This window comes from Schistocerca piceifrons, chromosome 3 (assembly GCF_021461385.2).
Source record: "Schistocerca piceifrons isolate TAMUIC-IGC-003096 chromosome 3, iqSchPice1.1, whole genome shotgun sequence".
Classification (NCBI taxonomy): domain Eukaryota; kingdom Metazoa; phylum Arthropoda; class Insecta; order Orthoptera; family Acrididae; genus Schistocerca; species Schistocerca piceifrons.
In genome coordinates this window covers 161370356-161514534 of record NC_060140.1, presented here as the reverse complement: position 1 = coordinate 161514534, position 144179 = coordinate 161370356, and positions in this window count along the sequence as shown.

Sequence of the window (144179 nt, the reverse complement as noted above, 5' to 3'; positions counted from 1 at the left end):
TATGACTGACATTCCAAATTTGAATCCCTCTCCTCAACCGTTCCCTTAGGTGTATCATTGCTTCCCGGATATTTAGTTTGTAGAATAGAAGATAAACTTACACTCTGGCTTTATCGTCTTAATAACACCCAAATGTCTCTGTTCATCTTCATTCTTACTTTTCAGTCTTGGGTCTTTTACATTATCCGTTCTGACTTACTTCTTATTCGAATTTTTTGTTTATTTCATATATATTCCACCGCTTTACAAGTGAAGTCCCAAGAAAGGGCCTTAATTTTCTCTCAATTATTAAGTAGACGTATGACGTCGAATGGCAGACAGGGTTCAAATTCCCTTCGAGGACTGGTTTATGATGTATTACGTTACGCCATATCCGCCTGTTTAGTACCTTTATCTTTCGTAACACTAAACTGATCGACGTGTAATAGGTCTCCCTCATTAGTTCCTATTCGTCTGTGTGTTATTTGGATTAGTAACTTGGATACGTGATGAATGAACTTCGTTTACTATAGTTTCCGCTTTGATACACCCGTGATGTCTTCAGGAATGAGTGCGAAAATACTCTTCGGAATATCCTATGACATTTCATAAGGCTTGCAGATAACAGTGAATAACTCGAACAACACACGGCGAGGGAAACCAGACACCATTGTGCATACAATTTTAGAAAAAGTTTCTGCTCTATTTGGGAAGCTGAATTTAAATCTGAAATCAATTTTATTCTACCTGCCGATATTTTTTACATCAGTGCCCTTTTAAATGTGCAATTACACACTAAATACGCATATGTAACTCGAGTTTGTGTAGTTCTAAATTACGTGCCACAAATACAAGCTGAAAAAGTGGGAATACGCTTACCTGTAAAAGACACTGACAGGAATGTGTGGAATGTGGGTAGCCATCGGCCTAAATCATCCTTCCGCTTTCATCACCAAAAGTTTTGGCATGCGAACATATTCGCACTCTTCTGACACACAACATTCTGAATCCGTTGACGAATCTCTCTCTGTAGTTAAGCCTTCATAAATCAACATCTCCCTCCCATTGCCACTGTTTATGTTTCTGTCTCTCTCCGTCTCCTTCTTCAGTCATTGGCGTTCTCTCCCCTCTATCTCTCCCACTCATCGCTTTCTCTCGCTCATCGTTACCAATAACGTCTTCTACGTCATTTTCACTCTCTCTCCCTGCACCACTGACACTCTGTATCGTACTTTTTCTCTCCCGTTGCCGCTTTCACTATTTTCCTCTCTTGCAATCTGTTGTCTCTCTCTTCAATCACCACTGTCTCCACTCCTTACCTATCATCCGGGAGGGTTTGCTCGGGGATTTGACAACTCTAATGGGAAACCGTAACTCCTTGGTATAGCGGATATGGGAAATTGGACAAATTTATTAACACATTGTTATCGCAGAGTGGGTAAAAATTTACAGGATTGCCCCCACCCTCGCCAGATAGGTAACTGAGGGACATGTAGGCTCTTCTGTTTCGGTGCTACTATCTGAATTATTTGTCTTCCATTCCCATTTCCTTCATCATAGCTTTGCAGCTAAAAATGGCAAAGGGGCGTATACATTTTTGCTCATACCGATGGTTTTAAATTTGGTTCAAAAATGCGACCTCCCTTACACCTATCTGTGAAAATTCGCTGCTCTCCAGGTAGTCTCAAGACCCCCTAAGCCGACATATGGTCTCCACTAATCATTAGTTTTCGCTCCAGTTGTTTGTTCTCTCTTTTGATGCCATTGTTAACACCTCCATCGATCTCACTTTCTCTTTCACTGCCTCTTACTCTCTTCCACCATCCCGGCCTCCTCTCTCTGTATCTCCCACTGGTACTGTCACCTCTCTCTCCCATCGTCATTGTCTCTCTCCCACTCTCTTTTGGCACAGAAAACGTGAATATTTTCGCATGTCAACATTTTTGGCGAGGAAGATGAAATAAGAGCTGAGACAGCTGGTTCCCAATTCCGTGTCAATGTTTTTTAAAAAGGAACATATTCGCCTTTTTTGGGTTCCTCTGGTTTCCTTCTTTTCCCTCTATAGCATTGTGAGCAGCTTATGTAAAAGGATTTCTACAGGTCAGCAAAGTGTTGACACTTTACCTATCTACTTCGATACATACATATGCATTGTCACAGATAAGCAAATAACTATGTGTAATATAAGACTGAAGTAAAATCGTTCCCTTTATATGTTTTCGGCATGCTTTGCTCATGGATCGCAGTTCACCCAAAAAACCAGCTGACGATTTGAATTTTCAGAGAATAAAAATTATAATTTAAATATCTTACTGATACGGCGTCTTTCTAGTTTTACGTAAGTTTTGCCAGTAATTTTGAATTGTTTTCAAACATGTTAAGTCCATTTTAGCCCATTTTCTGTCACCGCAGTGCCACTTTGGGCACATCTGAATATCTGCCAGAATTATAATGACAAAACTGTAATGACGATAAAAAATGTTTACAAATTTAATTTAATGTAAAATCAGAAAATCTTAATAATTCTAATTAGATGTAATAACTAGAGACTGACACAGGCTTTCAGGTACATGGACTAGGCGGGTGATAATGAGGAAGAGGTAACGAGTCGCAAAGCAATTGAGAGCGGTTTGTTTCTCAGCAGCTGACCAAGCAGGCCAATGAGTATTATTCACAATTCGCTAAAGCGACTATTCGATTTGACCGACATCAGTGGTGATCTTCTGATGCACATAATCGTGGAATTTCTAGCGGAAGTTAGCATTATAGTCAAACATTAAGACAATCGCACGTCTAGGAAAGCTGATAAGGGAATATACCTGACAGATATTTCAGAGGGCCGCGTGCACTCAGAATCAACGTAGAAGGGAACAAAAGCGAAGAAAGGGGCAAATTGAACTAGAGTGCAGATTCAGCGACTGCCGGTCTTTGTCTCAGGGAACTAAGTTAGAGGCTTTTCAATGATTAGCAGGTACAATATAATCAATGGTTCTAGTTCGTTGTACTGTGAGGCACGCACACTTTGACTGATAATGAATTATTTCAAACGGGTAATAATTTATGATTCATGCCAAATGTCCCCTATTTAGCAGACTGAGTGGTAGTGAAAGCCCTCGTCGCTGGTAAAGGTCTGTCCTATTCATCATTGAAAACATCTAATACTGTGTTAAGGGGTCTTGTTCTGACACGTCGAATAGCAAATGTGTTGGTTATAACAGTAAACGAATTGACTAGAAGTAATAGCTTGCTACTTCATCGAATCAGTCTTGCCAACTCGAAGTGAATTACGAACCTGTTATGTCAACACCCATGCACGCGAATGAGTGCAGTTCCCTCTAATCTTTGCTGTGAAGGCTAACCAACAAACCAACGAAACATACTGTGTAGTTAACGACCTACGCCACACAAGGATCTCCGACGGTGTAGGGAAACTATGCCGCAAGTGTCAAGTTAATCCCAGAAAATAATCACCATACGTAATAAGGATCGGGTATCTGATTTTAATGGCTGGAGTTGAGGTTACTATGGGAGTTCTCGCCAAACAGCGTACAAAGAAGTAGCTCTCGCTTGATATTTGTATTTAAAAATGAGAAGTGGTGAAAATAACGCAAATTCCAATGTGTCTTCCTGTACGCTGAAGTGAAATCAAAGAGTAAATGTTGTGTATGTAATTCTGATGCGTTACGCTACACGTGTAGGGAATTCCCGTCCAAAGATAACATAAAATGCGCTAGTACCATTGACTTGGTCATCATGACAAAACTTAGGCAGTATATCAGGTCTTTGAAACTTGTTTGGAACATGTACAACAGTGGATAACAGAGAAAAGAAGAAAAGACTCAAATACAGCGTAACTGTGAGTGTTCTTTCTGTCTGGAATGTATCTAAGCATCCTCAGCTGGTAGAATTATCATGGTTTAGTCTCTATAACATTCTCTGTCCCTCAGTCAGAGGAAATGTTGATCCCAACGTATGGCCAGGTACCAGACCTCTGTGCGGATGAGTGTTGCCTCTCTGACAGTAATGAAGGTGACATTGATTATGACGAGATGTCATCAGTGCCTCCACAGCACCACTTCCTGTTGCTATAAGTAAAACCGTACACTAAGCTATACACATATTTTATTAGATGTACATGGGATGCATATTCCTGTATATCTTAGAGAATTTTTCGGCAGATTTAGTACACACATTGAGATAACATCCTTGATGGACCATCTGGATATCCCAGTTGGGTTAAAGAGGTAACCAGGAAACTCCAAGCAACCAACTGCTTTGTAAGTGAAAATTAGAATGTTGCCGGCCTATGTTAAATCAGCTGCAACGTTATTATTAGTGTTATTGTTAGCTATAGGGCAGTGCTTCACAACGGAAGATTAAGAAGAGCCTTTGCATTACGTCGCTTTTTAGGGTTGTGTACCTCAATCGGTAAAAACAGAGCCCTTGTAGGATCCCTTTATTAATAAATTCCTTTTTCCTAGCTATGAAGTCAAACGCTAATCAACCAATGGAAATAAGCCAAGTAATTTTGTGACTAATTAACTTTTCATAACTGGGACTCACTGTCTTGTAAAAACTTCATCTATTTTAACTACGATATTTTTAAAAAAACCTATAACGAAATAAATTATATCCTGTTCTTGCACCCTTATAACATATGTTCCATAATTGTAAAACAAGTAACTCCATGCTTGCTGGTACAGTCGCTGTACTCAGAACAAGAATAGTATATGCAATCCGTTTACGCTCCAAAACGACTACCAGTAGCCTGTAAAAAGTCGTTCGCTGCTGTGGTTTTGTGCAAAAGTTACTAGTGATGCTAGAACAAACATTTGCATGTACAGACTGTACTGTTTTACTATATATGTACATGTGTACTCGCACTAATTAGCAGCGTTACGAAAGTATATAACAGCAAATAACAACGACGTATAGATGTGTCAGCATGTGTAAAATCAACATGGCCTAAGGCCAAAACATGTAAGTTAACATGGTTACATTACTGGGTTTTTTAAATGGTGTATTCGGCCGAATGTTAAAATACACAACGATTGTTGTAAAATCTTTTAAAAACATTTTGTGTTTCAGCTGCACTTGATAATTGCCTAAGGCCGAAATTGCAATAGTGGAAATAACAGTTTATCAGTCAGTGGAGTAAACATGAAGTCTTTCAAATAATTTCGTTACGTTTCTGATACACAAAGTGAAGTCAGTAAATCTGTAAATACTAGCCATGTTACGTTTTACTCACAAAGATAAAATTGCGGCGCGTAATTCTGTCACCAGCGTAAACTTCCGAAAATACTTACATCACGGATGTAAAAAAATTAGCAGCGTCATGTACTGAACAAACTTCCAGTTACGATAGTTTATTTGTTCTTGTTCCGATTTTGATGAAATGAAGCCTATACGCTGCCCCAAGCTACCTATGAAAAGCCCATGAAAGTATGTTCAGTAGCTTTGGAGATCAGCGTGTTCAAACAGACAGACACACCGGCGCTATAGTTTTATTACAATACCGATATTACATTCCTTCCTTCGCTGTCTTACAATGAGACCGGGTAGTTATGACCTCTGTTTACGTATGGGATGGAGTCACGTAGTGGTGTGTGGGGGAGTAGGAGTATGTTATATTTAAAGTAACACACTAAAATACCGCTGATACTGAGAGTTACCGTTTCATTAAATAAGACTCTGACGTTCCTGGTACTTATATCTTTATCGCGTACTGGCTGGCAGCCTCGCTGGTGGTTGCTGTGCAACGAACGGTTTGGCCAGCGAAGGTCGCCCTGCGAAATAACTTATTCCCACCGGAAGGCTGGACATCTTCTTGAGCTCAGCGTCTAAATATCCCGATGAAGCATGCAGCTGCTGCCATGGCGGCTTTATTACCTTTCAGCCTTTTCCGATTAATTATTGGGCGTTTAGGTTGCCTATGGATTACTCCGGGAGTTTGCTGAATGACATTTATATTGTGGGAACGCCCGCTTGCTCGCAGACTCAATTATTTGGGCTACAGTTGATTTGTACACAGATTCTCTGAAATTGCAAAAATGGTTCAAATGGCTCTGAGCACTATGGGACTCAACTGCTGTGGTCATTAGTCCCCTAGAACTTAGAACTACTTAAACCTAACTAACCTAAGGACATCACACACATCCATGCCCGAGGCAGGATTCGAACCTGCGACCGTAGCAGTCGCACGGTTCCGGACTGCGCGCCTAGAACCGCGAGACCACCGCGGCCGGCTTCTGAAATTGCAATGAGGATTCATATTATATCGAGTGTTAACAGTGATTGGGGAAGAAAACAAAATAGTAGAAGTTTCGAGTATAGCATTCATCATCCCTCTGTTCAATGTGGGCAATTGCCGAAAATGTGGAACCTTCATAGACATCACGTTGCCGTCACACATCCTGAAGCTGTAACAGAACATAGAAATGAGATTAGAACGATGGTAGAACCTTTGCTTGAGGAAGAACTGCATGGATTCAGGAAATACTGAGGTGCTACGGATCTTATTTCTGCAATAAGAATGCTGACAGAACAGTACTACGAATATGGAAGAAATCTTGTGATTCTATTTGCGGACGTTGAAAAAGCTTATGACAGTGTTCCTCGAAATAAGGTATGGGAATTCTTGGAAGGCCTAAAGGTGCCAAAGTACCTAACCGATTAAGTCAATATCATATACAAGATGTGTTACAGCTTTGCCCAGGTAGGCAACGGACGATCGGAATGGTTTGAAACAAAGAGAGGTGTCCAACAAGGAAGTGAACTATCACGCTTCTGGTTGTAGAAGTAGTGGGCAGGATCATAAAATCTATCAAGGAAATAAGCAGTGAAACAAGTTCCACTTGTTTTGCTGATGATTTCTGAGTGTGGCGAAAGACAGAACCTGAAGTATAGAAACAACATATTCAAAAATTTCGGACTAAAAATAATGGAAAGAAATACAGTTAAAATGACCATCAACAGGTAAGGAACAACCTCAAATATATTTCTAGAAGGAGCCACAGTAGAATCTGTTTCCCATTTCAAGTACCGAGGAAACTATAAAATTGTTTGTTTAGGGCTCATTTAAATTTTTATCATTCTATGCTTTAGAATTTTCGCATATTGGTACTATATTTTCTGTAGATGTAAAGTAAAGAGTGCTATACTGGAGTTCTTTACATTGTATGTGAGTTTTGATGACTTTTGTATTTTAAAATATTTGTGTGAATCAATAGTTCATGTTGATGTAAATTTGAAAATTTAAGAAATGATCACGCTTAGCAACAATGTAAGATATAGGAGTAATGTAAAAGCAAGCGTGCTTTTGTTTGAAACGGAAAAGGTGGCGATGTTGAATTGCCGCACTATCCAGAACAAGCGCAGGAAGTAAGTCATACAGTCTGTAGGCACCAGTATTTGTGGAGCAGGAGAAGCTTTGCCTGCAAATTTACACAAAAATGAATCGGATAAAAACTGCGAACTGCTAACGGCATAGCTGCGAGATGTTGGACTGCTGTATGTAAAATTGAACGACGCCAAGAAGAGAAACTGAGCACATTCAGCAAGGTACTTGCAGGCCGTACTGTGAGTAGTGTAGCCGCCATAGTTGTTCGTCACACCCAAGCCTCCAGCCACCAGAGAAGATTTTATTTTGTAATTTTACTATTGTACAGCATGGGCCATTAATTTAAACTGTGTTTTAATGATCATTCTTGAACTTTAAAGAAACTGGTTCACCTTGTCAGTTCATCCTAATCATACACCTAAATAAAGTTCCTTTCTGGTGTTTGATTAATTCGAGTATCCTGTTTTACAGACTTAAGAACAGCCAAGATAATATAAAGAGGAACCATTTAAATTATATTTTTGTGTTTTCTTAACTACAGTTAAGTGTTATAGTAAATATCTGCTTACTTAAAATTCAGTCAGAGTGAAGCCAAGTTGCTAGAATCTGTTAAATAACTATACAGAATTTGTTCACAGAGTAACAGCTTTTGAAAGTAAATTCCACTAAGAGAGAGGTTTTCTTGAAGTGAAACGTTCAGTATAAAATGTGTGTGCTTTAGTATCTAAGTATTTTAGCATTTAAGTTTATTGTCTAAGGAATGCGCGTTTCTAATGGTCCTCCTTGGCCAATATTTTTAGCTTCCTTGAAGTTATCTACTTGGACTTTTCTCTTTTAAAAACGTAATGCTTAAGGGTGTAGTCTAACATTGTTTACGTGGAGTAATATCTGTTTGAAGAAGCAACTTAAACAGTAGGAAGAAAGTAGGCTACATTCATATGTCTGTTTTTCCAATACTTCACCGTTACATTGCCTGGACAACTGGCAACCGTTAGTACATGTTTTAAACCACAAAATGATCTTGGAACTGAGTCGTCCTAGCTTCAGTATTATGTCTCTCATACTACGTTTCGATTTAACCGCTGGTTAAGATCTTAGGAAAAGAAGTGAATAGTCTAATTTACTTAGCCATTGCGCGCTATACACACTAAAATCCTGTTAAAACGGTAGCTCTATTGATTACCTTTTCCTATTGACGGGAGTATCTTCCCATAGTGCACTTTATTTGGAAACTAAAATAAATTTCATAAGAGGATTATTTGCGGTAACGTAGATACAGGGTTTCTGTTATTTAGCTAAAAACATCCTCAATTACAGTAGGAGAAGTTGGGTTATAAAGCATGATCTCGAAAGACAACACCATTAAGCAGAAAGTACTCAGCAGCACGCAGGAATCATCCAGTTTTTATTGTCAAACCTGAAGGTTTCTCTAGGACGATAAAATGCCACGAAAAGAAAATGCGATCATGTACCACACCTATTTCGTTTCAATCCTTACACATTGTTTAGAAACATGTACCATACTAAACAAAGACCTCAACAGAATTCGGTAACAGAAATGAGATTCATTAGAACTATGAATCAAACGACTAGAAAGGACAAAATCAGAAATGCGGTGAACAGAAAAGGAGCTGGTATTGAGGTTCCAGTTACCCGTGTCGTAAAGGAACTCAGGCTACACCGGTACGGGCACGTAATGGGAACTAACAGCGAAAGACCTGGCACAAAGTATTTCAACCAGAAAGTCGCAGGAAGAAGTCCTCGGGGGAGACCAAGAAAACGCTGGGAAGAGATTGTAAGAACACATGAGGAAAATAAAAGGACACAAATGGAAGTTGTCATTGAACTGAAGACGCGTTAAGACAGAAGGCGATGGCCAACGCTTGTACACCACACTCGGGAAGATGGGATTGGAAAACGATGGTGATGATGGTGATGATGATGATGATGATGATGACAATGACAAGGATTTATTCTTTCTTTAAACGGCCGCTATGTTGCCATTTGATATTGCCATCTTTGTTGCTCGCCGTCCTGGTTACCCGATCTCGTCAGAAGCACGGTAGAATCAGTGAGGTGGTGTATTAAGTGGCTTTACAGCGTTTGTTTGTAGTTGATCTTGCGGTACTAGCGGAGCAGACAGGCCCAGTCCCCTAGTGTTAGAGAGCCCCTTTCAAAACTGTGAATTATACTGAGGTGACAGAAGTCGTGGCCTGCATCCTAATATTACGTCGAGCTTCATTTTGTCCGGTGCAGCAACTGCGCGTGGCATAAACTGAAACAGGTCGTTGGAAGTCCCTTGCAGCAACAGTTGACTATGCTGCCTCTATAGCCGTCCATAATGGTGGAAGCGTTGCCGGCGAAGGATTATGTGCACGAATAGATCCCTCAATTACATCCAATAAATGTTCTATGGGATTCATGTCAGGTGATCTGGGTGGACAAACCACTTGCTCGAACTGTCCAACATGTTCTTCCAACAACCTGCGAACAATAGCGGCACGGTGACATGCCGAATTGCCATCCATAAAAATTCGATCGTTTTTTGGGAACATGAAGTCCATGGATAGCTGCGAATGGTCTCAAAGTAGCCGAACATCCAGATGACGTCGTCCTATTAGCGAAGGCACTCGGGTCGGTCGTCTGTTGCTACAGGCCATTTACGACACATTTCGGCGCTCTGTCTTAACGAACACGATCGTCGTGCGTCCCACAGTGATTTATGCGGCTATTTCAAGCAGTGTTGCTTGTCTGTTAGCACTGATACCTCTACAGATTCCTCGACTTGCGCCATAGGGTGGTGGGGTTTCGGGTTCCGCTGTGTAGGTCAGGAGTCCACTACACGCAACAAGCGGCTACACGGGTAGCAGGGGTTGTGTGGCGTGGGCTGGGCGGTTTTTTACGTTAGATGGCCTTGGGGAAGTACAGAAAGGGCAACAGCCTCAACTGGTGCAGGGCAAAGTCAGGACATGCGGAAACCAAGCAGCAATCGGTATTGTAATTGTAAACTGTCGAAGCTGCGTTGGTAAAGTACCGGAACTTCAAGCGCTGATAGAAAGCACCGAAGCCGAAATCGTTATAGGTACAGAAAGCTGGTTGAAGCCAGAGATAAATTCTGCCGAAATTTTACAAAGGTACAGACGGTGTTTAGAAAGGATGGATTGCATGCAACCGCTGGTGGAGTGTTCGTCGCTGTTAGCAGTAGTTTATCCTGTAGTGGAATAGAAGTGGATAGTTCCTGTGAATTATTATGAGTGGAGGTTACACTCAACAACCGAGCTAGGTTAATAATCGGCTCCTTTTACCGACCTCCCGACTCAGCAGCATTAGTGGCAGAACAACTGAGACAAAATTTGGAATACATTTCACATAAATTTTCTCAGCATGTTATAGTCTTGGGTGGAGATTTCAATTTACCAGATATAGACTGGGACACTCAGATGTTTAGGACGGGTGGTAGGGACAGAGCATCGAGTGACATTATACTGAGTGCACTATACGAAAATTATCTCGAGCAATTAAACACAGAACCGACTCGTGGAGATAACATCTTGGACCTACTGATAACAAACAGACCCGAACTTTTCGACTCTGTATGTATAGAACAGGGAATCAGTGATCATAAGGCCGTTGCAGCATCCCTGAATATGGAAGTTAGTAGGAATATAAAAAAAGGAAGGAAGGTTTATCTGTTTAGCAAGAGTAATAGAAGGCAGATTTCAGACTACCTAACAGATCAAAACGAAAATATCTGTTCCGACACTGACAATGTTGAGTGTTTATGGAAAAAGTTCAAGGCAATCGTAAAATGCGTTTTAGACAGGTACGTGCCGAGTAAAACCGTGAGGGACGGGAAAAACCCACCGTGGTACAACAACAAAGTCAGGAAACTACTGCGAAAGCAAAGAGAGCTTCACTCTAAGTTTAAACGCAGCCAAAACCTCTAAGACAAACAGAAGCTAAACGATGTCAAAGTTAGCGTAATGAGGGCTATGCGTGAAGCGTTCAGTGAATTCGAAAGTAAAATTCTATGTACCGACTTGACAGAAAATCCTCAGAAGTTCTGGTCTTACGTTAAATCAGTAAGTGCCTCGAAACTGCATATCCAGACACTCCGGGGTGATGATGGCATTGAAACAGAGGATGACACGCGTAAAGCTGAAATACTAAACACCTTTTTCCAAAGCTGTTTCACAGAGGAAGACCGCATTGCAGTTCCTTCTCTAAATCCTCGCACAAACGAAAAAATGGCTGACATCGAAATAAGTGTTCAAGGAATAGAAAAGCAACTGGAATCACTCAACAGAGGAAAGTCCACTGGGCCTGACGGGATACCAATTCGATTCTACACAGAGTACGCGAAAGAACTTGCCCCCCTTCTAACAACCGTGTACCGCAAGCCTCTAGAGGAACGGAAGGTTCCAAATGATTGGAAAAGAGCACAGGTAGTCCCAGTCTTCAGAAAGGGTCGTCGAGCAGATGCGCCAAACTATAGACCTATATCTCTGACGTCGATCTGTTGTAGAATTTTAGAACATGTTTTTTGCTCGAGTATCATGTCGTTTTTGGAAACCCAGAATCTACTATGTAGGAATCAACATGGATTCCGGAAACAGCGATCGTGTGAGACCGAACTCGCTTTATTTGTTCATGAGACCCTGAAAATATTAGATACAGGCTCCCAGGTAGATGCTATTTTTCTTGACTTCCGGAAGGCGTTCGATACAGTTCCGCACTGTCGCCTGATAAACAAGGTAAGAGCCTACGGAATATCAGACCAGCTGTGTCGCTGGATTGAAGAGTTTTTAGCAAACAGAACACAGCATTTTGTTATCAATGGAGAGACGTCTACAGACGTTAAAGTAAACTCTGGCGTGCCACAGGGGAGTGTTATGGGACCATTGCTTTTCACAATATATATAAATGACCTAGTAGATAGTGTCGGAAGTCCCATGCGGCTTTTCGCGGATGATGCTGTAGTATACAGAGAAGTTGCAGCATAAGAAAATTGTAGCAAAACGCAGGAAGATCTGCAGCAGATAGGCACTTGGTGCAGGAAGTGGCAACTGACCCTTAACATAGACAAAGGTAATGTATTGCGAATACATAGAAAGAAGGATCCTATATTGTATTAGTATATGATAGCGGAACAAACACTGGTAGCAGTTACTTCTGTAAAATATCTGGGAGTATGCGTGCGGAACGATTTGAAGTGGAATGATCATATAAAATTAATTGCTGGTAAGGCGGGTACCAGGTTGAGATTCATTGGGAGAGTCCTTAGAAAATGTAATCCATCAACAAAGGAGGTGGCTTACAAAACACTCGTTCGACCTATGCTTGAGTATCGTTCATCATTGTGGGATCCGTACCAGATCGGGTTGACGGAGGAGATAGAGAAGATCCAAAGAAGAGCGGCGCGTTTCGTCGCAGGGTTATTTGGTAACCGTGATAGCGTTACGGAGATGTTTAACAAACTCAAGTGGCAGACTCTGCAAGAGAGGCGCTCTGTATCGAGGTGTAGCTTGCTCGCCAGGTTTCGAGAGGGTGCGTTTCTGGATGAGGTTACGAATATATTGCTTCCCCCTACTTATACCTCCCGAGGAGATCACGAATGTAAAATTAGAGAGATTAGAGCGCGCACGGAGGCTTTCAGACAGTCGTTCTTCCCGCGAACCATACGCGACTGGAACAGGAAAGGGAGGTAATGACAGTGGCACGTAAAGTGCCCTCCGCCACACACCGTTGGGTGGCTTGCGGAGTATAAATGTAGATGTGGATGTAGATGTACACAAAAACCATTGCTCTCGGTCGTAAAGTGAAGGCCGTCGACCACTGCGTTGTCCTTAGTGAGAGGTAATGCCTGAAATATGGTTTTCTCGGCACACTCTCGACACTGTTGATCGCGGAATATTGAATTCCCCAACAATTTCCGCAAAGGAGTGTCCCATGCGCTAGCTCCAACTACCATTCCGCGTTCATCGTCTGTTAATTCACGTCGTGTGACCATAATCACGTCGGGAACCTTTCCACATGAATGGCCAGAGTACAAATGACAGCTGTTGCGCTGCCCTTCAATACCTTGTGTACACTATACCACCGGCATCTGTGTATGTGCATATTGATATCCCGTGACTGGAATCACCTCAGCGTTATGTCACTACTTTTAGGTGGTAGTTACATTTTATTAATGGTTGTTTATCGTACCTTTTGAGTACGAGTGGTTCCTTAAATCTGATGTTGTTCTGTGTTATTTATGTTGTTTTAGAAATTTTAACGTTGTTCATCTGTGTTTCGCGATTTACAGGAAGGGGGCCGCGTAACCTGTCTGTTTACTTTAAGCATCCATGGACCCCGAAACTGGCTGCTCACTTGCAACGGAAAAAGCTTTGGACCACATTGTGCTATCCCGTAAACTGTAATAATGGTGTTAAAGTACGCAACTAAAGGGGCTGGCGAGCTGTTTAGTGTAGTGCAGCTACGCCGAATGTTTTTTATATGTTAATTTTTTTTTTCTTCTGCTCCCGTTGTCATCTAACGTCCTATAAGGTTAGAGTAAGAATTTTGTGTGCCTTTGTGCTATTTCACTAGTAAACTAAGTTTCCTAATTCAATATGTGTACCGTTTGGTGTGAATTTCATTATGTAATAAGACCTTGCTGGTCCGTTACTAGTAAATGTTTTTGCTCTAGTGTTTTGATGGAGCACCCACTCTGAATTAAATTTAACAAACACTTGAATTGTGCTACATTAAATTTAATTACGTCAACAGTTTTTTACAAGGATTTCTTGAAACTTACTGCAACCAGACGCCTTTTGTTTGTTCTTCAATTTCTTTTTTATTATTCCATTACCGGTTTCGAACTGCCCAGCGATTCATCATCAGTTGGTACGTATTAATTATTTGTCTGCAGCAGTGTGGAAGTCATGTAGAATGGTGAGTATTCGTTAGTTGGACACTGATGTACACAGTTTTCTAGATAACATAATGAATGTGTACGCCAACATCCATCCGACGGGTACTAATAATTCTACACGACTCCTACACAGACTATTAATAAATATGTACTATCTGATGATGAATATCTAGGCTTTTCGGAACCGGTAATGGAAATAATAAAAAATTAAAGAACAAAACATAAGGCTACTCGTTGCAGTAATTTTCAATAAACCTTTATTCGTCACAACCGCAGTGTTCCTCATCCATAATCGATATAAATTTTAATAGTTTTCTGTGACCCTTTGGTAGGCATGCTGCTTACACTTGTGCTCATTTGATCAATCTATTTAATTGTAGTGAGAATTAGCTTTTCGTAAGACTCTGTACTAAATTCTGTCGGCAGTGGTTGCTCAAACTAGGTGTGTCAATTTCTGTTTTCCTTAAGTAGCAATTATAAATTCTGACGGTGTTGATGCTTGCTGCTTATATCATTAATCTGTATGTGTTAAAAATGCCGAGTGTTGCTTTCAAACAGTCGCAAGAGTACATTATGTCATGTTTCGATTTTCATAAATTATGCCACCATTCACCGCTTGGTAAAGTCTCATCAATAAATTCTGGTGGTAGATGCTGTTCTTATATGAGGTTTTTTAAGCTTGTCTCAAAGTCTGTTGTGTGTGAAATCTCTTTTACTTGTTTAAATACAGAAATTTGTTTATGTTTTGGTGAACTTATTCTGTCCCTGTACCCTAGCAGTGCACACCAGCTCCATACAGCTTTCTGGTAATTACCTCTATGAATCTTATTAAAACTTTATCCTTGTACGACTCTCCAATAGAAAAACGAGTTTTCACCATTGACTTCTATTTATCGGCAGCAGTGAGAAAACTTATCGGTCTAAATCACACAAATTTTCTTTTTGATGTAATCGCCAGGAAGTTCTATACAAATGAATCATGCTGTATAGCAATCTGAGATACATACTAGTAGAAGTTATTCTTTAACTTTGCTGAATTTCTATCCTATTTATAGTTTTATATTGAAAATGGTTCGGGTAGAGTGGTTAATATGAGGATGCGCGTGCCCATAATATCCGTATTCTCGATGTCGCAGTGGTTACCAAAGATCTGAAATAACGCACTTGATCACATAAATATTAATGTCGAGACCCATATCGTAACTTCATTCCAATGGAAGCTCCTCACTATCATTAAAAAAGGTATTTACGAGCTAGAAAGAACATGAGCAACAGACAGGTACATACGTTGTCACTATCTGAATATCGTGTCATTATCGGATGTTTAATATCCAAGTTGTACCAAAAAGACTCGTCTTTGATAGATCATCATTGTCCCGTAGTACTGAAACGGCAGACTTTCATAGCACACAAGTTATAACACAAAAAACACCAGCTATAGGAGGCCTTCACCTATCGATATATAGTTTACTGGCATTTTATCATAATAAATCTTATGTAAAACTACGCGATTTCGAGAGTTCCCTAGTCTGGTGATGCTTTGAAACAGCTTATGTTTATACTACGTACGCTATGAGAAAGAAAATTCACTGAATGCGATGATACCATACTGTATGGAGGGTCCTATGTTCATCTTTAGAGGTAAAATATTGCTGCGTCCCATTGGCCAGTTTTCTACCAACGAGGCAAAAATATGACATGCCAGATTCTTTATTTCACGCTCCGCTGTGTAGAGGAACGTGAAATTACCGGCTGTGACGTCTGCAACTTCTTATCCACGTGCATTTTTAAGTCCTGTTCTTTGACAATCTCTGAGATCCATCTTGAATCCACTGCTCTGTGGAGGCGTGGTGTTACTCGCTTGCTTGCAACGTACTTGCATCTTCTGATGGTTCGGTCTTAAGGATCCCCCCAAAACAGCACACTGATTACTTTGAAGTGCTTCAAATAATGTAGGACTAGAACAAGAAGGAATTGAGATCTTCCAACGTTAACTTAAGTCATGGCAGTCAAGTAGTGCACATCTGGCGGGAGGTTACAAAGAATCAATGCTACGAGTCGGATCGACATAGGTACGTGGCAGAATGGAGTTCTCTTGTTTCGACATGTCCATAATAACACCATAAAGGGAGTTGCCCGGTCTGAGGCTGAAACAGAACCGACCACCGCGCCCAAAAAGATTACTGTATCACACTCAGCTGTATAGCGTGGCGAAAGAATACTGAGACTAGAATGATCCTAACCGAAGGGGATCACAGAATAGTGCCACAACCTGTCAAGTCAATCGCTTGCACGCCCTGCAGGAAATGCTAGAGTCATTGGATGCAGGTCGTTCAACAGTCTGCGATCAGACATTACGAAAGCGACTGCATGCGACAGACTTATGAAGTTGAGTACGTCAAAAAAGGCCGTTGCTCACATTGACGTGTGAAGTTCAACGTCTTCCTTCGGTCAAACAACACACGATACTTGGCTGAAGGTCACTCGAGGCATATAGTGTGGTAGCTGAGCTGACTCGAGGTGTATATTGTGGTGGGAAGAGTCGCGATTTAAGTCTTTGAAATGATGCAAGGAGTGTAATGCACTGACGGCTCGATGAGGCTTTTAACCTGCTGTGCATTGACGGTGTAGTTTATTCTAGAAGCAGTTTAGTTATGTGTTTAGGTTGGTTTCCGTGCAATGCCTTGGCTTCACTCGTTCAGTAAATAATCGAGAGGAGTGGTGCAGGCACTGGACCCGATTTTGCAAGACCCCGATTTATTATGCATCCGCATATCTAGATTGAGGTTTTCCGAGATTTCCAAAAATCATTGAGGCCAAACCCGGAATTTTTCCTTTCAGTAACGCACGGCCGATTTCCTTCCCCATTGTTGTTGTGGTTTTCGTTCCGAAGACTGGTTTGATGCAGCTCTCCATGCTACTCTATCCTGTGCGAGCCTCTTCTTCTCCGAGTAAATACTGTAACTTACTTCTTTCTGATTTTGCTTATCGGATTCATCTCTTGCCCTCCCTCTTTAGTTTCTACCACCTATGCTCCCCTTCAGTAGTAAACTGGTGCTCCCTCAATGGCTCAGAATGTGCCCTAAAAACCGATCCCTATTTGTAGTCAGTTTGCGGCACAAATTTGTTTCTCTCCAGTTCTATTTAGTACCTCCTCATTATTTAAGTGACTCACCCATTTAATCTTCAAATCTTACTACTTCACCCCCCGTCAATCCGAGCCTTCACTCCGCCGCTAATGAGCACGATGTCGACGGGATCTTAAACTCTCACCTTCCCTCGCTTTCTTTCGTTCAGTTTACCGTAAACATGAACCAGAAAGCTTATTTCAACAAGTGTTGCCTTTTCTTCCACATCTTAATTATGAGTATACTGTGCTCACACGTATCTTTGCAAATGAGATCAGCCGTGTTCAAAGTGCTGCTCATACACACTACTGGTTAGACGAGCACTCAGACGCCACTTGACTGTCTGGTTAAATCACCCGATCGGAAACCCTAGGAAAAGGCTCGGCTAGTTAAAAGTGCGACTGAATCATAGAATCTCAGTAGTTTGCTATCCATACGACGATATATATCAAAAGAAACTTGTGGGCACTCCTCCTTGCCGATGTGAGACCATTAGAAACGCTACAGGTGGTGTATCGCAATATTTGCATGACATGTCGTCAGAGGGATAAATTTTTTCCACATTCTTATTTTTCTTAATTAATAGCTATCAGATTCCCAGAGAAAGAAGGAAGTGCTGATACTTGGTTTCTGTAGAAACAAATGGTCTGGAGTAGTAGCAAGAGTTCATACTATATGATACCATCAGAAACATTACTTCCCAAGACAGCATCCCTCTTTCTCAAAACATTCTAATCGTGTAGGGGTGAATGAGTCTAGATCAGAAAGGTTTTTTAACCAGCTTCTGACGCTGCATACCAATAATGCGCCAAATGAACTATTTGAGGAAATTTTTTAATGTAAAAGAGACTTTTAACTATTATGGACAGAAGCGGATCATGGATGCCCAGCTTCGTAACTAAATTTTAAGAAGCTATAACATTAATCATGAATGCTACACTCCCTTTTCATGTGTCTTATTACAAATACCGTTTTAACGGTAATACGCAGTAGAGTAATAGATAATAACCGTAAACACTGCGGTAGCCCATTACCTTGCCCGGCTTACAAGGTGACTTTTCCAAATGAATATACATTCTGAATGGAAAAATATTCGATAGGGATCTTACATTCATTAAATCCAAGAGGATTACCGTCGCATGAACTTAAACTAATGTAATATATTATTCTCATGTTGATCAGAATCCTGAACGCTAAATAGAGCTTATTCAACGGAGCACGCATGTTTGTAACTGAACTCAGTGCATGTATAATTACTTCTCAGCTGATTGACACTGGAACAACTGTTGTAATACCACGGATACAATCAATATCATCTAATTCAAGGACATCTTTTGAGGTGACAAGAAGACAATTGTATATTAAAATTACATTTGTGATCGCTATAAACAAGTCACAGAGTCAAACGGCTCAAAGAACAGGGTTTTATTTACGAAATTCGGAGTTTAAGCACGGACAACTGCATGTGGCCTTTTCAAGGGTCATCGGCTAACATTTTTTGTTCCCTAAGGAAATTCAAACACGAAAAGTGCACTAAAATTACAGTTTTAAGTCAAATACCGTAAATACTTTTATTGAAAGTTATGTGCGTGGAAATGTATATTGAAGAATGTACCATAAATTCATGATTATTATTTCACATCGTTCGGTTCGCTTTTGAAGAAGTTTTATTCTCAGTTCCACTAGAACCCTTATCCCAAAGACTAAACTTCTGGGTAAATAATGTCATTATTTATAAACAATAAAAGTGCGAAAGTTTCGCACAGATCCCATAGTATCAAAAATAATAACATGTTGTTTAAATGAAATAGTTGTAAATCTGTTGCTGTTTCTATGTCTGTGAGCACTTGACGATGTGCTTTCGTAACATACCAGTGTGAACAGTAAAGACGCATTACTTTATGTTCAATCACGCGAATTCCGCATTTGGAGATTCCGCTAAGCATGGAGCACCCTTGCTCTTTACCGGCGACAGTTCGGCAGCACTACAGTTTTCTCCACTCAAAGAAAATAGACCACATACAGTAATACATAGCACGATCCAACAGTCTTCAAACAGTCGTTACCACTTCGTAACTACTCTGACGGGAAAAAATCGCTACATCAAGATCTGCAAGTTTGTATGAGCAGAGGTCATTCTTGGCAACCGGATTAAAATTATAAATAGACCCTTTTATATACCTCTCAGCTCAGATGATACAATTTCTAAAAGGTTCAAAGAAAATTTGAGTTTAGTTTCAAACACTTTCTTGACTCATACAATTATAGTTCGTGGAGACTTTGATTTGCCATCGATATGTTGGCGAAAATACATTTTCAAATCCACAGGTACGCATAAATCATTTTCCGGAGCTGTGCTAAATTCTGAAAATTATTTCGAGCAGTTAGTTAATGAGTCAACGCGATTCGTAAACGGTTCTGAAAACATACTTCACCTCTTAACACCAAATAATTCTGAGCTAATAACGATCATCAAAACGGATACAGGAATTAGTGAACACAATGCTGTCGTAGCGAGACTGAATACCGTAACTACCAAATCCACCACAGATTAATGAGATTTATACTTATCCAAAAACGCAGATAAAAATTCATTTGGCGCCTCCCTCAGGGACAACCTCCACTCCTTTCAGATTAACTACGTAACTGTAGACCAGATGTGATTTAAATTCGAAGAAATAGTATCGAGAGCAATTGGGAGATTTATCTCAAATAAACTGACAAACGACGGAGCTGATCACCCATGGTACACTAAGCGGGTCAGAAACAACAATAAAAGTATACCAAATGCAAATGAACGCAGAATCTCCAATATTGGCGATCTTTTACAGAAGCTCGCAACTTAGCGCCGTCTTCGCGCCACCTTCCTGCGGTCTGGATCATGGAACGCCACGCAGAGGACAAGGCAGCAAACTGTAACTGGCGAGGTACATAAAGAGGGCGTTCTAGCATTGGCGCATACCGTGTCTGACATCTCGGTCTCCTGTTTAAGCTATAAACCTACGCCCCTCTTGTCAACTACATCCGTCTGATGGCCTCCTTCCTTTCCCGCCGCCTCTCCTATGTTACCATCCATAATACCAATTCCCTCACCTTCTACCACTCTGCAGGTGTGCCCCAGGGCTCTGTCCTCTCCCCTCTCCACTACCTCCTGTACATGGCAGATATTCCCCAACCCCCCTCCCCCCCCTCCAGTACACCTCTTGCAATATGTCGATGACACCCCATTCCTCGCCCTCTCTCCTACCCTCCTACTATCCCAACGCCTTCTTCAGAATCGCCTTGACATTTTTCCGCTTGGTGTAAACAGTGGCTCCTGAAACTCAGTTGTTCTAAGACCCAGGCAATCATCGTAGGTCATAGCATTCCCTCCTTCCGGCTTCTAGATTTCTCACTTAACGTCTGCGCCCTTCCTGTCCGCCTCACCGCCACCCTCACCTACCTTGGCCTCACCATTGACCATCACCTCACCTGGATCCCTCACCTCCGCTCCATCCAATCCAAAGCCCACAGCCGTCTCTGACTCCTCAAACTCCTCTCTGGCTGGACATGGGGTTTGCACCCCTCTACCATTCTCCACACCTACAAACCCTTAATCCGTCCCATCCTCTGTTATGCCAGTCCCACCTGGATATCTTCCCACCCCCCAAAGTCTATAATTCCCTCCAGATCCTTGAGTGTCATGCCCTCCGTCTCACCTTCTGTATTCGCCTCCTGTCCCCCACGCAGATCCTCTATGACCTCACTCCTTTCCCCCATCTGCTTCTATTCCTTGAACATATCCACATACTCTACACCTCCCGCCGCCTTGATCCCCCTCACCCCCTGGTTGCTCCTCTCCTCTCCTGTCCCTGCCCCCTGCCACACCTTCACTGTTGAGTCTCCTCTACCCTCCAACTCTACACCCTTCATCTCCTTTCCCATGGTGGCTTCCATCAACTCCCCCTCCCGGATGATGCCCTCTCTCCCTCCATTTGTCCCTCCTATCAACTCTGATTATCACACCCGCCCCCCTCCTTTCCTCCATTCTTTCCCTGGGCTCCCTCTTCTCCCCTTCCGTCCTGTGTTCCTCCTCGCCTAACCTCTCCCTACCTCCCTTCTCCCCCAGAGTCCTTTTATCTTCCCATCCTCTGCCTTCCCCACTCCCTGCCGCATCTGCCCAGAATCCCCCACCCCTCTTATGGGTTCTCATCCTCCATTGGCTCCATTCCTCCCTCCCCCTTCGCTTTACCTCACGTTCCCCCCTTTTTTATTTTCCAATCCACTGTCCAGTTTCCCCCCCCCCCCCCCCACCCACCTGCTCTCGGCTGTGGTATGTCATATTTTAGTGCAGTGTTCCAGTGACTGTTCAGTGTTGTTTCTTCTTCTCCCTTGTTGCAAACAGAAACCATGCTGTCGGTGGGTGTGAATTTTATGTCTTTTGCGAAGAGAAACCAGACTGTCGCCGTAATTTTAATTGCTTGTCTATTATTTTATATGTCTGCTTCATATGTATTTTATTAGCATCATCATCCCTTTGTTCTATGTTTTAAGTTCCACGATTTTTCGCCATGTTACCTTTGTCTCAGATTTTGTCGCCTGTTTTTTATTATATATTATCTTCTCTTTTTTTAAAACAAAGTCTGTAGGCTGAAGAGCGGCATACTAAGCTGCTGCCAGCCCGCCCCCTTCGGGGGGGAATCGAAATTCAATAAAGAAAATAAAAAAGTTGGCGCATATTGTTTCGTCGCGTCGTATCGCCTCAGAATGTGGTATAAGTCAGAGAAGTGTTCTATGCATCTTGCACCGGCATAGATTTAACCCGTTTCACCTCTCAATACCTCAAGCACTCTCCGGTGTGGATTTTGAACGGTGCCAAGAATTTTTTCGGTTTGCTCTGCAGCGCCCAAAAGATGATCCAACGTTTTTTCAGTGGGTACTTTATATTGACGAATCGAATTTCACCAACCACGGTAATGAGAATTTGCATAATACGCATTACTGGTCAATAGAGATCTCTCATTGGCTTCGGCAGGTACAGCGTCAGCCATCGAGGAGTGTTAACGTGTGGTGCGGCATCGTTGGAAATGTCATTGTGGGGCAGTACGTCTTTCCGGGTACACTAAATGGCATTAACTGTACACAGTTCCTGCGAAACGTTGCACCCATTTTGCTGGAAGAGGTACCACTAACTACGGGTCAGTGCATGTCGTTCCAACATGACAGCTGTCCTACTCACTCATGCCGTGTGGCTACAGATCTGTTAAATGAAAGTTCCTGGAATATTGGAGAGGACGACGTGGTGAAGTGAAGTGGCCCGTCTGGGCTCCTGATAGTCTCCTCATTTTTTTTCCGTTGGGAGCAATCAAACATAAAGTGTATGCTCAAATACCATCTACGCCACATAATATGAAGCAACGTATCATCAAAGCATGCGATGATATCTCACGTGACACCCTCGCAGCCGTTCAAAATCATTCGAACTGCGACTGCAAATGTGCATTGCAGAAGAGGGGAAGCATTTTGAGCACACATTTCAGTAAAGTTTTCTACCATATACAGTATGTATTTTGAATCTTTGTGTGTATTTGCTTCGTATTGTGATCAATAGTAAATATGTCCGAATAAAAAGCACATACGTACGAAATAGTTGTGACCAATAAGGGCCTCCTCATTTGCATTTGTATTTGTGTTACTTAAAACGTATTAACATCTTGTAGGTATAGTACGGTAGGCCAAAATTTCACGGGTCTCAAAGGATTCCAAACCAGCTCTCCCTGCACTGTTACATGCAACGAAAGCAACAGTTATCCAACCATTACCCAAACTCGAAGAAGTTGAAGTTTTCATTAAAGAAAAATTAAACCTCGCCCCACAAAACAATGTAGGTCCGTTTAAAAGAACAAATTGAGCAGTTTTACCTACTCCCCGTACTTCGTTCTTTTTTCCCTTCGAGGAAGATGCGGAAGCACCAAGAGTACCGTCCACATTTACAAGTGTTTTGTAGACAAGCAATCGTCATCATCCCTTTGTTCTATGTTTTAAGTTCCACGATTTTTCGCCATGTTACCTTTGTCTCAGATTTTGTCGCCTGTTTTTTATTATATATTATCTTCTCTTTTTTTAAAACAAAGTCTGTAGGCTGAAGAGCGGCATACTAAGCTGCTGCCAGCCCGCCCCCTTCGGGGGGGAATCGAAATTCAATAAAGAAAATAAAAAAGTTGGCGCATATTGTTTCGTCGCGTCGTATCGCCTCAGAATGTGGTATAAGTCAGAGAAGTGTTCTATGCATCTTGCACCGGCATAGATTTAACCCGTTTCACCTCTCAATACCTCAAGCACTCTCCGGTGTGGATTTTGAACGGTGCCAAGAATTTTTTCGGTTTGCTCTGCAGCGCCCAAAAGATGATCTAACGTTTTTTCAGTGGGTACTTTATATTGACGAATCGAATTTCACCAACCACGGTAATGAGAATTTGCATAATACGCATTACTGGTCAATAGAGATCTCTCATTGGCTTCGGCAGGTACAGCGTCAGCAATCGAGGAGTGTTAACGTGTGGTGCGGCATCGTTGGAAATGTCATTGTGGGGCAGTACGTCTTTCCGGGTACACTAAATGGCATTAACTGTACACAGTTCCTGCGAAACGTTGCACCCATTTTGCTGGAAGAGGTACCACTAACTACGGGTCAGTGCATGTCGTTCCAACATGACAGCTGTCCTACTCACTCATGCCGTGTGGCTACAGATCTGTTAAATGAAAGTTCCTGGAATATTGGAGAGGACGACGTGGTGAAGTGAAGTGGCCCGTCTGGGCTCCTGATAGTCTCCTTAATTTTTTTCCGTTGGGAGCAATCAAACATAAAGTGTATGCTCAAATACCATCTACGCCACATAATATGAAGCAACGTATCATCAAAGCATGCGATGATATCTCACGTGACACCCTCGCAGCCGTTCAAAATCATTCGAACTGCGACTGCAAATGTGCATTGCAGAAGAGGGGAAGCATTTTGAGCACACATTTCAGTAAAGTTTTCTACCATATACAGTATGTATTTTGAATCTTTGTGTGTATTTGCTTCGTATTGTGATCAATAGTAAATATGTCCGAATAAAAAGCACATACGTACGAAATAGTTGTGACCAATAAGGGCCTCCTCATTTGCATTTGTATTTGTGTTACTTAAAACGTATTAACATCTTGTAGTATTTTAATACTGCATGTGGTATCACAGCTGTCAAATAACTGAATAATATTTCCGCGATATGATGAGTTAATGTTTGTGCAAAATATCGGAGTATGTATTACTATTGTCGAGTAAATTGGCATGTTTGTGATAGGACGGACTCGTGACGTTTACCATATACTCTACACAACGGGAAAGGTCGCATTGGACAATGCCGCTTCGAAGGTCAAACACAGTAAGAGAATATATCTGTGTCTCAAAAACTATTCGCCTATATATTATGATATACACACATTCGAAACAGTCTATTTATGCCCATCATGTCGCGCTAAAATTTAACATTGGGTTCCATTTAAAAAAACCAAATATGGCCTCATATCTCTATATTAAAAAATAGCACTAACATGATATGTCACGTATTCAAGTAGCCCCAGTCCCTGCAATTCACAGTCCAAACGGCATCTTTCTATCTATTACGGTAGGGGAGATACAAAGAGTGTTATGACCTAGCTGCCTCGCCATATATATATATACACTCCTGGAAATGGAAAAAAGAACACATTGACACCGGTGTGTCAGACCCACCATACTTGCTCCGGACACTGCGAGAGGGCTGTACAAGCAATGATCACACGCACGGCACAGTGGACACACCAGGAACCGCGGTGTTGGCCGTCGAATGGCGCTAGCTGCGCAGCATTTGTGCACCGCCGCCGTCAGTGTCAGCCAGTTTGCCGTGGCATACGGAGCTCCATCGCAGTCTTTAACACTGGTAGCATGCCGCGACAGCGTGGACGTGAACCGTATGTGCAGTTGACGGACTATGAGCGAGGGCGTATAGTGGGCATGCGGGAGGCCGGGTGGACGTACCGCCGAATTGCTCAACACGTGGGGCGTGAGGTCTCCACAGTACAACGATGTGGTCGGCGGAAGGTGCACGTGCCCATCGACCTGGGACCAGACCGCAGCGACGCACGGATGCACGCCAAGACCGTAGGATCCTAAGCAGTGCCGTAGGGGACCGCACCGCCACTTCCCAGCAAATTAGGGACACTGTGGCTCCTGGGGTATCGGCGAGGACTATTCGCAACCGTCTCCATGAAGCTGGGCTACGGTCCCGCACACCGTTAGGCCGTCTTCCGCTCACGCCCCAACATCGTGCAGCCCGCCTCCAGTGGTGTCGCGACAGGCGTGAATGGAGGGACGAGTGGAGACGTGTCGTCTTCAGCGATAAGAGTCGCTTCTGCCTTGGTGCCAATGATGGTCGTATGCGTGTTTGGCGCCGTGCAGGTGAGCGCCACAATCAGGACTGCATACGACCGAGGCACACAGGGGCAACACCCGGCATCATGGTGTGGGGAGCGATCTCCTACACTGGCCGTACACCACTGGTGATCGTCGAGGGGACACTGAATAGTGCACGGTACATCCAAACCGTCATCGAACCCATCGTTCTACCATTCCTAGACCGGCAAGGGAACTTGCTGTTCCAACAGGACAATGCACGTCCGCATGTATCCCGTGCCACCCAACGTGCTCTAGAAGGTGTAAGTCAACTACCCTGGCCAGCAAGATCTCCGGATCTGTCGGTCTGCACGTCCAGCACGAACGCTGGTCCAACTGAGGCGCCAGGTGGAAATGGCATGGCAAGCCGTTCCACAGGACTACATCCAGCATCTCTACGATCGTCTCCATGGGAGAATAGCAGCCTGCATTGCTGCGAAAGGTGGATATACACTGTACTAGTGCCGACATTGTGCATGCTCTGTTGCCTGTGTCTATGTGCCTGTGGTTCTGTCAGTGTGATCATGTGATGTATCTGACCCCAGGAATGTGTCAATAAAGTTTCCCCTTCCTGGGACAATGAATTCACGGTGTTCTTATTTCAATTTCCAGGAGTGTATATATATATATATATATATATATATATATATATATGGAGAGAGAGAGAGAGAGAGAGAGAGAGAGAGAAAGATAGAGAGAGATATATAGAGAGAGACAGAGAGAGAGAGAGAGGGAGGGAGCTGTCATTTGTACCCAGGCATTCATTTGAAACGCTCTCCAACGTGATTATGGCCCCACTACTGGAATTAACAGATGTGAAAACAAATGATAGTTGTAGCTAGACGCATGGGACAATCCATCTCGGATATCGTTACAGAATACAATATGCCGAAAACCGCTGTGTCATGAGTATGGCGACCATAACAAGTTCCAGGTATTACCTCTCACCATGGACAACGTAGTGGCAGAAGACCATCACTTAACAACCGAGGGCAGCGGGGTTTGTATAGATTTTTCAGTGCCAACAGACGGGCAACTCTGAGTGAAATGGCCTCAGAAGTCAATGTGGGACGTACGACGAATGTATGCATTAGAACAGTGCTGCGAAATGTGGCGTTAATGTACTAAGGCAGCAGACGACCGACGCGAGTGCCTTTGCTAACAGCACGACATCGCCAACCGTGCCTCTCCTGGCCTCGTGACCACCTCGGTTGGACGCTGGACGACTGGAAAACCGTGGCCTGGTAAGACGAGTCCCTCCTTCAGTTGGTAAGAGCTAACGCTAGGTTTCGAGAAACCAAGGACCCAAGTTGTCAACAAGACACTGTGCAAGCTGGTGGTGGCTCCATAAAAGTGTGGGCTGTGTTGATTCAGAATGAACTGGGGTCCTCTGGTACGATAGAACCGATCATTGAATGGAAATTGTTATGATCGGTTACCTGAAGACCATCATCAGCCATTCATGGACGTCAGGTTCCCAAACAACAGTGGAATTGTCGCAAATTACAATTGTTCGCGGTCGGTTTGAAGAACATTCATTACAATTAGAGCCAATTATTTGGCCATCCACATCACCCAACATGAATCCCATCGAAAATTTACTGGAGATAATCAAAAAGTGAGATCGTGTACAAAGATCTGCACCGCCGTAACTTCCGTAATTAAGAGCGACTATAGAAGCAGCGTGGCTGAATATTTCTGCAGGGGACTTTCAAGGGCTCGTTGAGTCCACGCCATGTCGAGCTGTTGCATTATGCCGATCAAAAGAGGTCAAATACGATGTTATTAAATATCCCATGAATTTTGTCACCCCATAGTAAATTGGCCTTTTTTCAGTCTGTCCTTAAGGAAAATTCTTAGCCTGTATTGTCTCAGGTGTTCCTACATATTCTGGACCTCAATCTGATCATCCACCAGGACACCTTCCATCAGCCTATTGTTCCTCACGTAGTTTGTGGTAGTGAATTGCTGATATAACTTTTTCGAACAACTTTTTCAATATTATTTACATCTAACAGTTTCTGACTTCTTTGGTATTTGGGATTATCAAATCGTTTTTATAGTTTGAAGGTATGAACCTTAAGCTTGTGGAAGGGTTATTTCATGGTAGGACATCCGTAGAGTACTTATACTGCACTAAAGTTGTGCTACTTTGATGGCATCAAACAATAGCAGAGTAACATAGTCCAACATCACGTTAAAAACCGGATAAACTACAACATACGAGTTCGGCGAATTTTAGATCCTCGCCACTGATCATAGTCTTTCATTCAGGTATTGCTGACTGCCACTGAAAAGAGAAACGCAAGAAAACCAATTAAAGATGACTATTTTGAAAATATCGTTTGGTGGTACTTTTAATTGTCAGAACCTGCTATCTTTGATACTACGAGTATGTCGTTTTCTACTTATATGGACTGAGGAGAGGTAGATATACTGCAATGAAAGGAGTGATTAAAGCACCGGTAGCTGTGAGGACCGTGTAACCTCATTCATTAGGAAAGCACGTAAGAGTGGATCGAAGAGGTACAGGTGTTGTATGTTGTTGACATTATTCGGAATAATGTAGTCATTAATCCTAATTGAACTTTTGTCAATTAATCTAATTTCGCTTTTAATACTAGATATTATCACATCGTGCATTTACGAAATTTTTCGTTACCTCTCTGTTCATTGGAAGTATGCATTGATACCGCAGTATTTATTTAAGGTGTGTTGGGTGATTCATTATCCCGAAACACCCAGGATTTATAATTGCTTTCCGTGGCTAATTTTCAGCGCATAGCTGCAAACGAAGCGTAGCTTATACTGTGGCCTATAGACACTACAAACAGTGGTTTCTCTGCCCTTTATTTGAATAAGCTACATGTGTACTATATCATCTAGAATTAGTACTCGATGTTATGGATGTAAAAAGTACCTATTCTCTATTTGTAGTAACTTTTCAAAATTTTTCGTAAAATTCTTGTGCTAAGATTTTATTATTTATCAGTTTTATTGTTATTGGAGTGTATTTCGAGCTCGACAGGTATACCGTAAGTAATTAATGCTTTAATAGGCAGTAATATTTTTTTTTTAATTTTGGGATCCCAAGGAACCTCTAACACCCCTGATACAAGTTTTGCGACTTCCGAGACAATTAGATCCTTACTTTGATTCACGCTGAGGTGGATATCTTACGGAGTTTGCTACGTTTATTAGTGTTATCTTTCCACAAACTTGCTATTCTACATTAGAAACTAGTATAAATCTTAGAAACATCATTGTATCACAGATTCAGATTACTGGTTAAAATTTTATATGTTCCTGGTTTACTACATAATTTTTATTTCTCTTACCATGAATTCGTTATCTTAGTGTTATTATTATTTCGACTACTACTATTATTAGATCGAATTCCAAGGTTACCAGTAGTTCTCGAAGTACCATTATTTGTTCGAGAACAATTACTGAAGTTGTAGGTGTTGTAACTACTATAAGTCATGTTATTCATACTTAGTCCTGAAGGTGTTGTAAACTCCTTATTACACAAAAAGTTGCACTACAGATTGTATATATAAGTAAACTCTAAATCTAATGTAACCGACGACTTGAAGGCCGTAATCAGATCAGGTTGAAGGAAGTAGATTTGTGGTATCGGTTTAGATCATGAATGCGATAGCTCAAATATCTAAATCCCTTTAATTAGCAGGGAGCCGTGGATAGCAAGAACTGAACTGAGGCGAGGGCAGGTTAATCGGTTTAGCAGCATATTCCTTGGAGCAATGCTGTGGAAACGCTGTGGCGGCTGATGTGATATATCTCCGTTGCGAGTATGGGTACCTCAACTCACTTTCCATTTCTGAAATAGAGTGTTTATGTCGGAAATGTAACTGTCGGAGACCGTTCATCTACATCTGTATTTATAATCCGCAAACATTTTTTTCTCGATGAAGCTTCGTATAAATCTGATATCTGACTTTCTCTTCGTGCCCAATTCGCGAGGCGTGTGTTGGAACAAAGAAAGATGTTGAACGACTCTGCCTGGAACGTACGAAGCAGAATATTCAGCGGCGAACCTATCCTTGATGTACTGAGTCTCTGTTACAGGGCCCGTCACTAGAAATTGTTGAGCATCTCGGTAACGCTCTCGCAACGAGGGAACGTTCTCATGTCGATATGTTTTTTATGTTATTTATTTATTGTTTTTCATTTTACAAGTCTGGTTCAGTAGGCCGAAACTGAGGAGCAGATCTCCAAGGTCATGAAACGTGTCAGTACGTGGATATACAACAAAAAATAATAATAACAGGTAAAATGTTTTTGAATCCAACAAAAGACAAGCCATAAGTTTGAGTAAACAGAATCAACATACGAATCAGCTTAATTTTTCAAGAAACCTCTCGACGGAATAGAAGGGGTTACCCAAGAGGAAACTCTTCAGTTTCGATTTGAAAGCGAGTGGATTAGTACTAACATGTTTGAAACCTTGTGTTAGTTTACTGAAAATGGACGCAGCAGTATGGAGCACACCTTCCTGTAGAAGAGACACGGAAGTGCGATCCAGATGCAGATAGGATATCTGCCTAGTATTAACTGGGTGAAAGCTGCTTATTCTTGGGAATAAGCTGATTTGTTACCAAGAAAGACAGTAAAGAATAAATATATTGAGAGACTAATGTCAGAAAACCCAGATTAACGAACAGGGGTCGACAAGAGGTTCACGAACTTACATCACTTATTGCCCAAACTGCCCCTTTCTGAGCCGAAAATATCCTTTGAGAAATGAAGACTTAACCCAAAATATACTAAGCGACACAAGCGAATGAAAATCAGCAAAGTAGACTATTATTCATGTCGAACGATCGCTTACTTCAGATACATTTCGAATAGTAAAAATGGCAGTGTTACGTCTTTGAACAAGGTCCTCAACATGGGCTTTTCACAACAGTTAACAATCTGAACAACTAGAAATTTGAGCTGTACAGATTCACTAATCATTTGCCCATTCTGTGATATTAAAACGTCGGTTTTTGTTGAATTGTCTGTTAGAAACTATGAAAACTGAGTCTTACTGTGTTTTAGCGTTAGTTTACTGCCCACAAGCCATGAACGTATGCCATGAAATGCGCTATTTGAAACAGAAACAATATTGCACACAACATCCTTTACTACCAAGCTAGCGCAATCGGTAAACAGAAATATTTTCGAACCACCCGTAATACTAGAGGACATATCATTTATATAAATAAGGAACAGTTGTGGACCCTGCACTGATCCCTGGGACTTCCGCAATTGACTGTGCCCCACTCAGATCCCATATCACAGCCATTCTCAACACTGTGAGTAGTAACCTTTTGCTGTCTGTTGTTAAAGTAAGTGGTGAACCAATTGTGAGCTGCTCCACGAATTCTATAATGGTCGAACTTCTGCAGTAGTATTTTGTGATCAATACAATCGAACGCCTTAGCTAAATCAAAAAACACGCGGTAGCGCTCGAAGCCTTTTGTTTAATCTGTCCAGTGCCTCACAGAGAAATGAGAATACCTCATTTTCAGTTGTTTAACCACTTCTAAACCCGAACTGTACACAAATTATGTTATATAAAATAATCAGTTATCATTACATAAACAGCCATTCCAATAACTTTAGCAAATACTGATGGCATAGAAATAGGTTGAAAACTGACTACATTATACCTTTCTCCCTTTTTATAAAGCGGCTTTACTACTGAGTATTTTAATCTTTCATAAAATGACCATTCTTAAAGGAAAAAGTACAAAGAGTGCTAACTACAGGGGTAACAAGTGCAGCACAATACTTTAATATTCTGCTAGGAACTCCATCATACCCACGAGAGTCCTTAGCACTCAGTGACTTACATGCTGAATTAATATCTCCCTAGTTATCATCACAGAGGATTATTTCAGGCACCAATCTCGGAAAAACATTTTCAAAGAGAGTTACTTCATTCTCCTAGAAATTAAGTTTTTATTTAACTCACCAGTAATGTTTTTAAGATAATTGTTAAGTATTATACATGTATCTCAATAGTAAAAGAACTATTTTTACGACTAACTAACTTTACATCGTCGATCTTGTACTGCTGACCACACACTTCGTTCACAGCAGACCATCTGACCATACTGTTTTAATTTTATCCTGTGAATTAGCTGTTCTATTTGCGCACCACATACTTTTTCCTTCCTAATAACATTTTTAAGCAGCTTACAATACTGTCGTAATGGGGTGCTGTAGCTTGGTTGTGCCCACTTCTAACGTTAGGATATAGTTTCCACTTTGTTCTACACGAAATCCGTATCACTCTTGTCAGTAATCCAGTCTGCCTTTTCCTGCTAGTCCCTGTTTAAGACATTCTAATGGAAAGCAACTCTGAAAGAGCATGAGAAATGTTTTAAGGATAGAATTGTATTTCTCATCTGTGTTATCGGCACTATAAATATTCTGCCACTCTTGTACCTTAATGAGGTTGAAGAAACACGTTATTGCCGATGGATTAGCTATTCTACACAGTTTGTAATTATATATTGCATTTATTTGAGTACAAAATCGTTTTAGTTTTAAAATTTTGGCATCATAGTCTGAAAGTCTATTTGCCCTTTTATTAGTAGAATGCCTATTTAGTTGTGAAGATCGAATAAAAATATTATTTATGACTGTACTACTGTTTCCCTGCATCCTAGATGGAAAAAACACAGACTGCTTAAGTTCATATGAGTTTCGGAGATCTACCAACATCCTTTTTCTTGCACAACCACATACAAAATTAATACTGAATCACTACACATAACTTATTTTTCGTACTGTCTATAAAGTGAACCTAGAACCCTCTGTAGCTTGAGAAGAAATCTATGAACAACAGCAATTAGTGGTTTAGTTTCACTAAATTCAACTACCTCTGCACAATATTCAAATACCTGTTCAGTGCAGTGCCGTGATACGTCTACAGACTCAAATGGAATACTGATTTTTATGTGCACCGTCACTCCCCCACTCGGCAAGGAACTTCTTGTATAAACAGCCAGCTAATCTGTATCCTGATATAAGATTATTTAAGTGGTGGTCCGATATGACAGTTACGTCAGAGTCAACAACTATAAGCAGTACATTAATATTATCTCTACAACCTCTTATATTTTAAGGAAATAAGCTTCTCTCAGGTTGATTCCTTTGTTAGCAGGACTTCCTTTAAGCAGGTATACCTATCAGCTGACTTCAGTCTAAAAGAAGGTGCATTCCTGACACCAACTACCAAAGGGATTTTTCGTGAGTGATTGCACTACCACCAACTACACTGTCACGTATAAGCATTGCCAGCGTCGCCTTCCCATACCTACTGAGGTGCTGGCCATGCCTTGTGAAACCCGATCTACTGACAGACTCAGCTGGCTCCACTGCAATGAGAGGCATGCCCTCCGCCATCTCTGCCTTCTGAGGACCCATGTTAACACGCATAAGAGCAGAATTTAGATGAGACCGATCATGACGATAAAACATTTGCACGAAGTGCGTATCAGTGCCACTGGTTGCAGAAGCTATGTTTACCAGGTCACCACCTACATCATATTCCCCGACCCTAAGAAGACTATTCCCCGCTCCACCCACAATCACTACCTGATCCTCCTTCGTAAAACTCCTGCATAATTCAACTATGCTGCCAGCCACCTGCACCAACCCTACACTAGGCTTCACAATGCTGGTGATTTGTTACTGATTCCCAAACCCTTGCTACAACTGCTGACCCTCACCTCTACCACGCGAACTACCTTGCAGCAAAACCTATATCTATCAGTCAGAATTGGCAACTGACTTAAATTTGCTAACTACTTAGAACTGCTCCATGTTTCCTACACCTACAGCTACAAGATGCTCCTCTCCACTTAATTCTGACAGCTGGTCAAATCTATTACTAATACGCAAAATACAACAGTCTCAATATCTCCTCCTCCTAGCTGCCTTCTTACCAACAACTTGTTCATATTCCGCATCACGCTTTACTCACCTCAGCGCATCAAGCTCATCCTCAACGTCTTGTAGCTGCACTTGAAAGGCATAGATCTTCCGCTCCTGCTCCTCTATCAACTTATTTCTGCTACAAATTCTGCATATCTAATAGAGGATCTCGCTAGAATGCCCACTGGCTTCCCCACTGCATTCCTCCCCAATGAAAATACTTGGAACAAATACCATACCCTAACCCACTACTCACAAACCAGTGACAAAGCCCACACTTCCCACTCATGATAAAATATTAATAGTTACTAAAAAACCCAAACGTCTATGATAATGAAATTCAGTTACAACAATGGAACTATTTAAAGAGTAGTGCTCCCGAAATTCTCTCACTACTAAGAAAGCAACAACTTTTATTAGTACTACTAAGCCGCAACTAATTCCAATAACACCGAAACTTACAAAATTTCTAAGCTAAAATCAAAAACTGAAGCGGTCATTGGAACAGTCAACGAAGTTAAGACCGTAAATGAATATTTTAAGGAAATATTTCACTATAACAATAAGAAATGACATCTTAAAACTGCGGCACGAAATTTACTAAACGGCTTTAATGCACAAGCAGCTCTAACAAACACAGACGGTGAAAGTTTAAGAAAGTTTATTAAACCGTTATATCGTCAGAAACAGCACGAGACACCGCTGGAAAGTACTGAAGTTAGTAATTGTAAAACAGGGTGCAAACATCTTTGTCACTGCTTAGCTGTAGAACCGCTACAGCTGCAACTACAGGCCACGAAATGTAAACACACTGCTGAAGCCCGAGACTTGGATGAACGACTTAAGCACACTCACTAATAACAGGCCATTTGAATCAATAACTCAGAAAGAGAAACTCAGGTGAATAAAAACTCAGTAGTAAGTTAAGTTTAGAGCAAATATTACCAGAAATAAATTTGAAAATAAGTATCGGAGATCCAAAATTTCGTACAATATTATCGAGCAATTTGAAAGACAGTCCAGCACACCTGACGTCACACCAAAGATATGTCTACGAACGATCATCTCCTTCTCTTTTAGTAATCCTCGTCAATACAGGTACAAGTCCAACGAAAAATACTCAAAATTTTGTCGAGCGAGTGTTTTGTAAGGGACTTCTTTCGGAGATAGATTACATTACCTTAAGACACAGGAGGGATTCAGGCATCAAAAGTCATTCCCGCTCTGCCAGGGCCTTCTGAATGAGAGCTGAGAAGGTAACAGACGTTCAGGGCACTCTATCAGCGACGAACAACGGCGTGTCGATGCGGAGTGCAATGGAAACCACGTATTAAAGACATATAATATGCATCCACAGCACTTGCAATGGAAACAATGTCTTGATCTCCACATTGATAAAATATTCCGTGTATGTGCACCATTGGGATATATTGGAGGGGCCTACCAAAGGGGAGATGACCGTAAGAAAAATATGGATTAGCTACCGAAGGATACAAATTTCTGGTAGCTAATAATAAACTGAACGTAGGTCTGGAGTAAATAATGTTAAAAAATATTGGAGGAGTGCGTATACTCTATACTTCCGAAATGGATGTGGCTGACGACAGAATGGGTAAGTTACACATGTTAGACAACCAGATTATCCAAGCAGCAACTGCCGGAATGTGTTTCGCTATGTTCACCGGAATGGGGTATACTAATGTGATTTAGTAGAGCGTAGGTAAAGCTAGGCGTTAATGAAATGGGCCATTTTAATCTCTAAAAATGCCTCAGCATTCGAAAGTCTGCATTTTATTCATCCACGTCTTTTTTAACATAATCTGGCCTTTGGCTGAGATATATAAACAGAGTTTCTTACGCAGCGTGACATTTGGAAGCCAGCACAATAGATGTTTTACTTCTTTACTACCCACTTGTAGCAGGGTTGATTTTCGCCTTCTGAAGGTGGACAGCTGCCATGTTCATAGTCCTGTGAGAGTTGTTACGTGAGACGAAAATCTGCTTGGCCAAAAAAGATTACGCTGATGTCTTGTGCATGTGCTTGAACTTCATATTTATGTCTGAGTAATGTGCGGCCCTGGTTGCTGGAATGGGTGCATCGGGTCATGGGTCAATGGCTAACCGCACAGCATGCTTATCTCAGACTCCGGTGGAAAGTGCCGTAAGATATGTGGGACTGATAGAGCCTTATTCTGATTCTGGCGTGCAAGATGCATCCCATTATAGTCTGAACGAATTTCGGACCATGGGGCGTGAGTCAGTAGCCCCTGCCTAAGGAAGGAATACACGATGCGTTTGTAGGCATTTTAATGCATGAAAACGCGAACAGCATGGAACTGATAGCACGCCACGTCATTGACACAACATGTCTATATAATCAAGATTTTCTCGCATAGATCTACCACACTAGTAGATTGTTACAGGGGTGACCGTCCGCATTCGTGCTCGAGTGCCCGCATATAAAACTGAAGTCAGAATAAAGATACGTGATGGGTCAATAATGTTGTGACATTGTCGATTCGGCATGCTTGCCTTTAAGGTCAGTGATTACGTAGGTGGATGTCTTCGGTAATAGTATACCATTTCAAACTACGCTAGAGACCTGCAGGAGTAGTGGTGTCAGCAGGTGCCAAAACCTCTCATAAAGGCTCGGACCGATACTGTTCACTCCAGGAGCCTTAATTAATTGGAGACCAGTATAATATTTTCGTTAGTTCTGCGCTATCATGATGTTGAGAAAGTTTGGTCTTTGAGTCGTTCATCTTCTGCATATGTTCAGTGGTTCGAGCGAGCCATGTAGGTACTTGGATGGCTGGGGAAACTGCGCTGGCGTAGAGTTCTTAATAATGCTGGGTTATTAAATTTTTAGTGGCCTTTTGTGCATTATGATCTAAGACGTGTGGATTCATGAAGGCGGGGAGAGCTCTTTTTATTTTCCATGTGCATATGGTTTTATTTAACTCTGACGCTGTATACCAGAATATAATTGCACCTCCTTTTGTAGCTGTGCTAATAATTTGGTGAGACTTAGCCATATTACATGGTACGAAATAGGATCAATTAGATGGTAGAATTTTCACACGATATTATGATTGTTGTAAAACAATGATCTTAAGTTGATCGTAGCTTCTGACCTTTTGTCCAAGTATAATGCTTTAAAAACTGAGTGGTTTTCGTCTTAGCACAACCACAACTGACTCACTTCTCAATTTCACTTCTGTGCCTAGGGCGGAGAGAAACGAATGTGTCCCCAAATGCTACTTTCTCGGCGAGGCTGCTTGTGTTTTATAGCTATAAGCTGCTGGATGTGTAAATAAGTTGATGCTTGTGGGATTACAAAGTGACAGCAATGTGGAGCGACAAATTAAAACATGTGATCAAAAGTATCCAGGCACCACAAAAAGCATTAGTTTTTCATATTAGGTGCATTGTGCTGCCACGTACTGCCAGGTACTCCATATCAGTGACCTCAGTAGTCATTACAAATTGTGAGAGAGCTCAATGGGGCATTCCGTCGAACTCACGGACGTCGAACGTGGTCAGGTGACTGTGTATCACTTCTTTCATACGTCTGTATGCGAGATTTCCACACTCCTAAACATCCCTAGGTCCACTGTTTACGATGTGACAGTGAAGTGGAAATGTGAAGGGGTGCGTACAGCACAAAAGCGTTCAGGCCGATCTCGTCTGTTGACTGACACAGACCGCCGACAGTTGAAGAGGACCGTGACGTGTAATAGACAGACATGTATCCAAACCATCACACAAGAATTCCAAACTGCATCAGGATCCACTGCAAGTACTATACAAGTTAGGCGGGAGGTGAGAAAACTTTGATTTCATGGTCGAGCCGTTGCTCATAAGCCACACATCACGCCGGTAAATACCATACGACGCCTCGCTCGGCCTACGGAGCGTAAACATTGGACTGTTGAACAGTGAGAAAACGTTGGATGGGGTGACGAGTCACGGTTTACAATGTGACAAACCGATTCCAGGGGATGGGTACGGCGACTGCCCGGTGAACGTCATCTGCCAGCGTGTGTAGTGCCAAAGTAAAATTCGGAGGCGGTGGTTTTATGGTGTGGTCGTGTTTTCCATGGATGGGTCTTCCAACGCTTGTTGTTTTGCATGGGACAACCACAGCACAGGCCTACACTGATGTTTAAAGCACCTTCTTGCTTCAAACTGTTGAAGAGCAATTCGGGGATGGCGATTGCATCTTTCAACACAATCGAGCATCGGTTTATACTGCATGGCCTGTGGCAGAGCGGCCACACAACAGTAACATCCCTCTAATGGACTTGCCTGCTCAGAATCCTGACTTGACTCCTATAGAACACCTTTGGGATGTTTTGGAAAGCTGACTTCGTCCCAGGCCTCACCGACCGACGTCGATACCTCTCCTCAGTGCAGCATTCCGTCTAGTACGGGCTGCAATTTCCCAATAAACATTCCAGCACCTGAGTGAACGAATGTCGAACAGAGTGGAAGCTGTCATCAAGGCTAACGATGGGCCAATACCATATTGAATTATAGCATTACCGATGAAGGGCGCCACGAACTTGTAAGTCATTTTCATACAGATTTCCGGATACTTTCCATCACATAATGTGTATGTGTGTATGCTGTAGTTCACAGTGTGCTATACCCGCCACCATTCGCATCTGAGCGTATGTTCTATCAAGATTGCTAACCACTGTAACTGTGACGCAAATAAAGGCTGAGTTTATGAGTTTCCATTGGCACCACACATCCACCAACAGTCCTTTGGCCGTAATTCCTTCCAGTTCGGCACAAAAGTTAAAATTAGGACTCGTACAGTTAAAATCGCTCACTGTAATCGTGTGCGCTACGAAATTTGTAACAAGCTGCGTTTGATGCACCTTAAGGAATTTTTTTCTCCCGCCTCAAGCTCCTGATCGTGATGGGACATAAAATAATATTTGTTCAAAGAGTAGGCAATTGTTGCCTCTGCCATATGGGAGACATGTTGCAAGTGCGCAGGATATTCCTTGCCTTGACATGAGTCCAATCCGGTGGCGTTTGCAGCGTCAGGAGAGCATACTTCCTGTAAATATGTGACATCGACTTCTGTTTCCCGTAAATGGTTCCACAACTGAAGGGCTTTGGGCAAGAACATGGTACCCCAAAGGAAATCAAGATCCATGATAACTCAGCTTTCTTCGTCCTGAAATGTACATTACATATTGTAAGCTGGAAAATTGAGAGTAATGACAGTTAAATACAGAGAAGCATTTTATTGTATTAGAATAATGTCTTTAATATTGTCTAACTATTTTGTGTGGCTTATTATGTTTTCCATGCGAGAATTCATCTGTAATGTCGGTTACCATGTTTTTTAATATTAATAATTATGTTATTTCAGTGTAAAGGCTCATTTATATATATTATTTAAAATGGAGAAAAATGTATTCTGTCACACTGAGTAACACATAAGTGTCTTAAGTTCTTAATATGAAAAGTTGTTTGTAATAATGTGGACCCATTTGATCATTATTGCGTGAACATCAACTGAGGATAAAATTATCTCTACAAACGGAGACACGTTTAAAAGTAATCTTAATAACAGGGAAATTACTGTAAGTTTAACGTCACGTAATTCTTAAGGAATGAGTGTTAAGTAATATCTGTTGAAAATATTACACCATAACACAAAATTTATGAATTTCACAATATCTTAATAATGGTGTAAAAGATATATTTAATATTTAAGTGTGTATGTATTTTTCTCTTCTAAGAGATTATTGATATGACATGAACCTTAATTAATACTAATAAACATATTCAGTCTATAACTATTTCATAAATTTGGGTTCTGTAACATATCCTGGCATTTTTTTCACACCCGTTTACTTTGAGAAATAGGACAGATACACTGAACATTGATACTGCAATATATATGAATTGACCCTATTTATCTTTCTTTAGTTATTATTGAAGGATAGTTCTCTTCACCTAAGTCTCCTTTTGGTCTGTGACCTATCTTCATTTTATTGTAATATTGTTATAAGAAGATGTTTGGAATCTTATCTTCCAGGGATAAAATGTCTGTCATATTTAACGGATCTAAATTTTCTTTGATCATTGTTCTACCTTTTCTAGTGTTCCATCTTGACCTCTTGGACAAAGATTTATAGTTTCATCCATCACATTATATTGGTACTTAATGTTAAAATTCCCTGGATCATCCACGAGAAGGCAACTGCATCTTTTAACTGAGTAGGTTCCTTTTGTTCAGCCTTTCTCCAGATCTACGAAATCCATCTGCATCATTCTTGTTACTATCAACTTCTTTCCTTGAGAAGTTTATTCTATAATTTCTCCCCAGTGTTGTGGAGCATTTCTTCTTACATAGCATTCTACATGACAAAAATCTTGGTCTGAAGGAAGCATTGTACTTCCTGAAATGGGGAAATTAAGCTAAATATGATATATTATAAGAAAGCCTGATATATGGAAATGATGTTCTACTTGATACATGATAATGAAGCTACTATAGACAGATTTTTCTTTTAGACATCACAGTTATCACTTATCCAAACAATTTTCTTTCCTATCACATTAACTTTCACGATATGCTTCTTTAAAAGCAGTTCGTTCATCCCAAATACAGAAGTAACCTAGCCCAGACTAGCAATCATGTGCACAAAAATTTTAGCACCACGATTTCCTGGAATAAAACACCATACCAGTACTCAGTTTATGAGGAGGTAGTGCTTGATGAAGGTCGAGTGTGAACGTGTAAGTATCTTCTTCAGCTTTGGCTATATCTAGATTTTCTTTAATTTTTGTAAATCGAGCTTGTACTCTCCTACGGTGCGATTCTTGCTAATCTTCTAACTCATTGGGTTCCTTAGTTTCACTTTTTAATTTGCAGTCTTTAATTACCCGGGAAAGTGTGTCACCTGTTCTTCACATGTCTCCCTTTGGTTGCTTCAAATATGTATTCAGTGTTCTGAAGATTTTTCTGTACTTGCCGTACGAAAATGGCTCTACTGCATTTTCTTTTGCAGACATGATTGACATAATAATCACAAATACTTCTAATTGATTGTTCAACTCCAATATAAACCATGGGGTTATCTATCTAGGTCAAATGACTTCCGTATTTCGGAATCTTGTTAATATTACATACTTTCTCTGATCGTCACTAAAAGCATTATTCCTAGTTCCAAAAGGGCCTGTCTGGTTCAAAGGAGGGGTGTCCCGACCTAGAGCTGGTTTCTTAACAATAATGTCAACCCTCCCCTTGATGTTTGATGTCCCTGTAAGTTTACAAATGCTAGTTTACAAAATACCACTTCCACAGAATCCTTCAAAACCGTAAGTACCACACTAATAAATATTCTACTTCTGTCGCCATTCTTAGTATACCTACGTTTAACTGGAACGGCTTTGAATCACGCACACGAATTCTGAAGATCACGGTTTTTCATGCCACAATGTTCTGAAAATAATTTTCCCCCTTGAAGTTCTTCTGTAATCTTGACAAAAGACTGTTTCTTGCGCTCAGACTCATGCCCTATTTCTCGTTTTCCCCCAATTATTCCTTTGTTAACCGTTGTGTGCTCAAGGCCACTACACTCTTATGCTTCTTTCCCTTCCTATGGTTAATTTCAAATTTTTTTACAGGAATATTTTCATTACCACCCTCTGTGTTCTGTTACTGCATCTCAAATGGTTCTGTAATGATTTGTGTACTTTTAAGATTCATCTGTGTTTTCCTTCTTTTTCCAATGCACTGTGATTGGCGTACTACCTTCGGAATTGTAGACCTCCTCAAATGTTCATTTCACAAGTGAAGTGCAAAACATGGTAAGCCAAAAAAATACGCTTAGAAGAATACAGAAAGTAATTCAACGGTTTATAATGCATGAGAGGTAGTTTAATAGTGTTTTAAATTACACTTTTTAATCTTAGAATTCACCAAAGTACGTGTCTAGTTTTCTAAGAGCAATACTTGTTAACCACCATAACCTAAATGTGTACTGAGCCAAGTACTTACATTGCTGGTATTATGGTTCAAATGGCTCTGACCACTATAGGACTTCAAAGTTGAGGTAATCAGTCCCCTAGAACGTAGAACTACTTAAACCTAACAAACCTAATGACATCACACACATCCATGCCCAAGACAGGATTCGAACCTGCGACCGTAGCGGTCACGCGGTACCTGACTATAGCGCCTAGATCCGCTCGGCCAATCCAGCTGGCTGGTATTATGATCTTCTTCGCTTTCTTCATCACTAGACGGATTATACTGAGATCCAGATTCTTGAAAAAATATAACACTATCATTAAGATCTTTAAACTTCAATTGCATTCTCGGTTCCCTTTGCTTATTAGAGAAACAGCTCCCACTCGAGCCTGCCATTGCGTCTTTCCACGCTTTTGCTCCCAGCCCTTCAAATCAAGCAGCTTGGTCGCAGAATATATGTTGTTTATATTTACTGTATCCAATGGATATGTCCGTGCACTCATGAATGTCACCTAAAGAGACATGTGTTCATACCAGAGAATTTTTGGGTCATAGCGCAAGTCCGAGAGTGGAGTTTTATTTTTCGGGTATGGTTCACGTAGTGTGCTTGTTCACAGCTGCATTCGCTTTTGTACCATTTTTAACTGACATCGAAAGATCTCAAGACAACGTTTTATTTTATTTCCTAATTCTCGTTTCTTTCGTGTCCTATTCTTTGGAAGAAAACTCTTGTCGTGATGTCAGTGCTCGTGGAGATCGCTACTGTCTCTGCTGTGTTTCCGGTTGAGAGAAAGATGTACGATTATACAGATTGTCCGATGATTTCATGTATTGATGCGAGAGGACCATTTAGAGTTTCAGTACTTATTGTGGATTCCTGTTCGTGAGTCTATGAGAACCATGTCTACGTCGCGAAAGTCAGTATCTTCCGTCCTTTGCCGAAAACTCGCCGGCTGTGATTGAGGTTGCAAATGGAATGAAGGTTTTTGTATCAGTGGCGCGTTCACCTGTACACTAAGTGGTTCGACAGTGGGTGTGACTGATAGTTTTAAATATCCTTCACGGTTGCAAATGGAAAGAAGGATCCTGTATCAGTGGCGCTTTCAGCTGTACACAAAGTGGTTCGACAGTGAGTGAGACTGTTAGTTTTAAACATCCTTCTCAGTTGCAAATGGAACGAAGGATCCTGTATCAGTGACGCTTTCGGCTGTACACTAAGTGGTTCGACAGTGCGTATGACTGTTAGTTTTGAACATCCTTCACTTCACTTGCCGTCCTTGATATTCGTCTTTGGGCTATTGATCTAGTATGTTGCTAGACAGGTTCACTAGGCTGACTGAATTATTAGTCACAGCAGCACAAGTTGTTTCCGTTATCATGTTGCGATTGCCCTTCACGCTCCGATCCGATGGTAGTTGCTGGAGCCTACGAACACAAGTTGGGCGTAAGTGACCAACTTTCCCATATACAGCAAAGGTTTCCGTTGACTTTCATTTGTGACCACGGCATGAAATCCTTTCTTATTAACTATAGAGACCTAGAGGAAAATGTTACGTTGCTTGTAAATCACCGAAAATTGCATTACACCCAGTTTATGCAAATGTAGTCACATTTCTAGGTTAACGCTAATTGACTGGAAGTATTACTTCTCTAATGATATGCTGCGTACCAAATTAGGTAAAAAAAATTAGTTGTCTATACTCTACTGCTATGGTACATTCTACGAGGCTGTACTAATCTAGAGTTAATGAAAGACGACACATATGTCTCTTAATAAGAGCGGAGTACTCGAACAGCATAAAATGCACTGAAGTGGGTGTTCATCGTCTATCTCATTTGTTTGATGTCGAGAACCATGCAAAAAAATGTCAGTACCAACAGAATGTGTTGGTGCGGCATTTACAATGGAGTTTTATCCACAGTAACGCTTCGTAATCGCAATCCAGCTGCTGATATTGATGTCTTGATAATGATGCCTGGGAGAGTCACAAAATCTGCCTCTCCTGTAGTTTTGCCCATGAGTCTTTTATATCATAGTTCCGAGTTTAACAAAAACTGCACTATTAATTTAGCAAAACCGAAACCGATGAATGTATCCTGCTGGTAAATCTATCCTCACAATATGCGAATCGTGACTCTCGATTGTTCGTGGTTTGATGCAACCATGTGGGAAGGTACATCTGACAGTATTCTTCCTTAATGCGCCCATGTTTACTGTGTACTCAATATGCGTTTACTTACAGTTGCTGCCATCGAACGACGTAGTCTCAGTACTCTTCTGCGATGTATCTGTCTCACCCCACCGCCGCTGGGCCGCCTGGACGTGAGCTCGTGACCCTCTAGCACAACGTCCGCCGGAGGCAGACTCCGGCATCCATGTGTGTTAGCCGCAGAAGACTCTGACTGCCTCTCGAATATGTCAGCCAAACATTGTTCATATTTTGCGCATATACACTTGCCCTCTGTGTCATTTGTCCTGTGTGGAGCAGTAGACAACATTATCTAACGTCATTGTGGAAGATGTTTTTAATTTTGTCACTCAGTTCTGATGCGATACCAAGGTAACACGTTCTATTTTCAAAGAATTTTGTTTACCGATGAAGCTACCTTCACATATTATGGACAGGAGAATGTACGAAGAACAGACTCTAGGGGCCACTGAGGTCCAGCTCTGTCCAAGCTGAACGTCAGTCGCAGTGCAGTGTGAACGCTCCGTGGGGTAATAAGACTACGTGATTGGTTATGTTTCAACCGAATAAATCTTGACGGATGAATGATACACACAGTTACTTACCGAAGTGCACTGATGGAGGAAGCACAATTGATAGCGTATGCGGTACCAGCAAGACGAGTTCCCGGATCGCAACTGACTTGAGGTCAGGAAAGCGTTGAAGCAATATGCCCTAGCACCTGTAGAGAAAGTGAGGGCAATCGGCTTACCCTAGGCGTTCGCCTCGTTAGCTGCGCGGTCAGCGCGACTGATTGGCTACCGAAGGGGCCTGGGTTCGATTCCGGTTGGGTCGGAACCTTTCACCGCTCAGAGACTGGCTGTTGTGTTGTCCGTGCCTTCGTTCATCGTAACTGATATTCCACTGTTGAGCTGGCTCAGTGGGCACTTCCAGACAGCCAATGATTTAAAAATCAAAAAAGTGTTGGCTTACACGCCCGCCCGATTTGAAGCTAGTGAACTTTTTCCGTTGGGTAAACTCAATACCTTAATAAGTTTAGACGACGCAGGAAGATTGAACCATCCCAGTGTTGCAGCATGGTGCAATGACGTCGGAAGGGTTTCTTTGGTCTGTCAAGACGTTGTTGCAGGACTGCAAATGAGAGTTTCTAACATTCATCAACATAAAGGAGTTTTTTCATGACATTCCCTTATCGTAGTTTGCCTCTTGCAGCTTTTACTGTTGTTGTTTTTCAATGTATTTGTTAATCTTGTTATTAGACTTATGAAATGAACTTACTATTTAACAATATTTAACCTCGATTCCCAGTTTCCAAATCTGTTCAATTTTCTACATGGAATTAAGATTGAATAAAAAATACACTCTTATTGTTCTATTGACTGTCGCTTATTTCAAAATAGTTTTCATCCTATTAGGCCAACATCAATAACCAATTGACTAGCGTCCATAAGGGACTGTGGTCCTTAGGTATCCAAGCATTAGATGCACAAATACAATCACTTGCATAGAATGATCTCCATCAAACTTGTTTCTTAGTGTTGAAAATATACATTACACATTGTACAACGTTAACCACAATAAATAATGAAACTGCGCAATATTACTGATTAAATTATTACAATGCTAAATTTTCTGATGTCTTGAATTTGGCTTAAAAATTATTAAAGTAAGTGATCTTCATTTATGTTGTGCAACAAACGTGCCCTTTATTACAGTATTACGCACAACAATTAAAATACAGAATCTTACAGCATTGCAGGTTATATGGTGAATGGTGCAAGAAAGATATTTTACTCTTTAAATAACATTTTAATGTAGTCACCAACATGAAAAACGGTACATGGTTACAATTAACAATATTAAACTGTCACAAGTAATATGGCTGAAATTTGTTGGGTGAGCAAGGTAAGGGACAGGAAATTCCATTGTGTTTTAATTTTGTGTAGCAGTATGTGTCATTGTGCCAGCTTGTGAGTATGTGGCTGATCGGTTCCATCTTCCGAATCTTAAAAATGGCGATTGCTCAGCTGTAGTTGATCATTTGGAACCAGCTATTGATTTTGAGCTAACTGCCTGCTTAACTGAAGTGCTTCTGACAGGCTTAGTTTAGTTTCTCTGTTGGCTATATGTTGTACATTTGTGTTGACTTGGTCTTATGTTATATCCAGCTGCGTTCTTGTTCAGTCGGCCAAGTTGTTATGGCCCTAATTAATATACAGTTCGTTGCAGTCATTGGACGTGATTTTGTGCGCACACTTGTTACTTAATACGTCTGTTGCATAGGATATAAGCTGTAGCACCTCTTAAGTTCTGTAATTGCGGGATTTAAGGTTTATGAATAATTTGTCGTATAGTTTCTCTAAATGTACACAATATACATCGTTTGATGCAATCCATGTAATTGTATCTAATTGCCCATTACAAAAAAAAAAAAAAATAACTATGATTCTGAATCATACTTTTTGTACAAGTTACTAGTGTTTAGTTATACGTTTTTCAACCAACTTTGCGACCTCACAATATATGGCATCTTAACCATGTAATTAGTTATACTGTAACATTAGTATTTACACTATGCATTGCCTAAAGTTTAGTTTAAAATGATTAAAAACCCATTAATTACACAACATAAATGAATACTGCTTAGTTTACAGTTTCTCAACCAATGTAAAGAACTGGCAAAATTTATCATTAGACCATCTTACCTTCAATATTGCAATCTCTAATTTTTTATTGTGTTCTACAATTTCTATTGTTTAAAGTGTAATTTCGACGTTAAGGACCAAGCATGATGCTTAATACACTATTCAACTGATAGTATCTTTACCAATATTGCTTGGTTACTTAAAACTATTATGCCTTTCAGATGCTAGACTATTATTCCGTGAAGAAGTCTTAATAAGCTGAAAACAGTTTCAAATAAACAAAAATCAGAAGGACAAAACAGCGTACTTGTTATTCGACTTTAAATATCGAATTGTTTCACCAAGAGGTAACGGAACATGAACATTGTTTTCTAGCAGGAACAAGGGCTCTACTTTTACCGCAGTTTAATTCTGATTAAGGCCTCCTTAGATACCACGAATTTTCCTTCCATTGGTGAGTCACTGCAGCCACAAGTAGCCAACTGTGATCAGTGACAGTTTTCATTTAAAGATTTTTCACTATTCATCTTTGGTAAGGAGGCTATATAGTTGGATCAAAATGCAGTACCACACCAACTTTATGCGACAGTTCTCTGTGACAACACGAATATGACTATAAGATAGCAATCGTTTTCATGTACAAAACGAAAAGTTATAACTTCTAAATATTTTAATATCTCGTAAAATAGTAGTCGTTTTCTTAGAGTGAAACGCCGCTGAACTTATACTGGAAGCAATAGTTACTACTAGAAGTAGAAATTACTGTTACTTCGTTTCATACCGATATCTCAGTAATTAATGTAGTCTGACAAGATAGTTCAAGCAATTTAGCGAGTACATTTTGTACATTTCATTTAGGTGGAAACAGAATTACATCAGAAACGCTTCCTGACGTGAAAAATTTTACTGAAACATACTCTACATGTAATAACTGTAAACATATTTTGATAACTAAAATCGACGCTACACACAAAAGTATTTTGTTATGAAAGCTGTGTTCCCCATGGTATGTAAACATAAAGGGGAATTTTAACTGAAGGCATATATTTAACAAAGTAACGATGACTGTTAAAAGTCGAAAAGTTCCTGTTACATGCAGCTGATTTAGATTTCTAACGTCAAATAAGTCAGAATAATAGGTAGTGTATAGCGCCCGATTGGAAGTTACAAGAAAATCGACTTGACTACAGCGCTGACCACTGAACAAATTGGGTGACGAATATACCGGGTACTGTATCGTCGGGAGGAAACAAAAGAAAAGCGTCCAACAGCTAACACCGACAGGTCTGCTTCCTAGCAACGAATAGCTATCAGTCGCGCTGCTAGTGAATCGCAACAGAAAGATGTGCTCTGCAATTAATTTGTTCGCGAAGGTTCCTCTCTGCGCTGGTGCGGTGCGTTTGGCTGTGGGCAATTCCTGGCAGACTCCAGGAATCGCAGTGGCTAATTTCCTCCCTTACACCCGCTTCCACACTGGATTTACCTCAAGTGTTTGCCCTGGAGTGCTGAATGTGAAGTCACGGATGGAAGAATCGAAGAACACCGTGAAGTCAATGTGGGGAAATAAGCAGTCGACTATGAACAAAGATGAGTTTCGTAAGCGCCTGAATGTACTCACCAGCAGCACACCAAACACTGCAGAGGGGAATAAAATTCATAACAACGTAGCATTTTGGGGACGCAAGCCATCAACAATGAGCAAAGAGGAATTCCGTAAATGTCTGAGAGTGCTCATTGACAAACCGACAGGCAGTTCGACTAAGACTGCAGATGGCGGCGCGAATAAAGGTAATGTTTGGGAATCTGAGTTCGGTGTTTTGCCCAAGACTATGAAGAAGAGCGATTTCCGTAAGCGTCTGCACTTGTGGCGAGAAGGTCAAGCGCCGCCCACAGAAAGAGGTAGCAAGATCACAGAGAGAAAGCCGAAAGCAAAGAAAGCAACTCAACAGGCAACTACCTCTGACACGTCTCTCAGTAATAAAGAAGAGGTAAAGGCATCAAACACTCACAAAGGTGAACAGCAGCGCGAGACGCCTTAGGGGCTTCTCCCGATAAAGAAGGTATGACATACATTTTGTATCTTGCTTGTTGTTACAATCAGTAGCCGCGGCTAATTTTTAAAGTTTATAATTTGTTTCATCTAGACGTAATATTTGTAGTAAATGTTTAGAAGCAGAGCCATTAGAGTTATTGTTGGATTAGATTATGTTCGCTATTGGCCGTGTTAGTTTAGGGGCAGTGACATGCAAATATCATTCGTTGTTCCCCGTTAACTTTGTATTCGCTGCACGTAAGCGACCTGAGTGGAATTAATGGGCTAGTGGTATCAACATAAATTTCACCAATGGAAGATCTGTGGACTGAAAAGTTTTCCGAACTGTGGTATAAATTGGTGTGACGAATGTGATACCTGTAATGCTTAAAACATGAATGAACGACGTTACTTTCTGTGTTTACTAAACTTGGTGTTGATCGAGCTATGCTCTTATTGACTGTGGCTCAAATAAGATAATCAGTTATTCCTCTTCAGCGATTTAGATTTCTCAGTCTCAACCACGAAAAAGCAAATTTCATAACAGATACGTATTCGAGTATATCCGGCCTTTGTAGCGCATCCTTCATCTTGTAAAATGACTTTTTTGGTGGTGCTTTAGAACTGTACCGCATGTGTTACCACGTGTCAAGATTACCGTTTGTAGACGTCTGTACAATGTCACTGAATGAAGCAGCCGTGACAACACATTTTTGTCAGTGCTGTCAACCTTTCTAGGTCGTAAGGGGAACACGGCGTTGTTAATATTGTACCTCTTAACTGTTTGATTCCATAGGACGACTAACAGCATATCTGCTGCAAAATAGTGATGTGGTTCAACTGCATTTTTCTGATACTAACTTCTAGATCTCAATCATTATTGATTTAGTGCAATGACAAGCAAGGGTAATCTGTAGCTAGTTTTAGAAGCTATAGTTTCCTTAACTTAAATCCGACATTAACACTCGATAAACGTAGTGTGTTTCCTATGGTACTTTTACACGGAACGACCCAAAATATAAAATTCGGAAAGCACTATTTACATAACAATGTTTTCTACTATTTTGCAATGAGAATACTGTCCAGTAGCTTAAATTATACAATTATCCTCAAGGCTATAACAAATTAATTAATCAAGGACCGTCATTTCCGCCTGATTGCTTCATTCTCTATTGCAAGATGTTGGTATTGTGGCATAACTAATAGCAGATGTTGTATGCACAGGTGCTCCAGAAAAGACAACATATGACGACGGAGCATCTTTAGCTGCCGAGATGACGTCAAGGCTGAGACCCTCGGCTGTGGACGTCTAACTGTTCGTGCGTCCTCTCAACTCTTCCAGCCGCTGGGAAGACTCAGTCCGTCTCATCGTCATGGAGAGACAGAGAACTGTATAATCCGGTATAAAGTGATTCTTTGCTGTCATCCTGGATAGCCTGTTGTTAAAAATTTCTGTTGCAAACTTGTGCTCAGGTTTATTGCCGTTGACAGGTAGCTTCCAAACCTGTTCGAAGAGCTAATAAGACATTTTTCAGTTTGTGAACGTTTTAAAGAAGTGTGTAGATTGGACATTGTGCTACAAATTTCAGTTTTAAACTAATGCTCCGGTTTCACACCGTGGACAGGCATATCTCAGACCTGTTCCAAGAGCCAGGAGGACTCAGTCGCTCTCATCGTATGAAGACGCAGCGAACTGCATACTCCGATAAAAGTGAATCTGTATCAACAGTCTGGAACCTATTTTGCTCCAAACTTCAGTTGTAAACTTGTGCTCCGGTTTATTGCCGTGGACAGGTAGCTTACAAACCTGTTCGAAGAGCTAATAAGACATTTTTCAGTTTGTGAACGTTTTAAAGAAGTGTGTAGATTGGACATTGTGCTACAAATTTCAGTTTTAAACTAATGCTCCGGTTTCACACCGTGGACAGGCATATCTCAGACCTGTTCCAAGAGCCAGGAGGACTCAGTCGCTCTCATCGTATGAAGAGGCAGCGAAATGCATACTCGGATAAAAGTGAATCTGTATCAACAGTCTGGAATCTATTTTGCCCCAAACTTCAGTTGTAAACTTGTGCTCCGGTTTATTGCCGTGGACAGGTAGCTTCCAAACCTGTTCGAAGAGCTAATAAGACATTTTTCAGTTTGTGAACGTTTTAAAGAAGTGTGTAGATTGGACATTGTGCTACAAATTTCAGTTTTAAACTTATGCTCCGGTTTCACACCGTGGACAGGCATATCTCAGACCTGTTCCAGGAGCCAGGAGGACTCAGTCGCTCTCATCGTATGAAGAGGCAGCGAAATGCATAATCCGATAAAAGTGAATCTGCATGAACAGTCTGGAATCCATTTTGCTCCAAACTTCAGTTGTAAACTTGTGCTCCGGATTATTGCCGTGGACAGATAGCTTCCAAACCTGTTCGAAGAGCTAATAAGACATTTTTCAGTTTGTGAACGTTTTAAAGAAGTGTGTAGATTGGACATTTTGCTACAAATTTCAGTTTTAAACTAATGCTCCAGTTTCACACCGTGGACAGGCATATCTCAGACCTGTTCCAAGAGCCAGGAGGACTCAGTCGCTCTCATCGTATGAAGAGGCAGCGAAATGCATACTCCGATAAAAGTGAATCTGTATCAACAGTCTGGAATCTATTTTGCCCCAAACTTCAGTTGTAAACTTGTGCTCCGGTTTATTGCCGTGGACAGGTAGCTTCCAAACCTGTTCGAAGAGCTAATAAGACATTTTTCAGTTTGTGAACGTTTTAAAGAAGTGTGTAGTTTGGACATTGTGCTACAAATTTCAGTTTTAAACTTATGCTCCGGTTTCACACCGTGGACAGGCATATCTCAGACCTGTTCCAAGAGCCAGGAGGACTCAGTCGCTCTCATCGTATGAAGAGGCAGCGAAATGCATACTCCGATAAAAGTGAATCTGTATCAACAGTCTGGAATCTATTTTGCTCCAAACTTCTGTTGTAAACTTGTGCTCCGGTTTATTGCCGTGGACAGGTAGCTTCCAAACCTGTTCGAAGAGCTAATAAGACATTTTTCAGTTTGTGAACGTTTTAAAGACGTGTGTATATTGGACATTGTTCTACAAATTACAGTTTTAATCTAATGCTCCGGTTTCATACCGCGGACAGGAATCTCTCCGACCTGTTCCAAGAGCCTGGAGGACACAGTCGCTCCGATCGTTATGAAGAAGCAGCGAACAGCATACTCCGATAAAAGAGAATCTGTATCAACAGTCTGGAACCTATTTTGCTCGAAACTTCAGTTGTAAACTTGTGCTCCGGTTTATTACCGTGGACAGGTTGCTTCCAAACCTGTTCGAAGAGCTAATATGACATTTTTTATTTTGTGAACCTTTTAAAGATGTGTGTAGATTGGACATTGTGCTACAAATTACTGTTTTGAACTAATGCTCCGGTATCATGCCTTGGACAGTTATCTCTCAAACCTGTTCCAAGAGCTGGGAAGATTCAGTCACTCTCATCTTTATGAAGAGATAACGAACTGCATACTCCGATATGAAGTGAATCTGTAGCAACAGTCTGGATTTCTTTTTGCTCCACACTTCAGTCTAAAACGTGTGCCCCGGTTTATTACCGTGGACACGAATTTTGCAAACCTCTTCCCTGAGCTTCTAAAATTTTGCTTATTAGTTTCAGTCCGTTCAGTTTGCTTTCATTATTTACATTTCTTGGTGCTTACTTAGTGTCAAATATGAAGAATGAGAAATATTGGAAAACCACGCAGGACAAAATGCCACCATTGGAAGCACGTGTTGTTTGTAAATTTCCATAAATTCTTGTGTTATCCCTCATGTGACTTTCATTACATGTTTTTAAAGACAAGTCACTTAATTATTGTATTATTTGTTTGGAATTTGTCCTTGCGCATTAAAAATTAAATTTTTAAAACTAAAAAATTTGTCTCATATTGGTATTCACTTATTTTTATCTCGTTATAATATTGCAGTTTGTGTTATAACTTTAGCTTTCGGAAATAACTTTTAACTTCAACTTACTGAAATAGATGGAGGAAATGGTTCTGGCCTCAGTTCCTAGGAAAAGTGATTGCGTACTGAAATTTCATTGGTAATCCTTTGACTGGCTGTCTTTTGACCATAACTTTCGTGGATCTATCACATGACCAATACGAACTGCGTACAACTAGGATGAAGTGAAACTGAAATACGTTCATATATCTCTTCGGACAATCAATGTGAGAGAAATGCGTAACTACCTTTTATACAAATATTCTCCACTTTTGACATTAAATAATCGGTGCAATCGTATTGCAATGTGGATGATAATGGATTTCGAAAACAGTAGTATGTAAACAATTACTTTCAGTCACACCTTTTAGTTCTTACCGTAGTGTACAACGAATCTGCATCTCAGAAAACGTTTTTTCAGCTTTCCGGCTTTACTGTAACGTGGGTGGCTGCATTCGCTTCGAGCAATTGTTCTGTTACATACAGTCAGATTTGTTTGATGATGTAATTATGACTAAACGAAAGGGTTCTGCGAATATTTCTTAGTGTTTGTAATATCAATAACATTACAAGGGGTTCTGTTAATTTCCATTCTAAGGCACAGATTATGTAAACTACATTGGTCTTCATACATGCCTTAGCGTTTTAAATACAGAGTGTTTACGAATCAGTACTAATAATGAATAGTTCTTGTGAAGCGTAGGCATTATGAGAACACCAGAACAGCTGAGATTCTGGACAGAATATTATTGATATTGGTAAGAACTACTCCAAATATAATTACATTACATAACAATATCTCTCTTCTCTTTAAATAAAGAGACTGCATAAGAACAACGCTGTTAACTCAGTGATGTAACTTTCCTTGCGTTTTTTGCTAGATGTGTCATAGATAATTTTGAGTTAAGAAGCAGGTAACATTGTAACTATATTATGGACAAACTAACTGTGTCAGAAAAATTATATAAAAATTTTCAGCATTTTGAAGTAAAGTTTTGGAAACTAAAAAAAAGGTCAGGTAAAAACACAGATGTACTCGCATGTAAGAAACTTGTTTTTTAAAGTATTATTTTGAGAATATGACGTAAAAAGAAATAGTTAAATCATTGTCTGAATGATTGTTAATGCCCTGTTACGATGTATACTTGCATATGGTTATACATTTTTCAGAACAGTGGTGTTCCGAAGCAAGAAATATTGATTAAATAGGAATTTTTTCGGAACGAAATCTAATTTGTAATCAATAATACTGTTAATGAGTTACAATTTCTCAGCGTTGCACGGTACAACATCTCCCTGGCAGCTGTTAGCCATTTATAAAGGAGTCTCATTTGTCAGACAAGTATACAGAACACTTAAAAACCTGATACTTAAAGTGAAATTTGTCACCTGCAACAACAATGAAGAAACACATTGAAGGCCAAAGCCATTTAAGGACACTACTCATATCAGTATTCTGAAAATCCAAGAGGGCCTAGAATTGTCCCAACTACGATATTGCATATTTAGTGGTTAATATAGTCCACGTATATAACGTCATTAAGTAGGTACAAATACTCGTTGTAATTAACTACTCGTTAGAATCTCTGAGACTGGAGACTTACCTTCACATATTCGGAAAAAATATCAACCACAGTACAGCAGAAGAGGATAAATGCGAGAACTGATGCACTGTCAGTTTAATAGATCATGTATCCAAGTTCCTAACAAAAATAATACGCCGAAGATTGGACAAGAAAACTGAGGAAGTGTTGGATGACAATAAGTTCGGCTTCTGGAAAGATAAAAAGCACCAGAGAGGCGGTTATGACGTTGTAGTTGGTAATAGAAACAAACCTTAAGGAAAATCAGAGTAAAACATAAAAAGAGAAGTAGAAAATGTAAAATTTTTGCGAGATATGAGGATATCTGACAGGAATAGGAGTACCCTCCTGCGAAAGAGCGGTAATATAACAGTACACACGACCCAAAAGGGAACAATAAGAATGGATCACCGAAAGCGAGGTGCTTGCATTAGAAAGTGTGTAAGACACGGATGTAGTGTTTTTGTCTTGCTGTTCAATTTATACACCGATGAAGCAATAACGTAAGTAAAAGGAATTATCAACAGGGCGATTAAGAGTTTAGGATGAAGAGATTCTAGTAATGAGCTCCTCTTATGATTTTTCCATGCTTAATGAAAGTGAGGAAGAGGTGCTGTACCTGTTAAATTGAATGAAAAACTGTATTAAGATTGAGGGAAAACCGAAACATTATGATCGCGTAGAATAGTATGTGAGGAAATTCTGCTACCTTGGAAGCGAAGTAAGACCTGCCGGACGCAGCAGGGAGCACTCAAAGGCAAACGAACCTGCACGGGGCGCTTTCCTGGTCATAAGATTTACTACTGGTATCCAACCTTAGCCTTAATTTCAGGAAGAAGCTATTGAGAATCTGCGTTTAGAGCATGCATGGGAACCATGGCAGAGGGAGAGTGGGAGAGAAAATAATCGAGGTTTCTGAGTTGTATTGATGTAGAAGGATGCTGAAAACTAGATTGTTGGATACGATAAGAAACGAAGAGGACCTCTGCTTAACCGGCGAAGAGAACAAGTGTTAAACATTGACAAGGAGAAGGAAAAAGGCGATACAACACGTATTAAGACATGAAGGAAAGAACATCCATGATACAGTAGGGTGATCACTACAAGGTAGAAACTTGTTGAAATACGCCCAAAAAATAACTGAGGATTCAGAGTGCAAGTGCTTTTCAGGAATGAAGAGGTGTGCACAAGATAAAACAACATGGTGGGCTGAAGCAAACCAGTCAGGCGAGTGCTGACGAAAAGATGGAGACCTGTATAAATAAAGGAAATACGTACCGTGGACCATTACAGATCGTTTTCCTTACTAGGAGTGTTCTGAGGAGACAGCTTGTAATGCAGTATGTAAATAATTAAATAATAAATATATAATTGTATTTAAATATGATTATTTATATTATTTTAATTTATGTTGAACTGAATTGAGATAGATGGAAATATATAAAAAGTCAGTGAATAAACCATGATAAGGTGGAATCGGACATATACCGTGAGTATTTCGTCGCCGTAAGAAGGTGGTTCGTGGGCCACGATATTTCTGAGCCAAAGTGAGATAAATACAGAAAGTAGAGTTTACATATTATGTTGAAATTTGAGGATCATGGATTAAACAAATAATGAAATCACAATTAATCATCAGTATAATTACTGAAGTGCACTATGCTACTTACATTGAGGATACAATATTAATCACTAGTGATATGTTGATTGTCCGCTAGTCGGTATCTCCTCCGTGCAAAGTGGAAATTTCCTTATATAATTACTAATATGCGTCAGTATGCATCCTGCAGTACGCAGTGACTTTTTATAAAATTAAAGACCTTAAATTAGAGCGGCCAGTCTAATGCGCGAGGCTCTCCCTCGACTCCATTCCCGAGAAGATAACAGAAGAAATGATTAACAAAAGACTAGATATCCTTTCAGTGTCTCACCAGCGATCACATGCGACCTCGCACTTGCATTGGCTTTCATGCTTTATTAAGCAGGGTTCTCTGATTAAAAAAATAGATTTACATGCTATGGTTAAAAATGTGCCTCTAAAAGCAGAAGGTGCAGCAGGGTAGCGCTTTGGTAGCCCAGTCGGTAGATTACTTGCCAGCGACATCAAAGGTCTCAAGTTCGAGTCCGGTCAGGCACACATTTTCAGTCTGCCACAAAATTTCGTAAGCACAGATGTTTACATATTTGAGCTGGTGGGGTTTGTAAACATGTCCTTCATTATCCTAGTGCACTGTATACGCACAACAGATAGAATTTTGATTAGCAATCCTACCGATACTTGAAGTTTGAGTTGCCAGAGTACCACGTATTTGCCTATCATTGCGTTCCGATTTAATAGCAGCGCAAATTAACTGACGACGGAAGAAGGAATGCTGGAGACAGCTTTAAGTGAACCAGGTTTTAACGTTTCTTTCACGGAAGGCCATACATTTTATGTCTTCAGTGGAGCTTAATGCCAACTGATTACGTTTGAGCTGGGTTCGGAATTATATTATGGCGTAAAATGATGATTTACATTGAAGATAGGTCGTATTTAACACACCAGAGATTCTTTAGTATCAGTGTCCAAATAAACGAATTCATGACTGGACCTTTCCAGTGGATGAAGTTACATTAAGTTGAATGCGGACTTACAGCCCTCTCCAGAGAATAATGAATACCCTTTCTAACATTCTGCATGGTGTATGTTGTTCTATGTCGTGTCTCCCTACCACTTTCGCGCAACGACGCTCTGAGCGTGTTTTTTAAGGAATTGACTAGTTTGAACATGGGACCTGTTGCTGGTTAGGAGACGCCAGACCACACATGACATGTAGAGTTCAGAAGAGTTCAGTGAGACTAGCGATGATATAACCAAATACTTAATGATTTCAGCGTCAGCTCCACTGCACTCCCTGTAAAGGAATCTTAATACTAACTAAATTTAGTGGAAGGGGTTCAAGGCTTTCCTATTTCTAGTTAGCTGGTAAAATAACGTCGAAAAAGCAGTTAAGTTTACCATTGGAAATTTTATTCTACTCACAAAACATTGTTTATAAATTGCACTAATGATAAAGGGAATAGTTTTAATACAGGATGATAAAAACCAACTGCGTTCAAAATAAATGATAACGAATATTGCCTGAATGGGTTTCCAAGTTCTATAATGGATCGAAGGATGACCCATGTCATATCACAACTATAATCTAGCTTTAAATTAAGTTTCACAAAAGAGAAAACTATCAAAATGGTCCACAGTGACCCTCAATTATCTTTAATTACTCATCTAACTTATCGTATATTACAGTGGCTGATGTGGCTTTTCAATAATTATATAAGAGAAAAATCATCGCGTTTCTGATTTTAACTTACGTAGCAAATGTGAATACCATGAGCTTCAATTGACGATCGACACTAGTATTACGTAAAAAGGGGATGAAGCAGATGAGACTTCTGCAGTTCTGAGTGAAGCCTTATGCACTCAAAAATGCGGCATCGCGTGCATTCATTTACCTTGTCGGTGTTCGTCAGAGGGTGGCGGCTGGTGCAGCTCCATAATGCTCGCCGTCTCGGAAGCAGCTCTCGCCTAACTTCTCCTTACTACAGTTTACCGAAGTTGTTTTAAAAAAACACTATCTGGCTGTGTTTTCATCTGACCAGTCAGGGCCTCAATGTTAACCTTAAGCTCCTCCTTCAAAAATTCTGTCTATTCAGTGAGAAACGTTATACTTTTCGTGGTGGGGCAATGTTTTTAATGTTTGCAAAGTAACAGAGACACGTAAAAGTCCTACGCTAAAACTTGCGGCTGGTGTGGCCCTTTTAGTGTTATCGTAAGATCTATACTGTTCTTCTGGAGGGCTCTATCTTTGGGTTGGGGGTGGTCCTGGCGGTAACTTTTCGTTGTGGGGCAATGTTTTTAACGTTTGCAATGTAACAGACACGCGAAAAAGTCTCACGCTAAAACTTGCGGCTGGTGTGGCCCTTTTAGTGTTCTCGTAAGATCGATACTGTTCTTCTGGAGGGCTCTACATTTTAACATGGGCTGGGGGGTGGTCCCGGTGGTTAGCTGGCGACGTGGATGTCCGTCCCTTATCGTAGGGCCTTCTAGCTTAACACGGTTCTGATCTCGGCTTCTGTTCTCGTTTCTCCCCTCGGAACTGCGTTTGTCTCACGGTGGGAAGGTATGACATGCATTTAGGCATTCTTGTGTTAGTCTGTTGTATTGCATTTGCTCACTCGTTACTCATATTCCTTTGGTTAATTCAATGTCACGATTTATTCGAAGCTATGTGACATACTACTGGATTTGCTTATCGTGTCAGGGTTTTCATGGAAGGTGTTGTATTAGCCTGACACCTTAAACCTTAGAGTTTTCACTTATGGAGAATTCGGGACGTTATTCCATTGCGTTAGCCTCTGACTCTCAGCCTCCGTCATTCTCATCTCAGTGCTATGTAAAGCTAGAATTAGGGAAGGATGTATTCCGTATCCGTTTTGCAGCAGTTGTCATGCTATTTCCCTTAAGCGGTTGCAGTAAGCAAAAAAACTGTTAATCAGGGTGCGAGATACAGAATTTAGCGCCACACTTTCCGAACACGTTTCCATTGGTTTTGCGCGTGTACTACATCACTCAGTTACGATGTTCTGCATTTTTCGTTAGAGAGCGATTTATTATGGTACTACACGTAGCAATGCAACATAGGAATTTGAGGTAGCAGCTTAAATATAAATAAAATATTGTTTAAAGAACTTACTACTCTGAACTTTAACTATGTAAGGAGACATTGACACCACCGTTAGAGCTGCGATAGTTGGAGTTCAGGAGACTACGGCAGCTGTGGTTCAGTGTAAGAAACAATTGGGAGAGAAAGAAAAATGTGAAGAAATAACAGTTGTTTGAAAATTAAAAGAAAACTTTTTGTTGACTCATGTGAAACATCGTCTTCTGTCATTAATCTGCATAGTGATTTTCTTGTAGAACATAATTTAAATATTGACAGATATTAAACAGAAAGATACTGCTAAGGAATATATATAATGTCTCACGCTGTCTTGACTGTGTAACCTTATGTGAACGTAATGACCGTACTGCCATTCCTCTTACTCAGTGGTTCCCAACAGGTGGTACGCGGACCCCCAGGGGTCAACGAGCTATGCCAGAGGGGTCCGCAAGATGCTGTTAGAATAAAAAATATATTAAATATATTTTGTATGATAACAGAATCTTTTCCGCTTAATATTTTTCACTAATGAATATGTAAATGTTTTTTCTAAGTACCAAAAATAGAAAACGTATAAAATGACTCTTAATTTGATATTTTTAGCTACTTCATACTGTGACATGACAAGGTACAAATCATGCTCGATGAAGGGTCCTCGAGAAAATTTTGTTGGGAACCCCTGTTCTAGCTGGTAATAGGTAATCGAGTGGTTCAGTTAATGAATTCATATTACTGAGCATAAACGTACTGCAATATATGTCGCACTCCGACTTGTATGCACCACTTAAGGCATAATTATATAACTCATCATGTTATTTCGAAGTAGTGGAAAGCCGTATAAAACATTTGCTTGAACATATGTTTAGGTGTAATTGGTGAAACAAAGATTTCTTATTAAAAACGTCACATAATAAGAAAAGGTTTTATAAGACTTATAATACGAGCTGTTGAGAAAGTGTCTGGTAGTATTGACCATACAAGAAAATATAGGTTATTAAATAAAGAACATGTTCATGTACTTCACAAACCGTCAGTTTATGTATGAAAAGGAACAAGATATTAAAAAAAAACAATTTCTATTTAACTTACGCTCGATTGAATCTGAAACAAAACGGTTAAATTTCGGACTGAGGTTTTCTGTAACACGTTTCTGGGTGCTTCTTGATGAAGTTATGATAGAAATCTTTTCGGGGCAAATTTCTTTTCTCTGTTAAATCTTTGAGACAGTTTTAAATATTCTGAGAAATCGTAAGCCAGACTTTGAATCTCAGTCATAACTAGCGGCATTAACTTGTATTGTGAAGCTCTCATGTGAGCTACAAGCGTTTGCAAACTTCTTTAAATTCTCATTTAATAATCCCATTTGAGGCGTCGTAGTGTCTGCTGACTGTCTGCAACTGATACTAAATGCGTTTACAGTGAAGTTTCAGGAACACTAAAACTATCGGCAGCAGCCCTTTCGGTCATTTAGCTTTCCAAACACCAGAAAGCGCTTGCTTATTTGCACTCTCGGACCTAAACAAGGTTCTATTACCCTTGCATCATACATTGGCGTGGCCCATACTACTCACCTGGAATTGCACATTCAAACATGGTGGAAATAGATAGCGCCTTGAGCGATCAGCTCTGCACTATTACCTTACACTGTACATTGGGCTACTTCAATGTTAATACTATTATGATAATACTACTTCTCTCCTTAACAAGTATAAATCGATGATGAAAATCGCATCGTTCACCAGAACTAACACTCAAATGTTATTAACCTTACTTCTGAATCAAACTCAACAGCTACATCACTCATCTACAAAGAAATCGTTAACTGATGTTTGCGCTTTATTCCAAGTGATGCATGTCACCACAGTTTTGCAGCAAAATAGAGAAATTCTGTGTTGCCGATTCTACACGTGGCCCAAATTAACGGCTGTTCCCCTGGATAATGAAGGGCCAGGAGACAGAACCAGCCAAATCAATTTTTATGAAGCTTGAGAAAAAATATTTCCTTAATATATAAAGTGATACAATACATTTTATTCCTTATATTAAATGAATGTGAAAATAGCATTCAGAGAATGTGGCACTGGGCTCTGAAAGAAATAATTTTCGAAAATGCAGTCAAACGTCACCTTTTAAATGGAAAAACAGGTAAGCCGTGAAAGATTGTACGAGTTTCTGGTTGTGATAATACAGAGATTGTACTCATCTCACATACAGAAAATTGAAATAGAGATCAACATAAACACCATTTCCGCCCTTTTTATTGCTCAGGAAAATCACACATTGCATGTTCTGCCACCAGACAGCGAGACCTTCAGTGGTGGTGTTCCAGACTGCTGTACACAGCTATACCTCTGATACCCAGTAGTTCGTCCTCTTGCATTGATGCATGCCTTTTTCGTCGTGGCATACTATCCACAAGTTTATCGATGCACTGTTGGTCCAGATAGTCCCACTCCTCAACGGCGATCGGCGTATATCCCTAAGAGTGGTCGATGAGTCACGTCATCCATAAACAGCCCTTTTCAATCCATGCCAGGCATGTTCGATAGGGTTTATGTCTTGAGAACATGCTGGCCACTCTAGTCGAGCGATGTAGTTATCCCGAAGGAAGTCATTCACAAGATGTGCAGGATGAGGGTGCGACTTCCGTCCACGAGGACGAATGTCTCGCCAATATGCTGCCGATACGGTTGCGCCATCGGTCGGAGGATGACATTCACGTACCATACAGCTGTTACGGCGCCTTCCTGTCAGTGGCGTACGTCGGCCCCACATAATGCCACCTCAAAACAGCAGGGAATCTCCACCTTGCTACACTCGCTAGATAGTGTGTGTAAGGCGTTCAGCCCGATCGGGTTTTCTTCTAACACTTCTCCGACGACTGTCTGGTTGAAGGCATATGCACTACTCATCGGTGAAGAGAACGTGATGCCAATTCTGGCATGTTGTTGGGCTCATTTGTACCGCGCTTCATGGTGTCGTGGTTGCAAAGATTGACCTCGCTGTTGGGAATGAAGCAGCACGACAGGTCGTGTGGTTTCCGACATGCTCGTGCCCGGTATCCGAGCCATCACAATACGTCCTCAGCCAAGCTCAGGACGATGGCGCGCCTTCCCCATTCTACACACGGACAGCACACTCACTGATAACTACTTGCACCGTGCGTGTGTCTGACTAGCAGTATTTCCTCGCCAACTGACATTGCTACAGCCTTAACGTGTTCATATCACTAGTAGGTCATAATGCTCTGGATGATCAGCGTAATTTCGTACACTGCGGACGTAGTTTATTTTTAGGTAAGCGTGCCGTATTAAACTAAATTAGTTTAGCCTTAGATAAAATAGAGGAATTGTGTCTGAACAGATAAGTGTCAACTGAGGAATCAGACGCGCAGAATAGGAAGTGGAAACGCTTTGGCTAAGTTCGTGTACTTCAACCACAAGAATCTTGTAGGGACCAGGAACAACACAGACTGTAGCACCCCTGTGTGGTGCAGTCTATGCTGCCTTCTCCGTGTTGTCCTCAACTCTACAACCACCCTGATGCACAACTGCTAGCTTGTCAGCACGATACACCCCCTGCTGCCAAGCATCTACCTAGCTCCGTCACCTCCAAAGTGCTTCCCACGTCTCGAACTCGCTCCGCTCTCCTCCACAAAACAATTCTCTGTCACTCTGGACGCAGACTTGGCGGACACCGGCGCTGCTGGCTGCCTCCCCTTCGCAGTCTTCGGCGCTCTCTCGTCCACAGCGAGATAACCGACTCCCAACCTTTGCTCCACCTGCTGAATGGGACAGGATCTCCACAGTGCCGCGATTATCACGGGACGTCAGGTTCACAGTCGTCGAATTTAAAGATTACTGAATCGGCTTAATGTTGTGACCATTACTCTTTGAGAGCGTCTTTTAGAGTTATTGTTTCTCATTCTGTTGATACTCCTTCACATTCGATGTGATCAACTTTGTGTTTCTTTATACCTCGGAAACAATACTTTTCTGCATTTATTCTTGCTTATTTCTCAGACTTACCCATCCTGCAAGCCTTATATCTTTACTATTGGCGTGCAGTGGTACATGAAGTAACTCCGCTGCTAATTTAGAATGCTTTTTAACTTCCGCAATAATCATATCCGTCGGACTGCTTACCTTCGACCACTAGCTTAGCTGTTTAACACTTTCCACCAATTCATATTTAGTTCGGCTTTCCCATTGCCACCATTGCCTACACCCCTATATATATTTTGCTTCTCAAAGTAAGACTATTTAATTTGTAATAGACATTATACGTAAACTTTCTTTGTAAATCAGCATGTTACTTATCAACTTCCATTTTTGAAACTGTGGGCTTGTACTACGTCGCCACTTTCAGACCGATTCCGTATTCTTTTTGATGTGTAACATCTTGTCCAGCATTGGAAAGTCCTTGTTCTTAACCACGTCGACCTTGATGGATCTAACGGCATTATATATTGAATTCCCCGATACCTCGGGTAATTATTCTGCTAAATTAGAATGCTGTACTTGCCCCAATAATGTTTTCCATAGTGTTGTTTTCCTTGGAACATTCGCCCTGGTACTTTGAAAAACAAATTTTGCTGCTTACTTTTTTTGACTAATGCTTATTTAGCTCAGCCTTCCCATTGCGACCATCATCTTCATCACTATACCTATTTTGTTCCTCTGAGTAAACCTACTACTTTGGTAATACACGCTATATCTAACCTTCCTTCCAAATCATTGTCAATATAAATGAAATATTTCAATTACACCGCTGTTGGCGAATTTCATTGATATTGACAAGGACGTGACCAGCTGATGTCCCCTGCTAAAAATGGGTCTATAGAGATCCTTTAAAATCAAGTTGTTACTCAGTAATTTCCCTTTTTAAAACTGCGTGCTTTTACTTCGTACCCACTTTTCCCCTCTTTCAGTTCAATTGTCTCCCTTCTTTTTGTAACCTATAATACCTTCTTCAGTTTTTCAGTGTTCTTGGTATTACCCAAGTCGCCATAGACAAATCTACATTCTTAGTATGTTACTGATGGTTCTATTCTTGTGTTCCACCACAGTCATATTCACTGTCATCCTCAGACTGTTTATTGTTTGATCGTCGACGTCTCTAACGACGTGGAAATCCTCACTCTTAAGATTAGGAATCTCTTGCTCTGTTGGCACATACAATGTTTCCCTTTGCTTGGTCACGAAACCCATGTAACATAGTTTTGGAAAGTTAAACGCATTTCATGTATGTAGTATCGTAGCTTAACATTTAGCTCTACTGACAAACAATCAGTGTACATAGACACAAACACGTGTCGGGACTCTGCTTATAGCTAGCCACGGCTGCCACAAGTTGTTAACGGTGTAGCATTTCTTCACTCACATGTTGAGTAAATTACATTTATTTAAATTGCACTTGTGCCAAATAGCCTTTTTCTTGCCTGTCCTGACTCCTATAGCGACGGATCCTTCGACCACCGTCCACCTATTTCTTATTAGCAGCAAGGACGTAACATTTGGTTTGTCCTAACATAACGTTTACGGACTCAAATCTCAACAATATGTATACCGCCACTGCTCTGCTCAGCAGCACTGAAACTCTAATTGTAGCTACATTTAGACCTTTACATTTTTTTCAAAGTCGTCCTTCTGGAAGAACATTGATATTAGTGCCTGCTGGCGGAGCTTCAACACGGTTCACCAGTCCACCACTTAAACCTAACTAACAAAAGGACATCACACACATCCATGCCCGAGGCAGGATTCGAACCTGCGACCGTAGCAGCAGCAGCGGTTCCGGACTGAAACGCCTAGAACTGCTCGGCCACAGCGGCTAGCCTGCTGACATAGCAACTCTGACAATCCACCTCCACTCCCTAACCAATTTTGTGTGCGTTTGTACTAATTCACTAGTATGCCATAAGTTTTCTGATTGAATATGTGTACCGTTTGGTGCGAATTTTATTATTTAAGAAGACTTTGCTGGTCCGTTACTAGTAAATGTCTTTGCTCCAGTGTTTTGATGGACCAGCCATTATGAATTAAATTTAACTATCACTTAAATTGTGCTATATTAAATTTTATTTACGTCAATAATTCTTACAAATTTCTGCAACCAGTAGCCTTTTGTTTTGTTCTTCAAATTTTTTATTATTCCATTATCGGTTTCGAACTGCCCAGCGATTCATCATCAGTTTGTATATATTTATAAATTGTCCGCAGCAGTGTGGGAGTCATGTAGAATAATGAGTATTCGTTAGTTGGATGTTGGTGTACACAATGTTCTAGAAAACATAATGAATGTGTACGCAACATCCAACCAATGCATACTAATAATTCTACACGACTTCTACATTGCTGCAGACAATTAATAAATATGTACCATCTGATGATGAATCGCCAGGCGTTTCGAAACCGGTAATGGAAATAATAAAAGATTAAAGAACAAAACATAATGCTATTTGTTGAAGAAATTTTCTATAAACCTTTATTCGTCACAGCCTCATCCATGATCGATATAAATTTTATTAGTTTTTTATGACTCTTTGGTACGCATGCTGCTTAAATTTGTGCTACATTTAATTCAAGTGAGCATTTGGTTTTCTTAAGACTCTGTATTAAATTTTGTTGTCAATGCTTGCTCAAAATTGCCGAGCCAATTTCTCTTTATCTTAAGTCACAATTATAAATACTGATGGTGTTGATGCTTGCTGCTTATATCATCAATCTGTTTGTATTAAAACTGCTGAGTGTTGCCTTCATAAAATCGCAAGCGTGTATTATGCTATGTATCAATTTCCATAAATTCTGCCATCAGTCACAATTTGATAAAATCTCATCAACAAATTCTGGTGATAGGTGCTGTTCTTATCTGAGGATTTCTTAATCTTGTCTCAGAGTCTGTTGTGTGTGAAATCTTTTTTTTTCTGTTTAAATATAGTAATTTGTTTATGTTTTCGTGAACTTATTCCGTCCTTGTACCTTACCACTCCACACCAGTTCCCAACCACTTTCTGTTACTTTCCTCTATGGATCTTATCAAAACTTTACCATTGTACGACTCTCCAACAGAGAAACGAGTATTCCTCGACTGCAATGAGAAAACTTATGAGTTTAAATCACACAAATTTTCTTATTGACGTAATTGTGAGTAGATTTTATGCATATGAATCATGATTTATAGCGATCTGAGATACATACCAGTAACTCTGTGGAATTTCCATCCTATTTATGGTTTTAAATTGAAAATGCTTCCGGTAGAGCGGTTAATATCAGCATGCACGTGCCCATAATATTCGTATTACCGGTGTAACAATGACTACCAGCGATCTGAAATAACGCACTTGATCGCATTCATTTTAAGGTCGAGACCAGTATCGTAACTTCATTCCAATGGAAGCTCCTCACCATCACTGAAAAACATATTTACGGGCAAGAAAGAAATATGAGCCAGTCCATAAGCCCAGAGACAGGTATACACATTGTCATCTCTCAGTATAATGTCATTATCTGATATTTAATGTACAAGTTGTGCCAAAAATATTCGCCTTTGATAGATCATCTTCGTGCCGTATCACTGAAACGTTACAATTTCATTGCACACAAGTTATAACACAAAAAAACACTTGCTATTGGAGGCCTTTACTTATCGAAATGTAGTTTCCTGGCATTTTATCGTAATAAATCTCATGTAAAACAACGCGTTTTCGAGAGATCCTCAATATTCAGGTGCTTTGACTCAATTTGTGTTCATACTGCGTACGCCATGAGAAAGAAAACTCACCAAATACGATATGTAATGCCATACAGTATGGCAGGTCCTATGTTCATCTTGTGACGTAAAATAATGCTGCGTCTCGTTGGCCAATTTACTACCCACGAGACCAAAATATGACATGCTGGAGTCGATATTTCACGCTCCGCAGTGTAGAGGAACGTGGAATTCCGTGCTGGACGTCAGCAACTTCTTGTTCACTTGCATTTCCACCTCCCGTGAGAGGTCGTTCATAGGAAATCTCAGAGTTCCATCTTGAACCTACTGCTCTTGCAATCATGGTGTTAACACTTGCTTGCAACGTATTTGCATCTTCTGATTGTTCGGTCTTACGGATCCCACCCCCCCCCCCCCCCCCTCAACAGTTTACTAATTACTTTGAAGTGCTTCAAATGATGTAGGACTAAAAGAAGAAGGCAATGAGATCTTCCAACGTTTCCTTAAGTCATGGCAGTCAAGTGGTGAACATCTGGCGGGAGTTACAGAGAATCAATGCTACGAGTCGGGTCGACATAGGGACGTGGCAGAATGGATCTATCTTGTTTCGACATATCCATGATCACCATAAAGTGAGTCGTCAGATCTGAGGCTGAAACACAACCGACCACCCTGCCCACAATAAGAATAATGAGACTAGAATGATCCCTAACCGTAGGGGACCGCAGAACAGTGTAACCGGTCAACGTCAATATCAGGAAATGCTAGAGTCATTGGATGCAGGTCGTTCTCCAAAAGTCTGCGATCAGACATTACGAAGGCAACTACATGCGACAGACATATGAAGTTGAGTACTACGAAAAAGGCCGTTGCTAACATTGACGTGTGAATTTCCACGTCTTCCTTCGGTCAAACAACACACGATACTAGGCTGAAGGTCACTCGAGGCACATAGTGAAGTATCTGACTCGAGGTGCATAGTGTGGTGAGAAGAGTCGCTATATAACTCTTTTAAAATGATGCAAGGTGTGTAATGCACAGAAGGCTCGACGAGGCTTTTAACCTGCCGTGCATTGACGGTGTAGTTTATTCTAGAAGCAGTTTAGTTATGTGTTTAGGTTGGTTTCCGTGCAATGCCTTGGGTTCACTCGTTCAGTAAGTGATCGAGAGGAGTGGCTCAGGCACTGGACTCGATTTTGCAAGACCTCGATTTATTATGCATCCAGATATCTAGACTAAGGATTTCCGAGATTTCCAAAAATCATTGAGGCAAATTTCAGAATTGCTCCTTTCAATAACGCACGGCCGATTTAGTTCGCCATTGTTGTTGTGGTCTTCAGTCCGAAAACTGGTTTGATGCAGCTTTCCATATTGTGCGAGCCTCTTCTTCTCCGAGTAATTACTGCAGTTTACATCTTTCCGAATATGCTTACTGGATTCATCTCTTGGTCTCCCTCCGTAATTTTGACCCCCTATGCTCCCGTCCAGTACTAAATTGGTGACCCCTTAATGTCTCAGAACATGTCCTACCAACCGATGTCTACTTCCAGTCAGTTTGTGACACAAATCTGTTTTCTCCCCAATTATGTGTAGTACCTCCTCATTAGTTAAGTGACTAACCCATCTAATCTTCCAATCTGTCTTCTTTATTTCCCATCAATTCGAGCTTTCTCTCCGCCACTAATAAACACGATGTCGACGAGATCTTAAACTCTCATCATCCCTCGCTTTCGTTCATTCAGTTTAAAGTAAATATGAACCAGAAACCTTATTTCAACAAGTGTTGCCTTTTCCTCTATATCTTACTTAAGTGTATACTGTGCTCACTCCTATCTTGGCAAATGAGATCAGCCGTGTTCAAAGTGCAGCTCATACACATGACTGGTTAGACGAGCACTCAGACGCCACTTGACTGTCTGGTTAAATCACCCGATAGGAAACCCTAGGAAAAGGCTCGGCTAGTTAAAAGTGTGACTGAAGCATAGAACTTAATATCTCAGTCGTTTGATATCCATACGACGATATATATCAGAAGAAACTTGTGGGCACTCCTCCTTGCCGAAGTGAGGCCATTAAAACGCTAGAGGTGGTGTATCACCAGCTTCTGACGCTGCATACCAATAATGCACCAAATGAACTATTTGCATAAACTTTTAATGTAAAAGAGACTTTTAACCATTATGGGCAGAAGCGGATCATGGATGCCCAGCTTCGTAACTAAATTTTAAGAAGCTACAACATTAATCATAAATGCTAAACTCCCTTTTCATGTTATCTTATTACAAATCCCGTTTTAACTGCATATTTTATACGCAGTACAGTAAGAGATAATAACCGTAAACACTGCGGTAGCCCATTATCTCTACCCAGCGTTCAGGTTGACTTTTACAAAAGAATATATTTTCTGAATGGAAAAACATTCGATAGGGATCTTACATTCATTAAATCCAAGAGGATTACCGCCGCGTGAAGTTAAACTAAAGTAAAATATTATGTGTGTGTTGGGGTTTATGGGAGCTCAACATCGAGGTCATCAGCGCCTAAAATATTATTCTCATGTTGATAAGAAACTTGGACGCTAAATAGTACTTGGTTAACGGAGCATGCATGTTTGTAACAAAACTCAATGCATGTATAATTACTGCTTAGCTGATTGACACAGGCAAAACTGTTGTAATACCACGGATACAATCAGTAACATCTAATTCAAGCACGTATTTTCAGCTGACAAGAAGACAATTGTCTATTAAAATTACATTTATGATCGCTATAAACAAGTCATAGAGTCAAACGGTTCAAAGAACAGGGTTTTATTTACGAAATTCGGAGTTTACGCACGGACAACTATATGTAGCCTTTTCAAGGGTGAACTGCAAACATTATTTGTTCCTTAAAGACATACAAACACGAAAAGTTCACTAAAATTACAGTTTTAAATCACATACCGTAGATACTATTATTGAAAGTTATGTGCGTATAAATGTATATAGAAGAATGTACCATAAATTCATGATTATTATTTCACATCTTTAGGTTCGATTTTGAACAAGTTTTCTCTTCAGTTACTCAAGAGCTCTTATCCCATCGACTAAAATTCTTGCAAATAATGTCATTATTTATTTCACAAGTATCTAAAATAATAACGTGTTGTTTAAATGAAATAGTTGCAAATCTGTTGCTGTTTCTATGTCTGTGAGCACTTGACGATTTGCTTGTGTAACATACCAGTGTGAACAGTGCAGATCCATTACATTATCTTCGAGCATTCGAATTCCGCATTTAGAGTTTCCGCTAAGCATGGAGCGCCCTTGCTCTTTACCGCCAACAGTTCTGCAGCACTACAGTTTTCTCTGCACAAATAAAATAGACCACATACAGCAATACACAGCACGTTCCAACAGTCTTGGAACAGTCGTTACCACTTAGTAACTACTCTGACGGGAAAAATCGAAACATGAAGAAGAATAGTTCCTGCAAGTTAGTATGAGCAGAGGTCATTTTTGGCAACCGGAGTAAAATTATAAATGGACCCTTTTACCGTCCTCTCAGTTCAGGTGATACAACTGCTGAAAGATTCAAAGAAAATTTCAGTTCAATTGGAAACACTTACCTGGCTCATACAACTATAGTTCGTGCTGACTTTGATTTGCTCTCGATATGTTGGCGAAAACACATTTTTAAATCCACAGGTACGCATAAATCATCATCGGGAACTGTGCTAAACGCATTATTTGAAAATTATGTCGAGAAGTCAGTTAATGAGTCATCGCCAATCGTAAACGGTTGTGAAAACATACTTCACTTCCTAACAACAAATAATCCTAAGCTAATACCAATCATCAAAACCGAAGCAGGAATTAGTGAACACAGGGCTGTCGTAGCGAGACTGAATACCGTAAGTACCAAATCCACCAAAGCTAAATGAGATACATATTAATCAAAAAACGCAGATTAAAATTCATTTGGTGCCTCCCTCAGAGACAACCTCCACTCCTTTCAAATTGACTACGTAAGTGTAGACCAGATGTGATTTAAATTCGAAAAAATTGTATGGAGAGCAATTGACACATTTACGTCAAATAAACTAACAAACGACGGAGCTCATCACCATGGTACACAGAGCGTGTCAGAAACAACAACAAAAGTATACCAAGTGTAAATGAACGCAGAAGCTCCAATAATGTCGATCTTTTACAGAAGCTCGCAGTTTAACGACGTCTACGCGCCACCTTCCTGCATGTATCTGCAAGAAACTACTTCAATCTGGATCATGGACCGCCATACAGAGGACAAGGCAGAAAAACTGTAACTGGCGAGGTACATAAAGTGGGCGTTCTAGCGTTGGCGCATATTGTTTCGTCGCGACGTGTAAGTCAGAGAAGTGTTCTAAACATATTACACAGGCATAGATTTTGCCCGTTTCACGTCTCGTTTCATCAAGCACTCTCCGGTGTGGATTTCTAATGCTGCCAGGAATTATATCGGTTTGCTCTGCAGCGCCCAAAAGATGATCCAACGTTTTCTCAACGGGTGCTTTTTACTGACGAAGCGAATTTAACCAACCACGGTAATGTGAATTTGTATAATATGCATTACTTGTCAATAGAGCTCCCTCATTGGTTGCAGCAGGTACAGCATCAGCAACCGTGGAGTGTTAACGTCCGTTGTGGCATCGTTGGAAATGTCGTTCTTTCTGGGTACACTAAATGGCATTAACTATTCACAGTTCCTGCGATACTTTCTGCCCATTTTCCTGGAAGAGGAACCACTAGCTATGGGTCAGTGCATGACGTTTCAACATGAAAGCTGTCCTACTCACTCATCCCGTGTGGCTACAGAGCTGTTAAATAAAAGTTCCCGGATTATTGGATAGGACGACGTGCTGAAGTGAAGTGGCCAGCCCGGGCTCCTGATAGCCTCCTCTTCATTTTTTTCTGTGGGGAGAAATCGAACATAAAGTTTATGCTCAGATACCGTCCACGCCAGATAATATGAAGCAACGTATCATAGAAGCTTGCGATGATATCTCACGTGACACCCTCGCAGCAGTTCAAAATCATTCGAACGGCGACTGCAAATGAGGATTGCAGCAGAGGGGAAGCATTGTTTTGTACCATGTACAGTATGTATTTTGCATCTTTGTGTGTATTTGCTTCGTATCGTCATCAATAGCAAATATTTACGAATAAAAAGCAAATACGTACGAAATAATTGTGACCAACAAGGCCATACTCATTTACACTTGTATTTGTGTTACGTAAAATGTATTAACATCTTGTTGTATTTTAATGCTGTATGTGGTATCACAGCTGTCAAATAAGTGAATAATATTTCCGCGATATGATGAGTTGATTTTTGCGCAAAATATCGCAGTATGTATTACTATTGTCGAGTAAATGGGCGTGGTTGTGATAGGACGGACTCGTGACGTTTACCATATAATCAACACAACAGGAAAGGTCGCATTGGACAGTGCCGCTTCGAAGGACAAACACAACAAGAGAATATATCTGTGTCTCAAAAACATTTCGCCTATAAATTATGATATACACATACTTGAAACCTTCTTTTTTATGCACATCATGTCACGCTAAAATTTAACATAGGGATCCTTTTAAAAAAAACCAAAGACGGCTTTATACCTCTTTAATGAAAAATAGCACAAACATTCTACCTCGCCCTATATATACAGGGTGTTACAAAAAGGTACGGCCAAACTTTCAGGAAACATTCCTCACATACAAAAAAAGAAAATATGTTATGTGGACATGTGCCCGGAAACGCTTACTTTCCATGTTTGAGCTCATTTTATTACTTCTGATGCAGCCCTGGATAATGGCGTATTGTATCACAGCCGTCCACAATACGAGCACGAAGAGTCTCTACATTTGGTACCGGGGTTCCGTAGACAAGAGCTTTCTAATACCCCCATAAATGAAAGTCAAGAGGGTTGACGTCAGGGGAGCGTGGAGGCCATGGAATTGGTCCGCCTCTACCAATTCATCGGTCACCGAATCTGTTGTTGAGAAGCGTACGAACGCTTCGACTGAAATGTGCAGGAGCTCCATCGTGCATGAACCACATGTTGTGTCGCACTTGTAAAGGCACATATTCTAGCAGCACAGGTAGAGTATCCCGTATGAAATCAATGCGGTGAATCGAGGAAGTACAGTACATACTGACGAAACTAAAATGAACTCTAACATGGAAATTAAGCGTTTCCGGAAACACGTCCACATAACATCTTTTCTTTATTTGTGTGTGAATTATGTTTCCTGAAAGTTCATTGTCCCAGGAAGGGGACACTTTATTGACACATTCCTGGGGTCAGATACATCACATGATCACACTGACAGAACCACAGGCACATAGACACAGGCAACAGAGCATGCACAATGTCGGCACTAGTACAGTGTATATCCACCTTTCGCAGCAATGCAGGCTGCTATTCTTCCATGGAGACGATCGTAGAGATGCTGGATGTAGTCCTGTGGAACGGCTTGCCATGCCATTTCCACCTGGCGCCTCAGTTGGACCAGCGTTCGTGCTGGACGTGCAGACCGCGTGAGACGACGCTTCATCCAGTCCCGAACATGCCCAATGGGGGACAGATCCGGAGATCTTGCTGGCCAGGGTAGTTGACTTACACCTTCTAGAGCACGTTGGGTGGCACGGGATACATGCGGACGTGCATTGTCCTGTTGGAACAGCAAGTTCCCTTGCCGGTCTAGGAATGGTAGAACGATGGGTTCGATGACGGTTTGGATGTACCGTGCACTATTCATTGTCCCCTCGACGATCACCAGTGGTGTACGGCCAGTGTAGGAGATCGCTCCCCACACCATGATGCCGGGTGTTGGCCCTGTGTGCATCGGTCGTATGCAGTCCTGATTGTGGCGCTCACCTGCACAGCGCCAAACACGCATACGACCATCATTGGCACCAAGGCAGAAGCGACTGTCATCGCTGAAGACGACACGTCTCCATTCGTCCCTCCATTCACGCATGTCGCGACACCACTGGAGGCGGGCTGCACGATGTTGGGGCGTGAGCGGAAGACGGCCTAACGGTGTGCGGGACCGTAGCCCAGCTTCATGGAGACGGTTGCGAATGGTCCTCGCCGATACACCAGGAGCAACAGTGTCCCTAACTTGCTGGGAAGTGGCGGTGCGGTCCCCTACGGCACTGCATAGGATCATACGGTCTTGGCATGCATCCGTGCGTCGCTGCGGTCCGGTCCCAGGTCGACGGGCACGTGCACCTTCCGCCGACCACTGGCGACAACATCGATGTACTGTGGAGACCTCACGCCCCACGTGTTGAGCAATTCGGCGGTACGTCCACCCGGCCTCCCGCATGCCCACTATACGCCCTCGCACAAAGTCCGTCAACTGCACATACGGTTCACGTCCACGCTGTCGCGGCATGCTACCAGTGTTAAAGACTGCGATGGAGCTCCGTATGCCACGGCAAACTGGCTGACACTGATGGCGGCGGTGCACAAATGCTCCGCAGCTAGCGCCATTCGACGGCCAACACCGCGGTTCCTGGTGTGTCTGCTGTGCCGTGCGTGTGATCATTGCTTGTACAGCCCTCTCGCAGTGTCCGGAGCAAGTATGATGGGTCTGACACACCGGTGTCAATGTGTTCTTTTTTCCATTTCCAGGAGTATATATATATATATATATATATATATATATATATATAAATATATATATATATGTGTGTGTGTGTGTGTGTGTGTATGTGTGTGTGTGTGTGTGTGTGTATGTGTGTGTGTGTGTGTGTATGTACCCAGGCATTCATGTGAAACGCTTTCCAAAGTGGTTATGGCCCCATGACGGGAATTAACAGATCTGAACGACAAATGGTAGTTGTAGCTAGACGCATGGGACATTCCATGTCGGAAATCGTTACAGAATACAATATTCTGAAAACCGCAGTGTTATGAGTATGGCGAGCACAACAAGTTCCACGTATTACCTCTCACCATGGACAACGCAGTGGCTGAAGACCTTCACTTACCAACCGAGAGCTGCGGCGTTTGTATAGAATTTATAGAATTTTCAGTGCCAACAGACGGGCAACTCTGAGTGAAATGGCCTCAGAAGTCAATGTGGGACGTACGATGAACGTATGCATTAGAACAGTGCTGCGAAATGTGGCGTTAATGTACTAAGGCAGCAGGCGACCGACGCGAGTGCCTTTGCTAACAGCGCGACATCGCCAACAGTGCCTCTCCTGGGCTCCTGACCACCCTTTGTTGGACGCTAGACGACTGGAATACCGTGGCCTTGTCAGACGAGTCCCTCCTTCAGTTGGTAAGAGCTAACGCTAGCGCTCGAGTAACCAAGGACCCAAGTTGTCAACAAGACAAGCTGGTGGTGGCTCCATAAAAGTGTGGGCTGTGCTGGCTTAGAACGAACTTGGGTTTTCTGGTCCGATAGAACTGATAACTGAATGGAAATGGTTATGTTCGGTTACTTGGAGACCATCTGCAGCCATTCATGGACGTTATGTTCCCAAACAACAATGGAATTGACGCAAAGCACAATTGTTTGCTGTCGGTTTGAATTACATTCTGGACAATTCGAGCGAATTGTTCGGCCATCCAGATCACCCAACACGAATCCCATCGAAAATTTACGGGCTATAATCAAGAAGTAAAATCGTGTACAGAATTCTGCACCTCCGAAACATCCGAAATTAACAGCGGCTATAGAAGAAGCGTGGCTGCATATTTCTGCAGGGGACTTTCAACGACTTGTTGAGTCCACGCCATGTCGAGCTGTTGCATTATGCCGATCAAAAGTAGGTTATTAGGTGTCCCATGAATTTTATCACCCCAGTGTAAATTTGCCTTTTTCTTCAGTCTGTCCTCTAGGAGAATTCTTAGTTTGTATTGTCTCAGGTGTTCAAATATTCCTCGGGTCCTCAAACTGATCGTCCATCAGGACACCTTCCATCAGCCTATTGTTCCTCACGTAGTTTGTGGTAGTGAAATGCAGTTATAACGTTTTCGAGCAAATTTTTGGGTATTATTTTGTCTAAAAGTTTCTGACTTCCGTGGTAGTTGGGATTATCAAATCGTTTTTAAAGTTTGAAGGTATGTACCTTAAGCTAGTGGTTCTTTCATGGAAGTATGTCTGCAGAGCAGGGGTGGGCAGATGGCGGCCCGCGGGCCGCATGTAGCCGCGGAGGGGCTTTGTGTGGCCCGCCAAGACATTTACAAAATTCATAGGAAAAACAAAATTTACCTTCCCCGCGCGACCTAAAACATCCGCGAGCGTCTGCGCTACTTGGTAGTGCGTACTACCGACAGATGTCTCTACTGTCACGCAGTCAGTGTGGGTGCGGTGGATTACGGGACCACTACCATCAGCCGCCACGGGCACGGAATAAAGAAAGCACTGTGCATCCTTCTATTGGCGCAAATTTATGTTCCAAGCGGTATCTGATGGATCAGATGGGAGCGCTGTATTGGTCCCGCGCCGAGTGAATAGTACGACGTTCAGAGCAATTTTCTTCTCTTTCATATGGTTTACTTGTGTTTAGTCTGTGCAGCAGTACAACGTTATATATTTATAGGCGACCTTGAAACTTGCTTCTGTAGCACCATTTTGAAGCGGTGTTTGCTTAGTAAATAACGCTTGTTGCTTCTTCAAGCGTTTCACGAACTATGCTGCATTTATTTTTCGTTCTTCGTCTGAAAGTTTGCAGTTAATGTCACTGTGGTTTGTTTCGTGATGTCGTTTCAGATTGTACTCCTTAATACGGCAACTGCATCATGGCATAATAAAAATGCGGCTTTATATCCTGCATCAATAAAGAAATATTTCCTCGTCCAGTCTTCATGAAACAAACGTCATTTATCACCGACTTTACGCTTCTTCTTAGGAGTCATGATTTCACTGAAGTATATATATATATATATATATATATATATATATATATATATATATATATATATATATATATATACTTCAGTGAAATCATGACTCCTAAGAAGAAGCGTAAAGTCGGTGATAAATGACGTTTGTTTCATGAAGACTGGACGAGGAAATATTTCTTTATTGATGCAGGATATAAAGCCGCATTTTTATTATGCCATGATGCAGTTGCCGTATTAAGGAGTACAATCTGAAACGACATCACGAAACAAACCACAGTGACATTAACTGCAAACTTTCAGACGAAGAACGAAAAATAAATGCAGCATAGTTCGTGAAACGCTTGAAGAAGCAACAAGCGTTATTTACTAAGCAAACACCGCTTCAAAATGGTGCTACAGAAGCAAGTTTCAAGGTCGCCTATAATCTTGCTAAACGAAACTAACCTTTTTCGGATGGCAAGTTTATTAAACAGTTGATGGTAGTGTGCAAGTGTAGTGTGTCCTGAGGTTAAAACCATATTGGAGAGCGTTTAGTTGTCAAGGAGGTCTATAGCGTTGTGGATTGATTTAATTAGTGACCAACTTGCAGACCAGCTAAAGACTGTGAGCGAAGAAATTGTTTGGTTTCACTGGCAATGGACGAAAGCACAGAGATTGAAGACACTGCACAAGTAGTCATCTTTATCCGTGGAATTAAAGAACATTTCGTCATCACCGATGAATAACTGGTTATAGTATCCATGAAAGATAGAACCACTGGTCAGGACTTGTTAGAATTTGTTGTTAGTTGTGTGGAAACAAGTGGTTATCCTGGAACATAATGGTAAACATTACAATAGTTGGGGCCAGAGCTTTCTGTGGAACAAATATAATTATGGTGGGACTTTTAAAAAACAAGTTAAAAGCCGAAGACACAGACCATGATATTTTGGATTTTCATTGTATAAAGCTGACTTCGCGCCAGGCCTCACCGACCGACGTCGATACCTCTCCTCAGTGCAGCATTCCGTCAAGTATGGGCTGCAATTTCCCAATAAACATTCCAGCAACTGAGTGAACGAATGCCGAACAGAGTGGAAGCTGTCATCAAGGCTAACGGTGGGCCAATACTATATTGAATTATAGCGTTACCGACGAAGGGCGCCACGAACTTGTAAGTCATTTTCATACAGATTTCCGGACACTTTTCATCACATAGTGTGTATGTGTGTATGCTGTAGTTCACAGTCTGCTATACCCGCCACCATTTGCATCTGAGCGTATGTTCTATCAAGATTGCTAACCCCTGTAACTGTGACGCAAATAAAGGCTGATTTTATGAGTTTCCATTGGCACCACACATCCACCAACAGTACTTTGGCCGTAATTCCTTCCAGTTCGGCACAAAAGTTAAAATTAGGACTCATCCAGTTAAAATCGCTCACTATAATCGTGTGCGCTCCGAAATTTTTAATAAGCTGCATTTGATGCACCTTAAGGAATTTTTTTCTCTCGCCTCAAGCTCCTGACCGTGATGGGACATAAAATAACATTTGTTCAAAGAGTAGGCATTTGTTGCCTCTACCATATGGGAGACATGTACAAGTGCGCAGGATATTCCTTGCCTTGACATAAGTCGAATCCGGTGGCGTTTGCAGCGTCAGGAGAGCATACTTCCTGTAAATATGTGATATCGACTTCTGTTTCCCGTAAATGGTTCCACAACTGAAGGGCTTTGGGCAAGAACATGGTACCCCAAAGGAAATCAAGATCCATGATAACTCAGCTTTCTTCGTCCTGAAATTTACATTACACATTGTAAGCTGGAAAATTGAGAGTAATGACAGTTAAATATAGAGAAGCATTTTATTAAATTAGAATAATGTCTTTAATATTTTCTAACTATTTTGAGTGGCTTATCATGTTTTCCATGCGAAAATTCATCCGAAATGTCGGTTACCGTGTTTTTTAATATTAATAATTATGGTATTTCAGTGTAAAGGCTCATTTATATATATTATTTAATTCTGGAGAATAATGTAATCTGTCACACTGAGTAACACACAACTGTCTTATCTTCTTAATATGAAAAGTTGTTTGTAATAATGTGGACCCATTTGATCATTATTGCGTGAACATCAACTGAGGATAAAATTATCTCTACAAACAGAGACACGTATAAAAGTAATCTTAATAACAGGGAAATTACTGTAAGTTTAACGTCACGTAATTCTTAAGGAATGAGTGTTAAGTAATATCTGTTGAAAATATTACACCATAACCCAAAATTTTTGAATTTCACAATATCTTAATAATGGTGTAAGAGATATACTTAATATTTAAGTGTGTACGTATTTTTCTCTTCTAAGAGATTATTGGTATGACATAAACCTTAATTAATACTAATAAACATATTCAGTCTATAACTATTTCATAAATTTGGGTTCTGTAACATATCCTGGCATTTTTTTCACACCCGTTTACTTTGAGAAATAGGACAGATAAAGTGAACATTGATACTGCAATATATATGAATGGATCTATTTATGTTTCTTTAGTTATTATTGAAGGACAGTTCTCTTCACCTAAGTCTACTTCTGGTCTGTGACCTATCTTCATTTTATTGTAATATTGTTATAAGAAAATGCTTGGAACCTTATCTTCCAGGGATAAAATGTCTGTCATAATCGGATCTAAATTTTCTTTCATCATTCTACGACCTTTTCCAGTGTTCCAGCTTGACCTCTTGGACAAAGATTTATAGTTTCGTCGATCACATTATATTGGTACTTAATCTTAAACTTCACTGGATCATCCATGAGAAGGCAACTGCATCTTTTAATTGAGTAGGTTCCTTTTGTTCAGCCTTTCTCCAGATCTACGAAATCCATCTGCATCATTCTTGTTACTATTAACTTCTTTCCTTGAGAAGATTATTCTATAATTTCTCCCCAGTGTTGTGGGGCATTTCTTCTTACATAGCATTCTACATGGCAAAAATCTTGGTCGGAAGTAAGCATTGTATTTCCTGAAATGGGGAAATTAAGCTAAATATGTTATATTGTAAGAAAGCCTGATATATGGAAATGATGTTCTACTTGATACATGACAATAAAGCTACTATAGACAGATTTTTCTTTTAGACATCACAGTTATCACCTATCCAAACAATTTTCTTTCCTCTCACATTAACTTTCACGATATGCTTCTTTAATAGCAGTTCGTTCATCCCAAATACAGAAGTAACCAAATCCACACTTGCAATCATGTGCACAACAATTTTAGCACCACGATTTCCTGGAATAAAACACCATACCACTACTCAGTTTATGAGGAGGTAGTGCTTGATGAAGGTCGAGTGTGAACGAATAAGTATCTTCTTCAGCTTTGGCAATATCTAGATTCTTTTTATTTTTGGAAATCGAGCTTGTGCTCTCCTACGGTGCGAATCTTGCTAATCTTCTAACTCATTGGGTTCTTTAGTTTCACTTTGTTATTTGCAGTCTTTCATTATCCGGGAAAGTGTGTCACCTGTTCTTCACATGTCTCCCTCTGGTTGCTTCAAATATGTATTCAGTGTACTGAAGATTTTTCTGTACTTGTCGTACGAAAATCGCTCTACTGCATTTTCTTTTGCAGACATGATTGATGTAATCATCACAAATACTTCTAATTGATTGTTCAACTCCAATATAAACCATGGGGTTATGTATCCACGTGAAATGACTCCCGTATTTCGGAATCTTGTTAATATTACATACTTTCTCTGATCGTCACTAAAAGCATTATTCCCAGTTCCAAAAGGGCCTGTCTGGTTCAAAGGAGGGGTGTCCCGACCTAGAGCTGGTTTCTTAACAATAATGTCATCCCTTCCCCTTGATGTTTGAAGTCCCTGTAAGTTTACAAATGCTACTTTACAAAATACCACTTCCACAGAATCCTTCAAAACCGTATGTACCACACTAATAAATATTCTACTTCTGTCGCCCTTCTTAGTATACATACGTTTAACTGGAACGGCTTTGAATCACCCACACGAATTCTGAAGATCACGTTTTTTCATGCCACAGTGTTCTGAAAATAATTTTCCCCCTTTAAGTTCTTCTGTAATCTTGACAAAAGACTGTTTCTTGCACTCAGACTCATGACCTATTTCTCGTTTGCCCCCAAATTATTCCTTTGTTAACCGTTGTGTGCTCAAGGCCACTACACTTATATGCTTCTTTCCCTTCCTATTTTTAATTTCAAATTTTTTTACAGGAATATTTTCATTACCACTCCCTGTGTTCTGTTACTGCATCTCAAATGGTTCTGTAATGATTTGTGTACTTTTAAGATTCATCTGTGTTTTCCTTCTTTTTCCAATGAACTGTGATTGGCGTACTACCTTCGGAACTGTAGCCCTCCTCAAGTGTTCATTTCACAAGTGAAGTGCAAAACATGGTAAGTTAAAAAAATACACTTAGCAGATCACAGAATGTAATTCAACGGTTTATAATGCATAAGAGGAAGTTTAATAGTGTTTTAAATTACACTTTTTAATCTAAGAAATTACCAAAGCACGTGTCTAGTTTTCTAAGAGCATAACATGTTAAACACCATAACCTAAATGTGTACTGAGCCAAGTACTTACATTGCTGGTATTATGGTTCCAATGGCTCTGACCACTATAAGACTTCAAAGCTGAGGTCATCAGTCCCCTGGAACGTAGAAGTACTTAAACCTAAGAAACCTACAGACATCACACACATCAATGCCCAAGGCAGGATTCGAACCTGCGAACGTAGCGATCACGCGGTTCCAGACTGTAGCGCCTACAACCGCTCGGCCACTCCAGCTGGCTGGTATTATGATCTTCTTCGCTTTCTTCATCACTAGACGGATTATGCTGAGATCCAGATTCCTCAAAAAATATAACACTATCATTTAGATCCTTAAACTTCAATTGCATTCTCGGTTCCCTTTGCTTATTAGACAAACAGCTCCCACTCGAGCCTGCCATTGCGTCTTTCCACGCTTTTGCTCCCAGCCCTTCAAATGAAGCATCTTGGTCGCAGAATATATGCTGTTTATATTTACTGTATCTAATGGATATGTCCGTGCACTCATGATTGTCACCTAAGGAGACATGCGTTCATACCAGAGGATTTTTGGGTCATAGCGCAAGTCCGAGAGTGGAGTTTTATTTTTCGGGTATGGTTCACGTAGTGTACTTGTTCACAGCTGCATTCGCTTTTGTACCATTTTTAACTGACATCGGAGGATCTCAAGTCAACGTTTTATTTTATTTCCTAATTCTCGTTTCTTTCGTGTCCTATTCTTTGGAAGAAAACTCTTGTCGTGATGTCAGTGCTCGTGGAGACCGCTACTGTCTCTGCTGTGTTTCCGGTTGAGAGAAAGATGTACGATTATACAGATTGTCCGATGATTTCATGTATTGATGCGAGAGGACCATTTAGAGTTTCAGTACTTATTGGGGATTCCTGTTCGTGAGTCTATGAGAACCATGTCAACGTCGCGAAAGTCGGTATCTTCCGTCTTTTGCCGAAAACTCGCCGGCTGTGATTGAGGTTGCAAATGGAATGAAGGTTTTTGTATCAGTGGCGCGTTCACATGTACACTAAATGGTTCGACAGTGGGCGTGACTGATAGTTTTAAACATCCTTCACGGTTGCAAATGGAAAGAAGGATCCTGTATCAGTGGCGCTTTCAGCTGTACATAAAGTGGTTCGACAGTGAGTGAGACTGTTAGTTTTAAACATCCTTCACAGTTGCAAATGGAACTAAGGATCCTGTATCAGTGACGCTTTCGGCTGTACACTAAGGGGTTCGACAGTGCGTATGACTATTAGTTTTGAACATCCTTCACTTCACTTGCCCCTCCTTGATATTCGTCTTTGGGCTATTGATCTAGTATGTTGCTAGACAGGGTCACTAGGCTGACTGAATTATTAGTCACAGCAGCACAAGTTGTTTCCGTTATCATGTTGCGATTGCCCTTCACGCTCCGATTTGATGGTAGTTGCTGGAGCCTACGAACACAAGTTGGGTGTAAGTGACCAACTTGCCCATATACAGCGAAGGATTCCGTTGACTTTCATTTGTGACCACGGCATGAAATCCTTTCATATTAACTATAGAGACCTAGAGGAAAATGTTACGTTGCTTGTAAATCACCGAAAATTGCATTACACCCAGTTCATGCAAAGGAAGTCATATTTCTAGGTTATGCGCTAATTGACTGGAAGTATTACATCTCTAATGATATGCTGCGTACCAAATTAGGTAAAAAAATTTAGTTCTTTATACTCTACTGCTATGGTACATTGTACGAGGCTGTACTAATCTAGAGTTAGTGAAAGACGACACATGTGTCTCTTAATTAGAGCGGAGCACTCGAACAGCATAAAATGCACTGAAGTGGGTGTTCATCGTCTATTTCATTTGTTTGATGTCGAGAACCATGCAAAAAAATTTCAGTACCAACAGAATGTTCCATTTCCAATGGAATTTTATCCATAGTAACGCTTCGTAATCGCAATCCAGCTGCTGATATTGATGTCTTGATAATGTTGCCTGGGAGAGTCACAAAATCTGCCTCTCTTGTAGTTTTGCCCATGAGTCTTTTATATCATAGTTCCGAGTTTAACAAAAACTGCACTATTAATTAAGCAAAACCGAAACCGATGAATATATCCTGCTGGTAAATCTATCCTCACAATATGCGAATCGTGACTCTAGATTGTTCGTGGTTTGATGCAACCATGTAGGAAGGTACATCTGACAGTATTCTTCCTTAATGCTTCCATGTTTACTGTTTACTCAATATGCGTTTACTTACAGTTGCTGCCTTCGAACGACGTAGTCTCAGTACTCTTCTGCGATTTGTCTGTCTCACCCCACCGCCGCTTGGCCGCCTGGACGTGAGCTCGTGACCTTCTCGCACAACGTCCGCCGGAGGCAGGCTCCGGCATCCATGTGTGTTAGCCGCAGAAGACTCTGACTGCCTCTCGAATATGTCAGCGAAACAATGTTCATATTTTGCGCATATACACCTGCCCTCTGTGTCATTTGTCTTGTCTGGAGCAGTAGAAAACATTATCTGGCGTCATTGTGGAAGATGTTTTTAATTTTGTCACTCAGTTCTGATGCGATATCAAGGTAACACATTCTATTTTCAAAGAATTTTGTTTACCGATGAAGCTACCTTCACATATTATGGACAGGAGAATGTACGAAGAACAGATTCTCGGGCCACTGAGGTCCAGCTCTGTCCATGCTGAACGTCAGTCGCAGTGCAGTGTGAACGCTCCGTGGGGTAATAAGACTACGTGATTGGTTATGTTTGAACCGCATAAATCTTGACGGATGAATGATACACACAGTTACTTACCGAAGTGCACTGATGGAGGAAGCACAATTGAGAGCGTATGCGGTACCAGCATGACGAGTTCCCGAGTCGCAACTGACTTGAGGACAGGAAAGCGTTGCAGCAATATGCCCTAGTACCTGTAGAGAAAGTGAGGGCAAACGGCTTACCCTAGGCGTTCGCCTCGTTAGCTGCGCGGTCAGCGCGACTGATTGGCTACCGAAGGGGCCTGGGTGCGATTCCGGTTGGGTCGGAACCTGTCACCGCTCAGAGACTGACTGCTGTTTTGTCCGTGCCTTCGTTCATCGTAACTGATATTCCACTGTTGAGCTGGCTCAGTGGGTAGTTCCAGACAGCCAATGATTTAAAAATCAAAATAGTGTTGGCTTACACGCCCGCCTGATTTGAAGCTAGTGAAATTTTTCCGTTGGGTAAACTTAATACCTTAATAAGTTTAGACGACGCAGGAAGATTGAACCATCCCAGTGTTGCAGCGTGTTGCATTGACGTCGCAAGGGTTTCTTTGGTCTGTCAAGACGTTGTTGCAGGACTGCAAATGAGAGTTTCTAACATTCATCAACGTAAAGGAATTTTTTCATGACATTCCCTTTTTGTAGTTTGCTTTTTGCAGCTTTTACTGTTGTTGTTTTTCAATGTAATTGTTCATCTTCTTATTAGACTTACTATTTAACAATTTTTAACCTCGATTGCCTGTTTCCAAATCTGTTCAATTTTCTACATGGAATTAAGATTGAATAAAAAATACACTCTTATTGTTCTATTGACTGTCGCTTATTTCAAACTAGTTTTCATCTTATTAGGCCAACTTCAATAACCAATTGACTAGCGTCCAAAAGGGACTGTGGTCCTTAGGTATCCAAGCATTAGATGCACAAATACAATCACTTGCATAGATTGATCTCCATCAAATTTGTTTTTTAAAGTTGAAAATATACATTACACATTGTACAACGTTAACCACAATAAATAATGAAACTGCGCAATATTACTGATTAAATCATTACAATGCTAAATTTTCAGATGTCTTGACATTGGCTTAAAAATTATTAAAGTAAGTGCTCTTCATTTATGTTGTGCAACAAACGTGCCCTTTATTACAGTATTACGCACAACCATTAAAATACAGAATCTTACAGCATTACAGGTTATATGGTGAATGGTGCAAGAAAGATATTTTACTCTTTAAATAACATTTTAATGTAGTCAGCAATATGAAAAACGGTACATGGTTACAATTAACAATATTAAACTGTTACAAGTTATATGGCTGAAATTTGTTGGGTGAGCAAGGTAAGGGACAGGAAATTCCATTGTGTTTTAATTTTGTGTAGCAGTATGTGTCATTGTGCCAGCTTGTGTGAATGTGGCTGATCGGTTCCATCTTCCGAATCTTAAAAATGGCGATTGCTCAGCTGTAGATGATCATTTAGAACCAGTTATTGATTTTGAGCTAACTGCCTGCTTAACTGAAGTACTTCTGACATTCTTAGTTTAGTTTCTCTGTTGGTTACATGTTGTACATTTGTGTTGACTTGGTCTTATGTTATATCCAGCTGCGTTCTTGTTCAGTCGGCCAAGTTGTTATGGCCCTAATTAATATACAGTTCGTTGCAGTCATTGGACGTGATTTTGAGCGCACGCTTGTTACTTAATATGTCTGTTGCATAGGATATGAGCTGTAGCACCTCTTAAGTTCTGTTTTTGAATAATTTGTCGGATAGTTTCTCTAAATGTACACAATAGACATCGTTTGATGCAATCCATGTAATTGTATCTAATTGCCTATTACAAAAAAAAATACTTTTATTCTGAATCATATTTGTTGTACAAGTTACTAGTGTTTAGTTATACGTTTTTCAACCAACTTTGCGACCTCACAATATATGGCATCTTATCCATGTAATTAGTTCTACTGTAACATTAGTATTTGAATTGTTATGTATTTACACTGTGCATTGCCTAAAGTTTAGTTTAAAATGATTAAAAACCCATTAATTACACAACATAAATGAATAGTGCTTAGTTTAGAGTTTCTCAACCAATGTAAAGAACTGGCAAAATTTATCATTAGACCATCTTACTTTCAATATTGCAACCTCTAATTTTTTATTGTGTTCTACAATTTCTATTGTTTAAAGTGTAATTTCGACGTTAAGAACCAAGCATGACGCTTAATACACTATTCAACTGATAATATCCTTACCAATATTGTTTGGTTACTTAAAAACTATTATGCCTTTCAGATGCTAGACTATTATTCCGTGAAGAAGTCTTAATAGGCTGAAAACAGTTTCAAATAAACAAAAATCAGAAGGACAAAACTGCGTACTTGTTATTCGACTTTAAATATCGAATTGTTTCACCAAGAGGTAACGGAAGAATCCGTAAGTAAGATTTCTACATGAACCTTGGTTTCTAGCAGGAACAAGGGCTCTACTTTTAATGCAGTTTAATTCTGATTAAGGCCTCCTCAGATACCACGAATTTTCCTGCCATTGGTGAGTCACTGCAGCCACAAGTAGCCAACAGTGATCAGTGACAGTTTTCATTTAAAGATTTTTCACTATTCATCTATGGTAAGGAGGCTATATAGTTGGATCAAAATGCAGTACCACACCAACTTGATGCGACAGTTCTCTGTAACAACACGAATATCAGTATAAGATAGCAATCGTTTTCATGTACAAAATGAAAAGTTATAACTTCTAAATATTTTAATATCTCGTAAAATAGTAGTCGTTTTCCTAGAGTGAAACGCCGCTGAACTTATACTGGAAGCAATAGTTACTACTAGAAGAAGAAATTACTGTTACTTCGTTTCATACCGATATCTCAGTAATTAATGTAGTCTGACAAGATAGTTCAAGCAATTTAGCGGGTACATTTTGTACATTTCATTTAGGTGGAAACAGAATTACATCAGAAACGCTTCCTGACGTGAACAATTTTACTGAAACATACTCTACATGTAATAACTATAAACATATTTTGATAACTAAAATCGACGCTACACACAAAAGTATTTTATTATGAAAGCTGTATTCCCCATGGTATGTAAACATAAAGGGGAATTATAACTGAAGGCATATATTTAACAAAGTAACGATGACTGTTAAAAGTCGGAAAGTTCCTGTTACATGCAGCTGATTTAGATTTCTAACGTCAAATAAGTCAGAATAATAGGTAGTGTATAGCGCCCGATTGGAAGTTACAAGAAAATCGACTTGACTACAGCGCTGAGCACTGAACAAACTGGGTGACGAATATACCGTGTACTGTATCGTCGGGAGGAAACAAAAGAAAAGCGTCCAATAGGCAACACCGACAGGTCTGCTTCCTAGCAACGAATAGCTATCAGTCGCGCCGCTAGTGAATCGCAACAGAAAGATGTGCTCTGCAATGAATTTGTTCGCGAAGGTTCCTCTCTGCGCTGGTGCGGTGCGTTTGGCTTTGGGCAGTACCTGGCAGACTCCAGGAATCGCAGTGGCTAATTTCCTCCCCTACACCCGCTTCCACACTGGATTTACCTCAAGTGTTTGCTCTGGAGTGCTGAATGTGAAGACAAGGATGGAAGAATCGAAGAACACCGTGAAGTCAATGTGGGGAAATAAGCAGTCGACTATGAGCAAAGATGAGTTTCGTAAGCGCCTGAATGTACTCACCAGCAGCACACCAAAGACTGCAGAGGGGAATAAAATTCCTAACAACGTAGCATTTTGGGGACGCAAGCCATCAACAATGAGCAAAGAGGAATTCCGTAAATGTCTGAGAGTGCTCATTGACAAACCGACAGGCAGTTCGACTAAGACTGCAGATGGCGGCGCGAATAAAGGTAATGTTTGGGAATCTGAGTTCGGTGTTTTGCCCAAGACTATGAAGAAGAGCGATTTCCGTAAGCGTCTGCACTTGTGGCGAGAAGGTCAAGCGCCGCCCACAGAAAGAGGTAGCAAGATCACAGAGAGAAAGCCGAAAGCAAAGAAAGCAACTCAACAGGCAACTACCTCTGACACGTCTCTCAGTAATAAAGAAGAGGTAAAGGCACCAAACACTCACAAAGGTGAACAGCAGCGTGAAGATAGCAGCTTAAATGATCTTTCGGAGACGCCTTAGGGGCTTCTCCCGATAAAGAAGGAAACACCATCTCAAGGTATGACATACATTTTGTATCTTGCTTGTTTATAGAATCAGTAGCCGTGGCTAATTTTTAAAGTTTATAATTTGTTTCATCTAAACGTAATATTTGTAGTAAATGTTTAGAAGCAGAGCCATTAGAGTTATTGTTAGATTGGGTTATGTTCGCTATTGGCCGTGTTAGTGTAGGGGCAGTGACATGCAAATATCATACGTTGGTCCCCGTTAACTTTGTATTCGCTGCGCGTAAGTGACCTGAGTGGAATTAATGGGCTAGTGGTATCAATGTAAGTTTCACCAATGAAAGATCTGTGGACTGAAAAGTTTTCCGAACTGTGGTATAAATTGGTGTGACGAATGTGATACCTGTAATGCTTAAAACATGAATGAACGACGTTACATTCTTTGTTTACTAAACGTGGTTGTTGATCGAGCTATCCTCTTATTGACTGTGGCTCAAATAAGATCATCAGTTATTCGTCTTCATAGATTTAGATTTCTCAGTCTCAACCACGAAAAAGCAAATTTCATAACAGATACGTATTCGAGTATATCCGGCCTTTCTAGCGCATTCTTCATCTTGTAAAATGACATTTTTTGGTGGTGCTTTAGAGCTGTATCGCATGTGTTACCACGTGTCAAGTTTACCGTTTGTAGACGTTTGAACAATGTCACTGAATGAAGCAGCCGTGACAACCCATTTTTGTCAGTGCTGTCAACCTTTCTAGGTCGTATGGGGGAACACGGCGTTGTTAATAATGTACCTCTTAACTGTTTGATTCCATAGGACGACTAACAGCATATCTGCTGCAAAACAGTGATGTGGTTAAACTGCATTTTTCTGATACTAACTTCTAGATCTCAGTCATTATTGACTTAGTGCAATGACAAGCAAGGGTAATCTGTAGCTAGTTTTAGAAGCTATAGTTTCCTTAAAATAAATCCGACATTAACACTCGATAAACGTAGTTTGTTTCCTATGATACTTTTACACGGAACGACCCATAATATAAAATTCTGGAAGCACTATTTACATAATAATGTTTTCTACTATTTTGCAATGAGAATACTGTCCAGTAGCTTAAATTATATAATTAACCTCAAGGCTATAACTAACTAATTAATCAAGGATCATCATTTCCGCCTGATTGCTTCATTCTCTATTGCAAGATGTTGGTATTGTGGCTTAACTAATAGCTGATGTTGTATGCACAGGTGCTCCAGAAAAGACAACATCTGACAACGGAGCATCTTCAGCAGCCGAGATGACGTCAAGGCTGCGACCGTCGGCTGTGGAAGTCTAACTCTTCGTGCGTCCTCTCAAATCTTGCAGCCGCTGGGAAGACTCAGTCCGTCTCATCGCCATGGAGAGACAGAGAACTGTATAATACGGTATGAAGTGACTCTGTGCTGTCATCCTGGACAGCCTGTTGTTACAAATTTCAGTTGCAAACTTGTGCTCCAGTTTATTGCCGTGGACAGGTAGCTTCCAAACCTGTTCGAAGAGCTAATAAGACATTTTTCAGTTTGTGAACATTGTAAAGAAGTGTGTAGATTGGACATTGTGCTACAAATTTCTGTTTTAAACTAATGCTCCGGTTTCACACCGTGGACAGGCATATCTCAGACCTGTTCCAAGAGCCAGGAGGACTCAGTCGCTCTCATCGTTATGAAGAGGCAGCGAACTGCATAATCCGATAAAAGTGAATCTGTATCAACAGTCTGGAATCCATTTTGCTCCAAACTTCAGTTGTAAACTTGTGCTCCGGTTTATTGCCGTGGACAGGTTGCTTCCAAACCTGTTCGAAGAGCTAATAAGACATTTTTCAGTTTGTGAACATTTTAAAGAAGTGTGTAGATTGGACATTGTGCTACAAATTTCAGTTTTAAACTAATGCTCCAGTTTCACACCGTGGACAGGCATATCTCAGACCTGTTCCAAGAGCCAGGAGGACTCAGTCGCTCTCATCGTTATGAAGAGGCAGCGAACTGCATAATCCGATAAAAGTGAATCTGTATCATCAGTCTGGAATCCATTTTGCTCCAAACTTCAGTTGTAAACTTGTGCTCCGGTTTATTGCCGTGGACAGGTTGCTTCCAAACCTGTTCGAAGAGCTAATAAGACATTTTTTATTTTGTGAACCATTTAAAGTTGTGTGTAGATTGGACATTGAGCTACAAATTACAGTTTTAAACTAATGCCCCGGGTTCACACCGTGGACAGGAATCTCTCCGACCTGTTCCAAGAGCCAGGAGGACTCAGTCGCTCTCATCATTATGTAGAAGCAGCGAACTGCATACTCCGATATAAAGTGAATGTGTATCAACAGTCTGGATACTTTTTTGCTCCAAACTTCAGTTCATACTTGTGCTCCGGTTTATTGCCGCGGACAGGTAGCTTACAAACCTGTTCGAAGAGCTAATAAGACATTTCTTTATTTTGTCAGCTTTTAAAAGAAGTGTGTAGATTGGACATTGTGCTACAAATTACAGTTTTAAACTAATGCTCGGGTTTCATACGGTGGACAGGAATCTCTCCGACCTGTTCCAAGAGCCAGGAGGACTCAGTCGCTCTCATCGTTATGAAGAAGCAGCGAACTGCATACTCCAATATAAAGTGAATGTGTATCAACAGTATGGATACTTTTTTGCTCCAAACTTCAGTTGTAAACTTGTGCTCCGGTTTATTGCCGTGGACAGGTAGCTTACAAACCTGTTCGAAGAGCTAATAAGACATTTTTCAGTTTGTGAACGTTTTAAAGAAGTGTGTAGATTGGACATTGTGCTACTAATTTCAGTTTTAAACTAATGCTCCGGTTTCACACCGTGGACAGGCATATCTCAGACCTGTTCCAAGAGCCAGGAGGACTCAGTCGCTCTCATCGTTATGAAGAGGCAGCGAACTGCATACTCCGATAAAAGTGAATCTGTATCAACAGTCTGGAATCCATTTTGCTCCAAACTTCAGTTGTAAACTTGTGCTCCGGTTTATTGCCGTGGACAGGTAGCTTCCAAACCTGTTCGAAGAGCTAATAAGACATTTTCTATTTTGTGAACCTTTTAAAGATGTGTGTAGATTGGACATTGTGCTACAAATTACAGTTTTCAACTAATGCTCCGGTTTCATACTGTGGACAGGAATCTCTCCGACCTGTTCCAAGAGCTGGAAGGACTGTGTCGTTCTCATCTTTATGAAGAGATGATGAACTGCATAGTCTGATATAAAGTGAATGTGTATCAACAGTCTAGATACTTTTTTGCTCCAAACTTCAGTTCAAACTTCTGCTTTGGTTTATTGCCGTTTACAGGTAGCTTACAAACCTCTTCGAAGAGCTAATAAGTCAATTTTCAGTTTGTGAACATTTTAAAAATGTGTATAGATTGGACATTGTGCTACAAATTACTGTTTTGAACTAATGCTCCGGTATCATACCTTGGACAGTTATCTCTCAAACCTGTTCCAAGAGCTGGGAAGATTCAGACACTCTCATCTTTATGAAGAGATAACGAACTGCATACTCCGATATGAAGTGAATCTGTAACAACAGTCTGGATTTCTTTTTGCTCCACACCTCAGTCTAAAACGAGTGCCTCGGTTTATTACCGTGGACACGAATTTCGCAAACCTCTTCGCTGGGCTTCTAAAATTTTGCTTATTAGTTTCAGTCCGTTCTGTTTGCTCTCATGTTTTACATTTCTTGGTGTTTACTTAACGTCAAATATGAAGAATGATAAATATTGGAAAACCACGCAGGACAAAATGCCACCATTGGAAGCACCTGTTGTTTGTATATTTCCATAACATCTTGTGTCATCCCTCATCTGACTTTCATTACATGTCTTTAAAGACAAGTCACTTAATTATAGTATTATTTGTTTGGAATTTGTCCCTGTGCAATAAAAATTAAATTTTTAAAACTAAAACACTTGTCTCGTGTTGGTATTCACTTATTTTTATCTCGTTATTATATTGCAGTTTGTGTTATAACTTTAGCTTTCGGAAATAACTTTTAACTTCAACTTACTGAAATAGATGGTGAAAAGGGTTCTGGCCTCAGTTGCTGGGAAAAGTGATTGCATACTGAAATTTCATTGTTAATCCTTTGACTGGCTGTCTTTTGACCATAGCTTTCGTGGATCTATCACATGACCAATACGAACTGCATACAACTAGGATGAAGTGAAACTGAAATACGTTCATAAACCTCTTCACATAATCAATGTAAGAGAAATGCATAACTACCCTTTATACAAATATTCTCCACTTTTGACATTAAAAAATCGGTGCAATCGTATTGCAATGTGGATGATAATGGATTTCGAAGACAGTAGTATGTAAACAATTACTTTCAGTCACACCTTTTAGTTCTTACCGTAGTGTACAACGAATCTGCATCTCAGAAAACGTTTTTTCAGCTTTCCGGCTTGACTGTAACGTGGGTGGCAGCATTCGGTTCGAGCAATTGTTCTGTTACATACAGTCAGATTTGTTTGATGATGTAATTATGACTAAACGAAAGGGTTCCGCGAATATTTCTTAGTGTTTGTAATACCAATAACATTACAAGGGGTTCTGTTAATTTCCATTCTAAGGCACAGATTATGTAAACTACTTTGGTCTTCATACATGCCTTAGCGTTTTAAATACAGAGTGTTTACGAATCAGTACTAATAATGAATAGTTCTTGTGAAGCGTAGGCATTATGAGAACACCAGAACAGCTGAGATTCTGGACAGAATATTATTGATATTGGTAAGAACTACTCCAAATATAATTACATTACATAACAATATCTCTGTTCTCTCTAAATAAAGAGACTGCATAAGAACAACGCTGTTAACTCGGTGATGTAACTTTCCTTGCGTTTTTTGCTAGATGTGTCATAGATAATTTTGAGTTAAGAAGCAGGTAACATTCTAACTATATTATGGACAAACTAACTATGTCAGAAAAATTATATAAAAATTTTCAGCATTTTGAGGTAAAGTTATGGAAACTAAAAAAAAGTCAGGTAAAAACAGAGATGTACTCGCATGTAAGAAACTTGTTTTTTAAAGTATTATTTTCAGAATATGACGTAAAAAGAAATAGTTAAATCATTGTCTGAATGATTGTTAATGCCCTGTTACGATGTATACTTGCATATGGTTATACATTTTTCAGAACAGTGGTGTTCCGAAGCAAGAAATATTGATTAAATAGGAATTTTTTCGGAACGATATCTAATTTGTAATCAATAATACTGTTAATGAGTTGCAATTTCTCAGCGTTGCACGGTACATCTCCCTGGCAGCAGTTAGCCATTTATAAAGGAGTCTCATTTGTCAGACAAGTATACAGAACATTTAAAAACCTGATATTTAAAGTGAAATTGGTCACCTGCAACAACAATGAAGAAACACATTGAAGACCAAAGCCATTTAAGGACACTACTCATATCAGTATTCTGAAAATCCAAGAGGGCCTAGAATTGTCCCAACTACGATATAGCATATTTAGTGGTGTATATAGTCCACGTATATAACGTCATTCAGTAGGTACAAATACTCGTTGTAATTAACTACTCGTTAGAATCTCTGAGACTGGAGACTTACCTTCACATATTCGGAAAAAATATCAACCACAGTACAGCAGAAGAGGATAAATGCGAGAACTGATGCACTGTCAGTGTAATAGATCATGTATCCAAGTTCCTAACAAAAATAATACGCCGAAGATTGGACAAGAAAACTGAGGAAGTGTTGGATGACAATAAGTTCGGCTTCTGGAAAGATAAAAAGCACCAGAGAGGCGGTTATGACGTTGTAGTTGGTAATAGAAACAAGCCTGAAGGAAAATCAGAGTAAAACATAAAAAGAGAAGTAGAAAATGTAAAATTTTTGCGAGATATGAGGATATCTGACAGGAATAGGAGTACCCTCCTGCGAAAGAGCGGTAATATAACAGTACACACGACCCAAAAGGGAACAATAAGAATGGATCGCCGAGAGCGAGGTGCTTGCATTAGAAAGTGTGTAAGACACGGATTTAGTGTTTTTGTCTTGCTGTTCAATCTATACACCGATGAAGCAATAACGTATGTTAAAGGAATTATCAACAGGGCGATTAAGAGTTTAGGATGAAGAGATTCTAGTAATGAGCTCCTCTTATGATTTCTCCATGCTTAATGAAAGTGAGGGAGAAGTGCTGTACCTGTTAAATTGAATGAAAAACTGAATTAAAATTGAGGGAAAACCGAAACATTATGATCGCGTAGAAGAGTATGTGAGGAAATTCTGCTACCTTGGAAGCGAAGTAAGACCTGCCGGACGCAGCAGGCAGCACTCAAAGGCAAACGAACCTGCACGGGGCGCTTTCCTGGTCATAAGATTTTCTACTGGTATCCAACCTTAGCCTTAATTTTAGGAAGAAGCTATTGAGAATCTGCGTTTAGAGCATGCATGGGAACCATGGCAGAGGGAGAGTGGGAGAGAAAATAATCGAGGTTTCTGAGTTGTATTGATGTAGAAGGATGCTGAAAACTAGATTGTTGGATACGATAAGAAACGAAGAGGACCTCTGCTTAACCGGCGAAGAGAACAAGTGTTAAACATTGACAAGGAGAAGGAAAAAGGCGATACAACACGTATTAAGACATGAAGGAAAGAACATCCATGATACAGTAGGGTGATCACTACAAGGTAGAAACTTGTTGAAATTCGCCCAAAAAATAACTGAGGATTCAGAGTGCAAGTGCTTTTCAGGAATGAAGAGGTGTGCACAAGATAAAACAACATGGTGGGCTGAAGCAAACCAGTCAGGTGAGAGCTGACGAAAAGATGGAGACCTGCATAAATAAAGGAAATACGTACCGTGGACCATTACAGATCGTTTTCCTTACTAGGAGTGTTCTGAGGAGACAGCTTGTAATGCAGTATGTAAATAATTAAATAATAAATATATAATTGTATTTAAATATGATTATTTATATTATTTTAATTTATGTTGAACTGAATTGAGATAGATGGAAATATATAAAAAGTCAGTGAATAAACCATGATAAGGTGGAATCGGACATATACCGTGAGTATTTCGTCGCCGTAAGAAGGTGGTTCGTGGGCCACGATATTTCTGAGCCAAAGTGAGATAAATACAGAAAGTAGAGTTTACATATTATGTTGAAATTTGAGGATCATGGATTAAACAAATAATGAAATCACAATTAATCATCAGTATAATTACTGAAGTGCACTATGCTACTTACATTGAGGATACAATATTAATCACTAGTGATATGTTGATTGTCCGCTAGTCGGTATCTCCTCCGTGCAAAGTGGAAATTTCCTTATATAATTACTAGTATGCGCCAGTATGCACCCTGCAGTACGCAGTGACTTTTTATAAAATTAAAGACCTTAAATTAGAGCGGCCAGTCTAATGCGCGAGGCTCTACCTCGACTCCATTCCCGAGAAGATAACAGAAGAAGTGATTAACAAAAGACTAGATATCCTTTCAGTGTCTCACCAGCGATCACATGCGACCTCGCACTTGCATTGGCTTTCATGCTTTATTAAGCAGGGTTCTCTGATTAAAAAAATAGATTTACATGCTATGGTTAAAAATGTGCCTTTAAAAGCAGAAGGTGCAGCAGGGTAGCGCTTTGGTAGCCCAGTCGGTAGATTACTTGCCAGCGACATCAAAGGTCTCAAGTTCGAGTCCGGTCAGGCACACATTTTCAGTCTGCAACAAAATTTCGTAAGCACAGATGTTTCCATATTTGAGCTGGTGGGGTTTGTAAACATGTCCTTCATTATCCTAGTGCACTGTATACGCACAACAGATAGAATTTTGATTAGCAATCCTACCGATACTTGAAGTTTGAGTTGCCAGAGTACCACGTATTTGCCTATCATTGCGTTCCGATTTAATAGCAGCGCAAATTAACTGACGACGGAAGAAGGAATGCTGGAGACAGCTTTAAGTGAACCAGGTTTTAACGTTTCTTTCACGGAAGGCCATACATTTTATGTCTTCAGTGGAGCTTAATGCCAACTGATTACGTTTGAGCTGGGTTCGGAATTATATTATGGCGTAAAATGATGATTTACATTGAAGATAGGTCGTATTTAACACACCAGAGATTCTTTAGTATCAGTGTCCAAATAAACGAATTCATGACTGGACCTTTCCAGTGGATGAAGTTACATTAAGTTGAATGCGGACTTACAGCCCTCTCCAGAGAATAATGAATACCCTGCATGGTGTATGTTGTTCTATGTCGTGTCTCCCTACCACTTTCGCGCAACGACGCTCTGAGCGTGTTTTTTAAGGAATTGACTAGTTTGAACATGGGACCTGTTGCTGGTTAGGAGACGCCAGACCACACATGACATGTAGAGTTCAGAAGAGTTCAGTGAGACTAGCGATGATATAATCAAATACTTAATGATTTCAGCGTCAGCTCCACTGCACTCCCTGTAAAGGAATCTTAATACTAACTAAATTTAGTGGAAGGGGTTCAAGGCTTTCCTATTTCTAGTTAGCTGGTAAAATAACGTCGAAAAAGCAGTTAAGTTTACCATTGGAAATTTTATTCTACTCACAAAACATTGTTTACAAATTGCACTAATGATAAAGGGAATAGTTTTAATACAGGATGATAAAAACCAACTGCGTTCAAAATAAATGATAACGAATATTCCCTGAATGGGTTTCCAAGTTCTATAATGGATCGAAGGATGACCCATGTCATATCACATCTATAATCTAGCTTTAAATTAAGTTTCACAAAAGAGAAAACTATTAAAATGGTCTACAGTGACCCTCAATTATCTTTAATTACTCATCTAACTTGTCGTATATTACAGTGGCTGATGTGACTTTTCAATAATTATATAAGAGAAAAATCATCGCGTTTCTGATTTTAACTTACGTAGCAAATGTGAATACCATGAGCTTCAATTGACGATCGACACTAGTATTACGTAAAAAGGGGATGAAGCAGATGAGACTTCTGCAGTTCTGAGTGAAGCCTTATGAACTCAAAAATGTGGCATCGCGTGCATTCATTTACCTTGTCGGTGTTCGTCAGAGGGTGGCGGCTGACGCAGCTCCATAATGCTCGCCGTCTCGGAAGCAGCTCTCGCCTAACTTCTCCTTACTACAGTTTACCGAAGTTGGTTTAAAAAAACACTATCTGGCTGTGTTTTCATCTGACCAGTCAGGGCCTCAATGTTAACCTTAAGCTCCTCCTTCAAAAATTCTGTCTATTCAGTGAGAAACGTTATACTTTTCGTGGTGGGGCAATGTTTTTAATGTTTGCAACGTAACAGAGACACGTAAAAGTCCTACGCTAAAACTTGCGGCTGGTGTGGCCCTTTTAGTGTTATCGTAAGATCTATACTGTTCTTCTGGAGGGCTCTATCTTTGGGTTGGGGGTGGTCCTGGCGGTAACTTTTCGTTGTGGGGCAATGTTTTTAACGTTTGCAACGTAACAGACACGCGAAAAAGTCTCTCGCTAAAACTTGCGGCTGGTGTAGCCCTTTTAGTGTTATCGTAAAATCGATACTGTTCTTCTGGAGGGCTCTAGCTTTTAACATGGGCTGGGGGGTGGTCCCGGTGGTTAGCTGGCGACGTGGATGTCCGTCCCTTATCGTAGGGCCTTCTAGCTTAACACGGTTCTGATCTCAGCTTCTGTTCTCGTTTCTCCCCTCGGAACTGCGTTTGTCTCACGGTGGGAAGGTATGACATGCTTTTAGGCATTCTTGTGTTAGTCTGTTGTATTGCATTTGCTCACTCGTTACTCATATTACTTTGGTTAATTCAATGTCACGATTTATTCGAAGCTATGTGACATACTACTGGATTTGCTTATCGTGTCAGGGTTTTCATGGAAGGTGGTGGATTAGCCTGACACCTTAAACCTTAGGGTTTTCACTTATGGAGGATTCTGGACGTTATTCCATTGCGTTGGCCTCTGACTCTCGGCCTCCGTCATTCTCATCTCAGTGCTATGTAAAGCTAGAATTGAGGAAGGATGTATTCCGTATCCGTTATGCAGCAGTTGTCATGCTATTTCCCTTAAGCGGTTGCAGTAAGCAAAAAAACTGTTAATCAGGGTGCGAGATACAGAATTTAGCGCCACACTTTCCGAACACGTTTCCATTGGTTTTGAGCCTGTACTACATCACTCAGTTACGATGTTCTGCATTTTGCGTTAGAGAGCGATTTATTATGGTACTACACGTAGCAATTCAACATAGGAAGTTGAGGTAGCAGCTTAAATATAAATAAAATATTGTTTAAAGAACTTACTACTCTGAACTTTAACTATGTAAGGAGATATTGACACCACCGTTAGAGCTGCGATAGTTGGAGTTCAGGAGACTACGGCAGCTGTGGTTCAGTGTAAGAAACAATTGGGAGAGAAAGAAAAATGTGAAGAAATAACAGTTGTTTGAAAATTAAAAGAAAACGTTTTGTTGACTCATGTGAAACATCGTCTTCTGTCATTAATCTGCATAGTGATTTTCTTGTAGAACATAATTTAAATATTGACAGATATTAAACAGAATAATACTGCTAAGGAATATATATAATGTCTCACGTTGTCTTGACTGTGTAACCTTATGTGAACGTAATGACCGTATTGCCATTCCTCTTACTCAGTGGTTCCCAACAGGTGGTACGCGGACCCCCAGGGATCAACGAGCTATGCCAGAGGGGTCCGCAAGATGCTGCTAGAATAAAAAATATATTAAATATATTTTATATGATAACAGAATCTTTTCCGCTCAATATTTTTTCACTAATGAATATGTAAATGTTTTTTCTAAGTACCAAAAATAGAAAATGTATAAAAAGACTCTTAATTTGACTTTTTTAGCTACTTCATACTGTGACATGACAAGGCACCAATCATGCTCGATGAAGGGTCCTCGAGAAAATTTTGTTGGGAACCCCTGTTCTAGCTGGTAATAGGTAATCGAGTGGTTCAGTTAATGAATTCATATTACTGAGCATAAACGTACTGCAATATATGTGGCACTCCGACTTGTATGCACCACTTATGGCATAATTATATAACTCATCATGTTATTTCGAAGTAGTGGAAAGCCGTATAAAACATTTGCTTGAACATATGTTTAGGTGTAATTGGTGAAACAAAGATTTCTTATTAAAAACGTCACATAATAAGGAAAGGTTTTATAAGACTTATAATACGAGCTGTTGAGTAAGTGTCTGGTAGTATTGACCATACAAGAAAATATAGGTTATTAAATAAAGAACATGTTCATGTGCTTCACAAACCGTCAGTTTGTGTATCAAAAGGAACAAGATATTAAAAAAAACACTTTCTATTTAACTTACGCTCGATTGAATCTGAAACAAAACGGTAAAATTTCGGACTGAGGTTTTCTGTAACACGTTTCTGGGTGCTTCTTGATGAAGTTATGATAGAAATCTTTTCGGGGCAAATTTCTTTTCTCTGTTAAATCTTTGAGACAGTTTTAAATATTCTGAGAAATCGTAAGCCAGACTTTGAATCTCAGTCATAACTAGCGGCATTAACTTGTATTGTGAGGCTCTCATGTGAGCTACAAGCGTTTGCAAACTTCTTTAAATTCTCATTTAATAATCCCATTTGAGGCGTCGTAGTGTCTGCTGACTGTCTACAACTGATCTCAATGCGTTTACAGTGAAGTTTCAGGAACACTAAAACTATCGGCAGCAGCCCTTTCGCTCATTTAGCTTTCCAAACACCAGAAAGCGCTTGCTTATTTGCACTCTCTGACCTAAACAAGGTTCTATTACCCTTGCATCATACATTGGCGTGGCCCATACTACTCACCTGGAATTGCACATTCAAACATGGTGGAAATAGATAGCGCCTTGAGCGATCAGCTCTGCACTATTACCTTACACTGTACATTGGGCTACTTCAATGTTAATACTATTATGATAATACTACTTCTCTCCTTAACAAGTATAAATCGATGATGAAAATCGCATCGTTCACCAGAACTAACACTCAAATGTTATTAACCTTACTTCTGAATCAAACTCAACAGCTACATCACTCATATACAAAGAAATCGTTAACTGATGTTTGCGCTTTATTCCAAGTGATGCATGTCACCACAGTTTTGCAGCAAAATAGAGAAATTCTGTGTTGCCCATTCTACACGTGGCCCAAATTAACGGCTGTTCCCCTGGATAATGAAGGGCTAGGAGACAGAACCAGCCAAATCAATTTTTATGAAGCTTGAGAAAAATTATTTCCTCAATATATTAAGTGATACAATACATTTTATTCCCTAAATTAAATGAATGTGAAAATAGCATTCAGAGAATGTGGCACGGGCTCTGAAAGAAATAATTTTCGAAAATGCAGTCAAACGTCACCTTTTAAATGGAAAAACAGGTAAGCCGTGAAAGACTGTACGAGTTTCTGGTTGTGATAATACAGAGATTGTACTCATCTCACATACAGAAAATTGAAATAGAGATCAACATAAACACCATTTCCGCCCTTTTTATTGCTCAGGAAAATCACACATTGCATGTTCTGCCACCAGACAGTGAGACGTTCAGTGGTGGTGTTCCAGACTGCTGTACACAGCTGTACCTCTGATACCCAGTAGTTCGTCCTCTTGCATTGATGCATGCCTTTTTCATCGTGGCATACTATCCACAAGTTTATCGAGGCACTGTTGGTCCAGATAGTCCCACTCCTCAACGGCGATCGGCGTATATCCCTAAGAGTGGTCGATGAGTCACGTCATCCATAAACAGCCCTTTTCAATCCATCCCAGGCATGTTCGATAGGGTTTATGTCTGGAGAACATGCTGGCACTCTAGTCGAGCGATGTCGTTATCCCGAAGGAAGTCATTCACAAGATGTGCACGATGAGGGTGCGACTTCCGTCCACGAGGACGAATGTTTCGCCATTATGCTGCCGATACGGTTGCGCCATCGATCGGAGGATGATATTCACGTACCATACAGCTGTTACGGCGCCTTCCTGTCAGTGGCGTACGTCGGCCCCAAATAATGCCACCTCAAAACAGCAGGGAATCTCCACCTTGCTACACTCGCTAGATAGTGTGTGTAAGGCGTTCAGCCCGATCGGGTTTTCCTCTAACACTTCTCCGACGACTGTCTGGTTGAAGGCATATGCACTACTCATCGGTGAAGAGAACGTGATGCCAATTCTGGCATGTTGTTGGGCTCATTTGTACCGCGCTTCATGGTGTCGTGGTTGCAAAGATTGACCTCGCTATTGGGAATGAAGCAGCACGACAGGTCGTGTGGTTTCCGACATGCTCGTGCCCGGTATCCGAGCCATCATAATCTATCCTCAGCCAAGCTCAGGTCGATGGCGCGCCTTCCCCATTCTACACACGGACAGCACACTCACTGATAACTACTTGCACCGTGCGTGTGTCTGACTAGCAGTATTTCCTCGCCAACTGACATTGCTACAGCCTTAACGTGTTCATATCACTAGTAGGTCATAATGCTCTGGATGATCAGCGTAATTTCGTACACTACGGACGTAGTTTATTTTTAGGTAAGCGTGCCGTATTAAACTAAATTAGTTTAGCCTTAGATAAAATAGAGGAATGGTGTCTGAACAGATAAGTGTCAACTGAGGAATCAGACGCGCAGAATAGGAAGTGGTCCGCTTTGGCTAAGCTCGTGTACTTCAACCACAAGAATCTTGTAGGGACCAGGAACAACACAGACTGTAACACCCCTGTGTGGTGCAGTCTATGCTGCCTTCTCCGTGTTGTCCTCAACTCTACAACCACCCTGATGTACAACTGCTAGCTTGTCAGCACGATACACCCCCTGCTGCCAAGCATCTACCTAGCTCCGTCACCTCCAAAGTGCTTCCCACGTCTCGAACTCGCTCCGATCTTCTCCACAAAACAATTCTCTGTCACTCTGGCCGCAGACTTGGCGGACACCGGCGCTGCTGGCTGCCTCCCCTTCGCAGTCTTCGGCGCTCTCTCGCCCACAGCGAGATAACCGACTCCCAACCTTTGCTCCACCTACTGAATGGGACAGGATCTCCACAGTGCCGCGATTATCACGGGACGTCAGGTTCACAGTCGTCGAATTTAAAGATTACTGAATCGGTTTAATGTTGTGACCATTACTCCTTGAGAGCGTCTTTTAGAGTTATTGTTTCTCATTCTGTTGATACTCCTTCACATTCGATGTGATCAACTTTGTGTTTCTTTATACCTCGGAAACAATACTTTTCTGCATTTATTCTTGCTTATTTCTCAGACTTACCCATCCTGCAAGCCTAATACCTTTACTATTGGCGTGCAGTGGTACATGAAGTAACTCCGCTGCTAATTTAGAATGCTTTTTAACTTCCGCAATAATCATATCCGTCGGACTGCTTACCTTCGACCACTAGCTTAGCTGTTTAACACTTTCCACCAATTCATATTTAGTTCGGCTTTCCCATTGCCACCATTGCCTACACCCCTATATATATTTTGCTTCTCAAAGTAAGACTATTTAATTTGTAATAGACATTATACGTAAACTTTCTTTGTAAATCAGCATGTTACTTATCAACTTCCATTTTTGAAACTGTGGGCTTGTACTACGTCGCCACTTTCACACCGATTCCGTATTCTTTTTGATGTGTAACATCTTGTCCAGCATTGGAAAGTCCTTGTTCTTAACCACGTCGACCTTGATGGATCTAACGGCATTGTATATTGAATTCCCCGATACCTCGGGTAATTATTCTGCTAAATTAGAATGCTGTACTTGCCCCAATAATGTTTTCCATAGTGTTGTTTACCTTGGAACATTCGCCCTGGTACTTTGAAAAACAAATTTTGCTGCTTACTTTTTTTGACTAATGCTTATTTAGCTCAGCCTTCCCATTGCGACCATCATCTTCATCACTATACCTATTTTGTTCCTCTGAGTAAACCTACTACTTTGGTAATACACGCTATATCTAACCTTCCTTCCAAATCATTGTCAATATAAATGAAATATTTCAATTACACCGCTGTTGGCGAATTTCATTGATATTGACAAGGACGTGACCAGCTGATGTCCCCTGCTAAAAATGGGTCTATAGAGATCCTTTAAAATCAAGTTGTTACTCAGTAATTTCCCTTTTTAAAACTGCGTGCTTTTACTTCGTACCCACTTTTCCCCTCTTTCAGTTCAATTGTCTCCCTTCTTTTTGTAACCTATAATACCTTCTTCAGTTTTTCAGTGTTCTTGGTATTACCCAAGTCGCCATAGACGAATCTACATTCTTAGTATGTTACTGATGGTTCTATTCTTGTGTTCCACCACAGTCATATTCACTGTCATCCTCAGAATGCTTATTGTTTGATCGTCGACGTCTCTAACGACGTGGAAATCCTCACTCTTAAGATTAGGAATCTCTTGCTCTGTTGGCACATACAATGTTTCCCTTTGCTTGGTCACGAAACCCATGTAACATAGTTTTGGAAAGTTAAACGCATTTCATGTATGTAGTATCGTAGCTTAACATTTAGCTCTACTGACAAACAATCAGTGTACATAGACACAAACACGTGTCGGGACTCTGCTTATAGCTAGCCACGGCTGCCACAAGTTGTTAACGGTGTAGCATTTCTTCACTCACAAGTTGAGTAAATTACATTTAAATTGCACTTGTGCCAATTAGCCTTTTTCGCCTGTCCTGATTCCTATAGCGACGGATCCTTCGACCACCGTCCACCTATTTCTTATTAGCAGCAAGGACGTAACATTTGGCTTGTCCTAACATAACGTTTACGGACTCAAATCTCAACAATATGTATACCGCCACTGCTCTGCTCAGCAGCACTGAAACTCTAATTGTAGCTACATTTAGACCTTTACATTTTTTTCAAAGTCGTCCTTCTGGAAGAACATTGATATTAGTGCCTGCTGGCGGAGCTTCAACACGGTTCACCAGTCCACCACTTAAACCTAACTAAAAGGACATCACACACATCCATGCCCGAGGCAGGATTCGAACCTGCGACCGTAGCAGCAGCAGCGGTTCCGGACTGAAACGCCTAGAACTGCTCGGCCACAGCGGCTAGCCTGCTGACATAGCAACTCTGACAATCCACCTCCACTCCCTAACCAATTTTGTGTGCGTTTGTACTAATTCACTAGTATACCATAAGTTTTCTGATTGAATATGTGTACCGTTTGGTGCGAATTTTATTATTTAAGAAGACTTTGCTGGTCCGTTACTAGTAAATGTCTTTGCTCCAGTGTTTTGATGGACCAGCCATTATGAATTAAATTTAACTATCACTTAAATTGTGCTATATTAAATTTTATTTACGTCAATAATTCTTACAAATTTCTGCAACCAGTAGCCTTTTGTTTTGTTCTTCAAATTTTTTATTATTCCATCATCGGTTTCGAACTGCCCAGCGATTCATCATCAGTTTGTATATATTTATAAATAGTCCGCAGCAGTGTGGGAGTCATGTAGAATAATGAGTATTCGTTAGTTGGATGTTGCTGTACACAATGTTCTAGAAAACATAATGAATGTGTACGCAACATCCAACCAATGCATACTAATAATTCTACACGACTTCTACATTGCTGCAGACAATTAATAAATATGTACCATCTGATGATGAATCGCCAGGCGTTTCGAAACCGGTAATGGAAATAATAAAAGATTAAAGAACAAAACATAATGCTATTTGTTGAAGAAATTTTCTATAAACCTTTATTCGTCACAGCCTCATCCATGATCGATATAAATTTTATTAGTTTTTTATGACTCTTTGGTACGCATGCTGCTTAAATTTGTGCTACATTTAATTCAAGTGAGCATTTGGTTTTCTTAAGACTCTGTATTAAATTTTGTTGTCAACGCTTGCTCAAAATTGCCGAGCCGATTTCTCTTTATCTTAAGTCACAATTATAAATACTGATGGTGTTGATGCTTGCTGCTTATATCATCAATCTGTTTGTATTAAAACTGCTGAGTGTTGCCTTCATAAAATCGCAATCGTGTATTATGCTATGTATCAATTTCCATAAATTCTGCCATCAGTCACAATTTGATAAAATCTCATCAACAAATTCTGGTGATAGGTGCTGTTCTTATCTGAGGATTTCTTAATCTTGTCTCAGAGTCTGTTGTGTGTGAAATATTTTTTTTTTCTGTTTAAATATAGTAAGTTGTTTATGTTTTCGTGAACTTATTCCGTCCTTGTACCTTACCACTCCACACCAGTTCCCAACCACTTTCTGTTACTTTCCTCTATGGATCTTATCAAAACTTTACCATTGTACGACTCTCCAACAGAGAAACGAGTATTCTCGACTGCAATGAGAAAACTTATGAGTTTAAATCACACAAATTTTCTTATTGACGTAATTGTGAGTAGATTTTATGCATATGAATCATGATTTATAGCGATCTGAGATACATACCAGTAACTCTGTGGAATTTCCATCCTATTTATGGTTTTAAATTGAAAATGCTTCCGGTAGAGCGGTTAATATCAGCATGCACGTGCCCATAATATTCGTATTACCGGTGTAACAATGACTACCAGCGATCTGAAATAACGCACTTGATCGCATTCATTTTAAGGTCGAGACCAGTATCGTAACTTCATTCCAATGGAAGCTCCTCACCATCACTGAAAAACATATTTACGGGCAAGAAAGAAATATGAGCCAGTCCATAAGCCCAGAGACAGGTATACACATTGTCATCTCTCAGTATAATGTCATTATCTGATATTTAATGTACAAGTTGTGCCAAAAATATTCGCCTTTGATAGATCATCTTCGTGCCGTAGCACTGAAACGTTACAATTTCATTGCACACAAGTTATAACACAAAAAAACACTTGCTATTGGAGGCCTTTACTTATCGAAATGTAGTTTCCTGGCATTTTATCGTAATAAATCTCATGTAAAACAACGCGTTTTCGAGAGATCCTCAATATTCAGGTGCTTTGACTCAATTTGTGTTCATACTGCGTACGCCATGAGAAAGAAAACTCACAAAATACGATATGTAATGCCATACAGTATGGCAGGTCCTATGTTCATCTTGTGACGTAAAATAATGCTGCGTCTCGTTGGCCAATTTACTACCCACGAGACGAAAATATGACATGCTGGAGTCGATATTTCACGCTCCGCAGTGTAGAGGAACGTGGAATTCCGTGCTGGACGTCAGCAACTTCTTGTTCACTTGCATTTCCACCTCCCGTGAGAGGTCGTTCATAGGAAATCTCAGAGTTCCACCTTGAACCTACTGCTCTTGCAATCATGGTGTTAACACTTGCTTGCAACGTATTTGCATCTTCTGATTGTTCGGTCTTACGGATCCCACCCCCCCCCCCCCTCAACAGTTTACTAATTACTTTGAAGTGCTTCAAATGAAGTAGGACTAAAAGAAGAAGGCAATGAGATCTTCCAACGTTTCCCTAAGTCATGGCAGTCAAGTGGTGAACATCTGGCGGGAGTTACAGAGAATGAATGCTACGAGTCGGGTCGACATAGGGACGTGGCAGAATGGATCTATCTTGTTTCGACATATCCATGATCACCATAAAGTGAGTTGTCAGATCTGAGGCTGAAACACAACCGACCACCCTGCCCACAATAAGAATAATGAGACTAGAATGATCCCTAACCGTAGGGGACCGCAGAACAGAGTAACCGGTCAACGTCAATATCAGGAAATGCTAGAGTCATTGGATGCAGGTCGTTCTCCAAAAGTCTGCGATCAGACATTACGAAGGCAACTACATGCGACAGACATATGAAGTTGAGTACTACGAAAAAGGCCGTTGCTAACATTGACGTGTGAAGTTCCACGTCTTCCTTCGGTCAAACAACACACGATACTAGGCTGAAGGTCACTCGAGGCACATAGTGAAGTATCTGACTCGAGGTGCATAGTGTGGTGAGAAGAGTCGCTATATAACTCTTTTAAAATGATGCAAGGTGTGTAATGCACAGAAGGCTCGACGAGGCTTTTAACCTGCCGTGCATTGACGGTGTAGTTTATACTAGAAGCAGTTTAGTTATGTGTTTAGGTTGGTTTCCGTGCAATGCCTTGGGTTCACTCGTTCAGTAAGTGATCGAGAGGAGTGGCTCAGGCACTGGACTCGATTTTGCAAGACCTCGATTTATTATGCATCCAGATATCTAGGCTAAGGATTTCCGAGATTTCCAAAAATCATTGAGGCAAATTTCAGAATTGCTCCTTTCAATAACGCACGGCCGATTTAGTTCGCCATTGTTGTTGTGGTCTTCAGTCCGAAGACTGGTTTGATGCAGCTTTCCATATTGTGCGAGCCTCTTCTTCTCCGAGTAATTACTGCAGTTTACATCTTTCCGAATATGCTTACTGGATTCATCTCTTGGTCTCCCTCCGTAATTTTGACCCCCTATGCTCCCGTCCAGTACTAAATTGGTGACCCCTTAATGTCTCAGAACATGTCCTACCAACCGATGTCTACTTCCAGTCAGTTTGTGGCACAAATCTGTTTTCTCCCCAATAATGTGTAGTACCTCCTCATTAGTTAAGTGACTAACCCATCTAATCTTCCAATCTGTCTTCTTTATTTCCCATCAATTCAGCTTTCTCTCCGCCACTAATAAACACGATGTCGACGAGATCTTAAACTCTCATCATCCCTCGCTTTCGTTCATTCAGTTTAAAGTAAATATGAACCAGGAACCTTATTTCAACAAGTGTTGCCTTTTCCTCTATATCTTACTTAAGTGTATACTGTGCTCACTCCTATCTTGGCAAATGAGATCAGCCGTGTTCAAAGTGCTGCTCATACACATGACTGGTTAGACGAGCACTCAGACGCCACTTGACTGTCTGGTTAAATCACCCGATAGGAAACCCTAGGAAAAGGCTCGGCTAGTTAAAAGTGTGACTGAAGCATAGAACTTAATATCTCAGTCGTTTGATATCCATACGACGATATATATCAGAAGAAACTTGTGGGCACTCCTCCTTGCCGAAGTGAGGCCATTAAAACGCTAGAGGTGGTGTATCACCAGCTTCTGACGCTGCGTACCAATAATGCACCAAATGAACTATTGGCATAAACTTTTAATGTAAAAGAGACTTTTAACCATTATGGGCAGAAGCGGATCATGGATGCCCAGCTTCGTAACTAAATTTTAAGAAGCTACAACATTAATCATAAATGCTAAACTCCCTTTTCATGTTATCTTATTACAAATCCCGTTTTAACTGCATATTTTATACGCAGTACAGTAAGAGATAATAACCGTAAACATTGCGGTAGCCCATTATCTCTGCCCAGCGTTCAGGTTGACTTTTACAAAAGAATATATTTTCTGAATGGAAAAACATTCGATAGGGATCTTACATTCATTAAATCCAAGAGGATTACCGCCGCATGAAGTTAAACTAAAGTAAAATATTATGTGTGTGTTGGGGTTTATGGGCGCTCAACATCGAGGTCATCAGCGCCTAAAATATTATTCTCATGTTGATAAGAAACTTGGACGCTAAATAGTACTTGGTCAACGGAGCATGGATGTTTGTAACAAAACTCAATGCATGTATAATTACTGCTCAGCTGATTGACACAGGCAAAACTGTTGTAATACCACTGATACAATCAGTAACATCTAATTCAAGCACGTATTTTCAGCTGACAAGAAGACAATTGTCTATTAAAATTACATTTATGATCGCTATAAACAAGTCACAGAGTCAAACGGTTCAAAGAACAGGGTTTTATTTACGAAATTCGGAGTTTGCGCACGGACAACTATATGTAGCCTTTTCAAGGGTGAACTGCAAACATTATTTGTTCCTTAAAGACATACAAACACGAAAAGTTCACTAAAATTACAGTTTTAAATCACATACCGTAAATACTATTATTGAAAGTTATGTGCGTATAAATGTATATAGAAGAATGTACCATAAATTCATGATTATTATTTCACATCTTTAGGTTCGATTTTGAACAAGTTTTCTCTTCAGTTACTCAAGAGCTCTTATCCCAACGACTAAAATTCTTGCAAATAATGTCATTATTTATTTCACAAGTATCTAAAATAATAACGTGTTGTTTAAATGAAATAGTTGCAAATCTGTTGCTGTTTCAATGTCTGTGAGCACTTGACGATTGGCTTGTGTAACATACCAGTGTGAACAGTGCAGATCCATTACATTATCTTCGAGCATTCGAATTCCGCATTTAGAGTTTCCGCTAAGCATGGAGCACCCTTGCTCTTTACCGCCAACAGTTCTGCAGCACTACAGTTTTCTCTGCACAAATAAAATAGACCACATACAGCAATACACAGCACGTTCCAACAGTCTTGGAACAGTCGTTACCACTTAGTAACTACTCTGACGGGAAAAAATCGAAACATGAAGAAGAATAGTTCCTGCAAGTTAGTATGAGCAGAGGTCATTTTTGGCAACCGGAGTAAAATTATAAATGGAACCTTTTACCGTCCTCTCAGTTCAGGTGATACAACTGCTGAAAGATTCAAAGAAAATTTCAGTTCAATTGGAAACACTTACCTGGCTCATACAACTATAGTTCGTGCTGACTTTGATTTGCTCTCGATATGTTGGCGAAAACACATTTTTAAATCCACAGGTACGCATAAATCATCATCGGGAACTGTGCTAAACGCATTATTTGAAAATTATGTCGAGAAGTCAGTTAATGAGTCATCGCCAATCGTAAACGGTTGTGAAAACATACTTCACTTCCTAACAACAAATAATCCTAAGCTAATACCAATCATCAAAACCGAAGCAGGAATTAGTGAACACAGGGCTGTCGTAGCGAGACTGAATACCGTAAGTACCAAATCCACCAAAGCTAAATGAGATACATATTAATCAAAAAACGCAGATTAAAATTCATTTGGTGCCTCCCTCAGAGACAACCTCCACTCCTTTCAAATTGACTACGTAAGTGTAGACCAGATGTGATTTAAATTCGAAAAAATTGTATGGAGAGCAATTGACACATTTACGTGAAATAAACTAACAAACGACGGAGCTCATCACCATGGTACACAGAGCGTGTCAGAAACAACAACAAAAGTATACCAAGTGTAAATGAACGAAGAAGCTCCAATAATGTCGATCTTTTACAGAAGCTCGCAGTTTAACGACGTCTACGCGCCATCTTCCTGCATGTATCTGCAAGAAACTACTTCAATCTGGATCATGGACCGCCATACAGAGGACAAGGCAGAAAAACTGTAACTGGCGAGGTACATAAAGTGGGCGTTCTAGCGTTGGCGCATATTGTTTCGTCGCGACGTATAAGTCAGAGAAGTGTTCTAAACATATTACACAGGCATAGATTTTGCCCGTTTCACGTTTCGTTTCATCAAGCACTCTCCGGTGTGGATTTCTAATGGTGCCAGGAATTATATCGATTTGCACTGCAGCGCCCAAAAGATGATCCAACGTTTTCTCAACGGGTGCTTTTTACTGACGAAGCGAATTTAACCAACCACGGTAATGTGAATTTGTATAATATGCATTACTTGTCAATAGAGCTCCCTCATTGGTTGCAGCAGGTACAGCATCAGCAACCGTGGAGTGTTAACGTCCGTTGTGGCATCGTTGGAAATGTCGTTCCTTCTGGGTACACTAAATGGCATTAACTATTCACAGTTCCTGCGATACTTTCTGCCCATTTTCCTGGAAGAGGTACCACTAGCTATGAGTCAGTGCATGACGTTTCAACATGAAAGCTGTCCTACTCACTCATCCCGTGTGGCTACAGAGCTGTTAAATAAAAGTTCCCGGATTATTGGATAGGACGACGTGCTGAAGTGAAGTGGCCAGCCCGGGCTCCTGATAGCCTCCTCTTCATTTTTTTCTGTGGGGAGAAATCGAACATAAAGTTTATGCTCAGATACCGTCCACGCCAGATAATATGAAGCAACGTATCATAGAAGCTTGCGATGATATCTCACGTGACACCCTCGCAGCAGTTCAAAATCATTCGAACGGCGACTGCAAATGAGGATTGCAGCAGAGGGGAAGCATTGTTTTGTACCATGTACAGTATGTATTTTGCATCTTTGTGTGTATTTGCTTCGTATCGTCATCAATAGCAAATATTTACGAATAAAAAGCAAATACGTACGAAATAATTGTGACCAACAAGGCCATACTCATTTACACTTGTATTTGTGTTACGTAAAATGTATTAACATCTTGTTGTATTTTAATGCTGTATGTGGTGTCACAGCTGTCAAATAAGTGAATAATATTTCCGCGATATGATGAGTTGATTTTTGCACAAAATATCGCAGTATGTATTACTATTGTCGAGTAAATGGGCGTGTTTGTGATAGGACGGACTCGTGACGTTTACCATATAATCAACACAACAGGAAAGGTCGCATTGGACAGTGCCGCTTCGAAGGACAAACACAACAAGAGAATATATCTGTGTCTCAAAAACATTTCGCCTATAAATTATGATATACACATACTTGAAACCTTCTTTTTTATGCACATCATGTCACGCTAAAATTTAACATAGGGATCCTTTTAAAAAAAACCAAAGACGGCTTTATATCTCTTTAATGAAAAATAGCACAAACATTCTACCTCGCCCTATATATACAGGGTGTTACAAAAAGGTACGGCCAAACTTTCAGGAAACATTCCTCACATACAAAAAAAGAAAATATGTTATGTGGACATGTGCCCGGAAACGCTTACTTTCCATGTTAGAGCTCATTTTATTACTTCTGATGCAGCCCTGGATAATGGCGTATTGTATCACAGCCGTCCACAATACGAGCACGAAGAGTCTCTACATTTGGTACCGGGGTTCCGTAGACAAGAGCTTTCTAATACCCCCATAAATGAAAGTCAAGAGGGTTGACGTCAGGGGAGCGTGGAGGCCATGGAATTGGTCCGTCTCTACCAATTCATCGGTCACCGAATCTGTTGTTGAGAAGCGTACGAACGCTTCGACTGAAATGTGCAGGAGCTCCATCGTGCATGAACCACATGTTGTATCGCACTTGTAAAGGCACATATCCTAGCAGCACAGGTAGAGTATCCCGTATGAAATCAATGCGGTGAATCGAGGAAGTACAGTACATACTGACGAAACTAAAATGAACTCTAACATGGAAATTAAGCGTTTCCGGAAACACGTCCACATAACATCTTTTCTTTATTTGTGTGTGAATTATGTTTCCTGAAGGTTCGTTGTCCCAGGAAGGGGAAACTTTATTGACACATTCCTGGGGTCAGATACATCACATGATCACACTGACAGAACCACAGGCACATAGACACAGGCAACAGAGCATGCACAATGTCGGCACTAGTACATTGTATATCCACCTTTCGCAGCAATGCAGGCTGCTATTCTCCCATGGAGACGATCGTAGAGATGCTGGATGTAGTCCTGTGGAACGGCTTGCCATGCCATTTCCACCTGGCGCCTCAGTTGGACCAGCGTTCGTGCTGGACGTGCAGACCGCGTGAGACGACGCTTCATCCAGTCCCGAACATGCTCAATGGGGGACAGATCCGGAGATCTTGCTGGCCAGGGTAGTTGACTTACACCTTCTAGAGCACGTTGGGTGGCACGGGATACATGCGGACGTGCATTGTCCTGTTGGAACAGCAAGTTCCCTTGCCGGTCTAGGAATGGTAGAACGATGGGTTCGATGACGGTTTGGATGTACCGTGCACTATTCAGTGTCCCCTCGACGATCACCAGTGGTGTACGGCCAGTGTAGGAGATCGCTCCCCACACCATGATGCCGGGTGTTGGCCCTGTGTGCATCGGTCGTATGCAGTCCTGATTGTGGCGCTCACCTGCACAGCGCCAAACACGCATACGACCATCATTGGCACCAAGGCAGAAGCGACTGTCATCGCTGAAGACGACACGTCTCCATTCGTCCCTCCATTCACGCATGTCGCGACACCACTGGAGGCGGGCTGCACGATGTTGGGGCGTGAGCGGAAGACGGCCTAACGGTGTGCGGGACCGTAGCCCAGCTTCATGGAGACGGTTGCGAATGGTCCTCGCCGATACCCCAGGAGCAACAGTGTCCCTAACTTGCTGGGAAGTGGCGGTGCGGTCCCCTACGGCACTGCATAGGATCATACGGTCTTGGCGTGCATCCGTGCGTCGCTGCGGTCCGGTCCCAGGTCGACGGGCACGTGCACCTTCCGCCGACCACTGGCGACAACATCGATGTACTGTGGAGACCTCACGCCCCACGTGTTGAGCAATTCGGCGGTACGTCCACCCGGCCTCCCGCATGCCCACTATACGCCCTCGCACAAAGTCCGTCAACTGCACATACGGTTCACGTCCACGCTGTCGCGGCATGCTACCAGTGTTAAAGACTGCGATGGAGCTCCGTATGCCACGGCAAACTGGCTGACACTGACGGCGGCGGTGCACAAATGCTCCGCTGCTAGCGCCATTCGACGGCCAACACCGCGGTTCCTGGTGTGTCTGCTGTGCCGTGCGTGTGATCATTGCTTGTACAGCCCTCTCGCAGTGTCCGGAGCAAGTATGATGGGTCTGACACACCGGTGTCAATGTGTTCTTTTTTCCATTTCCAGGAGTGTGTATATATATATATATATTTATATATATATATATATATATATATATATAAGTGTGTGTGTGTGTGTGTGTGTGTGTGTATGTGTGTGTGTGTGTGTGTGTGTGTGTGTGTGTATGTACCCAGGCATTCATGTGAAACGCTTTCCAAAGTGGTTATGGCCCCATGACGGGAATTAACAGATCTGAACGACAAATGGTAGTTGTAGCTAGACGCATGGGACATTCCATGTCGGAAATCGTTACAGAATACAATATTCTGAAAACCGCAGTGTTATGAGTATGGCGAGCACAACAAGTTCCACGTATTACCTCTCACCATGGACAACGCAGTGGCTGAAGACCTTCACTTACCAACCGAGAGCTGCGGGGTTTGTATAGAATTTATAGAATTTTCAGTGCCAACAGACGGGCAACTCTGAGTGAAATGGCCTCAGAAGTCAATGTGGGACGTACGATGAACGTATGCATTAGAACAGTGCTGCGAAATGTGGCGTTAATGTACTAAGGCAGCAGACGACAGACGCGAGTGCCTTTGCTAACAGCACGACATCGCCAACAGTGCCTCTCCTGGGCTCCTGACCACCCTTTGTTGGACGCTAGACGACTGGAATACCGTGGCCTTGTCAGACGAGTCCCTCCTTCAGTTGGTGAGAGCTAACGCTAGCGCTCGAGTAACCAAGGACCCAAGTTGTCAACAAGACAAGCTGGTGGTGGCTCCATAAAAGTGTGGGCTGTGCTGGCTTAGAACGAACTTGGGTTTTCTGGTCCGATAGAACCGATAACTGAATGGAAATGGTTATGTTCGGTTACTTGGAGACCATCTGCAGCCATTCATGGACGTTATGTTCCCAAACAACAATGGAATTGACGCAAAGCACAATTGTTTGCTGTCGGTTTGAATTACATTCTGGACAATTCGAGCGAATTGTTTGGCCATCCAGATCACCCAACACGAATTCCATCGAAAATTTACGGGCTATAATCAAGAAGTGAAATCGTGTACAGAATTCTGCACCTCCGAAACATCCGAAATTAACAGCGGCTATAGAAGAAGCGTGGCTGCATATTTCTGCAGGGGACTTTCAACGACTTGTTGAGTCCACGCCATGTCGAGCTGTTGCATTATGCCGATCAAAAGTAGGTTATTAGGTGTCCCATGAATTTTATCACCCCAGTATAAATTTGCCTTTTTCTTCAGTCTGTCCTCTAGGAGAATTCTTAATTTGTATTGTCTCAGGTGTTCAAATATTCCTCGGGTCCTCAAACTGATCGTCCATCAGGACACCTTCCATCAGCCTATTGTTCCTCACGTGGTTTGTGGTAGTGAAATGCAGTTATAACGTTTTCGAGCAAATTTTTGGGTATTATTATGTCTAAAAGTTTCTGACTTCTGTGGTAGTTGGGATTATCAAATCGTTTTTAAAGTTTGAAGGTATGTACCTTAAGCTAGTGGTTCTTTCATGGAAGTATGTCTGCAGAGCAGGGGTGGGCAGATGGCGGCCCGCGGGCCGCATGTAGCCGCGGAGGGGCTTTGTGTTGCCCGCCAAGACATTTACAAAATTCATAGGAAAAACAAAATTTACCTTCCCCGCGCGACCTAAAACATCCGCGAGCGTCTGCGCTACTTGGTAGTGCGTACTACCGACAGATGTCTCTACAGTCACGCAGTCAGTGTGGGGCGGTGGATTACGGGACCACTACCATCAGCCGCCACGGGCACGGAATAAAGAAAGCACTGTGCATCCTTCTATTGGCGCAAATTTATGTTCCTAGCGGTATCTGATGGATCAGATGGGAGCGCTGTATTGGTCCCGCGCCGAGTGAATAGTACGACGTTCAGAGCAATTTTCTTCTCTTTCATATGGTTTACTTGTGTTTAGTCTGTGCAGCAGTACAACGTTATATATATGTATATATATATATATATATATATATATATATATATATATATATATACTTCAGTGAAATCATGACTCCTAAGAAGAAGCGTAAAGTCGGTGGTAAATGACGTTTGTTTAATGAAGACTGGACGAGGAAATATTTCTTTATTGATGCAGGATATAAAGCCGCATTTTTATTATGCCATGATGCAGTTGCCGTATTAAGGAGTACAATCTGAAACGACATCACGAAACAAACCACAGTGACATTAACTGCAAACTTTCAGACGAAGAACGAAAAATAAAAGCAGCATAGTTCGTGAAACGCTTGAAGAAGCAACAAGCGTTATTTACTAAGCAAACACCGCTTCAAAATAGTGCTACAGAAGCAAGTTTCAAGGTCGCCTATAATCTTGCTAAACGAAACTAACCTTTTTCGGATGGCAAGTTTATTAAACAGTTGATGGTAGTGTGCAAGTGTAGTGTGTCCTGAGGTTAAAACCATATTGGAGAGCGTTTAGTTGTCAAGGAGGTCTATAGCGTTGTGGATTGATTTAATTAGTGACCAACTTGCAGACCAGCTAAAGACTGTGAGCGAAGAAATTGTTTGGTTTCACTGGCAATGGACGAAAGCACAGAGATTGAAGACACTGCACAAGTAGTCATCTTTATCCGTGGAATTAAAGAACATTTCGTCATCACCGATGAATAACTGGTTATAGTATCCATGAAAGATAGAACCACTGGTCAGGACTTGTTAGAATTTGTTGTTAGTTGTGTGGAAACAAGTGGTTATCCTGGAACATAATGGTAAACATTACAATAGTTGGGGCCAGAGCTTTCTGTGGAACAAATATAATTATGGTGGGACTTTTAAAAAACAAGTTAAAAGCCGAAGACACAGACCATGATATTTTAGATTTTCATTGTATAAAGCTGACTTTGCGCCAGGCCTCACCGACCGACATCGATACCTCTCCTCAGTGCAGCATTCCGTCAAGTATGGGCTGCAATTTCCCAATAAACATTCCAGCAACTGAGTGAACGAATGCCGAACAGAGTGGAAGCTGTCATCAAGGCTAACGGTGGGCCAATACTATATTGAATTATAGCGTTACCGACGAAGGGCGCCACGAACTTGTAAGTCATTTTCATACAGATTCCCGGACACTTTTCATCACATAGTGTGTATGTGTGTATGCTGTAGTTCACAGTCTGCTATACCCGCCACCATTTGCATCTGAGCGTATGTTCTATCAAGATTGCTAACCCCTGTAACTGTGACGCAAATAAAGGCTGATTTTATGAGTTTCCATTGGCACCACACATCCACCAACAGTACTTTGGCCGTAATTCCTTCCAGTTCGGCACAAAAGTTAAAATTAGGACTCATCCAGTTAAAATCGCTCACTATAATCGTGTGCGATGCGAAATTTTTAATAAGCTGCATTTGATGCACCTTAAGGAATTTTTTTCTCTCGCCTCAAGCTCCTGACCGTGATGGGACATAAAATAACATTTGTTCAAAGAGTAGGCATTTGTTGCCTCTACCATATGGGAGACATGTACAAGTGCGCAGGATATTCCTTGCCTTGACATGAGTCCAATCCGGTGGCGTTTGCAGCGTCAGGAGAGCATACTTCCTGTAAATATGTGATATCGACTTCTGTTTCCTGTAAATGGTTCCACAACTGAAGGGCTTTGGGCAAGAACATGGTACCCCAAAGGAAATCAAGATCCATGATAACTCAGCTTTCTTCGTCCTGAAATTTACATTACACATTGTAAGCTGGAAAATTGAGAGTAATGACAGTTAAATATAGAGAAGCATTTTATTAAATTAGAATAATGTCTTTAATATTTTCTAACTATTTTGAGTGGCTTATCATGTTTTCCATGCGAAAATTCATCCGAAATGTCGGTTACCGTGTTTTTTAATATTAATAATTATGGTATTTCAGTGTAAAGGCTCATTTATATATATTATTTAATTCTGGAGAATAATGTAATCTGTCACACTGAGTAACACACAACTGTCTTATCTTCTTAATATGAAAAGTTGTTTGTAATAATGTGGACCCATTTGATCATTATTGCGTGAACATCAACTGAGGATAAAATTATCTCTACAAACAGAGACACGTATAAAACTAATCTTAATAACAGGGAAATTACTGTAAGTTTAACGTCACGTAATTCTTAAGGAATGAGTGTTAAGTAATATCTGTTGAAAATATTATACCATAACCCAAAATTTTTGAATTTCACAATATCTTAATAATGGTGTAAGAGATATACTTAATATTTAAGTGTGTACGTATTTTTCTCTTCTAAGAGATTATTGGTATGACATAAACCTTAATTAATACTAATAAACATATTCAGTCTATAACTATTTCATAAATTTGGGTTCTGTAACATATCCTGGCATTTTTTTCACACCCGTTTACTTTGAGAAATAGGACAGATAAATTGAACATTGATACTGCAATATATATGAATTGACCTATTTATGTTTCTTTAGTTATTATTGAAGGACAGTTCTCTTCACCTAAGTCTACTTCTGGTCTGTGACCTATCTTCATTTTATTGTAATATTGTTATAAGAAAATGCTTGGAGCCTTATCTTCCAGGGATAAAATGTCTGTCATAATCGGATCTAAATTTTCTTTCATCATTCTACGACCTTTTCTAGTGTTCCAGCTTGACCTCTTGGACAAAGATTTATAGTTTCATCGATCACATTATATTGGTACTTAATCTTAAACTTCACTGGATCATCCATGAGAAGGCAACTGCATCTTTTAATTGAGTAGGTTCCTTTTGTTCAGCCTTTCTCCAGATCTACGAAATCCATCTGCATCATTCTTGTTACTATTAACTTCTTTCCTTGAGAAGATTATTCTATAATTTCTCCCCAGTGTTGTGGGGCATTTCTTCTTACATAGCATTCTACATGGCAAAAATCTTGGTCGGAAGTAAGCATTGTATTTCCTGAAATGGGGAAATTAAGCTAAATATGTTATATTGTAAGAAAGCCTGATATATGGAAATGATGTTCTACTTGATACATGACAATAAAGCTACTATAGACAGATTTTTCTTTTAGACATCACAGTTATCACCTATCCAAACAATTTTCTTTCCTCTCACATTAACTTTCACGATATGCTTCTTTAAAAGCAGTTCGTTCATCCCAAATACAGAAGTAACCAAATCCACACTTGCAATCATGTGCACAACAATTTTAGCACCACGATTTCCTGGAATAAAACACCATACCACTACTCAGTTTATGAGGAGGTAGTGCTTGATGAAGGTCGAGTGTGAACGAATAAGTATCTTCTTCAGCTTTGGCAATATCTAGATTCTTTTTATTTTTGGAAATCGAGCTTGTGCTCTCCTACGGTGCGAATCTTGCTAATCTTCTAACTCATTGGGTTCTTTAGTTTCACTTTGTTATTTGCAGTCTTTCATTATCCGGGAAAGTGTGTCACCTGTTCTTCACATGCCTGCCTCTGGTTGCTCCAAATATGTATTCAGTGTACTGAAGATTTTTCTGTACTTGTCGTACGAAAATCGCTCTACTGCATTTTCTTTTGCAGACATGATTGATGTAATCATCACAAATACTTCTAATTGATTGTTCAACTCCAATATAAACCATGGGGTTATGTATCCACGTGAAATGACTTCCGTATTTCGGAATCTTGTTAATATTACATACTCTCTCTGATCGTCACTAAAAGCATTATTCCTAGTTCCAAAAGGGCCTGTCTGGTTCAAAGGAGGGGTGTCCCGACCTAGAGCTGGTTTCTTAACAATAATGTCAACCCTCCCCTTGATGTTTGAAGTCCCTGTAAGTTTACAAATGCTACTTTACAAAATACCACTTCCACAGAATCCTTCAAAACCGTATGTACCACACTAATAAATATTCTACTTCTGTCGCCCTTCTTAGTATACATACGTTTAACTGGAACGGCTTTGAATCACCCACACGAATTCTGAAGATCACGTTTTTTCATGCCACAGTGTTCTGAAAATAATTTTCCCCCTTTAAGTTCTTCTGTAATCTTGACAAAAGACTGTTTCTTGCACTCAGATTCATGACCTATTTCTCGTTTGCCCCCAAATTATTCCTTTGTTAACCGTTGTGTGCTCAAGGCCACTACACTCTTGTGCTTCTTTCCCTTCCTATTGTTAATTTCAAATTTTTTTACAGGAATATTTTCATTACCACTCCCTGTGTTCTGTTACTGCATCTCAAATGGTTCTGTAATGATTTGTGTACTTTTAAGATTCATCTGTGTTTTCCTTTTTTTTCCAATGAACTGTGATTGGCGTACTACCTTCGGAATTGTAGCCCTCCTCAAGTGTTCATTTCACAAGTGAAGTGCAAAACATGGTAAGTTAAAAAAATACACTTAGCAGATCACAGAATGTAATTCAACGGTTTATAATGCATAAGAGGAAGTTTAATAGTGTTTTAAATTACACTTTTTAATCTTAGAAATCACCAAAGCACGTGTCTAGTTTTCTAAGAGCATAACATGTTAAACACCATAACCTAAATGTGTACTGAGCCAAGTACTTACATTGCTGGTATTATGGTTCCAATGGCTCTGACCACTATAAGACTTCAAAGCTGAGGTCATCAGTCCCCTGGAACGTAGAAGTACTTAAACCTAAGAAACCTACAGACATCACACACATCAATGCCCAAGGCAGGATTCGAACCTGCGAACGTAGCGATCACGCGGTTCCAGACTGTAGCGCCTACAACCGCTCGGCCACTCCAGCTGGCTGGTATTATGATCTTCTTCGCTTTCTTCATCACTAGACGGATTATGCTGAGATCCAGATTCCTCAAAAAATATAACACTATCATTTAGATCCTTAAACTTCAATTGCATTCTCGGTTCCCTTTGCTTATTAGACAAACAGCTCCCACTCGAGCCTGCCATTGCGTCTTTCCACGCTTTTGCTCCCAGCCCTTCAAATGAAGCATCTTGGTCGCAGAATATATGCTGTTTATATTTACTGTATCTAATGGATATGTCCGTGCACTCATGATTGTCACCTAAAGAGACATGTGTTCATACCAGAGGATTTTTGGGTCATAGCGCAAGTCCGAGAGTGGAGTTTTATTTTTCGGGTATGGTTCACGTAGTGTACTTGTTCACAGCTGCATTCGCTTTTGTACCATTTTTAACTGACATCGGAGGATCTCAAGTCAACGTTTTATTTTATTTCCTAATTCTCGTTTCTTTCGTGTCCTATTCTTTGGAAGAAAACTCTTGTCGTGATGTCAGTGCTCGTGGAGACCGCTACTGTCTCTGCTGTGTTTCCGGTTGAGAGAAAGATGTACGATTATACAGATTGTCCGATGATTTCATGTATTGATGCGAGAGGACCATTTAGAGTTTCAGTACTTATTGGGGATTCCTGTTCGTGAGTCTATGAGAACCATGTCAACGTCGCGAAAGTCGGTATCTTCCGTCTTTTGCCGAAAACTCGCCGGCTGTGATTGAGGTTGCAAATGGAATGAAGGTTTTTGTATCAGTGGCGCGTTCACATGTACACTAAATGGTTCGACAGTGGGCGTGACTGATAGTTTTAAACATCCTTCACGGTTGCAAATGGAAAGAAGGATCCTGTATCAGTGGCGCTTTCAGCTGCACATAAAGTGGTTCGACAGTGAGTGAGACTGTTAGTTTTAAACATCCTTCACAGTTGCAAATGGAACTAAGGATCCTGTATCAGTGACGCTTTCGGCTGTACACTAAGGGGTTCGACAGTGCGTATGACTGTTAGTTTTGAACATCCTTCACTTCACTTGCCCCTCCTTGATATTCGTCTTTGGGCTATTGATCTAGTATGTTGCTAGACAGGGTCACTAGGCTGACTGATTTATTAGTCACAGCAGCACAAGTTGTTTCCGTTATCATGTTGCGATTGCCCTTCACGCTCCGATTTGATGGTAGTTGCTGGAGCCTACGAACACAAGTTGGGTGTAAGTGACCAACTTGCCCATATACAGCGAAGGATTCCGTTGACTTTCATTTGTGACCACGGCATGAAATCCTTTCATATTAACTATAGAGACCTAGAGGAAACTGTTACGTTGCTTGTAAATCACCGAAAATTGCATTACACCCAGTTCATGCAAAGGAAGTCATATTTCTAGGTTATGCGCTAATTGACTGGAAGTATTACATCTCTAATGATATGCTGCGTACCAAATTAGGTAAAAAAATTTAGTTCTTTATACTCTACTACTATGGTACATTGTACGAGGCTGTACTAATCTAGAGTTAGTGAAAGACGACACATGTGTCTCTTAATTAGAGCGGAGCACTCGAACAGCATAAAATGCACTGAAGTGGGTGTTCATCGTCTATTTCATTTGTTTGATGTCGAGAACCATGCAAAAAAATTTCAGTACCAACAGAATGTTCCATTTCCAATGGAATTTTATCCATAGTAACGCTTCGTAATCGCAATCCAGCTGCTGATATTGATGTCTTGATAATGTTGTCTGGGAGAGTCACAAAATCTGCCTCTCTTGTAGTTTTGCCCATGAGTCTTTTATATCATAGTTCCGAGTTTAACAAAAACTGCACTATTAATTAAGCAAAACCGAAACCGATGAATATATCCTGCTGGTAAATCTATCCTCACAATATGCGAATCGTGACTCTCGATTGTTCGTGGTTTGATGCAACCATGTAGGAAGGTACATCTGACAGTATTCTTCCTTAATGCTTCCATGTTTACTGTTTACTCAATATGCGTTCACTTACAGTTGCTGCCTTCGAACGACGTAGTCTCAGTACTCTTCTGCGATTTATCTGTCTCACCCCACCGCCGCTTGGCCGCCTGGACGTGAGCTCGTGACCTTCTCGCACAACTTCCGCCGGAGGCAGGCTCCGGCATCCATGTGTGTTAGCCGCAGAAGACTCTGACTGCCTCTCGAATATGTCAGCGAAACAATGTTCATATTTTGCGCATATACACCTGCCCTCTGTGTCATTTGTCTTGTCTGGAGCAGTAGAAAACATTATCTGGCGTCATTGTGGAAGATGTTTTTAATTTTGTCACTCAGTTCTGATGCGATATCAAGGTAACACATTCTATTTTCAAAGAATTTTGTTTACCGATGAAGCTACCTTCACATATTATGGACAGGAGAATGTACGAAGAACAGATTCTCGGGCCACTGAGGTCCAGCTCTGTCCATGCTGAACGTCAGTCGCAGTGCAGTGTGAACGCTCCGTGGGGTAATAAGACTACGTGATTGGTTATGTTTGAACCGCATAAATCTTGACGGATGAATGATACACACAGTTACTTACCGAAGTGCACTGATGGAGGAAGCACAATTGAGAGCGTATGCGGTACCAGCATGACGAGTTCCCGAGTCGCAACTGACTTGAGGACAGGAAAGCGTTGCAGCAATATGCCCTAGTACCTGTAGAGAAAGTGAGGGCAAACGGCTTACCCTAGGCGTTCGCCTCGTTAGCTGCGCGGTCAGCGCGACTGATTGGCTACCGAAGGGGCCTCGGTGCGATTCCGGTTGGGTCGGAACCTGTCACCGCTCAGAGACTGACTGCTGTTTTGTCCGTGCCTTCGTTCATCGTAACTGATATTCCACTGTTGAGCTGGCTCAGTGGGTAGTTCCAGACAGCCAATGATTTAAAAATCAAAATAGTGTTGGCTTACACGCCCGCCTGATTTGAAGCTAGTGAAATTTTTCCGTTGGGTAAACTTAATACCTTAATAAGTTTAGACGACGCAGGAGGATTGAACCATCCCAGTGTTGCAGCGTGTTGCATTGACGTCGCAAGGGTTTCTTTGGTCTGTCAAGACGTTGTTGCAGGACTGCAAATGAGAGTTTCTAACATTCATCAACGTAAAGGAATTTTTTCATGACATTCCCTTTTTGTAGTTTGCCTTTTGCAGCTTTTACTGTTGTTGTTTTTCAATGTAATTGTTCATCTTCTTATTAGACTTACTATTTAACAATTTTTAACCTCGATTGCCTGTTTCCAAATCTGTTCAATTTTCTACATGGAATTAAGATTGAATAAAAAATACACTCTTATTGTTCTATTGACTGTCGCTTATTTCAAACTAGTTTTCATCTTATTAGGCCAACTTCAATAACCAATTGACTAGCGTCCAAAAGGGACTGTGGTCCTTAGGTATCCAAGCATTAGATGCACAAATACAATCACTTGCATAGATTGATCTCCATCAAATTTGTTTTTTAAAGTTGAAAATATACATTACACATTGTACAACGTTAACCACAATAAATAATGAAACTGCGCAATATTACTGATTAAATCATTACAATGCTAAATTTTCAGATGTCTTGACATTGGCTGAAAAATTATTAAAGTAAGTGCTCTTCATTTATGTTGTGCAACAAACGTGCCCTTTATTATCGTATTACGCACAACCATTAAAATACAGAATCTTACAGCATTACAGGTCATATGGTGAATGGTGCAAGAAAGATATTTTACTCTTTAAATAACATTTTAATGTAGTCAGCAATATGAAAAACGGTACATGGTTACAATTAACAATATTAAACTGTTACAAGTTATATGGCTGAAATTTGTTGGGTGAGCAAGGTAAGGGACAGGAAATTCCATTGTGTTTTAATTTTGTGTAGCAGTATGTATCATTGTGCCAGCTTGTGTGAATGTGGCTGATCGGTTCCATCTTCCGAATCTTAAAAATGGCGATTGCTCAGCTGTAGATGATCATTTAGAACCAGTTATTGATTTTCAGCTAACTGCCTGCTTAACTGAAGTGCTTCTGACAGGCTTAGTTTAGTTTCTCTGTTGGTTACATGTTGTACATTTGTGTTGACTTGGTCTTATGTTATATCCAGCTGCGTTCTTGTTCAGTCAGCCAAGTTGTTATGGCCCTAATTAATATACAGTTCGTTGCTGCCATTGGACGTGATTTTGAGCGCACGCTTGTTACTTAATACGTCTGTTGCATAGGATATGAGCTGTAGCACCTCTTAAGTTCTGTAATTGCGTGATTTAAGGTTTTTGAATAATTTGTCGGATAGTTTCTCTAAATGTACACAATAGACATCGTTTGATGCAATCCATGTAATTGTATCTAATTGCCTATTACAAAAAAAAGAAATACTTTGATTCTGAATCATATTTGTTGTACAAGTTACTAGTGTTTAGTTATACGTTTTTCAACCAACTTTGAGACCTCACAATATATGGCATCTTAACCATGTAATTAGTTCTACTGTAACATTAGTATTTGAATTGTTATGTATTTACACTGTGCATTGCCTAAAGTTTAGTTTAAAATGATTAAAAACCCATTAATTACACAACATAAATGAATAGTGCTTAGTTTAGAGTTTCTCAACCAACGTAAAGAACTGGCAAAATTTATCATTAGACCATCTTACTTTCAATATTGCAATCTCTAATTTTTTTATTGAGTTCTACAATTTCTATTGTTTAAAGTGTAATTTCGACGTTAAGGACCAAGCATGACGCTTAATACACTATTCAACTGATAATATCCTTACCAATATTGTTTGGTTACTTAAAAACTATTATGCCTTTCAGATGCTAGACTATTATTCCGTGAAGAAGTCTTAATAAGCTGAAAACAGTTTCAAATAAACAAAAATCAGAAGGACAAAACTGCGTACTTGTTATTCGACTTTAAATATCGAATTGTTTCACCAAGAGGTAACGGAAGAATCCGTAAGTAAGATTTCTACATGAACCTTGGTTTCTAGCAGGAACAAGGGCTCTACTTTTAATGCAGTTTAATTCTGATTAAGGCCTCCTCAGATACCACGAATTTTCCTGCCATTGGTGAGTCACTGCAGCCACAAGTAGCCAACAGTGATCAGTGACAGTTTTCATTTAAAGATTTTTCACTATTCATCTTTGGTAAGGAGGCTATATAGTTGGATCAAAATGCAGTACCACACCAACTTGATGCGACAGTTCTCTGTAACAACACGAATATCACTATAAGATAGCAATCGTTTTCATGTACAAAATGAAAAGTTATAACTTCTAAATATTTTAATATCTCGTAAAATAGTAGTCGTTTTCCTAGAGCGAAACGCCGCTGAACTTATACTGGAAGCAATAGTTACTACTAGAAGAAGAAATTACTGTTACTTCGTTTCATACCGATATCTCAGTAATTAATGTAGTCTGACAAGATAGTTCAAGCAATTTAGCGGGTACATTTTGTACATTTCATTTAGGTGGAAACAGAATTACATCAGAAACGCTTCCTGACGTGAACAATTTTACTGAAACATACTCTACATGTAATAACTATAAACATATTTTGATAACTAAAATCGACGCTACACACAAAAGTATTTTATTATGAAAGCTGTATTCCTCATGGTATGTAAACATAAAGGGGAATTATAACTGAAGGCATATATTTAACAAAGTAACGATGACTGTTAAAAGTCGGAAAGTTCCTGTTACATGCAGCTGATTTAGATTTCTAACGTCAAATAAGTCAGAATAATAGGTAGTATATAGCGCCCGATTGGAAGTTACAAGAAAATCGACTTGACTACAGCGCTGAGCACTGAACAAACTGGGTGACGAATATACCGTGAACTGTATCGTCGGGAGGAAACAAAAGAAAAGCGTCCAATAGGCAACACCGACAGGTCTGCTTCCTAGCAACGAATACCTATCAGTCGCGCCGCTAGTGAATCGCAACAGAAAGATGTGCTCTGCAATGAATTTGTTCGCGAAGGTTCCTCTCTGCGCTGGTGCGGTGCGTTTGGCTTTGGGCAGTACCTGGCAGACTCCAGGAATCGCAGTGGCTAATTTCCTCCACTACACCCGCTTCCACACTGGATTTACCTCAAGTGTTTGCTCTGGAGTGCTGAATGTGAAGTCAAGGATGGAAGAATCGAAGAACACCGTGAAGTCAATGTGGGGAAATAAGCAGTCGACTATGAGCAAAGATGAGTTTCGTAAGCGCCTGAATGTACTCACCAGCAGCACACCAAAGACTGCAGAGGGGAATAAAATTCCTAACAACGTAGCATTTTGGGGACGCAAGCCATCAACAATGAGCAAAGAGGAATTCCGTAAATGTCTGAGAGTGCTCATTGACAAACCGACAGGCAGTTCGACTAAGACTGCAGATGGCGGCGCGAATAAAGGTAATGTTTGGGAATCTGAGTTCGGTGTTTTGCCCAAGACTATGAAGAAGAGCGATTTCCGTAAGCGTCTGCACTTGTGGCGAGAAGGTCAAGCGCCGCCCACAGAAAGAGGTAGCAAGATCACAGAGAGAAAGCCGAAAGCAAAGAAAGCAACTCAACAGGCAACTACCTCTGACACGTCTCTCAGTAATAAAGAAGAGGTAAAGGCACCAAACACTCACAAAGGTGAACAGCAGCGCGAGACGCCTTAGGGGCTTCTCCCGATAAAGAAGGTATGACATACATTTTGTATCTTGCTTGTTGTTACAATCAGTAGCCGTGGCTAATTTTTAAAGTTTATAATTTGTTTCATCTAGACGTAATATTTGTAGTAAATATTTAGAAGCAGAGCCATTAGAGTTATTGTTGTATTAGATTATGTTCGCTATTGGCCGTGTTAGTTTAGGGGCAGTGACATGCAAATATCATTCGTTGTTCCCCGTTAACTTTGTATTCGCTGCACGTAAGCGACCTGAGTGGAATTAATGGGCTAGTGGTATCAACATAAATTTCACCAATGGAAGATCTGTGGACTGAAAAGTTTTCCGAACTGTGGTATAAATTGGTGTGACGAATGTGATACCTGTAATGCTTAAAACATGAATGAACGACGTTACTTTCTGTGTTTACTAAACTTGGTGTTGATCGAGCTATGCTCTTATTGACTGTGGCTCAAATAAGATAATCAGTTATTCCTCTTCAGCGATTTAGATTTCGCAGTCTCAACCACGAAAAAGCAAATTTCATAACAGATACGTATTCGAGTATATCCGGCCTTTGTAGCACATCCTTCATCTTGTAAAATGACTTTTTTGGTGGTGCTTTAGAACTGTACCGCATGTGTTACCACGTGTCAAGATTACCGTTTGTAGACGTCTGTACAATGTCACTGAGTGAAGCAGCCGTGACAACACATTCTTGTCAGTGCTGTCAACCTTTCTAGGTCGTAAGGGGAACACGGCGTTGTTAATATTGTACCTCTTAACTGTTTGATTCCATAGGACGACTAACAGCATATCTGCTGCAAAATAGTGATGTGGTTCAACTGCATTTTTCTGATACTAACTTCTAGATCTCAATCATTATTGATTTAGTGCAATGACAAGCAAGGGTACTCTGTAGCTAGTTTTAGAAGCTATAGTTTCCTTAACTTAAATCCGACGTTAACACTCGATAAACGTAGTGTGTTTCCTATGATACTTTTACACGGAACGACCCAAAATATAAAATACTGAAAGCACTATTTACATAACAATGTTTTCTACTATTTTGCAATGAGAATACTGTCCAGTAGCTTAAATTATACAATTATCCTCAAGGCTATAACAAATTAATTAATCAAGGACCGTCATTTCCGCCTGATTGCTTCATTCTCTATTGCAAGATGTTGGTATTGTGGCATAACTAATAGCAGATGTTGTATGCACAGGTGCTCCAGAAAAGACAACATATGACGACGGAGCATCTTTAGCAGCCGAGATGACGTCAAGGCTGAGACCCTCGGCTGTGGACGTCTAACTGTTCGTGCGTCCTCTCAACTCTTCCAGCCGCTGGGAAGACTCAGTCCGTCTCATCGTCATGGAGAGACAGAGAACTGTATAATCCGGTATAAAGTGATTCTTTGCTGTCATCCTGGATAGCCTGTTGTTAAAAATTTCTGTTGCAAACTTGTGCTCCGGTTTATTGCCGTTGACAGGTAGCTTACAAACCTGTTCGAAGAGCTAATATGACATTTTTCAGTTTGTGAACGTTTTAAAGAAGTGTGTAGATTGGACATTGTGCTACAAATTTCAGTTTTAAACTAATGCTCCGGTTTCACACCGTGGACAGGCATATCTCAGACCTGTTCCAAGAGCCAGGAGGACTCAGTCGCTCTCATCGTATGAAGAGGCAGCGAACTGCATACTCCGATAAAAGTGAATCTGTATCAACATTCTGGAACGTATTTTGCTCCAAACTTCAGTTGTAAACTTGTGCTCCGGTTTATTGCCGTGGACAGGTAGCTTACAAACCTGTTCGAAGAGCTAATAAGACATTTTTCAGTTTGTGAACGTTTTAAAGAAGTGTGTAGATTGGACATTGTGCTACAAATTTCAGTTTTAAACTAATGCTCCGGTTTCACACCGTGGACAGGCATATCTCAGACCTGTTCCAAGAGCCAGGAGGACTCAGTCGCTCTCATCGTATGAAGAGGCAGCGAAATGCATACTCCGATAAAAGTGAATCTGTATCAACAGTCTGGAATCTATTTTGCCCCAAACTTCAGTTGTAAACTTGTGCTCCGGTTTATTGGCGTGGACAGGTAGCTTCCAAACCTGTTCGAAGAGCTAATAAGACATTTTTCAGTTTGTGAACGTTTTAAAGAAGTGTGTAGATTGGACATTGTGCTACAAATTTCAGTTTTAAACTTATGCTCCGGTTTCACACCGTGGACAGGCATATCTCAGACCTGTTCCAAGAGCCAGGAGGACTCAGTCGCTCTCATCGTATGAAGAGGCAGCGAAATGCATACTCCGATAAAAGTGAATCTGTATCAACAGTCTGGAATCTATTTTGCTCCAAACTTCAGTTGTAAACTTGTGCTCCGGTTTATTGGCGTGGACAGGTAGCTTCCAAACCTGTTCGAAGAGCTAATAAGACATTTTTCAGTTTGTGAACGTTTTAAAGAAGTGTGTAGATTGGACATTGTGCTACAAATTTCAGTTTTAAACTAATGCTCCGGTTTCACACCGTGGACAGGCATATCTCAGACCTGTTCCAAGAGCCAGGAGGACTCAGTCGCTCTCATCGTATGAAGAGGCAGCGAAATGCATACTCCGTTAAAAGTGAATCTGTATCAACAGTCTGGAATCTATTTTGCTCCAAACTTCAGTTGCAAACTTGTGCTCCGGTTTATTGCCGTGGACAGGTAGCTTCCAAACCTGTTCGAAGAGCTAATAAGACATTTTTTATTTTGTGAACCTTTTAAAGACGTGTGTAGATTGGACATTGTTCTACAAATTACAGTTTTAAACTAATGCTCCGGTTTCATACCGTGGACAGGAATCTCTCCGACCTGTTCCAAGACCCTGGAGGACACAGTCGCTCCAATCGTTATGAGGAAGCAGCGAACAGCATACTCCGATAAAAGAGAATCTGTATCAACAGTCTGGAACCTATTTTGCTCCAAACTTCAGTTGTAAACTTGTGCTCCGGTTTATTACCGTGGACAGATTGCTTCCAAACCTGTTCGAAGAGCTAATATGACATTTTTTATTTTGTGAACCTTTTAAAGATGTGTGTAGATTGGACATTGTGCTACAAATTACTGTTTTGAACTAATGCTCCGGTATCATGCCTTGGACAGTTATCTCTCAAACCTGTTCCAAGAGCTGGGAAGATTCAGTCACTCTCATCTTTATGAAGAGATAACGAACTGCATACTCCGATATGAAGTGAATCTGTAGCAACAGTCTGGATTTCTTTTTGCTCCACACTTCAGTCTAAAACGTGTGCCCCGGTTTATTACCGTGGACACGAATTTCGCAAACCTCTTCCCTGAGCTTCTAAAATTTTGCTTATTAGTTTCAGTCCGTTCTGTTTGCTTTCATTATTTACATTTATTGGTGCTTACTTAACGTCAAATATGAAGAATGAGAAATATTGGAAAACCACGCAGGACAAAATGCCACCATTGGAAGCACGTGTTGTTTGTAAATTTCCATAAATTCTTGTGTTATCCCTCATGTGACTTTCATTACATGTTTTTAAAGACAAGTCACTTAATTATTGTATTATTTGTTTGGAATTTGTCCTTGCGCATTAAAAATTAAATTTTTAAAACTAAAAAATTTGTCTCATATTGGTATTCACTTATTTTTATCTCGTTATAATATTGCAGTTTGTGTTATAACTTTAGCTTTCGGAAATAACTTTTAACTTCAACTTACTGAAATAGATGGAGGAAATGGTTCTGGCCTCAGTTCCTAGGAAAAGTGATTGCGTACTGAAATTTCATTGGTAATCCTTTGACTGGCTGTCTTTTGACCATAACTTTCGTGGATCTATCACATGACCAATACGAACTGCGTACAACTAGGATGAAGTGAAACTGAAATACGTTCATATATCTCTTCGGACAATCAATGTGAGAGAAATGCGTAACTACCTTTTATACAAATATTCTCCACTTTTGACATTAAATAATCGGTGCAATCGTATTGCAATGTGGATGATAATGGATTTCGAAAACAGTAGTATGTAAACAATTACTTTCAGTCACACCTTTTAGTTCTTACCGTAGTGTACAACGAATCTGCATCTCAGAAAACGTTTTTTCAGCTTTCCGGCTTGACTGTAACGTGGGTGGCAGCATTCGGTTCGAGCAATTGTTCTGTTACATACAGTCAGATTTGTTTGATGATGTAATTATGACTAAACGAAAGGGTTCCGCGAATATTTCTTAGTGTTTGTAATACCAATAACATTACAAGGGGTTCTGTTAATTTCCATTCTAAGGCACAGATTATGTAAACTACTTTGGTCTTCATACATGCCTTAGCGTTTTAAATACAGAGTGTTTACGAATCAGTACTAATAATGAATAGTTCTTGTGAAGCGTAGGCATTATGAGAACACCAGAACAGCTGAGATTCTGGACAGAATATTATTGATATTGGTAAGAACTACTCCAAATATAATTACATTACATAACAATATCTCTGTTCTCTCTAAATAAAGAGACTGCATAAGAACAACGCTGTTAACTCGGTGATGTAACTTTCCTTGCGTTTTTTGCTAGATGTGTCATAGATAATTTTGAGTTAAGAAGCAGGTAACATTCTAACTATATTATGGACAAACTAACTGTGTCAGAAAAATTATATAAAAATTTTCAGCATTTTGAGGTAAAGTTTTGGAAACTAAAAAAAAAGTCAGGTAAAAACACAGATGTACTCGCATGTAAGAAACTTGTTTTTTAAAGTATTATTTTGAGAATATGACGTAAAAAGAAATAGTTAAATCATTGTCTGAGTGATTGTTAATGCCCTGTTACGATGTATACTTGCATATGGTTATACATTTTTCAGAACAGTGGTGTTCCGAAGCAAGAAATATTGATTAAATAGGAATTTTTTCGGAACGAAATCTAATTTGTAATCAATAATACTGTTAATGAGTTACTATTTCTCAGCGTTGCACGGTACAACATCTCCCTGGCAGCTGTTAGCCATTTATAAAGGAGTCTCATTTGTCAGACAAGTATACAGAACATTTAAAAACCTGATACTTAAAGTGAAATTTGTCACCTGCAACAACAACGAAGAAACACATTGAAGGCCAAAGCCATTTAAGGACACTACTCATATCAGTATTCTGAAAATCCAAGAGGGCCTAGAATTGTCCCAACTACGATATAGCATATTTAGTGGTGTATATAGTCCACGTATATAACGTCATTCAGTAGGTACAAATACTCGTTGTAATTAACTACTCGTTAGAATCTCTGAGACTGGAGACTTACCTTCACATATTCGGAAAAAATATCATCCACAATACAGCAGAAGAGGATAAATGCGAGAACTGATGCACTGTCAGTTTAATAGATCATGTATCCAAGTTCCTAACAAAAATAATACGCCGAAGATTGGACAAGAAAACTGGGGAAGTGTTGGATGACAATAAGTTCGGCTTCTGGAAAGATAAAAAGCACCAGAGAGGCGGTTATGACGTTGTAGTTGGTAATAGAAACAAGCCTTAAGGAAAATCAGAGTAAAACATAAAAAGAGAAGTAGAAAATGTAAAATTTTTGCGAGATATGAGGATATCTGACAGGAATAGGAGTACCCTCCTGCGAAAGAGCGGTAATATAACAGTACACACGACCCAAAAGGGAACAATAAGAATGGATCATCGAAAGCGAGGTGCTTGCATTAGAAAGCGTGTAAGACACGGATGTAGTGTTTTTGTCTTGCTGTTCAATTTATACACCGATGAAGCAATAACGTAAGTAAAAGGAATTATCAACAGGGCGATTAAGAGTTTAGGATGAAGAGATTCTAGTAATGAGCTCCTCTTATGATTTTTCCATGCTTAATGAAAGTGAGGAAGAAGTGCTGTACCTGTTAAATTGAATGAAAAACTGAATTAAGATTGAGGGAAAACCGAAACATTATGATCGCGTAGAAGAGTATGTGAGGAAATTCTGCTACCTTGGAAGCGAAGTAAGACCTGCCGGACGCAGCAGGGAGCACTCAAAGGCAAACGAACCTGCACGGGCGCTTTCCTGGTCATAAGATTTTCTACTGGTATCCAACCTTACCCTTAATTTTAGGAAGAAGCTATTGAGAATCTGCGTTTAGAGCATGCATGGGAACCATGGCAGAGGGAGAGTGGGAGAGAAAATAATCGAGGTTTCTGAGTTGTATTGATGTAGAAGGATGCTAAAAACTAGATTGTAGGATACGATAAGAAACGAAGAGGACCTCTGCTTAACCGGCGAAGAGAACAAGTGTTAAACATTGACAAGGAGAAGGAAAAAGGCGATACAACACGTATTAAGACATGAAGGATAGAACATCCATGATACAGTAGGGTGATCACTACAAGGTAGAAACTTGTTGAAATACGCCCAAAAAATAACTGAGGATTCAGAGTGCAAGTGCTTTTCAGGAATGAAGAGGTGTGCACAAGATAAAACAACATGGTGGGCTGAAGCAAACCTGTCAGGCGAGTGCTGACGAAAAGATGGAGACCTGTATAAGTAAAGGAAATACGTACCGTGGACCATTACAGATGGTTTTCCTTACTAGGAGTGTTCTGAGGAGACAGCTTGTAATGCAGTATGTAAATAAATAAATAATAAATATATAATTGTATTTAAATATGATTATTTATATTATTTTAATTTATGTTGAACTGAATTGAGATAGATGGAAATTTATAAAAAATCAGTGAATAAACCATGAAAAGGTGGAATCGGACATATACCGTGAGTATTTCGTCGCCGTAAGAAGGTGGTTCGTGGGCCACGATATTTCTGAGCCAAAGTGAGATAAATACAGAAAGTAGAGTTTACATATTATGGTGAAATTTGAGGATCATGGATTAAACAAATAATGAAATCACAGTTAATCATCAGTATAATTACTGAAGTGCACTGTGCTACTTACATTGAGGATACAATATTAATCACTAGTGATATGTTGTTTGTCCGCTAGTCGGTATCTCCTCCGTGCAAAGTGGAAATTTCCTTATATAATTACTAGTTTGCGCTAGTATGCACCCTGCAGTACGCTGTGACTTTTTATAAAATTAAAGACCTTAAATTAGAGCGGCCAGTCTAATGCGCGAGGCTCTCCCTCGACTCCATTCCCGAGAAGATAACAGAAGAAGTGATTAACAAAAGACTAGATATCCTTTCAGTGTCTCACCAGTGATCACATGCGACCTCGCACTTGCATTGGCTTTCATGCTTTATTAAGCAGGGTTCTCTGATTAAAAAAATAGATTTACATGCTATGGTTAAAAATGTGCCTTTAAAAGTAGACGGTGCAGCAGGGTAGCGCTTTGGTAGCCCAGTTGGTAGATTACTTGCCAGCGACATCAAAGGTCTCAAGTTCGAGTCCGGTCAGTCACACATTTTCAGTCTGCCACAAAATTTCGTAAGCACAGATGTTTCCATATTTGAGCTGGTGGGGTTTGTAAACATGTCCTTCATTATCCTAGTGCACTGTACACGCACAACAGATAAAATTTTGATTAGCAATCCTACCGATACTTGAAGTTTGAGTTGCCAGAGTAACACGTATTTGCCTATCATTGCGTTCCGATTTGATAGCAGCGCAAATTAACTGACGACGGAAGAAGGAATGCTGGAGACAGCTTTAAGTGAACCAGGTTTTAACGTTTCTTTCACGGAAGGCCATACATTTTATGTCTTCAGTGGAGCTTAATGCCAACTGATTACGTTTGAGCTGGTTTCGGAATTATATTATGGCGTAAAATGATGATTTACATTGAAGATAGGTCGTATTTAACAGACCAGAGATTCTTTAGTATCAGTGTCCAAATAAACGAATTCATGACTGGACCTTTCCAGTGGATGAAGTTACATTAAGTTGAATGCGGACTTACAGCCCTCTCCAGAGAATAATGAATACCCTTTCTAACATTCTGCATGGTGTATGTTGTTCTATGTCGTGTCTCCCTACCACTTTCGCGCAACGACGCTCTGAGCGTGTTTTTTAAGGAACTGACTAGTTTGAACATGGGACCTGTTGCTGGTAAGGAGACGCCAGACCACACATGACATGTAGAGTTCAGAAGAGTTGAGTGAGACTAGCGATGATATAACCAAATACTTAATGATTTCAGCGTCAGCTCCACTGCACTCCCTGTAAAGGAATCTTAATACTAATAAATTTAGTGGAAGGGGTTCAAGGCTTTCCTATTTCTAGTTAGCTGGTAAAATAACGTCGAAAAAGCAGTTAAGTTTACCATTGGAAATTTTATTCTACTCACAAAACATTGTTTATAAATTGCACTATTGATAAAGGGAATAGTTTTAATACAGGATGATAAAAACCAACTGCATTCAACATAAATGTGAACGAATATTCCCTGAATGGGTTTCCAAGTTCTATAATGGATCGAAGGATGACCCATGCCATATCACATCTATAATCTAGCTATAAATTAAGTTTCACAAAAGAGAAAACTATCAAAATGGTCTACAGTGACCCTCAATTATCTTTAAATACTCATCTTACTTGTCGTATATTACAGTGGCTGATGTGGCTTTTCAATAATTATATAAGAGAAAAATCATCGCGTTTCTGATTCTAACTTACGTAGCAAATGTGAATACCATGAGCTTCAATTGACGATCGACACTAGTATTACGTAAAAAGGGGATGAAGCAGATGAGACTTCTGCAGTTCTGAGTGAAGCCTTATGCGCTCAAAAATGCGGCATCGCGTGCATTCATTACCTTGTCGGTGTTCGTCAGAGGGTGGCGGCTGGCGCAGCTCCATAAAGCTCGCCGTCTCGGAAGCAGCTCTCTCCTAACTTCTCCTTACTACAGTTTACCGAAGTTGGTTTAAAAAAACACTATCTGGCTATGTTTCCATCTGACCAGTCAGGGCCTCAATGTTAACCTTAAGCTCCTCCTTCAAAAATTCTGTCTATTAAGTGAGAAACGTTATACTTTTCGTGGTGGGGCAATGTTTTTAATGTTTGCAACGTAACAGAGACGCGTAAAAGTCCTACGGTAAAACTTGCGGCTGGTGTGGCCCTTTTACTGTTATCATAAGATCTATACTGTTCTTCTGGAGGGCTCTATCTTTTGACATGGGGTTGGGGGGGGGCCTGGCGGTAACTTTTCGTTGTGGGGCAATGTTTTTAACGTTTGCAATGTAACAGAGACGCGAAAAAGTCTCACGCTAAAACTTGCGGCTGGTGTGGCCCTTTTAGTGTTATCGTAAGATCGATACTGTTCTTCTGGAGGGTTCTAGCTTTTAGCATGAGCTGGGGGGTGGTCCCGGTGGTTAGCTGGCGACGTGGATGTCCGTCCCTTATCGTAGGGCCTTCTAGCTTAACACGGTTCTGATCTCGGCTTCTGTTCTCGTTTCTCCCCTCAGAACTGCGTTTGTCTCACGGTGGGAAGGTATGACATGCATTTAGGCATTCTTGTGTTAGTCTGTTGTATTGCATTTGCTCACTCGTTACTCATATTACTTTGGTTAATTCAATGTCACGATTTATTCGAAGCTATGTGACATAGTACTGGATTTGCTTACAGTGTCAGGGTTTTCATGGAAGGTGTTGGATTAGCCTGACACCTTACACCTTAAGGGTTTTCACTTATGGAGAATTCTGGACGTTATTCCATTGCGTTGGCCTCTGACTCTCAGCCTCCGTCATTCTCATCACAGTGCTATGTAAAGCTAGAATTGAGGAAGGATGTATTCCGTATCCGTTTTGCAGCAGTTTTCATGGTATTTGCCTTAAGCGGTTGCAGTAAGCAAAAAAACTGCTAATCAGGGTGCGAGATACAGAATTTAGCGCCACACTTTCCGAACACGTTTCCATTGGTTTTGCGCCTGTACTACATCACTCAGCTACGATGTTCTGCACTTTGCGTTAGAGAGCGATTTATTATGGTACTACACGTAGCAATTCAACATAGGAAGTTGAGGTAGCAGCTTAAATATAAATAAAATATTGTTTAAAGAACTTACTACTCTGAACTTTAACTATGTAAGGAGACATTGACACCACCGTTAGAGCTGCGATAGTTGGAGTTCAGGAGACTACGGCAGCTGTGGTTCAGTGTAAGAAACAATTGGGAGAAAAAGAAAAATGTGAAGAAATAACAGTTGTTTGAAAATTAAAAGAAAACTTTTTGTTGACTCATGTGAAACATCGTCTTCTGTCATTAATCTGCATAGTGATTTTCTTGTAGAACATAATTTAAATATTGACAGATATTAAACAGAAAGATACTGCTAAGGAATATATATAATGTCTCACGCTGTCTTGACTGTGTAACCTTATGTGAACGTAATGACCGTACTGCCATTCCTCTTACTCAGTGGTTCCCAACAGGTGGTACGCGGACCTCCAGGGGTCAACGAGCTATGCCAGAGGGGTCCGCAAGATGCTGTTAGAATAAAAAATATATTAAATATATTTTGTATGATAACAGAATCTTTTCCGCTCAATATTTTTTCACTAATGAATATGTAAATGTTTTTTCTAAGTACCAAAAATAGAAAATTTGACTTTTTTAGCTACTTCATACTGTGACATGACAAGGTACCAATCATGCTCGATGAATGGTCCTCGAGAAAATTTTGTTGGGAACCCCTGTTCTAGCTGGTAATAGGTAATCGAGTGGTTCAGTTAATGAATTCATATTACTGAGCATAAACGTACTGCAATATATGTGGTACTCTGACTTGTTTGCAACACCTAAGGCATAATTATATAACTTATCATGTTATTTCGAAGTAGAGGAAAGCCGTATAAAACATTTGCTTGAACATATGTTTAGGTGTAATTGGTAAACCAAGATTTCTTATTAAAAACGTCACATAATAAGAAAAGGTTTTATAAGACTTATAATACGAGCTGTTGAGAAAGGGTCTGGTAGTATTGACCATACAAGAAAATATAGGTTATTAAATAAAGAACATGTTCATGTGCTTCACAAACCGTCAGTTTGTATATCAAAAGGAACAAGATATTAAAAAAACACTTTCTGTTTAACTTACGGTCGATTGAATCTGAAACAAAACGGTAAAATTTCGGACTGAGGTTTTCTGTAACACGTTTGTGGGTGCTTCTTGATGAAGTTATGATAGAAATCTTTTCGAGGCAAATTTCTTTTCTCTGTTAAATCTTTGAGACAGTTTTAAATATTCTGAGAAATCGTAAGCCAGACTTTGAATCTCAGTCATAACTAGCGGCATTAACTTGTATTGTGAAGCTCTCATGTGAGCTACAAGCGTTTGCAAACTTCTTTAAATTCTCATTTCATAATCCCATTTGAGGCGTCATAGTGTCTGCTGACTGTCTACAACTGATACTCAAGGCGTTTACAGTGAAGTTTCAGGAACACTAAAACGATCGGCAGCAGTCCTTTCGGTCATTTAGCTTTCCAAACACCAGAAAGCGCTTGCTTATTTGCACTCTCGGACCTAAACAAGGTTCTATTACCAATGCATCATACATTGGCGTGGCCCATACTACTCACCTGGAATTGCACATTCAAACATGGTGGAAATAGATAGCGCCTTGAGGGATCAGCTCTGCACTATTACCTTACACTGTACATTGGACTACTTCAATGTTAATACTATTATGATAATACTACTTCTCTCCTTAACAAGTATAAATCGATGATGAAAATCGCATCGTTCACCAGAACTAACACTCAAATATTATTAACCTTACTTCTGAATCAAACTCAACAGTTACATCACTCATCTACAAAGAAATCGTTAACTGATGTTTACGCTTTATTCCAAGTGACGCATGTCACCACAGTTTTGCAGCAAAATAGAGAAATTCTGTGTTGCCCATTCTACACGCTGCCCAAATTAACGGCTGTTCCCCTGGATAATGATGGGCCAGGAGACAGAACCAGCCAAATCAATTTTTATGAAGCCTGAGAAAAAATATTTCCTTAATATATAAAGTGATACAATACATTTTATTCCTTATATTAAATGAATGTGAAAATAGCATTCAGAGAATGTGGCACTGGCTCTGAAAGAAATAATTTTCGAAAATGCAGTCAAACGTCACCTTTTAAATGGAAAAACAGGTAAGCCGTGAAAGACTATACGAGTTTCTGGTTGTGATAATACAGAGATTGTACTCATCTCACATACAGAAAATTGAAATAGAGATCAACATAAACACCATTTCCGCCCTTTTTATTGCTCAGGAAAATCACACATTGCATGTTCTGCCACCAGACAGCGAGACCTTCAGTGGTGGTGTTCCAGACTGCTGTACACAGCTATACCTCTGATACCCAGTAGTTCGTCCTCTTGCATTGATGCATGCCTTTTTCGTCGTGGCATACTATCCACAAGTTTATCGATGCACTGTTGGTCCAGATAGTCCCACTCCTCAACGGCGATCGGCGTATATCCCTAAGAGTGGTCGATGAGTCACGTCATCCATAAACAGCCCTTTTCAATCCATGCCAGGCATGTTCGATAGGGTTTATGTCTTGAGAACATGCTGGCCACTCTAGTCGAGCGATGTAGTTATCCCAAAGGAAGTCATTCACAAGATGTGCACGATGAGGGTACGACTTTCGTCCACGAGGACGAATGTCTCGCAATTATGCTGACGATACGGTTGCGCTATCGGTCGGAGGATGACGTTCACGTACCATACAGCTGTTACGGCGCCTTCCTGTCAGCGGCGTACGTCGGCCCCACATAATGCCACCTCAAAACAGCAGGGAATCTCCACCTTGCTACACTCGCTAGATAGTGTGTGTAAGGCGTTCAGCCCGATCGGGTTTTCTACTAACACTTCTCCGACGACTGTCTGGTTGAAGGCATATGCATTACTCATCGGTGAAGAGAACGTGATGCCAATTCTGGCATTTTGTTGGGCTCATTTGTGCCGCGCTTCATGGTGACGTGGTTGCAAAGATTGACCTCGCTATCGGGAATGAAGCAGCACGACAGGTCTTGTGGTTTCAGACATGCTCGTGCCCGGTATCCGAGCCATCATAATCGCTCCTCAGCCAAGCTCAGGTCGATGGCGCGCCTTCCCCATTCTACACACGGACAGCACACTCACTGATAACTACTTGCACCGTGCGTGTGTATGACTAGCAGTATTTCCTCGCCAGCTAACATTGCTACAGCCTTGACGTGTTCATATCGCTAGTAGGTCATAATGCTCTGGATGATCAGCGTAATTTCGTACACTACGGACGTAGTTTATTATTAGGTAAGCGTGCCGTATTAAACTAAATTAGTGTAGCCTTAGATAAAATACAGGAATGGTGTCTGAACAGATAAGTGTCAACTGAGGAATCAGACGCGCAGAATAGGAAATGGAAACGCTTTGGCTAAGCCCATGTACTTCAACCACAAGAATCTTGTAGGGACCAGGAACAACACAGACTGTAACACACCTGTGTGGTGCAGCTTATGCTGCCTTCTCCGTGTTGTCTCAAACTCTACAACCACCCTGATGTACAACTGCTAACTTGTCAGCACGATACACCCCCTGCTGCCAATCATCTACCTAGCTCCGTCGCCTCCAATGTACTTCCCACGTCTCGAACTCGCTCCGCTCTTCTCCACAAAACAATTCTCGGTCACTCTGGCCGCAGACTTGGCGGACACCGGCGGTACTGGCTGCCTCCCCTTCGCTGTCTTCGGCGCTCTCTCGCCCACAGCGAGATAACTGACTCCCAACTTTTGCTCCACCTTCTGAATGGGACAGTATCTCCACAGTGCCGCGATTATCACGGGACGTCAGGTTCACAGTCGTCGAATTTAAAGATTACTGAATCGGCTTAATGTTGTGACCTTTACTCTTCGAGAGCGTCTTTTAGAGTTATTGTTTCTCATTCTGTTGATACTCCTTCACATTCGATGTGATCCACTTTGTGTTTCTTTATACCTCGGAAACAATACTTTTCTCCATTTATTCTTGCTTATTTCTCAGACTTACCCATTCTGGAAGCCTTATATCTTTACTATTGACGTGCAGTGGTACATGAAGTAACTCCGCTGCTAAATTAGAATGCTTTTTAACTTCCGCAATAATCATATCCGTTGGATTGCTTAACTTCGACCATACGCTTTTTTACTCTAATAAACTAGATTAGCTGTTTAACACTTTCCACCAATTTTTATTCAGTTCAGCTTTCCCATTGCCACCATTGCCTGCACCCCTGTATATATTTTGCTCCTCAAAGTAAGCCTATTGAATTTGTAATAGTTATTATACGTAAACTTTCTTTGTAAATCAGCATGTTACTTATCAACTTCCCTTTTTGAAACTGTGGGCTTGTATTACGTCGCCACTTTCTGACCAATTCCGTATTTTTTTTGATGTGTAACATCTTGTCCAGCAGTGGAAAGTCCTTGTTCTTAACCACGTCAACCTTGATCGATCTAACGGCATTGTATATTGAATTCCCCGATACTTCGGGTAATTATTCTGCTAAATTAGAATGCTGTAATTGCCCCAATAATGATTTCCAGAGTGTTGTTTACCTTGGAACATTCGCCCTGGTACTTTGAAAAACTAATTTTGCTGCTTACTTTTTTTGACTAATGCTTATTTAGCTCAGCCTTCCAATTGCCACCATCATCTTCATCACTATACCTATTTTGATCCTCTGAGTAAACCTACTACTTTGGTAATACACACTATATCTAAACTTCCTTCAAGCTGTTACTCAGTAATTTTCGTTTTTAAAACTGCGTGCTTTTACTTCGTACCAACTTTTCCCCACTTTCAGTTCAATTGTCTCCCTTCTTTTTGTATCCTCTAATACCTTCTCCAGTTTTGCAGTGTTCTTGGTATTACCCAAGTCGCCATAGACGAATCTACATTCTTAGTATTTTACTGATGGTTCTATTCTTGTGTTTCACCACAGTCATATTCGCTGTCATCCTCAGACTACTTATTGTTTTGTCCACGACGCCTCTAACGACGTGGAAATCCTCACTCTTAAGATTAGGAATTTCTTGGTCTGTTGGCACGTGCAACGTTTCCCTTTGCTTGGTCACGAAACCCATGTAACATAGTTTTAGAAAGTTAAACGCATTTCATGTACGTAGTTTCGTAGCTTCACATTTAGCTCTACCGGCAAACAATCAGTGTACATATACACAAACACGTTTCGGGACTCTGCTTATAGCTAGCCACGGCTGCCACAAGTTGTTAACAGTGTAGCATTCCTTCACTCACAAGTTGAGTAAATTGCATTTATTTAAATTGCACTTGTGCCAATTAGCCTTTTTCTTGCCTGTCCTGATTCCTATAGCGACGGATCCTTCAACCACCGTCCACCTATTTCTTATTAGCAGCAAGGACGTAACATTTGGCTTGTGCTAACATAACGTGTACGGACTCAAATCTTAACAATATGTATACCGCCACTGCTCTGCTCAGCAGCACTGAAATTGTAATTGTAGCTACCTGTCGACACTTCACATTTTTTCAACGTCGTCCTTCTGGAAGAACATTGATATTAGTGGCTGCTGGCGGAGCTTCAACACGGTTCACCAGTCCACCACTTAAACCTAACTTACAAAAGAACATCACACACATCCATGCCCGAGGCAGGATTCGAACCTGCAACCGTAGCAGCAGCAGCGGTTCCGGACTGAAACGCCTAGAACCGCTAGGTCACAGTGGCCAACCTGCTGACATAGCAACTCTGACCATCCACCTCCACTCCCTAACCAATTTTTTGTGCGTTTGTACTAATTCACTAGTATACCATAAGTTTTCTGATTGAATATGTGTACGGTTTGGTGCGAATTTTATTATTTAAGAAGACTTTGCTGGCCCGTTACTAGTAAATGTCTTTGCTCCAGTGTTTTGATGGACCAGCCATTATGAATTAAATTTAGCTATCACTTAAATTGTGCTATATTAAATTTTAATTACGTCAATAGTTGTTACAAAGGTTTCTTGAAAATTACTGCAACCAGGAGCCTTCTGTTTTCTTCTTCAACTTTTTTATTATTCCATTATCGGTTTCGAACTGCCCAGCGGTTCATCATCAGTTGGTATATATTTATTAATTGTCTGCAGCAGTGTGCGACTCATGTAGAATAATGAGTATTCGTTAGTTGGATGTTGGTGTACATAATGTTCTAGAAAACAATGAATGTGTACGCAACATCCAACCAATGCATACTAATAATTCTACACGACTTCTGCATTGCTGCAGACAATTAATAAATATGTACAATCTGATGATGAATCGCCAGGCGTTTAGAAACCGGTAATGGAAATAATAAAAGATTAAAGAACAAAACATAAGGCTATTGGTTGCAGAAATTTTCAATAAACCTTTATTCGTCACAGCCTCATCCATAATCGATATAAATTATTCATAGTTTTTTATGACTCTTTGGTACGCATGCTGCTTAAATTTGTGCTACATTTAATTCAAGTGAGCATTTGGTTTTCTTAAGACTCTGTATTAAATTTTGTTGTCAATGCTTGCTCAAAATTGCCGAGCCAATTTCTCTTTATCTGAAGTCACAATTATAAATACTGATGGTGTTGATGCTTGCTGCTTATATCATCAATCTGTATGTATTAAAACTGCTGAGTGTTGCCTTCATAAAATCGCAAGCGTGTACTATGCTATGTATCAATTTCCGTAAATTCTGCCATCAGTCACAATTTGATAAAATCTCATCAATAAATTCTGGTGGTAGGTGCTGTTCTTATCTGAGGATTTCTTAATTTTGTCTCATAGTCTGTTGTGTGTGAAATCTTTTTTTCCTGTTTAAATATAGTAATTTGTTTATGTTTTCGTGAACTTATTCCGTCCCTGTACCTTACCACTCCACACCAATTCCCAACCACTTTCTGTTACTTTCCTCTATGGATCTTATCAAAACATTACCACTGTACAGCTCTCCAACAGAGAAACGAGTATTTCTCGACTGCAATGAGAAAACTTATGAGTTTAAATCACACAAATTTTCTTATTGACGTAATTGTGAGAAAATTTTATACATATGAATCATGATGTATAGCGATCAGAGATAAATACGAGTAACTCTGTGGAATTTCCATCCTATTTATGGTTTTAAATTGAAAATGCTTCCGGTAGAGCGGTTAATATCAGCATGCACGTGCCCATTATATTCGTGTTATCGGTCTGAAATAACGCACTTGATCGCATTC